The sequence below is a fragment of the Eubalaena glacialis genome, chromosome 12, assembly GCF_028564815.1.
Source record: "Eubalaena glacialis isolate mEubGla1 chromosome 12, mEubGla1.1.hap2.+ XY, whole genome shotgun sequence".
Classification (NCBI taxonomy): domain Eukaryota; kingdom Metazoa; phylum Chordata; class Mammalia; order Artiodactyla; family Balaenidae; genus Eubalaena; species Eubalaena glacialis.
Window position 1 is genome coordinate 87,195,418 of NC_083727.1, and position 114,214 is coordinate 87,309,631.

At 43.1% G+C, this 114,214-nt stretch overlaps 1 pseudogene; it reads right to left on the reverse strand.

Moving 5' to 3' along the window:
* Positions 1-51,314: 51,314 nt before the first annotated feature.
* LOC133102252 (formin-2-like) lies at positions 51,315-92,272 on the reverse strand (annotated as a pseudogene).
* Positions 92,273-114,214: the final 21,942 nt, after the last annotated feature.

Here is a 114,214-nt window from a genome sequence, read left to right on the forward strand (position 1 = left end):
TAGAGCTGCAGGATACAAAAAAAAAAAGAAAAATCAATGCACAAAAATCATTTGTGATTCTATACACTGATAATGAACCATCAGAAAAAGAATTTAAAAAAAAATCCCACTTACAATTACATCCAAAAAGATAACTAGGAGTAAATTTAACCAAGGACGTGAAGGACCCACACACTGAAAACTGGAAGACACTGATAAAGGAAAATGAACAGACAAAAATAAATGGAAAGATACCCCGTGCTCATGGGTAAAAAGAATATTGTGAAAATATGCATTCTAAGGTGGGACTTCCCTAGCCGTCCAGGGGTTGGGACTCTGAGCTCCCACTGCAGGGGCGCAGGTTTGATCCCTGGTTGGGGAACTAAGATCCTGCATCCTCCATGTCACATGGTGTGGTCCCCAATTTTTTTTAACTAAAAAAATGTGGCACATATATACAATGGAATATTACTCAGCCATAAAAAGAAACGAAATGAAGTTATCTGTAGTGAGGTGGATGGAGTTAGAGTCTGTCATACAGAGTGAAGTAAGTCAGAAAGAGAAAAACAAATACAGTATGCTAACACATATATATGGAATCTAAAAAAAAAAAAAATGTCATGAAGAACCTAGTGGCAAGACGGGAATAAAGACACAGACCTACTAGAGAATGGACTTGAGGATATGGGGAGGGGGAAGGGTAAGTTGTGACAAAGTGAGAGAGTGGCATGGACATATATACACTACCAAACGTAAAATAGATAGCTAGTGGGAAGCAACTGCATAACACAGGGCGATCAGCTCTGCGCTTTGTGACCACCTAGAGGGGTGGGATAGGGAGGGTGGAGGGAGGGAGATGCAAGAGGGAAGAGATATGGGAACATATGTATATGTATAACTGATTTACTTTGTTATAAAGCAGAAACTAACACACCATTGTAAAGCAATTATACTCCAATAAAGATGTTAAAAAAAGAAAAAGAAAAAAAATATATGCATTCTAGACAAATTAATGTACACATTCAACGCAATCCCTACCAAAAGTCTAATGACATTTTCCATAGAAACAGAACAAACAATCTTAAGATGTGTGTCGAACCACAAAGGACCCAGAAGAGCCAAAGCCACCCTGAAGAAGGAGAACGGGCTGGAGGCATCTCACTCCCTGACCTCACACTTCATTATGAAGCTACAGTCCCCCAAAAGTGTGGAATTGGCACAAAAACAGGCACACAGACCAGAGGAACAGAGCAGAGAGCCCAGGAATCAACCTACAGGTATGTGATCAGTTAATTCACAAGAAAGGAGCCAAGAACATACACCAGGGAAAGGACAGTCCCCTCAATAAACGGTGCTGGGAAAACCAGATGCCACACGCCAAAGAACAACACTGAAATCTGTCTACACCACACACAAAAGGGGCCAAAAACCCAGTTTTCCACATCAAGCCCTTCCTCTCCTGGGTCCTCTGAAGACAGACACCCTCAGCGGTCAGCAACATACAGGAACCTTCTGCCCACTTTTCCTCACCTTTTCCCTCAGCGGCATCACCTCCCGGCAGGTCCTGAGGAGACCAGGGTCCTGTCAGCATGAACTGGACCCCACAGTGTCCCAAAGCTGAAGCCCCAGAGGGTCCTGAGGAGACCCGGCTTCTGTTAGTGTGGACTTGACCCCGGCTTGTCCCGAAGACCGGCCGTCAGCGTGGACTCAGCCCAGCGGGTTCCAGAAGCCAAAGCCCCAGTGGGTCCTGAGGAGACAGGACTCCTCTCAGCATGAACATGAACAGCATGATCTGAACAGACATCCCGCCAAAAAAGATATACAGATAGTAAAAATCATACAGAAACAAGCTCAACATCATACACCATTAGGGAATTACAAATTAAAATCATGAGATATCACAGCACACCTATTAGCACAGCTAAACTCCAAAAATATGACAATACCAATTGCTAGAGGGTGAGGAACAAAAGGAACTCTCCCTCATAGCTGGGGGGATGCATGTGCAGCCACTTTGTAAGACAATTTGGCAGTTTTTTCCAAAGCTAAACAAGTCTCACGTTGGGATCCAACAATCATGCTTCTAGTATTTAGGTAACTGCTTTGAAAATCTATGTCCAAATGCAAACAAGATGCAATTATGCACAGCAGCACTTTCATAATGGCTAAAAACTTGAAGCAATCAGGATATCCTTCAAAAGATGAATGCATAAGCAAATTGGGGTACATCCATGTCAAGGCGAGTAAAATATGCCACCCCAAAATAGGTCTCTCTGGCATAAGGATTATTGGTCTGCTTTAAAAAAACAAAAAGGGGGGGGGGCTTCCTTGGTGGCTCAGTGGTTAAGAGTCTGCCTGCCAATGCAGGGAACATGGGTTTGAACCCTTGTCCGGGAAGATCCCACACGCCGCAGAGCAACTAAGCCTGTGCGCCACAACTACTGAGCCTGCACTCTAGAGCCCGCGAGCCACAACTATTGAGCCCGTGTGCCACAACTACTGAAGCCTGCACGCCTAGAGCCTGTGCTCTGTGACAAGAAAAGCCACCACAATGAGAAGCCCACGCACCACAATGAAGAGTAGCCTCTGCTCTCCACAACCAGAGAAAAGCCTGCACGCAGCAACGAAGACCAACTGCAGCCAAAAATAAAACAATCAATTTATTTTAAAAAAATCTCAGAAAACTGAGATTGCCATTTTATGAAGGACATTTACAATAGAGAAATCTCCATTTATAAGGGTATGTCCCTCTTTGCACCAAAAACAGAAGGATAATTAAATCTTAAGTAACTCTTTTCAATGGAGAAGTCCTGACTTAAATGTGCAAACAATCATACCCTTGTTTACTGTGCTTTGCTTGATAACCTGCCATAACTGGCCTTCCCCCCTTCCCCAGCATCTTTCTTCTGTTTTTAGCTGAAGACGGTATTTAAGGGGATGGTTTTGGTCATTTCAGGGGGTGACTCAGTTTTCCGTGGTATCCCCCCTGTATTCACAAGGTATACATGTTATTAAACTTCTGCTTTTCTCCTGGTAATCTGTCTTTTATTACAGGGGCAGGGTGGCCTCAACCAAGAACCTAGAAAAGTAGAGGGAAAATTGTTTTTCCGCCCATACACATGCAGTGGAATGCTACTCAGCAGAAGGGAATGCAGCATCAGCCTATGGAAGGACATGGGTAAATCCTCAGTATATACTGCTAAGTGACAGCATCCAGGCTGAGGAGGCTGCACACAGTATGACCCCATTGGTGACATTCTGGGAAAGACAAAGCCACATAGATGATAAGCAGATCATGGGTTGGGGGGTTTGAAGTAGTCCATGTGATACTCTAGGATGGATACCTGTCACTATGCATTTGTCTAAGCCCACAGATGTGTATAGCCCAAGGGCCCAAACATAATCTATTCAAATTTAGTTATTTAGAATGTAGGAGTGTTGCAGGATGGAATACATAATGTGACAGAATCTAACTGTATTAGAAATATATGGAAACAACTCTTTGTAGGGGATGGGGTAAAAGGTGCTGACCTAAGTTACCTTTGGAAATGAATGGAATCTGTAGACTAAAGGCAAAATGGACCGTATATAAACAGTGGGCTTTATATTACGAAGTTCTTTCCAGGGTGTAGTAGCTAACAACTCTGAAACCTCTGCACATGTAACCTGGAAAGGAGCAATGCATACATAAATGGCAGGTGGTGGGAGCCAGGCTCCTTGCTGTGGGAGTGGGAAGTTACAGATAAGCAAGGGGAGAGACTCTGCCCTCGTAATCCTGCATCTGGGCTTCCTGGGAGGATGTTGACTGGCCGGGGGAAACACACAGATCTTCACACTGGGAAGACCCTGCAGACACAGGAACTTCACGCCCCATCTTTCCACCCATACCTGCTGGAAACACTCAGCCCCCCATAATCAGTCAATTACAGCGTTTAAGACATTCTCACCCCCAGGCAGATAAAGGAGCATGAGGGTCTTGCTTACCCCTAAGCTGTCCCAGAATCCAGGCCCTGGGGGTGGAGCCAGTTTGGGGGTTCCTGGGCCTCTGAATCCAGGCCCTGGGGGTGGAGCCAGGTTGGGGGTTCCTGGGCCTCTGACCAGCAGGTGAGAGGAAGGAGGAAGACCAGTCCTGAGGACAGAGGCTCCCTCAAGTCTGTGAGCCCAGGAGCCCCGATGGGATTCATTCCCAGCGTGGACATGGGCGGGGTCTGCAGTGGTTCTGTGCTCCCCCTGGGCCCCTTTGATGAGGCCATGGCAGCACTGGGCCCAGACATCTCCTGGCAGTGTCTCAAACTCTGACACAGTGGTTTGACAAAGGAACAAGAGAATGGAGCTGAGCCCCTGACGGCCACTCCTTTCTGGCTCTGAGTTGCTTCCACCAGGACCACAGTCACCTGCACGTAGTCTGCTGTGACCCATCTGTCCCCACTTTGCCTTTCTTCTCCCTCCCTGCGATGATTCCAGTGACATTTCCAGCCTGGACCCCTCTCCCAGGCCAGACGCCTCTGTCCAGTCACTGCACCCCCATCTCACCTTGGGGGCTAACAGGCCCCCTCAGAGGACTGGGATCCTGCAGCTCCCCATACCCAGGAGCAGCCCCACCTTCCCAGGTTGCTGAGCCCAGGCACCAGGTGTAACTGAGCAGGACCCTACGGGGCCTTCCCAGGACAGACCCCTCCCCCACATCCTCTGCTGTAGGTCCTCTCTGAAGTACCTGGATAACAGTATCTGATGCACGCTTCCTCCACCACCAAGTGGAAGAAATTAACTACTTGATGATCATGAACAGGTAGCCCCGGAGCTTCTGGGGCCTAAGAATTTATAATGTTAACCGCCTGTTACCTCACCATCAACCAGAGAATTGTGCACCAGCTGATCACATACCCTGCGACCCCCCCTCCTTCACTTGGCCTTTAAAATTGCTTTGCTGAAATCCTTCAGGGAGTTTGGGGTTTTAGAGCACAAGCCACCTGGCCTCCTTGTATTGGCACTTGTACAATTAAAGCTGCACTTCCCTTCACCACACCCGCTGTCAGTAGACTGGCTTTACTGCACTCGGGCAAGCGGACCCAAGTTTCGTTCGGTAACACTGGGGTCTCCCAGGCTCCCACTCTCCTTGTGCCCCACTGACTGTCATCTGCTCCTCCAGAGTCTTGTTGCAGCAAAAATAGAAATGAAGTTTTCCCTCCCCTGAGAACAAGGAAAACAAAGGGAACAGCGAACAGGCTAGAGAAGAAACCTAACCTGGCCTGAAAGAGTTCATCACTCCTTGTTTTACTTTGTCACTCATTTGTAGTAACTAGACTTGTACTTTACAAAACTAACCTCACTCCCTGACACTATGTAATTTACATTCAGCACCCATCACCCCTAACTCTGTGTGAGTTACATCCCCTGCCTCTCACTCCCTAACCTTATTATGTCCAGCACTTACATTCTATATGCCCCTCATAACAAATCACCCCCTATAGTTTTTCATTTCAGAAACAAGGTCACCGGCCGATAAACCAGAGGCAAACGGACGCAATTCCCAGACTGCTGGACCCCAATTACAGGGCGGCCTGTTGCCAACTATGACTGTTTTGAAATAATGCAAAGGAAAGGAGGAATGCAAGACCTTCACTACTTTGATCCTCATCCTATACCCCGGACTGCGAGAGCCCCACGTATAAAACCTTCCCTGATTCTCAAGGAGGGGGTGCCCAGTTCTTGAGGCGCTAGCCAGCTGTGTCTTCCCTGATGCCTGGCAGAAAAATAAAGCCATCTCTCTTTTCCTCCAAAATCCCTGTCTCCGTATTTCTGTTCAGCCTCGGTGCACAGGGAAGCCGATATTTCAACAACAGTCTGTGGCCAGTTCCCACACTAATTCCCCTCTACACCCACAGCCCTGGCCCAAGCCCGATCTTGTGCCTGGTTCCTCCATCAGGCCCTGACAAAACTCCCTGCCCGCATGGTGCACCTGAAATCCCACCCCAACGTGGTCTTTCTGAAGCATAAACGAGACTGTGACTCTCTCCCACCTGTAATCCCCCGAATGTTTCCCCACTTTCACTAGGGTATCTGCTGGGAGAGACATCTGCCAAGGCCCTGAGAGTCCCCGGCATCCCCACGAGGCTGCTGGCTCCTGGGTTCCCTGACAATGAGCACCTCAGCCATCCAGGCGACACGGCAGGAAACCCCAGAACCGCTCACCTCAGGAGGGGACTGGCATGGCCACTGCCTGATCAGAGAGAGCAGAGAAGGGCTCCCCAGCTGGGACACAGACTCTGCACGAGTGGCCTCTCCATGAGCCACTACATCACCTCGTGTGACTTGAGGGAAGGAAGGACCGAGGCATACTGGCTCCTAAGGAGGATGGGATAGGCTCAGTCACGTTCCCCCAAATTCACATGCTGAATCCCTAACCCCCAGGACCCCAGGATGTGGCGGTATTTGGAGATGGAATTTTTAAAGAGGTGATCAAGTTAAAATGAGGTCACTAGGGTGGATCCTAATCCAATAGGATTGATGTCTTACCAGAAGAGATTAGGACACAGATAGGCACAGGGGGAGACCATGTGAGGACAAGGGGAGAAGATGGCTGTCTAAGCACCAAGGAGAGAGGCCTCAGGAGAAGCCAGCATGCAGACACCTTGATCTCAGACAGCATCCAGGACTGGGAGATTGGTCTGTTATTCAAGCTGCCCAGTCTGTGGTATTGGTTACGGCCGTCCTGAGCAGACTCACACACAGGGTAACTCAGGGCTCAGACTAGACAGAGCCCACTCTCCATCCCCCTGTACGTGAGTTACAGGAGCCTCAGGAACTGAGGAGGGGGTCCCTGAGGAGAGGTACAAGATAGAAAATGCTAGGCCTTAACATGACTGCACTCATGTTAAACGTGCCTGAAGTCCATTCACACGAGATGGTTTTGTCCTGTATGTACGCCCACATCGGCACCTTCAGTCTGAACTGCGGATCTTTGGCTTCACCACCTCCACTGAGAGCATTAGCTTCACCTGCTGTGGACCGTCTCCTACAGGATTTCCAGAACCACAAAGCATCGAAGCTTCACAGGACCCAGAGTCTGTGCACTAGCGTCCAGGTGACCCTCACAGCAGAGCCGCCCAGCTGCCCATCAGAACCCATTTCCCTTTTTCCTGTTCACAGCTACCCTGCACCTCCCAGCCTTCCCACCCCTTACAACTGGGGCGTAGTGTCTCGTGTTACCAAGGGGAAGGGGTGGAGGTGGTGAGGGCCTTGGCCACCCTGCATACTAGGATGGAGGGCATGATGCCCACCTGGTCACCCCACCTGCTGGTTGGAGCCCTCAACTGGAAGCAGGGAGGAGAAACAAGGGGGACAGAACCTGGGACCTGACACCCACCTGCCCTGGACTCTCACAAGAAGGGGACAGAGACATCTTGAGCTTCAGCCCAGTTTTGGGAGACACTTTGTGCAACAAACTTTGCTTTAAAAGCCAAGGCGCTTTACAAACCCCTCCCCAGCTGTCACGGAAAGTCAGGCTTAATCTCACCACACTTTCCTCAAACCCCAGCTCACGCTGAGACCACCTCTCAGGTGATGGTGCTTCAGAGCAGCACCTTTAAAAGATCCCTGGAGTTCAGCTCTCCCAGCCCTGCCTTCAGTTTAAGGGAGACGTTACCTTGACAAACCTGCTCAGTTTCCTTGACAACCAAGCTTCGCCATTTCCCAAATTCTTCTCCTTCAAACATTCCTATTCTAGGCTTGATGAGCCTAAAGTGACAGTGCTGTCATCATGTGCCAGAGAGTGACTCCTCGAAGCCCATAGTTATTGGTTACATGATGCTACTGATGATGAAATCCCAGAAGAGCCAGCTTTGCAATATAACCATTTCTGGACTCGGCACTGGCTCCCTTTCCACGGACAGAGTGGAGTGGTCGTTTCCACGGGCCCCTGGTGGAAGAGCTCACCTCATGCAGCCAGGACTTCATCCCTTCCAGGTGATTCCAGGGTCCTCATTCTGCCCAGACCCCCACCCACATGGCTGCTGTCTGTGCCAGTCTATATGGGACCTTGGTAATCTCCTAAAAGAGGGTTATTTTATACACAGGTAATGGGTTGAATGCTGGCCCCAAAAGATGTGCCCCCCCAGAACACGTGAACAGGACCCTACCTGGGAAAAGGGTCTTTGTATATGCAGTTCAGGATCTCGAGGTGAGGTCATCTTGGGTTAGGGTGGCCCTCAATCCAATTGAGAGAGTCCTTATGAGAGACAAAAGAGGAGAAACACAGACACAGAGGAGAAGCCACGTGAAGACAGAGGCAGAGACTGGAGGGATGCAGCCACAAGCCTGGGGACGCCTGGAGCCCCCAGAAGCTGGAAAAGGCAGGAAGAACACTATCCTGGAGCCTCTGGAGAGATTTCCGTCCTGCAACACCTTGATCTCAGATGTCTGGTCTCCAGGACTGGGGGAGGATGAATTCCTGTTGTTTTAAACCACCCAGCTTGTGGTCATTTGTTACACAAGCCACAGAACGGTCACACAGACCCTACTCTGTAGGATCCTGGAAGTGCGGGTCTCATTAAAGGCCGAAAAAGGCTGGATTGCAGAGCCCTAGAGTCAGCATTGGGCCCCAGATATCCTAAAGCAGAGGCTGGACACCAGAATGTTGAGGGGTCAGTCGGAAGTCCATCCCTAAGGGTGCCGGCTGCACACAGCCTCCCCAGGTTTTTACGCCTGTACATGTTGGGGATAAGTATTTCCATCCTGATTCAGGACTTCTGATGTCACCCTTCACGTTGCTAATTAGAACCCACTAGTTACACAGATGAAAACCCTATCAGGACACTTGCTCCAGTGGTAAACAATTCTGAAGTTGGTCAGAGGTGGGGAACTGTCTCCCATGCAGCCAGCAGACCCCCCGCAAGGAGCGTCCTCATTTCAAGGCTGGGGGACCGTGCTGAGGCATCTCTGAGTAAACGTGAGCTGACCCCCCGGCCAGCTGCTCCTGAACTTTTTCCACCCTTCCCAGATAAAACACCTGAATATGTACAAAGACTTTAAAGCCTAGAGGAAAGGGCTTGGAGTCACACCAGCGGCAGCACGCAGGCCGAGTTGGTGCCTGCAGGCCAGCCAGGATGGTCCTGGCCCCGGGCGCTCTTCTGGAAGCTTTCCATTTCCCTACCTGAGGTACCCCTCCTCGCCTGGCCCCCACTGCTTTTTTCTTTCCTCACCTCTACCAGGGAGAAATTCTAACGGCAGGTATGGGTGACATATCCTCTTCTTTAGCAGGGAGCAGACTGGCAACTCCTGCAGAAAGTCCAGCAGAGCCCCACTCACACCGGGCCACCCACAAAGCCGTGGCCCCTCACTCCCTCCCACCAGCCCAGCCCCGAGACTGCTGACGGGGCAGAGAATATGGCGTCAGGCACAGCTGCAGGGGCTCTTGCTGCCTGGAGGGGTGTTTATATAGACCTCAACCCAGGCACACCTGGGGAGGACTGGCAGGCCGGGTCAGGCTGCCCAGGTCAGCCAATCCTTGCCCATCAGGGGCTCATAGTTGCAGAAACTGGGCCTTGCTGCACCGGCCAGGTCCAAGGAACAGGTGTAGGGTCCCGAGAGTCAGGATAGACAAGGGACTGCAGCTCTGGCTTGTTTTCTAATCATTTTGTCTGGTCCATGAGTGGGACACAACTTCAAGAAGACCCTCTCCTAATGAGAGGGACCAAGGAGTCAGGGAGAGGAGGGGTGGTGGGTGGAGACAGAGGCCTGGTGCCCCGGCTGCAGCGGAAGCCTCTGGAAGACCCGGTGGAAGGAGGCCACACAGAGTGAAGCCCAGGGCCACAGACCTATCAGAGCTGCTGTTTGTTAGTTCAGGTCCTGCTCTGAGGTGCTCAGGGTCAGCTCTGACCAACAGGTGGGCTGGGGGTGCTCTGCAATGAGGGCTATGTGCACGGTTCCTGTGTGCCCAGCCCTGCCGGGGTACCTGCCCAGGGGAGCTCCATACCCAGGGAGGGGCCTGACCACAAGAGCCCCGTGGGCTGCTGGGTACCTGCACAGGTGAGCTCCATATCCTGGAAGGGGCTTGACCACGAGAGCCCCGGGGGCTGCTAGGTACCTGTCCAGGTGAGCTCCATATCCTGGAAGGGGCTTGACCACAAGAGCCACGTGTGCTGGGAGCGGGGCGTGTGTATGAGTGTCCTCTCTGTGCAGCTGGCACAGAGTTGTTTAGCAACTTCCCTGTGGGCAGTGCTGGGATGAAATGAGAACCAGGAGATGCCACAGATTCCCTGAACCCCTGTCCATCTAGAGTGATGTGCTCATTTGGCGGGTGCTAGCCACTGTGCTGCGTGAGGGAGGCCCCACGGGTACCTCTTGTGTCGTCCACCTGACACCACGGAGGCCTCCCCAGGACAGAGCAGACAGCCTGCCTGGGGCAGGTGGCAGCTCCTGGTGACCCTGCAGGGGACATGAGAGGGATGGACCAGACAGGAGAGGGTGGGAGCCCAGGCAGAGCCACGGGGCTCGGGGCCAAGGGGGCCTTTCTAGGTCTGAGCTGGGAGTGGACGTGCAGGTGGTAAGTGTGATCCAGGAAAGCTGCCCTGGTGACATGAAGCTGAACCTGCTTCAGAGTGACAAGCCTTCCGGATGATCCCAAAACAGGATAGTGAGACGGATCCTGTTAGAAAAAGGTAAGTGAATCCCCCCAAGAGGAGGCTCTGTGAGCTGACCCCGAGAGGGGGGTGTAGGGAACAGGTGTGGAAGCTGCGGGGAGTGGGCAGTCACCCTGGGCGGGTGGCAGGTGCAGACCCCACTCCGTGGTCCCCCATTTGTGCTTCTGGCTGGATTACTTGGCCTCTCGGAGCCTCAGCTTCCTAGTCTGCTCGTGGGGTGATGGTAGCGTGGATTGACTAGTAATTTGCTCAGAACAGGGTAAGAAGGGGTCTAGTGGAAATTCCACAGAACACCGTCAGTATGGGAATTGCAGGCCTTGTTTCCCACAGGTCTGTCTTCAGGATCAGGAGAGCAAATCCGAGCAGACTTGCAGCAGAGCGTGGGGATGGGCTCCGTTTGGTGGGTCCCCCTGTTTCCTGAATCTCGGAAGGAGCAGCTCCAGTGGCAGTGGCAGGTTCATCCCACACCTGGAAGCGTCCAGACCTCAAGGCCCAGCAGCCCCCGAGCCCTGTGTCTGGGCCCCCAGGAGGCAGATGGGACAGGCCGGCCTCCTCCTCGGCTCTCTTCCTGCCCAGAACATTCGAGGTCCAGGCCATCATTAGGGAGAAGCAGGGATGGGGGTGTCCCACGTGGGAAGAGGACACGGAGCAGCCTGTGTACGTGGACGTCCACACCAGGAATGTGGGTCGGTGGGACGCGGGCACCGGGAGGGGCAGTTGGTGGGCCTGAGGAAGCAGGGCGGGGCCAGGGGTCCCGAGGTGGGGGTGTGCGAGCTTTGCTTGTACCGGGCCTCAGACTCCACGGGGCTTCCCTCTCCTGGTCACTGGGGAGGAGGAGCCAAGCAGCGTTGGTGGAGTGACCATTCGCGTCCCCAGGCCCTGCCAGCATCGGACCTTCAGGCTCGGGGTCGGGGAGCCTGAGGAGCGCAGGTCCAGCCGTGCCCGCCAGGGAGGCCTGGAGGGGTCGGGCGGGAAGCACTGGTGTGGTCATCCCCTGTGCGGAAGCTTCCGAGCCAGTGTCCAATGGGAGCTCTCACCTTGCACGTGGGTTTCAAGTCCACAGCTCAGATCACCTTCTAGCCGCTTGGTTTGTTTTCTAGACACAAAGTCCTAATATCTCCTATGTCCCCTGCCCGTGAAAAGGCACGTCTGATCTGGCCCCAGGTGCTGCCTCTGGTCCCTCCTGACTGGGCGCTCAGCAGCCAGTGTCACCGCGTCATGACTGTCAGGGGGTGTCAGGCATGGGGTGACGACAGCACACGGTCCAGGCCCACGAGGGGCCGTGCTGTCCACGGAGCTGGTGTTGTGGCTCTAGGTGTTCCCTCCCCCCACCCCACGGGCAGAGACCACCGCCCCCTTACAGACTGTTACCAAGTGAAGTCACATGCACCCTGCTCGGGCCCTAGCCTGGCGAGGCGCTCTGCCTCAGCGGGGAAGGTTTCCTTTTTCCATGTGGGTTCAAGTAGGCAAATAACAAAACCAAAGCTGAGACCAACACAGCACAGGCTCTGTTCAGTGGCCAAAGAATGGAGAAGCGGGAACTAAGTTCACAGATCAACTTCTCGCCCTCCTGGAGAGAGTGGTTTAATTTTAGAGAGTAAAGATAAAGGGAGGAGGAATGAGGCTAATGATGGGGTTGAAGAGGCCTTCCGGGGAAGAGGCAGGGCTTTTTCCAAGAGAGTGGGGGTACCACCTCCTTTTACCCATTTTTGGTCGTTCATGTCCAGTCATGGCCACCGGTAGGTGTGTCACTTAATATGCTGATACAGTAAATTCAACATATGATGAGACTCAGGGTCTGTTGGAGGTCAGATTCATTGCCACCTTGGTCCCAGCTGGTTCCATCTGTTTGTTTGTTTGTAGCTTCCTTTCTTATCTCTGGACCCTTTAACTTAAATACTGAGGTGAACTCCTGCTGAAGTTTGGGGGTGGAGGACAGCCCTGTTAATGATGGGTCCACGGGTTTTGAGCAAGGGCCTGGAGCAGCTCTGACAACAAGAGGAGGAGGCTGAGATGGGCGGTCAGTCTGACGCCTGCACTGGGGCCTGTGGTCGGCATGCGGAGGTGGTCAGCTGGGGGCACGTGTCAGGGAAGGTTCCCGGTGTTTACACAGAAGATGTGAACGTGGGCCCAGAAGCAGAGCTGCCTGCAGACGCTGCTACAGAACCCCCTGATTCTTTCCTGAGAAAACTGGCAGGGGGGGTGGCATTCAGGCAACAGGGCAAACAGCTTGCTCTGGACGTTCTTGTGGGGAAATGGGGACATAGCAACAGGGGCTCAGCCCGCATAACCCCAGAAGCCCTCCCAGAACAGCCCCAGAACCGCTTCTGGAATGGCAAGGAGAAGTGGGTCTTCCAGCTACTAGACATGGAGGAAAGGGCTGGGGTCTGCAGGGCCGCCCTCACCTTCAGGGACTGGCTGGGAGGCTCACAGGACTCAGCACATGCTTGTGGTTTGTGTCCTCACAGCTGAGATGGGTCACAGCACGCAGTAGGGATGCACGGGAGGGAGGGCCCCTGCTGCAGTCACCTCATGACCCTTCATGCCCCCTCCTTCCCTCGAGGGTCTCTAGGGTGTCTCTTCCCCCAGCGACAAAGGGCAGAACCATGACAGTTACCCGCACCCCCGTCCTCCCAGGGAAGCTCATTAGAGACTTGGCACCCGGCTGGGGGCTGGTCACGTGGTGTTGTCTGCCCTCACCCTCCAAAATGCCAGTGCCCAGAAGGGGAGCCGGGGTTCAGCATGAACCACATAGTTTGTGCAAACAGCCCAGGTGAAGGGGGCTGCCCCTAACGGGAAGAGGGAGCGTTTAGATCAGGCCAGGGAGCTGCTCACCAGCTGCATTAGCTACCCAGGGCAGCTGTGACAAACGACCACAAATGGAGGCTCAGAGTAACAGAAACCTGTCCTCTCTCAGTCCTGGAGACCAGACGTCTGAGAAGAAGGTGTCCCAGTGCCACGCTCCCTCCGGAGCCTCCAGGGGAGGGTTCTGCCCACCTCTTCCAGCTCCTGGGGGCTCCAGGCATCCCTGGGCTTGTGGCTGCATCCCTCCTGTCTCTACCTCCATCTTCACATGGTGTCTTCTGTGTGTCTGTGTCTCTCCTCTTGTCTCTTAGAAGGACACTGTCACTGATTTAGGGCCACCTGGATCCAGGATGACCTCATCTCCAGATCCGTAACTAATTATACCTGCAAAGACCCTACTTCCAAATAAGGTTCCATTCTCAGATTCTGGGGGGCATGACGTGGACATAACTTTTGGGGGACCCCCCCATTCAACCCACTATAGCACCCAGTTCCCAGATGCCAGCCGACCTTCCTCAGGACAGCATCAGGCTGGTGATGTTCTGTCTTTCTGCACGGAGTTGCCTCTTGTTTCTTGTGGTAACAGTGAGGTTGGATGGGGGGCGCTTCCGGCTGACCTCCCAGTCATTCCAGGGACCACGCTGACATGTCCTTCCCGGGAAGGTGGGAGCACGGCCAGGGCTCCCTGTGAACACTCCACACTGACCACTCGGTGGTCAGACACCTGCATGGGCTGGACCGGTCCCCGGACCTCTGCACCTTCTACCACATCCACAGCCTGGTGGACTCTGTGTGGGCCTATGACCATGAGGTGTGGACCGGCAAGATCGGTGGGAGCCCTCCTGCTTGCCACGTGGCCTCCAGCCCACCACAGACCCTCCAGTCCTGCCATGGACACCCCCATCCCATTAACCCCCAAGAGGCCTTCTGGGAGGGGTGAGAATTTGACCATGAAGAAGACAGGGCAGGCCCTAACTGCAGCAGGTGTAGGCAAGTACTGGGGGTGCTTGGCTCTTTGTCCCTCAAAGACCCCGAATGTGGGCTCTGACTTGATGGGTCCACCTCCACCTCAGCTCACCTGGGGGGTCGCTGCAGGGAGAGCATGTCCTTGGGTGATTTTCCAACTCTCCCCACCCCAGCTTCACCCTCTGGGTCCCCTTGGCCCCATTAATAGTCTTTAAATAGTGTCTCTCATCCATCAGGCCTATGTGGGAGATTTTAATATTGTGTGGGAGTCCAGTGACCAGTGCCCATGTGTCCTGGGTGTCTTGGGAGGGGAAGGAGCCTCGCTCTCACATTCCTGCCCCAGTGCACCTGGGGTCGGGGACAGCAGACCCAGGCTTTGCTCCGGCAGAAGCTCCCTTTCTGTGAACAAGTCTTCCCCCACTCCCGTTATCCTCACTGGATGCTCAGGAGGCCACAGCATCGGGGCATCTCCAGCACCAGGACTCCACCCTAGGGAATTTCTCAAGAGCAGGGACCAGGCCTGCAGGCGGAGGGGAGGAGGGAGCCGGCCTCTTCAGGATTCCCGGGGCTAGGATGCCTCCTACGCAGGAGGGCCTTGGACTCAGCTTAACTACCACCCAGGGTCTCCTACCCCTCCCCTGGTAGAGGGGCCCTTCAGATTCCAGGGCCCCAAGATCCTCCCCACCGACTTCTGACCCCAACTGCAGAGTTGGGAACTCAGAGACCCCCTCCACAGCTTCTTTTTTCTTAGAGGCTCCCAGAATTCCCTGAAGCTGTTATATCCAGGGTTTATTATGGTGAAGGATGCAAGTTAAAATCAGCGAGGACACAGGGGACGAGCAGAGTCCAGCATCCTCGGCTGTGGCAGCCCAGGGAATCCCACCTGAGTCCTGAAGTGCAGGGTTTATTGGGGTCTGTCATGTCAATGTGGGGACCACTATGTGCCTGACCTTGGCCTCCAGCCCCCGGGGGGGACTCAGGAAGCCCCACCGTGCATCGTGCCGTCAGCACAGACCAGCCTGGACTGAGGTCCACGGAGCACGGACACTCCCATCACACTCAAGGTGACCTCCTAGACCCAGGACAAAGGCCCGGCCTCTCTGTGGGCAGGTGAACCTACACTGCACAGGCCCTGGTGCAGTGCCTGTTCCATGTGGTCAGCATGGGTGCACACGGGTCAGCCAGTGTCTGTGTGTCTCAGCCTGTAACCACAGACCACACTGTCCTGCTCTGCTCACAAAAGCGAGGCCAATGGAGGGACAACGGGGGTGGGAACAAAGCTGGGTCATGGTCCGGCTGAGTGAGAAAGGGTCCAAAGGGCAAGAACCTGGCAGTCCTTGCCTGGTGAGTCGAGAGCTGATGTCCACCCTGTGGTCAGCCCCTCTCCCCACATCCCGAGGTAAGGCTGCCTTTCCTGCACCCTGGGGCAGGGTCATGCCTGTGTATACAGCAGGACGCACAGCAGTGCATGCAGCAAGCCTGATGCCTGCTCTTGCCATGTAGTCGGGGGCTTGGTGAGGGTGGAACATCCGGACAGGACATGGGCCGACCCCGGGGAGGATGTAGTGGGGAAGTGTTTGGGAGCATCTGGAGGGGATCCTCACCTGTCTGCACAGGTGGACTGAGGACACAGACCAAGGGTGGGCAGGTGGGGAGCCCAGTCCTGGGTCATCCCTGAGGCTGGAGGAGGGGTGTGGAGCTGGGGTTGATGGCGGTGGGGACGAGGGGCTGATCACAGGAAAGTGAGGAGACAGATCATTTGAGGCAGCAGGGAAGATGGAAGACTGTGCCTGATGGGAGGACGGAGAGACCAGCAGGCGGCGCTGCAGGAGCGGGTAGCAGGGCTGCTCCCTGCAGGGTGGTGCCAGAGCCCCGCACCGCTGGAAACACCGCGGTGTCGGGACAGAACCCCAGAGGATGGGGGGCCGGATGGGCAGGAAGAGTTTGGAAAAGTCACCTTATCTCCACATGTCCTGGGGGAGGGGTTCCCTGCTCCAGCCTCTTTCCTTAGAGTCTCCCCACCTGGGGAAGTCAGCACCCTCAACAGCCGGTCGTGCACGGCTTGCAATTTGTCGGGAGGATGAAAGGGAAGGGGGGGAAGGAATGAGAAACAAGCTCTACGTGTTTGGACAGCACATGCCACTCTAATTTCCAATCAGGAAGAGGAATTTCCCAAGGCTCAGGCTGGCCCTGTAACCAGAATGGGGCTTGAAGGAATCCTGCCACTTTGTGGCCGGTTCCAGAAACAAGTTGAAGACAGTTGCTCAGGGACACTGCAATCCACAACGCCTGCAGTGTTGTAAATGACAACTATCGTGGAAAAATGGCTTGGGGTAAGTAACTGAAAAGGACTTGAAAACAAGGCAGGATTGCAGGAACCGGATTGCAAGAGGTAGATTGGACTCGCTGTTAAAGCACATGAAAGCTGCTCAACATTGCCTATGATTCAGTTGGCCAAAAAGGGTGTACAGGTTGAAACCCATACGAACTTTGTGGCCAACCAAACATGCGGGAAATACAAATCAACACTACAAGATGTAGCACTTTCCCCCAGTCAGAATGGCCATCCTCACAAAGTGTAAAAACAAGAAATGGAGGAGAGGATGTGGAGAAAATGGAACCCTGCTATGCTGATGGTGGGAATGTCAATTGCTAACAGCCACGCTGGAGAAGGGTATGATGTTTCCTAAAAATTCTAAAAAATAGAGCTACAGAGACTTCCTGGTGGCACGGAGGTTAAGAATCCAACTGTCAAGGCAGAGGACACGGGTTCAAGCCCTGGTCCAGAAAGATAACACATGCTGCGGAGCAACTAAGCCTGTGCGCCACAACTACTGAGCCTGTGCTCTACAGCCCGTGAGCCACAACTACGGAGCCCGTGTGCCACAACTACTGAAGCTTGACACCTACAGCCCAGGCTCCAAAAGAAGACAAGACACTGCAATGAGAAGACCACGCACTTCAACGAAGAGTAGCCCCAACTTCCTGCAACTAGAGAAACCCCACGCGCAATAACGAAGACCCAACACAGGCAAAAAAGATTAATTAATTAATTAAAAAACAATAGAGCTACAGAGCATACGGCAGTTCCACTCCTGGGTGTATATCTCAGGATAACCATAAACTGATAGGACACAGGCACTTCAAATATTAGTGCAGCACTTTTGCAGGAGCCTCGACTTGAAAACAATATAAATGTCTTTGGAAGGAAAAAATGGATAAAGAAGATATGGTACTTATGTACAATGGAATAGTACTCAGCCATGAAATCAATGAAATAAGGCCAATTGCAGCAACTCGGGTGGACTTAGGTACGATCATTCTAAGTGACATAAGTCAGACACAAAAAGACACTTAACATAAGGTATCATTTATAGGTGGAATCTAAAAATAGCTACACATGAACTAAATTACAAAACGGAAACAGAGTCACACATTTAGAAAACACACTTATGGCTGCTAAAGGGGAAAGGTGGGGTGAGGTGAGACATAAACCAGAGGGTTGAAATTAGCACAGATACTGATCCAAAGACCAAATAGGTAATCGACAAGACCTACTCTATAGCTCAAGAACTGCACTCAGCACACTCTAGTCACCAGAAAAGAATATATACGACTGGTAAGAATCTGAAAAAGAATTTATGGATGTCTCTCTGTAAGTGAAACAAGTGGATGTGCAGCAGCAAGAAAGACAGCATTGAAAAGCAGCTGCACCTCATTATAAAAATAAATTGCAAAAAAACCAAAAAAAAGACAAAGAGAAAATCTTACAAAATACGCTCAGGGGCTGTGATGCAACCTGGATTGACCACATCTAGACCCACAGTTAGATGGGCCCTAAGGCTGGACACTCTTGGGGCTGAGAGGCATGGTGAGGATGAGTCAGCAAATGCAACGCCTTTGGAGTAATACTTCCTGGTCCCTATTCCATGGATCCCAAATCTCCAGGTGCAGGGACCCTTCGTACAGCTAAAACATGCATGGGACACACTGATAATGGTACAACGTCGCATTGGGAAGAGTTTAAGAAAAGGCACATCATCTCCTCATCTCCGGGTGCTCGGGTTCCCCCCTCCAGACTCTTTCCTAACAATCTCCCCACTAGGGGAAGTCAGCACCTTCAACATCCTGTTGCACACAGTCTGGAATTTGTCTGAAGGATGAACTGGAATGGGGGGAAACAATGAGAGACAAGCCCTAGGTGTTTGGACAGGCACATGCCACTCTAATTTCCAATGAGGAAGACGAATTGACCAAAGGCTCAGCTTGCCCTCGGAACAGGAATAGGGCTTGAAGCAATCCTGCTGTTTTGTGGCCAGTTCCTAAAGAAACAAGTTGAAAAGTGGACCTCAGGAACACTGCAATTCTCAATGCTGCAGGATTGTAAAAGATACCTAACGTGGAAAAATGCCTCGAGGTAACTGACCAAAAAGGACTTGAAAGCAAGGCAGAATTGCGGGAACGGGATTTCAAGAGGGAGATTGGTCTCACCTCGAAAGCACATGGAAAGGGGCAGAACTTTTTCAACGATGTCGTTGGCCAAAAAGGGTATATGCGTTTTACATGAATATATTCAGAAAAAAACGCATATGCCCTTTTTGGTCAAGTAAGCAGGCACACGGTGCAAATCAACACTACAAAGAGATATCACTTCGCATCAGTCCCAAGGGCCATCCTCAGAAAGAGTAAAAACCAGAAATGCAGTATAGGACGTGGAGAAAAGGGAGCCTTTTTAAGCTGATTGTGGTAAGGTAAATTGCCAACGGCACTCTGGAGAAGTGTATTGTGTTTCCCCCAAAAATCTAAGAAACAAAGCTATAGAGCATATGGCACTTCCACTCATGGGCGTATATCTTGGGAAAACAAAAACTCAACAGGACACAGGCACCACAACGTGTAGTGCTGGTCTGTTTACAAGAACCTCGACTTGGATACAACCGAAATTTCCTTGGAAGGAAAACATGGATAAAGAAGATGTCATACGCATGTACAATGGAATATAACTCATCCATGAAATCAATGAAATAAGGCCAGTTGCAGCCACTCGAGTGTACGTAGGTACGATCATTCTCAGTGACATAAGTCAGACAGAAAAAGAGACTTATCATAAGATATCAGTTATAGGTGGAATATCACAATTGCTACACATGAACTAAATGATAAAATAGACACAGAATCACACATTTAGAAAACTCACTTATGACTGCAAGAGTGCAAAGGTCTGTTGACGTGACGCATAAACCAGGAGTTTGAAATGAACACACATACCGTTCCATAGACCAAATAGGGAATCAACAAGACTTACTCTAAACCTCAAAGGACTGCACTCAGCACACTCTACACACCGGAAAAGATTATATACGACTGGTAAGAATCTGAAAAAGAATTTATCGATGTATCTCTGTATGTGAATCAAGTGGATGTACAGCAGCAAGAATCACAGCACTGAAAATCAGCTACTCCTATTATAAAAATAAATTACAAAAAAAAAAAGAAAGACACTGAGTGAAAGGTAAATTCTTATACAATTCGTTCAGGGTCTGCGAGGCAACCTGGATTGACTATATCTAAACACACAGCTGGATGGGACCTAAGGCTGGACACTCATGGGGCTGAGAGGCTTGGTGAGCATGAGTCAGCAAAGGCAGCCCCTTAGAGTAATACTGCCTGGTCCTGATTCCATGGGTCCCAAATTTCCAGATGCAGGCGACCCTTTGTACAGCTAAAACATTCATGGGCCACCCTGAGGATGGTACAGCATCAGAAAGGGAAGAGTTTGGAAAAACCACCTCAATTCCTGGCGTTCGGGTTCCCACCTCCAGCCACTTTCCTAAAAAACTCCCCACTTGGGGAAGTCTGCACCTATAACACCCTCTTTCACACAGTTTGGAATTTGTCCGGAGGATGAAATGGAATGGGGGGAACAATGAGAGACAACGCTTAGGTGTTTGGACAGGCGCATGCCACTCTAATTTCCAATGAGGAAGAGGAATTGACCAAAGGCTCAGCTTGCCCTCTGAACCGGAATAGGGCTTGAAGCAATCCTGCTGTTTTGTGTCCAGTTTCCAAAGAAACAAGTTGAAAAGTGGAGCTCAGGGGCACTGCAATTCACAATCATGCAGGATTCTAAAAGATACCAAACGTGGATAAATGCCTTGAGGTAAGTCACGAAAAAGGATTTGAAAGCAAGGCAGAATTGTAGGAACAGGATTTCAAGAGGGAGATTGGTCTCGCCTCGAATGCACATGGAAAGGGGCAGAACTTCTTCAATGATGCCGTTGGCCAAAAAGGGCGTATACGTTTTTCCTGAATATATTCAGGAAAAATGCATACGCCCTTTTTGGCCAACCAAGCCGGCCCGCGGTGCAAATAAACACTACCAAGAGGTATCATTTCCCATCAATCCGAAGGGCCACCCTCACAAAGTGTAAAAACCAGAAATGCAGGATAGGGCGTGGAGAAAAGAGAGGCTTTGTACGCTGATTGTGGGAAGGTACATTACCAACAGCACTCTGGAGAAGTGTATTGTGTTTCCCAAAAAAATCTAAGAAACAAAGCTACAGAGCATACGGCATTTCCACTCGTGGGCATATATCTTGGGAATACCAAAACTCGACAGGACACAGGCACCACAACTTTTAGTGTTGGTCTGTTTACAAGAGCCGCTACTTGGATACAAATGAAATTTCCTTGCAAGGAAAACATGGATACAGAAGATGTGATACTTATGTACAATGGAAAATAACTCAGCCATGAAATCAATGAAATAAGGCCAGTTGCAGCAACTCTGGTGTACTTATGTACGATCATTCTCAGTGACATAATTAAGACAGAAAAAGAGACTTATCATACGATATCAGTTATAGGTGCAATATCAAAATTGCTACACATGAACTAAATGACAAAAGAGACACAGAATCACACATTTAGAAAACACACTTATGACTGCTAGAGTGCAAAGGTCAGTTGAGGTGAGGCATAAACCAGGAGTTTCAAATGAGCACACATGCCGTTCCATAGATCAAATAGGGAATCAACAAGACTTACTCTAAACCTCAAAGGACTGGACTCAGCAAACTCTACACACTGGAAAAGATTATATACGACTGATTAGAATCTGAAAAAGAATTTATCGATGCCTCTCTGTAAGTTAATGAAGTGGATGTACTGCACCAAGGAATACAGCACTGAAAATCAGCTACACCCTATTATAAAAATAAATTACAAAAAAAAAAAAAAAAAAAAAGACACTGAGTGAGAGATAAATTCTTACAGAATTCGTTCAGAGGCTGCGATGCAACCTGGATTGACTATATCTAAACACACAGTTGGATGGGACCTAAGGATGGAAACTCGTGGGGCTGAGAGGCTTGGTGAGCATGAGTCAGCAAAGGCAGCCCCTTAGAGTAATACTGCCTGGTCCTGATTCCATGGGTCCCAAATCTCCAGATGCAGGCGACAGTGTCCATATATAACAAGGGCTACTGCAAGTCATCATCTATTCGTCCACTGGAAATCAGTGTCCACAAAATACACAGGCACCCACAGCACAACAGCTATCAGTCACACTGGAAATCAGTGTCCACATATAACAAGGAAAACCAGAGAATGAATGGTAGTCAGTCTCACTGGAATTCAGTGTCTACATATAACAAAGGGAACTACAGGTGAAAGTGTATCATTCTCACTGGAAATTATGTCCACATATAACAAAGGCAAGCAGATCATCAACATCTAACAGTCACAGTGGAAATCGTGTCCCTATATATCAAGGGCAAACACAGGTCAAAGGCTAAGCATCTCATTGGAGATAAGTGTACCCATATAACAAAAGGAACCACAGATCTTCAGCCCTGTCTCACTGGAAATCAGTGTACCCATATATCAAGGCGAACCACAGATCTATGGCTATGTCTTACTGGAAATCAGTGTCCACATATAACAAGGGCAACCACATATCAACTGCTACAATTCCCAATTAAATCATTGGCCACCTATAAAATCTGATATCACAGGTCACCTGCTATCAGTCTCACAGGAAATCAGTGTCCACATATAACACGGGCAGCCACAACATCAATAGCTATCGGTCTTATTGAAATCACTTTCCCCATATATCAGGGGCAGCCACAGCATAAACAGCACCAGTCACACAGTAAACCAGGGTCCACATATAAGACCGGCAACCACAGCATCAACAGCTATCAGTTTCACTGGTAACGAGGGTCTACATAACACAAGGGTAACCACAGTTCACATATTATCACGTCCACTAAAATCAGTGTCCACATATGGCAAGGGAAACCACAGATAAACAGCTATCTGTCACACTTGAAATCAGTGTCCACAAATAACAAGGGCTACCGCAGGTCAACATCCTTTGTCCACTGGAAATCAGTGTCCACATATTAAAGGGCACCTACAGCATAAACAGCTATCAGTCTCACTGGAAATCAGTCCACATATAACAAGGGAAACCACAAGTCAACCTCTATTTGTCCACTGGAAATTATTGTCTACATGTTATACGGGCACACACAGCATCAACAAATATCAGTCTCACTGGAAATCAGTATCTACATATATAAAGGGCAACCACAAGTCAATGGCTCTCAGTCTCACTGCAATTCAGTGTCCAATATAACATGGGCAACTTCAGCATCAATGGCTATCAGTCTCACTGGAAACCAGGGTCCACATATAATAAGGCAGCAACAGATGAATGGCTATCAATCTCACTGGAAAGCAGTGTCCACATTTAACAAGGCAAGCCCTGTTCAACGGCTATTAGTATCACTAGAAATCACCGTCCACCTCTCATAAGGGCAAATAAAGCATCAAAATTTATCAACCTCACTAGAAATCAGTGTCCACATATAGGAAGGACAACCACAGGTTAACGGCTATCTGTCTCATTGGAAATCAGCGTCCACATATATAAAAGGCAACCACAAGTCAACAGCTCTCAGTCTCACTGGAATTCAGTGTCCAATATAACATGGGCAACCTCAGCATCAATGGCTAACAGTGTCAATTGGAACAAGGGTCCACATATAATAAGGCGGCCACACATCAATGGCTATATATATAACATATATATATATATATATATATATATATATATATATATATATATATATATATATATATATATATATAATGGCCCATATATAACAAGGGCAACCAGAGCTCAATGGCTATCAGACTCACTGGAAAACAGTATCCACATTTAACAAGGGCAAGCAAATGTCAATATCTATCAGTCTCACTGGAAATCTGTGTCCACATATAATAAGGGGAAATGAAGGTCAACCTATGTCTCACTGGAAATCAGTGTTCACATATAACAAAGTCAACTGCAGCAACAATGGCTATCAGTGTCACTGGAAACAGGGTCCATATATATATAGGGCAACCAAGGAATCAACGGATATCAGTCTCATTGGAAATCAGTGGCCAGATATAACAAGTGCAACCGCAGGATCAACAGCTCTGAATTCCACTGGAAATCACTGTCCAAGTATATCAAGGGCAACCACAGGTCAAAAGCTATCAATCCCACTGGAAATCAGTGTCAACAAATAACAAGGACAACCACAGCAGCAGAAGATATCAGTCTCACTGAAAATCAGTGTCCACATATACCAAAGAAAACCAGAGCCTCAAATGTTATCAGTCTCACTGGAATTCAGTGTCTACATATAACAAGGGGAACTACAGGTAAATGTCTATCATTCTCACTGGAAGTTATGTCCACATATAACAAGGGCAAGCACAGCATCAAAGTCTATCAGTCACACTGGTAATCACTGTCCACATATAACAAGTGCAACCAGAGCATGAACGGCTTTTTGTCTTAATGAAAAGACTGTCCACATTGAACAATGGCAAGCAGGGTTCAACGGCTATTAGTCTCACTGGAAATCAAGTCCACATATAATAAGGGCAACCAAAGCATCAACGGCTATCAGTCTCACTGTAAATCAGTGTCCACACATAATAAGGGCAACCACAATTCAACGACTCTCAGTCTTACCGGAATTCAGTGTCCAATATAACATGGGCAATCTCAGCACCAACAGCTCTCAGTCTCATTGGAAATCAGGGTCAACATATAATAACACAGTCACAGGTCAACTGATATCTGTCTCACCGGAAATCAGTATCCAAATATATCAAGGGCAAACACAGGTCGACGGCTATGAGTCTCACTGGAAATCATTGTCTACATATAACAAGAGCAACTACAGTAAAAAGGCTTTCAATCTCAATGGGCATCTGTGTCCACTTAAAATAGGGAAAGCATAGCATCAAAGGCTAATAGTCTCCAGGAAATCAGTGTCCACCTATAAAGAAGTCAACCACAGGTCAACGGCTATAAGTCTCGATGGAAATCAGTGTCCTCATATACCAAGGGCAACCACAGGCTCAATGGATATCTGTCTCAATGTTTATCAGTGTCCACATATAAAAAGTCAGCCAGAGCATCAACAACTATGTGTCCCAGTGGAATCAGGGTCCACATATAACAAGGGCAGCCACAGCATCAAATGATATTAGTCTTAGAGGAAATCATGGTTCACGTAAAACTAGAGCAGCCACAGCCTCAACAGCTATCAGACCCACTGGAAATCAGTGAACACAAAGAAAATGTGTACCCACAGAATCAGCGGCTCTCAGCTCACTGTAAGTATTTGTCCACAAATAACGAGGGCAACAACATATCAACAGCTATCAGTCTCACTGGAAATCAGTGTCCATATATATCAATTGCAAACGTAGGTCAATGGCAAAACGTCTCACTGGAAATCAGTGTACCCATATATCAAGGCGAACCACAGATCTATGGCTATGTCTTACTGGAAATCAGTGTCCACATATAACAAGGGCAACCACATATCAACTGCTACAATTCCCAATTAAATCATTGGCCACCTATAAAATCTGATATCACAGGTCACCTGCTATCAGTCTCACAGGAAATCAGTGTCCACATATAACACGGGCAGCCACAACATCAATAGCTATCGGTCTTATTGAAATCACTTTCCCCATATATCAGGGGCAGCCACAGCATAAACAGCACCAGTCACACAGTAAACCAGGGTCCACATATAAGAATGGCAACCACAGCATCAACAGCTATCAGTTTCACTGGTAACGAGGGTCTACATAACACAAGGGTAACCACAGTTCACATATTATCACGTCCACTAAAATCAGTGTCCACATATAACAAGTGAAAACACTGGTCAACAGCTATCTGTTACACTGGAAATCAGTGTCCACAAATAACAAGGGCTACTGCAGGTCAACATCTATTCATCCACAAGATTTCGGTGTCCACATATTACAAGGGACCCCAGAGCATCAACAGCTAACAGTCTCACTGGAAATGTATCCACATATATAAAGAGCAACCACAAGTCAACGGCTCTCAGTCTCACTGCAATTCAGTGTGCCATATAACATGGGCAACCTCAGCAAAAATGCTATCAGTCTCAACGGAAACCAGGGTCCATATACAATAAGGCAGCCACAGATGAACGGCTATCAGTCTCACTGGAAATCAGTGTCCATGTTTAACAAGGGCAAGTACAGTTCAATGGTTATTAGTCTCATTGGAAATCACTGTCCACCTATAATAAGGGCAACCAAAGCATCAACGGTTATCAGCCTCACTGGAAATCAGTGTCCACATATAAGAAGGCCAACCACAGGTTAACGGCTTTCAGTCTCACTGGAAATCAGTGTCCACATAGATAAAGGGCAACCACAAGTCAGCGACCCTCAGTCTCACTGGAATTCAGTGTCCCAATATAACATGGGTAACCTCAGCATCAATGGCTATCAGTTTCACTGGAAAGAAGGGTCCACATATAATAAGCAGCCACAGGTCAATGGCTATCAGCCTCACTGAATATCAATGTCCATATATAATAAGTGGAAATGAAGGTCAACCTATATCTCACTGGAAAACAGTGTTCACATATAACAAAGTCAACCACAGCAACAAAGGCTATCAGACTCATGGAAACAGGGTCCGTATATAAATAGGGCAACCACAGAATCAATGGATGTCAGTCTCATTGGAAATCAGTGGCCAGATATAACAAGTGCAACCACAGTATCAACAGTTCTGAGTCCCACTGAAATCACTGTCCAAGTATATCAAGGGCAATCACAGTTCAAAAGCTATCAATCCCACTGTAGATCAGTGTCAACATATAAAAGGGCAACCACAGCATCAGCAGATATTTGTCACACTGGAAATCAGTGTCCACATATAACAAGGAAAACCAGAGCATAAAATGTTATCAGTCTCACTGGAATTCAGTGTCTACATATAACAAGGGGAACTACAGGTAAAATTTTATCATTCTCACTGGAAATTATGTTCACATATAAAAAGGGCAAGCAGAGCATAAACGTCTATCAGTCACACTGGAAATCAGTGTCCGCATATAACAAGTGCAACCAGAGCATGAACGGCTTCTAATCTCACTGGCAAAAACTGTCTACATTTAACAATGGGAAGCACAGTTCAACAGCTTTAGTCTCACTAGAAATCAATGCCCACCTACAATAAGGGCAACCAAATCATCAACGGCTACCAGCCTTACTGGAAATCAGTGTCTACATATAATAAGGGCAACCACAATTAAACGACTCTCAGTCTCACTGGAATTCAGTGTCCAATATAACATGGGCAATCTCAGCATCAGCGGCTCTCAGTTTCATTGGAAACGAGCATCGACATATAATAAGACAGCCGCGGGTCAACCGCTATCTGTCTCACTGGAAATCAGTATCCAAATATATCAAGGGCAAACACAGGTCGATGGCTATGAGTCTCACTGGAAATCAGTGTCTACATATAACAAGAGTAACCACAGTAAAACGTCTGTCAATCTCAATGGACATCTGTGTCCACTTATAAATAGGGAAAGCATAACATCAATGGCTAATAGTCTCAAGGAAATCAGTGTCCACCTGTAAAGAGGGCCCCCACAGGTCAACAGGTATCAGCCTCACTGGGAATCAGTGTCCTCATATAGCAAGGGCAACCACAGCATCAACGGATATCAGTCTCAATGTTAATCAGTGTCCACATATAAAATGGGCAGCCACAGCATCAACAACTATGTGTCCCACTGGTATCAGTGTCCACATATAACAAGGGCAGCCATAACATCAACTGATTCAGTCTTAGAGGAAATCATGGTTCACATAAAACTAGAGCATTCCCTGCCTCAACAGCTATCGGTCCCGCTGGAAATCAGTGAACACATTTAAATGTGTACCCACAGAATCAGCCCCTATAAACTCACTGTAAATATCTGTCCACATATAACAAGGGCAAAAACAACTCAACAGCTATCAGTCTCACTGGAAATCAGTATCCACATATATAAAGGGCAACCACAAGTCAACAGCTCTCAGTCTCACTGGAATTCAGTGTCCAATATAACATGGGCAACCACAGCATCAACGGCTATCAGTCTCACTGGAAACCATCGTTCACATATAATAAGGCAGCCACAGATAAACGGCTATCAGTTCCACTGGAAATCAGTGTCCACATATAAAATGTACTACCAGATCATGAACGGCTATCAGTCTCACTGGAAAACAGTGTCCACATTAAACGAGGGTAAGCACAGTTCAATGGCTATTTGTCTCAGTGGAAATCAGTGTCCACTTATAATAAGGGCAACTGAAGCATCAACGGCTATCAGCCTCACTGAACATCAGTGTGCACATATAACAAAGGTAACCACAGGTTAACGGCTATCAGTCTCACTGGAAATCAGTGTCCACGTATATAAAGGGCAACCACAATTCAAAGACTCTCAGTCTCACTGGAATTCAGTGTCCAATATAACATGGGCAACTTCAGCATCAATGGCTATCAGTCTCAATGGAAATCAGGGTCCACATATAATAAGGCAACCACAGGTCAACGGCTATCAGTCTCACTAGATATCAGTGTCCACATATAACTAGGGCAACGAGAGCATCAACGGTTATCAGACTCACTGGAAAACAGTATCCACATTTAACAAGTGCAAGGAAAGTAAATAGCTATCAGTCTCACTGGAAATTTGTGTCCACATATAATAAGGGAAACCGAAGGTCAACCTATGTCTCACTGGAAATCAGTGTTCACATATAACAAGATCAACCACAGCAACAATGGCTGTCAATCTCACTGGAAACGGGGTCCATATATAAATAGGGCAACCACAGAATCAACGGATATCAGTCTCACTGGAAATCAGTGTCCACATATAACTAGGACAAACACAGGTGAGTGGCTATCAGTCTCACTGGAAATCTGTGTCCCCATATAACAACGGCAACTAGAGGTCAACGGCTATCAGTCTCACTGGAAATCAGTGTCCATATATAACAAACCCAAGAACATGTCAACGGCTATCAGTCTTACTCGAATTCAGTCTCCAAATATGAAAAGGGCAACCACAGCATCAACGGCTTCAGTCTCAATGTTAATCAGTGTCCACATATAAAAAGCCAGCCATGGCATCAACAGCAATCTGTCCCACTGGAAATCAGTGTCCCCATATAATAAGGGCAGCCACAGCATCAATGGATATCAGTCTTACAGGAAATCCTGGTCCATATATAACAAGTGCAGCCACAGCCTCAGCTATCAGTCCCACTGGATATCAGAGAACACAATTATCAAGCATACCCACAGAATCAATGGCTATCAACTTACTGTAATACATGTGCACAAATAACAAGGGCAACAACAACTCCAGAGCTATCTGTCCCACTGGTATTCAGTGTCTAGATATATCATGTGCCCACACAGGTAAACTTCTATGTCTCACTGGAAATCAGTGTACCCATATAACAAGGGGAACCACAGGTAAACGTCTATGTCTCACTGGAAATCAGTGTCCACATATAACAAGAGCAACCACAGCATCAACGGCTATCAGTATCACATGAAGTGTGTCCACATTAACCAAGGGCAGCCACAGGTCAACGGCTATCTGTCTCACTTGAAATATGATTCCACATACAACAAGTGCAGTCACAGCATCAAGAACTATCAGACCCACTGGAAATCAATGTCCACATATAACAAGTGCAACCACAGCATCAATGGCTATAAGTGTCACTGAAACTGGGTCCGCATATAACAATGGCAATGACATCATCAACGGCTATACGTGTCACTGGAAATCAGTGTGTACATATAACAAGGACAACCACAGCATCAAAGGTTATCAGTTTCATTGGAATTCAGGGTCCACATATAACAAGGGCAACCACATGTCAACGACTATCAATCCACTTGAAATCAGTGCCCACATATCAAAATGTCAATCGCAGGTCATCAGATATTTGTCTCACTGCAAGTCAGTGTCCACATATAACAAGGGCAGTCACACCATCAACGGCTATCAGTCTCACTGGAAATCAGTGTCCACATATAAAAAGTGCAACCAGAGCGTCTACGGCTATCAGGCTAACTGGAAATCTCTGTCCACATACAACAAAGTCAAGCAAAGTTTAACGGCTATCAATCCAACCGGAAATCAGTGTCCATATAACAAGGTCTACTACAGCATCATCGGCTATCAGTTTCACTGTATTCAGTGTTCACATATCACAAAAGCAACCACAGCATCAACGGTTATCAATCACACTGGAAATCAGTGACCACTTATACCAAGTGCAACCACAGCATCGACAGCTGACAGTCTCTCTGCAAATCAGGGTCCACATATAAAAAGTGCAACCAGAGCGTCTACGGCTATCAGGCTAACTGGAAATCTCTGTCCACATACAACAAAGTCAAGCAAAGTTTAACGGCTATCAATCCAACCGGAAATCAGTGTCCATATAACAAGGTCTACTACAGCATCATCGGCTATCAGTTTCACTGTATTCAGTGTTCACATATCACAAAAGCAACCACAGCATCAACGGTTATCAATCACACTGGAAATCAGTGACCACTTATACCAAGTGCAACCACAGCATCGACAGCTGACAGTCTCTCTGCAAATCAGGGTCCACATATACCAAGGGCAGCCACAGATCAACGGCTATCAGTCTTACTGTAAAATCGTATCCACATATAACAAGTGCAACCACTGCATCAACATCTATCAGTCCCATCGGCAATCAGTGTCCACATATAAATGGGCAAGCACAGCATCAACGGCTCTCAGCCTCACTGTATATCACTGTCCACATATCTTTTGTAGCACTTGAGCTATTCCCACAGAATGTATTGTCAGGGAACTGGAAATAGTGTAACTCCTGTTTCTGATTTAATTTACAGGGGTTGTGGGTGGTCAGACTCAGTTAGTCCAAATACTTAAGAAATCAGTTGGAAAGAAAACATCAGATGAGTTCTACTTGTTGGCACAGTAACACGGTGTGTGTCTGGGGAGTAGAGGGTATTCACATGATGACGAGAGTAAGACTTGAAATTCCAAAGAATGAATAACAAATATGATATAGAACATACAAATATGGTGTTATGGCCCATTCTTCAGAGATGTCACATCTGAATTTAAACACTTAAATTACAAATCTTCAACCTGTCATTTTATCAAATAGAGATCTTAAGAGAATCTGGATAAAACAGGGGCTACATTTGAGGTTCAAAAGAATGTTGCTTAATAATGAATTATGCACAGTTACTGGACAAGTGAGCTGGTCAGCAGTGCACTGACAAGAGGGACGAGGCATGTATGTGGGACCTTGGAAGATCCTTTTATTATAGTAGGAGGATCAAATTTGAGGAAGGGAAAGCAGATGGAGTTCTCTGATTTTTTAGAAGTGTTTGACCTATATTTAGAAATTCATTGCTATTTAACTTAATATCTGAAATTTTGTTTGACTATGAAGAAAAAAAATTCACTCAAGTGTAAATGTCTCTTTCCTAATCATATATTAGGAAGGAAACATGTCTCACAGACCTTACTTGTGGTACTGATAAGAATACACTTATGATATAACAGCAATAATTCTGTGAACATCACCACGGAAGTCAGCTAACTTACCCAAGGTCACTGCAAATCCACAAAAAGAAATTAAGGTTTCCTACGTCCAACTAAGCAGATAAGCTTTCCTGCAGTACACAGAGCCTATACTCTGAGACCCTGAAAAATGACGTTTTCTAAAAAAATCCAAACTGAATACAACTTGACATTCTGGCTGGATTATGTATGTAACAGAGCTTCTAGTATTACCCAGCAGAAAGAAATATTAAAAGACGGAAATGGTAGGGTGATCTGGCAACTAGCAAGATACTTTTAGAGTTTACAAACAATCATTTAAACCTTGGTTCATAGTCCTAATTTTGAAAAAGTTACTTAATCTCCCTGAACTTCACATTTTCCTGGGTACAATGAGGATAGTATGAGATAATTTTTGCAAATCACAGTGCCTCAAGCTCTGGTAAATGCTCAATAAATAGTACCAACTGTATTTATTAATAATAGTTAATATTTTAATCATTTACTACTCTCACCTTTAGATGACCCAGACAACAAAGCTATTATTTCTCTCAGTGACTGACACCTCAAGGAAAGCACTAACTTAATATAACAATGACTAAGAGAACACCATTTTAGTGAACCCACGCATGCCCACACATCTCCCACCACTACACGCACACTTCAGTTCTCAGAAGTAATTAACTGTGAACAACTACTTTATTCCAGATACACTGTAAATGCTGTAAACTGATCTACATTTCTACAGCTTCAGAAAATTGTCTCCCCATAAAGTATTAGCTAACAGCAGAGCACTGCAGGGGGACAAAGACCTGTCAGATTGAACAAAGCAAACTGTTAGGTAAATCCATAGTTTTATAAAGTCCATAGTTGCAGACCTTCTATGATCAAAACAAAAAAAGCTTTAACTTCCATTTTCTGGATTTCAGAAGTACAATTAAGGGTAAATGAACTTCAAATTGAAAATTCTGTTCTTCCACTCTTCTTAAAGCTTTCAAAAGCCTTCTCAAGTAGCAAAATAAACTTTTGTTTGTTTCTAGACCTTATTTTCCTTTCTTTCTTCTCATCTTTCCCATGCATTATTGCTCAGACAATTAACAACTGTGTCTGTTCATCCTCGGTGACCCTTACCAACATGCAGATGCTCAAATTCCATCTTCGTGGTCAGAACATTTTGCTTTTTCTTTTTGGGAGACAGGTCCCAATACAGTTTTTCTATTTTGCATGAGGGCTTTCCACCACAAAAGTGGATTCCTCTTACCATTCCAGGGTCAAACAGCCTGTCAGATCTGGCCTGCTCTAATTCAGATATTGGAAGCATTTAAAGAAAAAACAAAACCGTCCTTTGAGGCAAGTTCATGGCCTGTTTCAGAGATAAGCCTGCTGGGCTCCACATCCCACCCCATCACCATGGAGAGAGCCAGGTTCCTGATGCAGCGTGGCCTCCTCAGAATGCCTCTGAAAACACAGCATGCACAACACAGATAAATTAAATAGAAACTCCTCTGCAGAGACTTAAGTCTTTTGAACACGTAATTAATAAATCTGAAGTATCCTAAAATGAAATTTCATAAGCACTGACTGGGTTGGGATTTAAACAAATGCTTTTGATCTGCCTCAATCCAGGCTGAATGCTTCCCTCTGCATGGGCCTTCTTCCCAGTGATGTACATTCATAACAATCCCAAGTTCTAACCACTATTTTAAAAAGGCATCTAATTAGCTTTGATGGGCCAGCATTCAGTTGAATGATGTAACTAAGGAGTCCTTTGGTATACTAACAAACTGTGAATTGTTCAAAATTTTTGAGAGTATGAATTATTAAAAATTAGTAAAAAATTACATCTTCCACCCAGTCTCCCAAACTAGAAACCTTGGTTTTTGACAAACCTTCACATCCTAAATCCAGTCAGTCGCCAAAACCAATCATGTCTAACTCAGACAGTCTTCTAGAATTAGACTATCATTCACCACAATTACTTTCGCTCTTGGACCTAGTTTGAACGATTTCAGTACTCTCTACCTTGGTCGCCAGTCTCCTACATCCACCTCCCACCATGCGGTGAGACCTCACCAAAAACTAAGACAAGCACGCCCTTCTCTTGCCAGGAAAATCCTTGTAGATCTCCAGTGATTCTGAGATGGAATTCCGGGTCCTGGTCTGGCCTGTGATGGTGCCCTCACAGATAGCCATCTGCCCACGCATCTCCTCTCATCCTTCTCAAGTCCCCCTTTGTTCCTGCTAACTTGGATGCCTCCCCATTTCCTGGATGTGCCAGGATCCATCAGAGCCTCTGGGGCAGAATGAGTTCTTCTCTCAAAGACAGCTCAGCTTTCCATCTGACAAACTCCTACTTAACCTTCCAGTGCCTCTTCGAATGTCCCTCTCTATGGGGGGCTTCTCCCCCTTTCCTTCCCCAGGCAGTTGAGTGCATCATCGTCTGTGTTCCTGCAGCACATTTAGCATTTCCTCTGTGTGAGTATTCACTGTGTGCTGCCCTCTCCCCAGAGATAACATGATCTCCCTTAAGACATGAACCACGTACAATTCCGAGGCTGGTATGAATGCTAACATTGACTGAATCCTCTACTGCATGTTAGCTTCATCATGATCTAACACAAAGTACATGAAATTAAAGCCAGGCAACTCCTGGGTTTAAATCATAAATCCTAGCACCGTCTTCTTCTAGAAACTTAGCTGTGGAGCCTTGCGCTTCTTCACCTGTAAACTAGTAACACAACCAGCTCATGGGGAGGGAGGGGAGGGAGGGAGGGAGAACTAAGGAAGATTAAATGAGAAAATACATGAACACTGCCAGGAAACTTCCGGGTATGAATATATGCATCAACGATAACAAAGATAAAAAGGCCCTGGCACCCACTCTGTGCTGGCATGTGGTCAACAATCTCCCTATCTAACCAACTAGTACAAAGGCCCACGGAGGACACAGGAGCTGACCAATGCCACAGGGTAAGTGCCAGCAAAGCCAAGATTCAAGCCCAGTTGGGGATCTAACCATAAGCTCCAAACATTACTTCACTTACCTAAGTACCCAATAGTTGATCTGATCCTCATCAAAATTCCTTTTACTTTCCTCATTTTATGGATGAAAAAACTGAGCCTCAAATAAATAACTTGCCACATATCATACATAGAGTTACAGGGTAAACAAGCTAGGATTCAAATCCAGTGTGTCTAAACTCAAAACACTTCAGTCAAAATCGCATGGACTATCATCAGTATAAAAGGTGCAGACATACTATAAAACAGAAGACTGGCATGAACCTCAGGAACAGCACCTGTGTGGCAGTGATTAAAAATGAAGCCAGATTCCTCCTGGTTAAAGTGATCAAGACAGACAGGCTGATAGATAGATGATTGATAGATGGATGGATAGATGACTGATAGATGGTTGGATAGATAGATAGATGATTGATGGATGGATAGATAGATGATCGATGGATGGATAGGTCGATGATAGATAGATACATAGATACATAGATAGATACATAGATACATAGATACATAGATCGGTTGATCTTAAGAAGGAACCTTCACAAGTCACAGTACATCCCGGGGAATCTTCTTTCACATGGGAAATAATAAGAAGATATCACAATATTTTATGTGGTTTATTTTCCTAATACTGAAGGGAGACCACAGTTGTGATGGGTAAAGAACAGGAAGAAGAAAAACAGGCACATATGGATGTTTTGTTATTTACTATCATCTCTTGATCTCAGCCAGGGCTCATTTCCATCGTCTCCAAACCCCTCTCTCAGTCGCGCACACACAGAGGAGAAGGGGTGTGGTCAGAAGCAGGGCACAGATGTAACCAACCTACAAGGATGAGACCTTTACCCTGCCACATAAACACCGAGCTACACACGGGGAGCCAAGCAGACTCCAGTTTCCTCACGAGAAAGTCCGCTCACCACAACCCCCAGGGTCACACATGTACCACATACCTGAGAAAGATGAACAATACTCTGGTTTAGAAGTGATAACCCAGCTGTGCTGTCATTTGTTATGAGTTATCAAATGGCTTTGGAATGACGGTTCTGCAGTATTAACACTCTTGGTTAGTGGTAGCTGGGGAGGAACCAGACGGTACTGTTTCGTGTCAACAGTTAGTACCTGGATGAGACATGAACACACAGGAAGAGTGCTCCAGGGCCCGCAGAAACCTCCAGCTTTCTGGGAACAAAGCTCCTGCCCTCAGAACTGCTTCTAAAGGTATGTCCATGACCAGCAAGGTCAGAAATACTGACTCAGAGCCACGTAAAAACCATCAATGATTAGAGCAGGCTAGAAAACTGCCAAGAGTGGCCATCTGTTTAGAAAAGGAGGTTTGGCAAGTATACTTAAGAATACCCTAGTCAGAAAGGAAACAAATGTGCTAAGTTTTTGAGTGGCATGGGCAGGATAGCCTGCATCCCATGTGGGTCTTTAAATTACAGGGCGATGAGTAGACACACATCAGAGCTGCTGTTTCCACTGCAATCTGCCTCACAGCCATTGAGTTCTGTGAATTCCCCTACTTACATCAAAGGGAGCTGAGCTGGACTCGGCATCCTGACCACATGGATCCCTGAAGCAGTCACTGAAAGGAAGAAGGAGACCCATGGCAATGATCCGCGAGCAGAACTTCTCTGCTTCTTCTGGAGGCCCGTTCTCCTGCTGGCTGAATAGCTTCTCCAGCAGAGTTCGCCAAGCAGGGGAGACATGGTCGTTAAGCGGGAGCACTGGCGGGTCCCCTGGCTCAGACTCCCGGAGGAGAGGCTGACAAACACAGCTGGGGTAGCACCGTTGCCAAGACTTTGCCATGTACAGGGAAGATTCTGCAGGTGGGCCACATGGGAAAGGGCAGACCTGGGTCGCTCTCCCATCCTCCAGAATATCTCCTGCCCTCAAACAGAATGGGCCACGTGATCGGCCCTATATCCTCTTCCATCTGAAGAAGACCCAGCCTTTTGGTTTTCACTGGAAATCCTCCTTCCACTCCTTGTCAACCAGCCGGAAGCTCTCTGAAGAGGCAGCCAGTAGCCACCAAGTGGGCTAAGAAATGTCAGAGGCTGACTCACATTCTCAGGGGTGACTGGTGGGGGGCAGGGAGGGGGGTGATGTGGAGGCAGGCACCAGCCACTGGAAGGGGACAGGGCAGGCCCGCAGAAAATACCACCATGAAGAGGAGAGTGACAGAAACTCAATATATTCTCATATAAGCCTCAGAAACATCACTCTAGGGTAGGTCTACATTGAGGTTTTTATTACTTCCCTAAGAGAGACAAGAGAAGAGAGGCACATGGAGAAGAGAGTGCCTGCTGTGGGCCAGGCCCACCTTGTCCTGTGGCTCTGGGTCCCACATGCGGTGAGAGCAGGGTGATGATGGAGGAATCCGGGCGTCTGCTCTCACTGGTCACCGAGAGCCGAGAGCCGCAGACCAGACCCTCATCCGTCTGATTCTCAACTTACTACCTTTCAGAAAGTGGTTTTGCTGGCTTCCGCACTAATCATCTACGGTGGAGGAAACAGGAAGTCTCCAGGGTCACTCAGTTACCGCTGCTCCAGGCTTCCCTCTATCAGCAGGTTCAGTCTTCAAATTTAGATTAAAGTCCCATATCCAGAAAAGCTCCCAGTGACCCCCTTCTGCACTCTTCTGGCTCCCTTCAGAGCTCCTCTGTGTCATTAATTACTTTAGTTAATTATTTGCTTAATGTCTACTCTGCTTACTAAAACATAAACTCTCTGACAGCCAGCAGACATCCTGCAGACCTGGCCACTCGCACAGAAGAAGCACCAATGAACACTTTCTGGAATTCTGATTGAATACAATGCTATGATTCTGTGACAAAGACTCATTCACATCATGGTCAGAACTGAAAATGAAATATCCGTCTAGACCAGGGGTCAGCAAACTTTCGCTGCAAAGAACCAAATAGAATATATTTTAGGCTTTAAGGGCAAGTAAGGTCTCTGCTGCACATTCTTCCTTGGTTTGGTTTGGTTTGGTTTTGAACAAATTAAAAAATGTAAAAAGGACTCTCCGCTTGGGGCTGTGCAGGGCCAGGCCTCACTCTACACATCAGTCACATCTAAATTTCAAACGTATAAACATTCAGTTCTGCAGGATGGTTTCCATGCAATTTTAGTGCCTCTTCCTATGTTTGTTTGTAAAAGAAAACTAAATTCAAAATCTACCTCTCATACGTAGAATGACAAAGCAGGGCAAAAGAGGCTCTCTGTTTTCTCCATTCCTGTAGGTCACTAGAGAGCATTTGCAGGTCTCCCAGGACATTTTCTGAGGGGAAATTGAACTCTTTTTCCCTACATAACTTAAGTTTGCCTGCACCTAACTGGACCCACACACCTAAGAAACCACATCTCTCAGTTCTCAAGTGATTAATTATCATTACACTAAACCAATCTTATGCAGACCATCTTACAGTAGCTCTGCTAATGGCCAGAAAGCTAATTAGTTCTTTCCTACAACTCAATCTTGCATACGACATAAAACAAGGGAGACAGGATCTCGCGTGTGTGTTTCCCAGAGTGAATGAATGTGTATGTGTTCATCAAGCCAAAACCTTATGAGCAGTGGTTGAGGAGCGGCGTGGAAAAGAGGGAAGCACAGCCCCAGAGCTTCGTGCCCTGAGGTGCGAACACCCTTCACCCCGAGGACCTCAGCTACAGCCCCGACCCTGTGCTGGGGGCCGGCCCGCCGCTGCCCCCCTGGGCCCCACTTCCAGCTCTAACAGCCCTGAGTGTCTCCCTGGTGGCTAACTCACCCTGGGCTGGGAGCCCTGCCCTCACCTCCCTGCCTTCACAAGAGCCCGGGTGCCCATGGACTTCCTCTCACAGGCCTCTCCAATGGAGATGTTACGTCCAATCCCACACGCTTAGGGACAGTGAGTGGGGGTGACATCTTGATCCCACAAGCACTTTCAAATGATGTGACTCCTCCAAACCCTCAGCGCCCTTGACACTCCCGCCGGCCCTCATCCTGCAGTGTCCACACTTTCTGGCCCTTCCGTCCCTCACAAAGCCCTCCACCTCCTCACTCACCACCCTGGTCTCCACTCGACCCCATCATCATCGTCACCGACACTCACGGAGGTAACCCACCCGTGACCGTGAGTCCTGCCTTCACCCCGCAGGACCCGGCCTATCCACCCCCTGGCTGTGCCGTCTGTGCCAGGCCCGCGTCCAAGTTCAGTCAGCCCTCGGGGCTCCCTGACCCCCTCAGGCTGAGGCCGTGAGTGAAGCACCACCTCCCACTACCTCTTCCAGCTCCCTGGGCACCACCCGGAGCTCCCGCACCAGAGCACTCTGCCCCGGGGCCTGCATGACCCAGCCTATCTCACTCACCCACATCTCTGCTCAACTGTCCCTTCCCCCACCCTCCCTAAAACAGCACCTACCACCCTTTCCCATTATTCCCTTCGGCCTCCAGAGCCGGGCCCTGAGCTCCTGCGAGCCCGTGGGCCACTCCTCACGGAGTGTCAGCTCCATTTCAGCAGATGCCGGTGTCTGTTCACCACTTTCACCCAGAACCACAAGGGAGGCCTGGCCCAGAGCAGGTCCCCAGTGAACCAGTGTATGGACATCTAATCCCTGACACAACTCTTTCGGCTCTGCCTCTAGAATCCCCGCTAAACCTCCAGCCTCCACATGGGCCTTGAATCAGTCACAGTTACACGGTTACTGCCACACTCGCCGGTCGATCCCAGGCTCCACCACCACACCACAACCAGGCCCCCATCCCCCTCTCCCTCTGTCACGTCAGCCTGGGAACCCACACACACTCCAGCCTGGCCCACGCTTCCCTCCGCCTGCAGCTGAGCACCTTAACACCCCAGAAGAAAGACACACTCACTGCCTGTTCTCACATTACTATCTTGACTATAAACCTCAATGAGGCCCAAACCTGCTCTGCATTCTCAACTCAGCTTCCAGTCGCCCCCCTCATCCCACTCTTTCCAATGAGGAGCTGATGACCCTCTCAAATAATTTACTGAGAAGATGCAAGAATCTGGGACAAACTGTATACGCAAAACACCCACACCTGCACCCTCCTCTGCCTACACTTCACAGTGGACACCCTGCTCCAGACAAAAGCAAGTTCTTCCCTCTGTGTCCTGGATCTAATTCCTTGTTGCATGCATGGAACTTCACTCTTTAACTGTTCCTTCTCTCTCTGAATCATGAACACACCCTTCTTGACTGGATGTTACCAGAATCACAAATACATGCTTAACTGTAAAAAAATCTCCCTGAGCCCACATGATTACCCACCACCAGCTACTGTCCCATTTCTTGGTTTCCTTTCACATCAAAACTGCTAGCTATATCATCACAAAGTATATAAATAACAAATGTTGAAGAGGATGTGGAGAATAGGGCACTTTCATACTCTGTTGGTGAGAATGTAAATTGGTGCAGTAACAACTTAAAACACTATGGAGGTTTCTCAAAAACTAAAAATAGAACTACCATATGACTTAGCAATTCCACTGCTGGGCATATATCCAAAAACATTCAAAAAGATACATGCACCCCAATGTTCAGAACAGCACTAGTTACAATAGTGAAGATATGAAAGCAACCTAAATGTCCATCAATAGATGAATAAAGATGATGTGGTACATATATACAATGGAATATTAATTTGCCATAAAGAATGAAATAATGTCATTTGCAGCTACATGGATGGACACAGAGGTTATCGTACTAAGCGAAGTAAGTCAGAAAGAAAAAGACAAATACCATATGATATCACTTATATGTAGAATCTAAAATATGATACAAATGAACTTATTTACAAAACAGAAACAGACTCACAGACATAGAAAAACTCATGGTTACCAAGGAAGGGGCAGGGGCAAATTAGGAGTATGGGATTAAGGACACAAACTACTATATATAAAATAGATAAACAACAAGGATTTACTGTATAGCATAGGGAATTATACCCAATATCTTGTTAAAACCTATAATGGAATACAACCTCAAGAATACTTTGCTGTACACCTGAAACTAACACAACATTGTAAATTGACTCTACTTCAATTAGAAGAAAGCTACTAGCCAGAATTACCTACACTTGCCACCTCTGACCCCTCCCTCCTGGCTCAGCCCACTCTGCGCTTAATCCCTCCAGAAATTCTCACTGTCGACTCACTGTGACTCCTTAGAACACTTTCTTCTCACCCCCTGATGCTCCCTCTGTTCTCTCCACCTCGCAGCTATGGTCTCCCCAGGCCCCTTTCCTGGTTTTCTGCTCAGTGTGTTCAGGCTCATTCTACGACCTCCTCTCAACTCTTCCCATTTTCTCTCCTACGGACTCACCCCAGCAAATACTCCTCCCCTTAAAACCAGGCAGGTCCCTGTGACTGCATCAGCCAGCAGAGGATGGGAGAAGCGGCATCCCCCTCGGGAAGAAGATGAGAAATCAAAGAATCTCGAACCAGGCACTGAGAGTTTTTCCTCCAGGGTCTCTCAACCTGGATTCAAGGAAGCCTGAAACCCAGAAGTGGGTATCAGAATTGACTGGGGAAGCTCTCAGGAACAATTTGGACATTTGTGTCAGTAATCTTTAAAAATTCACCCCTTTACACAAAAATTCCACTTTGGAAAACATGTCATAGGAAACTATCCCAGAGTGATGCATCACAGGATTACTGTGAAAATTAGATGAGATAACATATGTGAAGTGCTCAGCCCAGTTCCTGGTACAATAATAAATGGACCGTTGCTACTAAAAAGAAAAAAATGAAAGAAACTAAAATGTCCAGCCATAAAGACATATTTAAAAAACGATAGCTTTATATAGATGACAGCTTACTATACAGCTGTCAGAAGTCATGTTAGTATAGAAAGAATAATGACTCAATTAATTTCAACACATTGAATATATGAAAAAGAATAAAAGTAAAACTAAATAGATGTCACTGGAGAATGCTAGTGCACCAATCGCCACTGATAACAGAGAATTAATGAGAAATAAATAAAGCATTTAATCTGCCTTTCCAGTACAAATTGGATTTTAGGTTAATAATCATACCTAGTGATTAAAGTCTTCAGTACAGGAAAATTCCAGCCAAAAATGCAAAGAGATGACAAAATTAGAAAATTGCAATCCCTAGTGGTTCACATAATGAATAGATGGGAAACCCATTATAAAACGGTCAACTGAAAAATGTGCAAAGAAGACATCAATCTGTCATCCCCAAACCCACAAGTCATTCAGAGTCAACACAAGGAGACAGGTAAACCTGGTAAGCCCCTCGATGGGGGGGATTGTAAAGTCTACAGCACTGCCCAACAAGCACCCAAGCTGTCCCTCTGGGAAGAGAGAGAAGAGGCCAAGCATGGGACACACCATGTCAGCCTGGACCTATTCTCGCCCAGGGTTTCTGACAGTCTCTGAATGCCTAGTTAACAGAAGAGTGTTGTCTGTTGGGGTTAGGGCTACCCTAACACTAACCCTTAAACAATGAATTCTATGTGACTTCAATATAATGATGCCATTGCGGCATATTAAAAAGTACATTTTTGAGATGCAGACTTAAGTATTTGAGATACATATAACAGGATGCCAGGAATTTCTCCAAATTAGTCCATTAAAAAAAGGGTGGTGAGGGGTGGAGGTGATGAAGCTATTACAGGGTAATAGTAATGCTGATAATTATGGGAGGTGGGTGGTGGTCCCATGGACTTCATCACATCTCTGCTTTTATGTATGACCAAACTTTAACAATTAATATCTTCAATCACGCTATTAAAAAGGTTTAATGACATGGAACAATGTGTCAAAAGTATTATACGAAATACTCAAGGTTACACAGCTTAACAAGGTGTGTTCCTGATTCTGCAAAAATAGCAGAAACGACTTCGTTTAAAAAGAGTCAAATCACTGCAGAAGGAATATGACAGGTTTTTAAAATTTTTTTCAATGACCTGCACACCAGCTGGATGGAACTGAACTCCCCTTCCGACCCACGGGATGTAATTTGACCAGAGTAGGGGGAACGGACAGAGACAAGACGTTATGTTTTGCTTCTTGCACTGATGGCTGGGGATTTAATACTTGTGCATGGAGTGGTCCAGCTTCCCCAGCACCATTCATTGCAAAGGCTATCTTGTCCCCATGGGACCTTCTCACCTCCTTTGAAGGCACAAGTCTGGCTTTCTTTTGGAGCTCTCTGTTCTCTTCCTTGGATCTATTGTGTCTTGTGTGCCAATATCATGCTGTCTTGATGATGGTAGGTTTGCAGTCTAGGTGGAAATCAGGCAGCGTGGGACGTCCGAAGTCTGCACTTCTTTCTGAAGAGCATATGGACACTCTCTATGTTCTTTTGGGCTTCCAGACACATTTTGGATTTCTGGGTTATATTTGTCTGAGAAAATCCGTGGGTATATTGAGAGGAATGGCATCGACTCTCTAGATTGCCTTGGGGGTGTGGAATCATTTGCACAAGATGGACTGTTCCGATCCATGAGCACAGCCTATTTTTCCAAGTTGGGTGTGTGACGTGTTCATTTTCTTTCATCAATATGTATCTCGTCCGGTTTTCTGAGTTATGGGTCTTGTAGGTCGTAGGTAGGATGAACTCCTAGGTATTTTCTTTCTGTTGTTACCATCATTTTCCATGGGGTTGTCTCCTTCCTTTCTCATTCGGTTAGTTTGTTGTCAGTGTACATAAAGGCTACCGATTTCCGTACAGTCGATGAAGTTTGTACCCTACAATCGAACTGAATTTCCTGAGTTCTGTTCTGTTTTGTTTTCTTTTTTTGGGGGGGGGGTGGGGGAGCGCCTTCAGGATTTTCTGTGCAGAGAATTAGGTCCATTGGAGTCTTTCCTCTGCCGTCGGATAATTCTTCTTTTTTCTTTCCATGCCGTTATTATGGCGAGGACTTCCTCCACCTGGGTGAATGAAATCAGCCAGCATGCCACGGTTAGAGTTATGCATATGCAATAACTGGCCCTCTTCTCCTTCCACCCTCTCTATCTCTCTGAGGTCTCCAGGAAGCTCAGGACTAGGCCAGGGACCTATAGGGCTCAGCTTGGTCAGCTGGACTGCTGTTGGTCTGCCTCTCCGTCCCAGGCATAATTTGCTCTACCATCTGTGACTCTTCTGTGGCTGGTGGTGGGGTTTGAGGGTGTGGGGGAGCCTTCAGACCTTTCCCTCCTTTGAGACCAATCCTCTGTTCGTTCTGGGTTGGCAGATTACAATCCACCATATGGGTGGTCTAAGACCAGCCTTTGGTCCAGGCCCAAGACCAGGCTCTGGGGGCTCACCCTGTGGGGCCCAGCATTCATCTCCAGCCTGCTCACCCTTGTGCTCTACCTTGGTGTGCTCTGGGTCCTGTAGCTGACTCAGGGGGAAGCTTGGCATGATGCCCCAGCTCAGATCCGCCTGTGCTGAGCTCTCTTCGTAGCCCTGGATTGGGCCCTGTAGACTCCTGGGCCATGGTCCCAGAGAAACCTCCATGGTCACACTAACCCAGAGCCTGCTGTGGTCCTCGTGGGCAGTGGGGGCTGGGGGTGGGGTGGGAGGACCCGGCCCCACACTTGGGGAGATGCTTTGGATGTCCAGATCAATGAGCTCCTCGCCAATCTCCAACTTGGAGCTCTGCCATGACAGTGACCAGCAGATGGGACTGCTCAGCCCAGAGGGATCAGGGCACTGCCAGGCCATTATCATTGCTTCTTCTGCAATCGACCTTCTGCTCCCAGATCAGGCACAGACCTAGGCCAGATCACATAACCACCCGGGACAAAAGAGATCCACCTAGAGGGTTTGGTATAAACTTCGGGTTGAAGGGCACTGCCTGGGCGCATTCCATCCTGACCAGCCAGCTTGGGACAGCACTGTGAATGTTTCTGGCCTACCGGGCTTCTCACCCCTCATCAGCCTGCCAATGCTGGAGGCAGACCCACCCCACAGGACAGGAACACCCACCCCCAACACCACTCCACACATCCAGGGAAGGGACAGAGTGCTACCCAGCTAGCATCAGGGTGGTGGCCTGGCCTGGGGCTCTCAGGATTGCCTTTGGGGTCCTCTCACACAATGGCCCAAGGCCACTCACGTGAGCCTTGACCCAACGTCGACAGCCCTGGAGGAACACCCTGACTGTGACATTTCCTGAGGCCACAGCCCCAGCACATGGGAACACAGCACAGCCATGTTTAGAGCCACGTGAGCTGGGGAGGGGGCTCCTCTAGGATGTGGATGCCTCATTCCCCAGGTTCCAGGTTCTGTTGGGCTCTATTGCCAGGGAAGTGAGGTCACCTCCTGGGGTTCCCTGGCCCAGACCAGTGACACCAACACGGCCTGGGCAGAGCCAGGGCCCCGGCTCTGTTGACATAACTGCTTTCAGATACGGTGGCTCTCCTCCGTGTCATCTGGGATGTTGCCATGTACAAACCATTGGACTCTCCTCCCGAGTCTCCCCATCTTCAGGGTGGCACTCATTCTGGCATCGACTTCCTAAGGAAATCATTAGGCAGATAGACCTAAAAGCACCTACAGTGCCTGTCAAACCATTAGGCTGGTATCACATGGAGCACAGGTACACACTGCACAAAGGAAGGATTGCCTCAGGGTTGGCCTAGTGCAGAATCCAGCTGAAACAGGCTTGGGTCTACTCTGGGATCTCGGGAGAGTCACTCATCCTATGGCCTACGTCCCACTCCCACTAAGGGAGGGCTAAAAGTCAAGAAATTTCAGACATCACCCCCTGTGGCTTACAACCTTCGAGGTCCCCCAGTTGCAGTTGATTCATGTTCACGTGTCTCATCTTGGCCTCTGGTGTAGGTTGCCCCTGCATTGGCTCCCGGCAGTCTTGCCTCCAGATCACATATCTTTGAGGAAATGCCCACCCCTCCAAAATGGATGGACATTGTTGATTTTGTCCTCGTCTATAGATGGAGTTAGGAAAATTCTATGACTTCTACTCAATTCCTCTCCCTTGTGATCGTGTGACTTGTGCGTGCGTGCACGCGTGAGCGCACATGTATTTGTATCCCTAAGTGTGATACATAATATGTATGTACTAGATATATATTATGTAGAAAAATATATGATACATAATATATATATTATACATATTGCCTATAATATATATTTTATGTATCCTAATCTTATTCTATATAATAAATTCATGATATAGAATATGTTTATTATATATAATCTGGGTATAATATGTATAGAATACCTACAGGTGCACATACGTAAACACAGACACATTGTTAGGGTTCAGCTTCGGGTTAGGGTTTTTGTGTTTCGAAGGCTTACATTGTGTGACTTCTCAGTTTGTTTTCCAGATGATCCCCCTCGTCAGTTCCATCACTGGAAAATCAATGTTTTCTCTAGTTCGCTCCGCTGCTTTTTTGTTGTGTGGACAATTTTCCTGTGCCTTCGAAAACGCTTTTCAGTCGCCTGGAGCCCCAACTGCCTTTATTGTGCTTCTGTTTCCCTTGCCTGAGGAGGCTGATCAACAGACATGCTTCTAAGGCAGAGGCCCAAGAAGGTAAAGCCTATGTGTTTCTTCTAGGCCTGGCCTGACTTCAGGTTTGACATTGCGGTAGTCGATTTGGTGTGAGGTTCTTGTTGTATGTGGCACGAGAAAGCAAACCAGTGTGATGCTTGTGCATGGAGCAGTCCAGTTACCCCAGCACCATTCATTGCACAGGCTATCTTATCCCCATCGGCCCTTCTCACTTCCTTTGACTGAACAAGCTTGGCTTTCTTTCAGAGCTCGCCTTTTCTTCCTTGGGTCTATGAGGATGTCTTGTGTGCCAATACCATGCGGTCTTGATGATGTTAGGTTTGCAGTCTAGTTGGAAAGTTGCAGGCAGCTTGGGATGTCCGAAGTCTGCACTTCTTTCTGAAGAGTGTATGGACAATCTCGAGGTTCTTTTGGGTTTCCAGACACATTTGGGAATTCTTGGTTGTACTTGTCTAAGAAAATCCGTGGGTATTTTGAGAGGAGTGGCATTGAATCTCTGGATATCCTCGAGGGTGTGGAATCATTTGCACAAGACAGACTCTTCCGATCCATGAGCACCACATATCTTTCCATGTTGGGTGTGTGTCATCTTCATTTTCTTTCGATATGTCTCTTGTCCCGTTTTCTGAGTTACGGTTCTTGTAGGTCATGGGTTAGTTGGACTCCTAGATATTTTCTTTGTGTTGTCCTCTGGGTTGTCTTCTTCCTTTCTCATTCGGATACTTTGTATTGTGTGTACAGAAAGGCAACCTATTTCTGTAGCATCGATGAAGTTTGTACCCTGCAATCGAACTGAGTTTCATGAGTTCTGTTTTGTTTTGTTTTATTTTATAGGGGGTGTCGCCTTCAGTATTTTCTATGCAGAGAATCAGGTCAATTGGAGTTTTTCCTCTGCTGAGGGTAATTCCTCTTTCTTCTTTCCATGCCATTATTATGGCGAGGACTGACTCCAGCTTGGTGAATGTAAGCAGCCAACATACCAGGGATAGGGTTAGGTGTATGCAATAACTGCCCTCTTCTCCGTCCTCCCTCTCCATCTCTCTGAGTCCTCCAGGAAGGGCAGGACTAGGCCAGGGCCAATAGGGCTCAGCTCGCTGAGCTGGACCACTGTTTGTCTGCCCCTCCATCCTGGCCGTAATTTGCTCTACTATCTGTGACCGTGCTCTGGCTGGGAGTGAGGGATTGAGGGGATGGGGGTGCCTTCAGTCCTTTCCCCCCTTTGACACCAATCATCTGTTTGTTATGTGTTGCAAATTGCAGTCACACTGATGGAGGTTTGAAGCCAGCCTTTGGTTCAGACGTAATACCAGCCTCTGTGGGCTTATCCTGTGGGGCCCAGCATTCAGTCCCGGCCTGCTCACATTTGTGTTCTGCATTGGTGTGCTCCAGGTCCTGCACGTAACTTGGTAGGAAGCTTGGCACAGTTCTCCATTCAGCGCCTGCTATGATGAGCTCTCTTCGTAGCCCAGGATTGGGCACATAGACTTTTGGTTGCTGGTTCCACAGCATCAACGGCTATCAGTCTCACTGGATATCAGTGTCCACATATAACAAGGGCAGCCACAGTATCAACAACTATCTGTCTCACTGGAAATTAGGGTCCACACATAACGAGGGCTGCCACAGGTCATCGGCTATCTGTCTGAATGGAAATCAGTGTCCAGATGTAACAAGGGTAACCACAGCTTCAATGGCTATTATTCTGAATGGTAATCAGTGTCCACATGTAAAAAAGGCAGGCACAACATCAAGAGCTATCAGTCCTACTGGAAAACAGTGTCCACATATAACACACACAACTACAGGACAACAGCTATCAGTTTCTCTTGAAATCACTGTCCACATATAACAAGGGCTACCACAGCATCAAGGGCTATCAGTCTCACTGGAAATACGTGTGCACATATAAAAAGGGCAACCACAGCATCAATGGCTGTCAGTCTCACTGAAAATCCTTGCCCACATATAACAAGTTCAGCCACTGCATCAACGGATATGACTCTCCCTGGAAATCAGTGTCCACATATTACAAGGGCACCATAGCATCAACGGCTGTCAGTCTCACTGGAAATAAGTGCCCACATATAACAAGGGCAACCAGAGCATCAACGGCAATCAGTCTCACTGGAAATCAGTGTCCACTTATAAAAAGTCCAACCACAGCATCAAAGGCTATCAGTCTCACTGGAAATCATTTCCCACATATAAAAAGGGCAGCCACTGCATCAAAGGATATCAGTCCCACTGGAAATCAGTGTCCAAGTATAACAAGGGCAACCAGAAGTCAACGGCTATCAGTCTTACTGGCAATCAGTGTTCACATATAACAAGGGCAACCAGAGAAACAACAGCAATCAGTCTCACTGGAAATTAGTGTCCACAGATAACAAGGGCACCAACAGCATCAAGGGCTATCATTCTCACTGGAAATCAGTGTGCACATAGAACAAGGGCAACCACAACATCAAAGGCTATCAGTCTCAATGGAAATCACTGTCCACATATAAAAAGGGAATCCACAGCATCAACGGCTCTTAGTCTGAATGGAAATCAGTGTCCATTTATAAAAAGTGCAGGCACAGCATCAACAACTATCAGTCTGCCTGGAAATCAGTGTGCACTTATAAAACGGGCAACTACAGGACAATGGCTATCAGTCCCACTTGTAATCACTGTTCATATATAACAAGGGTTACCACAGCATCAAGGACAATCAGTCTCACTGGAAATCATTGTGCACATATATAAAGGGCAACCACAGCATCAAAACCTGTCAAGACACCTGAAAATAAGTGTCCATATATAAAAAGGGCAACCACAGCATCAATCGCAATCAGTCTCACTGGAAATGTGTCCGCATATTAAAAGTCCAGCAACAACATCTAAGGCTATCTGTCTCACTGTAAATCATTGCGCACGTATAACAAGGCCAGCAACTGCAACAACGGCTATCAGTCTCACTGGAAATCAGTGTCCACATATAAGAAGGGCAACCACAGCATCAAAGGCTATCAATCTCACTAGTAATCAGTGTCCACATATAACAAGGGCAGACACAGCATCAACAGCTATCAGTCCCACTGGAATTCAGTGTCCATAAAAAACACGGGCAACTACAGGACAATGGCTATCAGGCTTCATGGAAATCAGTGTACACATAAAACCAGGGCAACCACAGCATCACCGGCTATCAGTCTCACTGGAAATCAGGGTTGAAATATAACAAGGGCAGCCACAGGTCAACGGCCAGCAGTCTCCATTAAATTTAGTGTCCACATATAAAAAGGGCACCCACAGCATCATTGGCTATCAATCCCACTGGAAATCAGTGTCCACATATATCAAGGGCAGCCACAGTATCAAAGGTTTTCAATCCCACTGGAAATCAGTGTCCACATAAGACATGGGCAACCACACGTTAACGGCCTTCAGTCCCAATGGAAATCAGTGTCCACATTTAGCAAGGACAACAACAGGTCAACGGCTATCAGTAACATTGGAAATCAGTGTCCACAGATAAAAGGGCAAGCACAGCATCAATGACTATCAGTCTCACTGGAAATCTGTGTTCACATATAACAAGGGCACCAACAGCATCAACGGCTATAACTCTCACTGGAAATCAGTGTCCAGATATATGAAGGACAAACACAGGTCAACGGCTATGAGTCTCAATGGAAATCAGTGTCCACATATAACAAGGGAAACCAAAGCATCAACAGCTATCAGTCTCACTGCAAATCAGCATCCACATATAACAAAGGCAGCCACAGATGAACAGCTCTCACTCTCAATGGATTTAAGTGTTCACATTTAACAAGGGCAACCACATTTCAACAGCTATCAGCCTCATTGGAAATCAGAGTCCACACGTAACGAGGGCAGCCACAATTCAATGGCTATCAGTAACATTGGAAATCAGTGTCCACATATAACAAGGGGAACCACAGGTCAACGGCTATGTCTCACTGGAAATCAGTGACCACATATAACAAGGTCAACCATCACATCAACGTATATCAGTTTCATTGGAAATCAGTGTCCACATATATCAAGGGAAAGCACAGCATCGATGGCTATCCATCTCACTGGAAATCAGTGTGCACATATAACAAATGCAACCACAATATCAACGGCTATCAGTCTCACAGGACATCCATGTCCACATATAAGAAAGTCAGCCAAAACATCAACGGATATCAGTCTTATGGGAAATCGGTGTCCACATATTAAAAGGGCATCCACAGCATCAGCTGCAATCAGTCTCACTGGAAATCAGGTCCACATACAACAACGGCAGTCACATCAACAGCTGTCACTCTCACTGGATTTAAGTGTCCACATTTATCAAGGACAACCACAGGTCAATGGCTATCAGCCTCACTGGAAATCATTGTCCACATGTAACAAGGGCAACCACAGCATCACTGTCTATCAGTCTCACTGTAAATCAGTGCCCACATATAACAGGGGCACCAACAACATCAATGGCTGTCATTCTCACTGGAAATCAGTGTCCAGATATATCAACAGGAAAACAGAGTTAAACAGCTATGAGTCTCACTGGAAATCAGTGTCCATATATAACAAGGGGAACTACAGGTCAACGGCTATGTCTCAGTGAAAATCTCTTTCCACATATACAAGGGCAACCACAGGTCAACAGCTATCATTCTCACTGGAAATCTGTGTCCACATATAACAAGTCCAACCACAGCATCAAAGGGTATCATTCTCACTGGAAATCATTGTCCACGTATTACAAGGGCAAACACAGCATCAACGGCTATCAGACTCACTGGAAACCAGGGTCCACATATAATGAGTACAGCCACAGGTCAACGGCTATCAGTCTCATTGGAAATCAATGTCCACATATAACAAGGTCAGGCACAGCATCAACAACTATCAGTCCCACTGGAATCCAGTGTCCACACATAACACAGGCAACTACAGGACAAAGGTTTTCAGTCTCACTGGAAGTCAGTGTACAGATAAAACAAGGGGAATCACAGCATCAGCGGCTATCGGTCTCACTGGAAATCTGGGTCCACATATAACAAAGGCAGCCACAGGTCCACGGCTATCAGTCTCACTGGAAATCAGTGTCCACATATAAGAAGGGCAACCACAGCATCAACGGCTATCAATCTCACTAGTAATCTGTGTCCCTATATAACAAGGGCAGGTGCAGCATCAACAGTTATCATTCCCACTGGAAATCAGTGTCCACATATAACACGGACAACTACAGGACAACGGCTATCAGTCTCACTTGAAATCACTGTCCACCTATAACAAGGGCGACCACAGCACCAAGGGCTGTCAGTCTCACTGGAACTCAGTGTCCACATATAAAAAGTGCAACCACAGCATCCACGGCTATCAGTCACAATGGAAATCATTGCCCACATATAACATGGGCAACCACAGCATCAATGGCGATCCTTCTCACTGGAAATCTGTGTCCTCTTATAACAAGGACAACCACGGCATCAACAGCTATCAGTCCCCCTGGAAATAAGTGTCCACGTATAACAAGTGCAACCAGATGTCAAAGGCTATCAGTCTCAATGGAAATCAGTGTCCACTTATAAATAGTCCAACCACAGCATCCAAGGCTATCATCCTCACTGGTAATCAGTGTCCACATATAACAAGGAAAATAGATAATCAATGGCTATCATTCTCAGTGGAAATCAGTGTCCAGATATATCAAATGCAAATACAGGTCAACAGCTATGTCTCACTGGAAATCACTGTCCACATATAACAAGGGCCACCACAGCATCAACGGCTATCAGTCTCACTGGAAATCCGGTTCCACATATAACAAGAGCAGCCACAGGTCAACGGCTATCAGTCTCACTGGGAATCAGTGTCCACATATAGCAAGGGCAGCCACAGCATCAACAGCTATCAGTCCCACTGGAAATACGTGTCCATGTATAACACGGGCAACCACAGGTCAATGGCTATCATTCTCAATTGAAATCACTGTCCACATATAACAAGGTCTACCACGGCATCAAGGGCTATCAGTTTCACTGGGAATTAGGGTCCACATATAACAAGGGCAGCCACAGGTCAAAGGTTCTCTGTCTCACTGGAAATCAGTGTCCACATATAACAAGAGCAACCATAGGTCTACGGTTTGAACCGTGCATATCCCGTGACACACAGAGTCTTTTCAATAGTAAATACTGTAGCACTACACAAGCTGAAGGTTGTTGTGTCCATGGATGTGGAATCTCAGATATGGGGGGGGGACCCCAAATACAATAAGCTGATTATAATTTATACAGAAATCTTGACTGCCTGGAGGTTGGCACCCTAAGACCATGTTGCTCAGGACTCAAAGTGCTTGCAAGCCTTTGGAAAATACGTTTTCCTTAAATGAAAATTTACATGTCTCAAGTACTTGGAATGGGAAAATTTTTCTTCCCAATATAACAGAGTTAAATAAAACTGGCTTTCTTCAGCCATCTAACACTTTGCAGCAGTTTTTTTCTTACCAACATACTGGAAAAATTACCTTATCCCTCCAAAAACAAACCTGAATAGCAGAGCCGAGTACAAGACCCTGGCCAACGATATGCTGACAAGCTCATCAGGAGTCAGGATGGAGACTGGTCCACAAACCCTCTTTAAGCTGATGGTCAACAGCTGTGTCACCACCAAAGGGTTCAAACGACAGCACTGGCAAAGGCTCGTACCCACAGTTTACCGATGGGCTCATGACAGGGTGAGGCCACTGTGCAGACACGATACTCCACATGATGTTCGTGTGCAAGGGGGCCATCTCATGCCAGCTAGCTGAGTCTGAAGTCTTCATGACTTGTACAGAAATCTCATTTCAGTAGGCTTAAAAACTGAACGTTATGTCAAAAAAAATCATGAAATCCTATACTTGTATGTAACATGAAGCAGCTTCCTCATCTCTGTTCATTTAACAGAAAAAACATGGTGACAGGAGATGGGGAGGTTGTGCTTGGCCTTTTGGAGAATTTCATCCCTAGACTAGTGACGTCCCACATCACTCCTGCCCTTCATCAGGTGATGGCCCTGCTGCTTCGCTCTACCTGGCCTCTGTGCTCCCGGCCCGTATTCCCCACCCAGACAGCTTTTGCATCTCTGATACGTTCCATGGGAAGAGGTGTGATGACTCAGCCTACATGTACTATATGCAAATATGCCTTGGGAAAGATTTTTAGAACATTTACCTCTGCCAGAAAAACTTGGTTTTCCATTTACCTTTATTCCACTGACAAAGCCACCTTGGCAGTATTGCTTATTATGAGATGAGTTATTTTCTGGCTTTTAATCATTACTGGGTATAGCCACTGATATGTATAAAGCCCTCCTCCTCCAGCCAGCTGGTTTATTTGTTAAACAAATATTTATTCAGTGCCTTTTCTGATCTAAAGTCACCAGCAACCAGCTGTGTCATAATAAATGGTTTTGAAAATGCAACTGCATCACATTTGGGTTTGCGTCATCGTCAGATTAATAGAGATGCCTGTGGTGAGGCTGCCCCCGGCTCAGCTAGAGGTTCCATTCAAACCCACCCCTCCAGGCTGGATTCCACAGCGCCCATCTGGGGGCAGCTGTCTGCTTGGAAATAAATATGGATGAAAATAACTCTGGGTCAGATGTCTAGCCTCAACTTCCAGGTCAGTAGCAAAAGTTCACAGAATCACATCACCCCTTAGTTGTCACTCACCTGGGGAAGCTGTGCCAGCTTCAGGCCTCATTTCTCTCTCTTTCTTTCACCCGAAAAGACGGAGCTGCCCACCACCACCACCACCAATCCCCCCCACCCCCCCACCCTCTCTTCAGGGTGAAGGATGGGCACCAACTGCAATACCTTCCTTCTGGGCTCATTGTTCTAAGACTACTACACTTTCCTGAATGGCCACCTTGAGAAATTTACAAAATCATTTCACGATCAAGGCCACTTGGTGGACCAGTGGAAAAACATTGCATGAAAATGTTTTCCTCCAATTGCACTCTTCCTTCTCTTTAGGACTCAGGTGTCACAGGATAGATCAAAGGATCTGACACAGAATGGAGATGTTGGAACTGGATGCAAGAGTCTCTTCCCTGTGTCAAGTACAAGGTGACTGTTTAGCTGTGTTCTACAGGACATTCACTCAGGTATTACAATAGCAACAAAATACCAAACACATGATTGGTTACTAAGGACTGGATTTTTTCTTGCTTTCCTTTGCTCACTCTTACCTTTCTTTCCATCCATACTAGCACTAAGTTGGATTTCAATCAAGTGACAGTTTGTTTCTAGACAATTAATTCTGGAAACAAGCAATTGCTGAAATTTTGGAAATATGTATCATGAGGCTACAAATAAAGTAGTCAGAAAGTGATCACTTGGTGGAGATGATTATTTGTTGTTCTATCTGGGCAAGTCTTACTTAACCTCATGTTCTAAAATGCTAACCTCTGCTACCTGCTTACAGACTGTGGAGGGTACACAGACCAGAAAACAATGTCAGTGTTTTCCTCTAATGAAAGTTCACACTTATGCCCAAAACACTGTCCAATTTCAGAAAACACATGAGTACTCACTTTTTTAGCCTAGGTCTTTGTGATGGTGTCAGAAATGGGTTTCTTCCTTTCCTTTACAGTTTTAGAAAATAATTCCTCAAACTCATGACAATCTATGGATGGCTCTTCAATTTTTTCCCAATAAGTGAAACACTGTAGTCTGTAAAGTTAAGCAAAAGGCCCATGAGAGAGCCATCAAACCAAACTGCAGGACATTATGGTGAGTGGGAACAGATGGGGACGGGGAGGACAGAGGCGGCAGAGGAGCAGGGAGAGGATAGCAGGCAGTGGAGGATGGATGGAGATCGAGGAGAAGATACTCTTTTCTGTACTATCACCATTTGTTTAATCAACGTGATGAGAAACAGCATCAATACAGAATGAGACCTTTGCCTGGAAAGAGTCATTTCCAGGAATTCTCAGTCATCAAGTCGCCATATAAAAACATAAAAGAACAACCCCTCTCGGTATGGCTCTCAAGGCAGGAAATGTCTGATATCTCACAAATCCAACCTGACCCATCAGCTTTGTGGGTTATTTGTGGGTTGAAAATGATTCACTTCATGCCCACAGAGGCACTTTTGTCTCCCCACCGCTGCCCATCACTGCATGTCACCTGACTCTTCAGTGACTGTGGAGTCATGTAGTACCACCTAAAAAGGGGAGATCCATTTAAAAAAAGCAGAACAAAAGAACTTCTTATACTGCATATGGATAAAATGTGTTTGGGGCACAGTTGGAAATGATGCCTTGACACATAGAAGTGACCCGGCAAATTACTCAGAGAATGAGCTGCAAAATCAGAAGTAGTCAAAATAGATAGGTTCCTCCCCCATTATGATTCAGTGAAGAGAAAATTAATATAAGAAATGAAAATGAAACTGGTAAATATCCTATTTCTAAATCTGTGCCACATCACATACACAAACACACACACACACACACACACAAATTCAAAGAGTCACAAGAACTTGGGACAAGGAAGTCCAGTGAAATTTAAAGGGCATGCTTTTTCTTGCACTGGCACATTCCACAGCCATGTCCCAGCACTGTCCCAGGGGTCAGGGAACCAGGTTATGGAACATGCACGGATAAATAATACACCAGCAGCGTACCTGCTGGGAGGCATTCTTTTACAAATATCATCTTTTATAAAAATCATATAAGTTTGTGATTTTATGACCTCACAGTGTTGCAAATCATCTACAGAAGTGCCATGAAATGCTCAGAACTAAATCGTTTCACACATGGGGTGTGGATGTGTGTATTTTTGTGTAGCACATTTCTGAATAGTAAAACAAGACTGTGCCTTCCAAAGGATGCAGAAAACATCCTCAAGAGTCAGTCTGTCTAAGTATTTGATTTACTTTTATAAGATATTTGTCAGAGTGAGGTTCTGCAATGAGGCAACAGAGCATGTATGCTAAGAAAAATATATCCCTCTATCTGTAAAATGTCAATCAAAAACTACATAGACAGAAATCTGTACATTGATTCATGTCATTTGTTTTATCCATTTGATACTTCTGGAGAAAAGTCTAAAATTGCTTCACTAAATACTGATGTAATCATCTACAGGCAAGTTTTATTTTTATTTATTTTATTTTTACTAATTTCCCCCCAGAGTTTTAAAGGAAAATGTTTCCCTCATATTGACAAATTGTGCAAAGATGAGCCCCGTTCATGTTATCTTTTACTGTGCAGCTGAATTCTCGTCCAATACAGAGGCTTCATCAGCCAACAAGTCTCTATTGGCTGCTTTCTGCTGCCTTTGTCCTGGTTCAACCCGAATCCAAACAAGCCAGTTGGCAATGGTGGAGGAAGAAATCCACACGCCTGCGGTGTTGGTGAAGTGCTACTCCCAGCTTGTGGTGGGAGAGGAAAACCTGATCCAGGAAGCAGAGGGGGTGGGGAAGTGGGGCGGCACCTGTTCAAGGAGGGGGAGGAGGGGGAGGAGCTAGAGGAGGCTGAATCCCCACACCTGGCAAAAGAGGAGGTGGGGCAGGAGGTATTCCTTCACTGGGAAGAGGGGGCGCATGAGGAATTCCCACTGCAGGAAGAGGTGGGGCAGGAGCAATTCCCACTGCGGGAAGAGGGGGGCAGGAAGACTTCCCACTCCGGGAAGAGGGGGGCAGGAGGAATTCCCACTCCAGGAAGAGGTGGGGCAGGAGGAATTCCCACTCTGGGAAGAGGCGGGGCAGGAGGAATTCCCACTCCGGGAAGAGGGGGCACATTAGGAATTCCCACTCCGGGAAGAGGGAGGCAGGAGGAATTCCCACTCCGGGAAGAGGGGGGCAGCAGGAATTCCCACTGCGAGAAGAGGGGGCAGGAGAAATTCCCACTGCAGGAAGAGGGGGCAGGAGAAATTCCCACTGCGGGAAGAGGGGGGCAGAAGGAATTTCCACTCTGAGAAGAGGTGGGGCAGGAGGAATTCCCACTCCGGGAAGGGGGGCTCAGCAGGAATTCCCACGCCGGGAGGAGGTAGGGCAGCAGGAATTCCCTCACCAGGCAAAGGTAGGGGAGGGGATGGCAGCATTTCTGGACCAGGCTGAGGAGGAGGTGAGGGGCACGGTGGGCTGGGCAGCACAGACCAGGGCGCGGCACCGGGTGGGGGCGGGTGGGGAGCCGTGGTGCTCAGATCAGGCATCTGGCGGGAGGACTTCGGAGACAGAGGCAGTGCGGGGGGAATGTCATGGCTGTTTTCAGAGGAGGGGAAAGCAGAGTGCTCGTGGCTGGTTTCAAACTCCGTGTGAAGAGAAGGATGGGAAGGCTGTGAGCTCGCCTGTCCTTGACCGTCAGACCAGGGCCGCGACGCGGGTGGTGGAGTCTGGAGGGACAGATGTGCGTCGAGCTGAACTGATATTCGCCTTGGAGACACCACCGAAGAAATATCTGCGCAGAATTTGGTCTGAGGTCCGGGAGGTGAGGACACCCCGGCTGAGTCCCCATTCGTGGCCTCAGGCAGGGCGCCCGTGGGAGGACGAGTCAGCGTCCCACCCTCCTCTGTCGGGGACGCCTGGATGGACTTTGCCTGTAAAATCTTTTGATGCCCTAAGTCCTTTTCTCCCAACCTGAGAGCTCGCAGACACGCGTCTCCGGAGGCGGCCACCTCCATGTCTGTGGCTGGGTACTGCTTCTCTAGCTCAGCTGTTTTGGTCCTCAGATCCTCAATGGTCTGCTCCAGCTGCTGAATGACAGTGGCCTGACCCTCAGATTTCATGTCACAAACTTCCTGAGGGGCAACAGAGACTTCACAGTTAAATATAAAATAAGGAATACTCAAAATACCAAAAACTAGTTTTACAAAATTAAGCAAAATGTATTTGTTTGTTATAATACTTCTAAACGCTCCCTCCACGGAAAGACACTATTGCTACTTCCACGTGTCCCTTCTTTTCCAGCCTCAGATTTCAAACTGGTTTACACACGTGACCATGAAGTCCTAAGGCCCTTGTCTAATCTTCGAATGAAATCATGGAAGACCGGCAGACCGCTGAAGAGGGAAGAAGAGGCTGAGTGACAGACCCACTTAATGCCACGATAGGCTATTCTCTTCCTGCCCAGTAACATCTGCTATTAGGACGTTCCCTAAAGACATTTTAAATCCTGAGTTTTAAAGGTAATCACAACCTTTAAAAGGTAATCTCTAAAAGAGTCTCCAATAAGATCATGGAAAATATTTCTGATATCCATACCGGCGTATGCATATGTCTTATGTGCATGTATACAACTTACATCACGTTTACTACAATTCAAATATTTTATCCAAGGCATTTCAGAAAGGGATGCCTTTGGTCACCACAATTTATGAAGATGGCTGAGAGCAACTGTGACCCCGTATGCGTCACCCTCACACGCACACAGTGTCTTCCTCTCCCAAAGGGACACTTTCAGGAAAAAGTGCTTTGGGTAGAGAAAAGGGGGGAGCCCTCTGGGTAAACTGATTACCAATAACAGATGAGTAAGAAGAAAAGACAAGAAAGAGGAATGGGTAGAGAAAAAGGAGGAAAGCAGGGACAGGAGGTAGGAGAGAAGCGGGGACAGACTCCAGCTGACTGAAGCTCAGGCTCACACACTTGCTCACACAGGCTCAACTGCTCCCTTAATGCTGGAATGAGAGGGGAGGGGGGAGGTCCCCATGTTCAGAACTGCTTCTCCAGAGCACCCAGGGCTTTTCATAGATGACTCCAACAGATGTCACCAAGAGGAGCCACCATCCATGGCACAGACACCTACTACCTTCCCCTCTTTTCATCTACAGTGAAGGAATAATTAAGAGGTTAATACAAAGATGACAAAAACTAGTGGGTTGGTCAAAAAGTTCATTCAGGTTTTTTCATCTCTTGATGGAAACCTAGGTTGTTTCCATAACTTGGCAATTATAAATAATGTTGCTACGAACATTGGGCTGCATGTATCTTTTCGAATTATTGTTTTCATTTTTATTTTTTCAGATAAATACACAGGAGTGAAATTGCTGGGTCACATGGTAGGTTTTAGTTTTTTTGAAAAACTTCCATACTGTTATCTGTAGTGCCTGCACCAATTTACATTCCCACCAACAGTGTATGTGGGGTCTGTTTTCTCCACATTCTCGCCAACGTTTGTTATTGTGTTCTCTTTTTTTACATTTTCTTTTTTATTATTTTTTGAAAATTTTATTGAAGTATAGTTGATTTACAACATGTTAATTTCTTCTGTACAGCAAAGTGACTCAGTTTTATATATATATATATAAATAGTTATTGTGTTCTTTTTGATGACAGCCATTCTGACACGTGTGAGGTGATATCTCATTGTGGTTTTGATTTTCATTTCTCTGAGGACTAATGATGTTGAGTATCTTTTCATGTGCCTGTTGGCCATCTGTATGTCATCTTTAGAAAAAACCTATTCAGGTCTTTTGCCTATTTTTAAATTGGGGTTTTTGGGTTTTGTTTTTAATATTTATTTATTTATTTAGGCTGCACCGGGTCTTAGTTGTGGCATGCAAGAACTTCGTTGTGGCATGCGGGATCTTTAGTTGCAGCATGTATGTGGGATCTAGTTCCCTGACCAGGGATCAAACCCAGGCCCCCTGCATTGGGAGCACAGAGTCTTAGTCACTGGACCACCAGGGAAGTCTCAGGGTTTTTGTTTTTTGATGTTGAGTTTTATGAGCTGTTTATATATTCTGGATATTAAACACTTATCAGTCACATAATTTGCAAATATTTTCTCCCATTCAGTAGGTTGCCTTTTCATTTTGTCAATGGTTTCCTTTGCCATGCAAAAGTTTTAAGATTAATTAGGTCCCATCTGTTTATGTTTTTATTTCTTTTGCTTTAGAAGACAGATCCAAAAAACATTGCTATCATTTGTGTTAAAGAGTGTTCTGCATATCTTTTTTCTAGGAATTTTATGGTTTCTGGTCTTACATTGATATTTAGGTCTTTAATCCATTTTGAGTTTGTTTTTGTGTAGGGTGATAGAGAATGTTCTAATTTCATTCTATTACATGTAGCTGTCCAGTTTTCCCAGCACCACTTATTGAAGAGACTGTCTTCTCCATTGTATACTCTTACCTCCTCTGCTGTAGAAGAATTTGACAATATAAGCTCAGGTTTGTTTCTGGACTCTCTATTCTGTTCCATGGCCTCCCCAGGAGACCCTCCAAGACCAGCAGGTAAGTCTGTCCCAGGGTCCTATGAAATTGTGGTTTTGCCCTTGTTTCTGGTGTGCATGAGATTTTGTGTGCGCCCTATAAGAGTGAAGCCTCTGTTTTCCCCAATCTCGTGTAGCTCCTGCAACCAAGCCCCACTGGGCTTAAGCCAAATGATCTGGGGTCTCCTCTTCCTAGTGTCAGACCCCCACACTGGGGGGCCTGACGTGGGGCTCAGAACTCTCACTCCTGTGGGAAAACCTCTGTAATATAATTATTCCCCAGTTTGTGGGTCATCCACCCAGAGAGTGTCAGATTTTATTATATCACAACTCCACCCCTCCTACCAGTTTTGTTGTGCTTCCTTCTTTATGTCTTTAATGTAGAGATATTTTCTGGTAGGTTTCAGACATTTTCAACAATGGTTGTTCTGCATATTTTTGTGATTTTGGTGTCCTCCTGAGAGGAGGTGGGCTTAGGGTTCTTCTACTCCACCATCTTGGCTGCTCTGTCAGGATTCACTCCCCTTTGTTGCATTTAATATTCTCTCTTTGCCTTTTGTTTTTGCCAATTACAATATGTCTTGGTGTGTTCCTCTTTGGCTTTGTCCTCTATAGGACTCTGCACTTCCTGCACTTGGCAACTGTTTCCTTTTCCCAGGTTAGGGAAGTTTTCAGCTATTATGTCTTCAATTATGTTCTCAGCCCCTTTCTCTTCTCTCTTCTCCTTTTGGGACCCCTACAATGCAAATATTAGTATGCTTGATGTTGTCCCAGGGGTCTCTTAAACTGCCCTCATTTCTTTTCATTCTTTTTCTTTTTTCTGCTCAGCATCAGCAGTTTCCACTGCTCTGTCTTCCAGCTTGTTGATCCATTCCTCTGTATCATTTACTTTACTATTGATTCCTTCTAGTATATTTTACATTTCAGTTATTGTATTCTGCATCTGTTTAGTTGTTTTTTATATTTTCTGACTCTTTGTTAAAAACTTCTAACTTCCCACTCTGTGCATCTATTCTTCTCCCAAGTTCTTTGATCATCTTTACAATCATTACCCAGAACTCTTTCCTAGGTAGATTTCCTATATCCACTTCACTCAGTTCTTCTTCTGAGGTTTTTATCTTGAACCTTCATCTGGAACATTTTCCCCTGTCACCTCATTTTCCCCAACTTGCTGTTTTTATTTTTATGGGTCTGGTAGGTGCATTTCCTGACCTTAGAGAAGGGGCCTTTTGTGGGAGACAGAGTTCCAGCAGCACACTCCCCTATCATCACCAGAGCCATATGCTCTAGGAGTCCCCCCTATGACGTCTGTTTGGGTCTTTCTGTTGTGGCAGGCTGATTATGGTCCAGTAGGCTTGGTGGCTCCCAGTCTATTTAGTTACCTGGTGTGCATTGTGCAGAGGCTGCTGGCCACTGGTTGGCAGAAATGGGTCACGAGGCAGCTGACTGCAGAACCTCAGGGAATCCCAGGGCTAGTGCTGGCTATCTGGTGGGCAGACTCAGGCTCCAGGTGATGCCAGGGCTGTTGCCTGCCCACTGGTGGGTGAAGTCAGGTTCTAGGGCAAGTACCAGCCTACTGGTGGGCAGAACCAGGTCCTGAGGTCTGGTTGCTGGGCCCCAGGGGTCCTAGAGCAGGTGTCGGATCACTGGTGAAGGAGGCCAGTTCCTAACAAAGATTTCTGTGGGTCCCGAGTTTTCTTGAAACTTGTGTTGGCCTGCTACTGGGCAGGGCCTGCTCTCTAGTGGGATGGCTGGTCCGCAGACTGCAGTGCTGTGGTTTTCTTACAGCTAGTGTCTGCACGCTGGTGGGTGGAACTGGGCCCAGAGACAACTATGGGCTCAAGGGGTTTTCAGGCAGCCAGTCTGCTGATGGATGAGGCTGTGTCCATGCCCAGTTAGTTACTTAGCCTGAGGTGTCCCAGCACTGGAGCCAAAATGGCCTTTGCCTGCACCAGTGTCCATGTCCACATGATAGAACAAGCTCCCCAAACAGCTGCCACCAGCGTCTATGTCTGCAGGGTGAACTGCAGGGAGAGGAGGTGAGCTTAGGGCCTTTCTACTCTACCATCTTACACACTTTCTCCCAAACTTCTTTTTTTTTTTTAAATTGAAGTATAGTTGATTTACAGTGTTGTGTTAATTTCTGCTTTAGAGCAAAGTGACTCAGTTATACACATATATACATTCTTTTTTATGTTCTTTTCCATTATAGTTTATCACAGGATATTGAATATAGTTCCCTGTGCTGTACAGTTGGTCCTTGTTGTTTATCCATTCTCTATATAATAGTTTGCATCTGCTCACCCCAACCTCCCACTCCATCTCTCCCCCACCCCCGCCTTGGTAACCCCAGGTCTGTTCTCTATGTCTGTGAGTCTGCCAAACTTAATTCTTAAACATTATTACCGCAGCCAGCTATTTTTCATCATAGGTTTAAGTATAATAAAAGAATGTATAAAACTTAAAAGCCATGAAGAAGAAGAGGAGGAAGAAGAAGAGAAGGAGAAGAGACTGATCCTAAATCAGGTTCTCACTAAAATTTAGTTTTAAAGGGAGAAAAGGGGGGAATTCCAGTGGTTAAGACTCTGCACTTCCACTGTAGGGGTCAAGGGTTCGATCCCTGGTCAGGGAACTGTGATCTCACATGCTGCATGGCACGGCCAAAAATAAAAAAAGAAAGAAAATTAAAAGAGAAAAGGAAAAAAGTGATCTTTGCAATTCTGTACAGAATCTATACGAGTGAATCCTTATAAATGGAGGAAAGATAACAAATCTATTTTAGTCAACACAGTAATATATCTTATATATCACCAATTTTGAGATTATTTATATTTTAAAATATTGCTTCAAACCTCTAAATTGTTACAAGTGGTAGAGTCTGCCATCCGCTTTGGACAAACAATTATATACAATAAGTCAGCCAAAATTCTTCCATTTCTGTATAATTTTATATGTGGGTGGTGTTGGTTAGTTCTTATAAATTGTTTGAATACTTACATATCACAAAAGACAAGTTGTCATTAAAAATAGTATGTTCACCAAAGTATTTTTCAAAATACAAGATTATCTGATTCCCAGAAAAAGAAATATTACTGTATTAAGGCTAAAACTGTCAAAAAGAAAGCCAAGATACATTCAAGGAATGCTTTTGCTGAAAACTTAATTTGCTCATCTTTGAAATGTTATTATGTTTACTGTGTAAGCAAGATACTTTCAGAGCCTAGAATATAAAACCACGTATAGGTAAGCTAACACTGTGATAGTTTATTCTATAAATGTTAATATGAGATATGCAATTCATTTTCTACAATATTCAGATTTTCAAGTTCTGCTAAATTCTAAGACCACGTTACTGTAGACATCTTTAATATTTGAATTCTACTCTTCACAGAAGTCTACAAATTCTCTATGTCTCATGCTCTGAGTTCTAAAACATTCTACGGCTTTGGAGAAAGCCAATGAGATTCCAGATTTACAATAAGGCAACACATGCTGTACATAATCCTATAGGAAAAGAAACCCAGATTTTAAATCGATAATATTATGCACAGAAATAAAGTGCAATCGATTTCAAGTTCAAAACGGAATTTCAAGTTTGAAAAGGAATTTCAAGAAAGAAGGAACTATCAGAATATATGGTGACTGGTAGATAACTCACCTCAGGCTCCTTAAAGTAGAATATATTATGGAAAAGAAGAGTATCACACAGAGAGCTAAAATAGCATCTCTGCAATCCTTACGATGAAAAAGATAAGGAATTACTGAAAATGGAATATTTCTGAATGGAAATGACAAGTGTCTTCCAACCCCTTCATTGCATAGATGAGAAATATGGGGTGCGGGGGGGGGTGTGTTCAGTTAGAAATCATCATTGATGGTGTAACTTTTGACATCTATGGCACTGATTGATAATCTGATTGATGGGAAGGTACAGTTACCATCATTAGTGAATAACCAGAGTGGAAGTAATAAACAACATGTCTGGGAAAGGGGTCAGAAAAAATGGAAATAAACAACCTTTTTGGTTCCCTCACATCTTCTGAATGCTCTCTCTCACTACTTGAATTGCAGCAAGGTCCTGCACTAACTCTAAAGGAAAATATTCCTCAACTCTCCCAATTAGTGCAAGGAAGAAAAACAGTCTTATCGCAGTTTTCCTTCAGTGATGATCTGTGGATAAACATCTCACCTTCTCACCACCCTCTGCACCAACACACAACTAGCCTCTAAGGTCATTAAACTTCTAAAGAACAGAGCTCACAGCAAGTCTGGTGGAGTGGCTCAGGGGTGTATGCACGTGTCTGCAAATGAAGGGAAAGCCCTGCAAGCAGTGATCTGGGAGCTGTAAATAAATTCTAGCTGGTTGTCAGGTTTGCAAATACAGAATCTATAAATAATGAGGATCAACACTACATCAAGACAGCAACTTTGGAAGCCAGAGTATTGCCCAGACATACGACAATAATGACAAGGCAACAGCTAACATTTGAAGTGCCCTACTATGGGCCAGGAGCTCTTCTAAGCACTTTATAAAAATTAGTGCATTTAAATCTCACAAAACCCTATGAGACCGGAGTTATCATTATCCCCATTTTGTAGAAGAGGAAATTAAGGCACGGAGAATAGAATACGTTGCTGAGGTTCCTCAGGTAACAGTGGGGTAACTGGGATTTGTGCCCAGGAAAACTGGTCCAAAGCCCAATCCTCAGTCACTATGGGGTGAACAGAAGAAGGATTTCTATGACTCCCCAACGAGCACCTCTGCTCTAGTCAGTGTGGTCCCCATATATTTCTTCATTCATCAAACATTTTCTGATCTGCCCAAAAATGTCAGGTGTTATGTTAGATACTGGAGGGATGAGTAGAATAGGGGGAGTCTTAGCTTTAAGGAGGTCAACTGTCTATGAGACATGCATAACACAACAATTATGGAAAAGCAAGGTAAGTATAGGGTCCCAGAGCAGAGGCATCAAAAGGGGTCTCTAGATGGAGGCCTCTCTGGGGACATGTTGAAGAGTGAGTGAAGTTTGACATGAGTTTAGATTAAGAAATAGGAATTCAGTGAATTAAAAGGGGGCAGTAAGGGTGAGAAGGAAAAGATACCAAAGACAGTTATGAAGGATGCTAACGCCTAGAAAACAAGGGTGTCATTTTAAGGCTGTAAGAAACCAAACATGTAGGAACTAGTGGGTGATGAGGCTAAAGGCAGAGGATGGCAAAGGAAAGCCTTGCATGTCACCCGGGGGTCTGACTCTTCTCTCAAACACCATGAGCAGAGAGCAGGCATGAGTACATTTGGCTCCTAGAAGGACAGCTCTGGAGGGCTGTGGAGGGCAGATCAGAAGGGACTGAGACTGGAGTGATCAGACCTGCTGGGAGACCACTGCAGGGACCCAACAGGGCTGCAGCGAGCCTGGAGGGATGGGGGGTGCGGCCCCTCACGTCACCAGGACTCCCACGTTTGCCATGTCCTCTCACCACGATGCATGCTCATTTCTACATCTGGATCTTCAATCTCTCCTCCATCTGAAATGCTCTCTCTCCTCCCCTCTTCTGTCCAAAAATGATCACTTTGAGGACTTGCTCTAAGTTTCCCCTTTCCTAAGAAGCTGTCCTTAATTACAAGTTCTCAACAATGTTCCCATTTTTTAAATTCTGTAATACAACATACACTAAATACCTTGGCCGAATTACATTACAGCTTGCAGATCATTTCATGTATACAGAAGAGCCCCAGACCGTACAATTCTTTGTATTTCCTTCAATACCTACCACAAATACCTTGCACACGGCATGTCAGCTCATGTCCAAGAAGCATCCTTTATAAGCTATGAACTTTTATCAGCTCAGCTATCCCTTTAGAGCAGGAGTCCCCAACCCCCAGGCTGCAGACCAGTACCAGTCTGCGGCCTGTTAGGAACCGGGTCGCACAGCAGGAGGTGAGTGGTGGGCGAGCGAGCGAAGCTTCATCTGCCTCTCCCCATCGCTCCCCATCACTCACATTACTGCCTAAACCCCCCACCCCGTCCATGGAAAAATTGTCTTCCACGAAACCAGCCCCTGGTACCAAAAAGGTTGGGTACCGCTGCTTTAGAGCAGCTGCTTGAACTGTTTGCCCTTCTCCACAGGTCATCAACAATGTTGCCCAGCACAAAGGGATTTTACACCCGCTAAAGCTCAGTAGAACAAAGACACAACTTCATTTCAGCTGCAAGTCCTACTGCCCCAGAGAAAAGCAAAAACAATGTGTGACCTCTAATGCTTTTCTGACATTCTCACCTCAAATTGTAACTGCTTTCCAGATGCCTGCTGGTTTTCACTCTTAAAACTGACAAACCAATTTCTCTTTTTTCTTTACTTCTAAAATTAAAATGTCTAATCTTTTTCCTCTGAGCTAGGTGGAGTTTCCATAAAATGAAAATGTATTTTTCAGAAAAACCCTGTCTTCCCCGTAAAGCATCACGGTGAACACCTTCCAAAAATGTCACCATTTCCCAAGTCGGTGCCTCCATGGGGGTTTCACTGTGTCTCCCCGCTTCCCGACTACTCCTCCGTCACTGTGCCAAAGTGTTTGTCATGGCACCTAAGAACGTTCACAGTCTGAGGCAAACTTCAAGGAAGACTAACCTGTAATTTTGGACTGCAACCAAGTCTTTTCCCTCCCCTTTAATCCCTCTTTTTCTTACTCCGGTCTGTATTTTAGTTGTTTACTCACCTTGGAAATTGTTGTGTGCTGGGTTTATAATTCACATGTGAATTCATATCACTTTTTGTCTTAGAGTTCAGAAGAAACATACGTTTACCCCAACCTTTGATATGTCTAATACATTCTCATGCAATTTGAGTGGTTTGTTTCTGTGTCTCCATCACTATTCCTTCAGAACTATGTTCCCCACAACTCTCTTTTGATCTGACCAATTCTGTTTTACTCTCTGAACTTGCCTCTGCCAAGACACAGGTGAGTAACCCTCAAGTGCCGTCAACCAGGCCACCCCACTTCGTTCATACGCATTCCTTTCATTCGTTCCTAAATAAACATGTTTCTGAAACTAACAATAAATTGTAGTGAGTCGCCATTGTATAAAGAGCACTAGAAAAGATACTCTGAAAGGAGGACCAATAGAAAAGAATACTCAATTCCTCAATTAAGTTTGTAACCCTATTAGGCATTGAGAGGACCCAGGAGGACTGATCAGAGCATGATCCTGGGGGAAGAGTTTTAAGCCAATTTCGAAGGAGGTTAAAACTGGACTGAAATAGGATTTTGCCACTTACCTCAAATCATACACTTTTTTCTGACACTTGAGAATTTATTTGCATACAACATGTGTGGTAAGAGAGTGTTGATCTTGATTAATTTCTTTTCATTATCCAACACTCTGTAATAGACGTGGCTGTTCTCAATTAATCCATACCGGAATGTGTAGGAAGACCCAACTTTCAATTGCTTGATGTACCAATTCCTACCCAAAGCTAGAGTTTTCAAAGATCAAATTCTATTCTATTTACCTTTCAACTAGTACATTTACATCAGAAAGGTGTTGAGAGCTTTAGGAAAATACTTTGAAGCACACATTTTATATATAATTTCAAAATTATTAATTATTATTAATTTAAAATAATTTATATAATTTTAAAATAAGTTAAAAACTGGGTGGTAACCAGTTTAGCTACCATATATTAATTTTTAACATAGAAGTAAACGTTTCTAGAGAATGTAGTTGATATTTGGCTATTTATATATTGTAGAATGCAAAAGGATTTACAGTTTAAATAGTATTTCAAATGCCAAAGAATAAAAAACAGACTTGAGACAGTCCTGTTTCCGTTTTGTGAAATAACTCTTTAGGTAGAGCAGATTTTAGAGCATATTATTTGAAATTAATCAGTAAGTGAGGTCTAAAGAAAGCAGTTTTGTTTTACAACTTCCTGATCCCACGGGACCATGGGTGACAGTGCTCGGGGGAGGCCGCGTGTCTCACTCCACGGGCGAAGAGTATCCCCGCACCTTCCACTCCTCCCAGCTGAGAAAAGGCTTTAGGAATCATGTTTTTTGTCTAGGGATATGGAGCTCTCAGAATTATTCACTACAAGGAGAGAACAAAAGACAAAACCAATTCCATAAATTCGAGCGTGCTTGGATGGAGAGAACAGGTGCCTGGACGCGTACCTAAAGAAAACCGAGAGTGCAGGATGTGCTTCATCTCTGCAGAGGGCCCCACCCTCTGGGTGCCTCACGTTCATCAGTCACACAGCAAACCCCCCGGAAGCCCCCCCCACTTCCTCTGCAGGGGCAGCTTACAGACAGAGAGACTGCTGTCTAGTAACTAAGAAGCAAGGCATTCGGAGGAGCTTCAAGATGGCGGAAGAGTAAGACATGGAGATCACCCTCCTCCTCACAGATACATCAGAAATACATCTACATGGGGAACAGCTCCTATAGAACACCCACTGAACACTGGCAGAAGACCTCAGACCTCACAAAAGGCAAGAAACTCCACACGTACCTGGGTAGGGCAAAAGAAAAAAGAAAAAACAGAGACAAAAGTATAGGGATGGGACCTGCACCAGTGGGAGGGAGCAGTGAAGGAGGAAAGGTGTCCACACACTAGGAAGCCCCTTCACGGGTGGAGGCTGTGGGTGGCGGAGGGGGGGAGCTTTGGACCCATGGAGGAGCGCGCAGCCACAGGTGTGCGGAGGACAAAGTGGAGAGGTTCCCGCACAGAGGATCGGTGCCGACCAGCACTCACCAGCCCGAGAGGCTTGTCTGCTCACCCGCCGGGGTGGGCAGGGGCTGGGAGCTGAGGCTCGGGCTTCGGTCGGATCCCAGGGAGAGGACTGGGGGTGGCTGCGCGAACACAGCCTGAAGAGGCTAGTGCACCACGGCTAGCTGGGAGGGAGTCCAGGAAAAGGTCTGGAGCTGCCGAAGAGGCAAGAGACCATTGTTTCGGGGTGCATGAGGAGAAGGGATTCAGAGCACCGCCTAAATGAGCTCCAGAGACAGGCGCGAGCCGCAGCAATCAGCGCGGACCCCAGAGACGGGCATGAGAAGCTAAGACCGCTGCTGCCACCACCAAGAAGCTTGTGTGCGAGCACAGGTCACTCTCCACACCGCCCCTCCTGGGAGTCTGTGCAGCCCGCCACTGCTAGGGTCCCGTGATCCAGGGACAACTTCCCCAGGAGAACGCACGGTGCACCTCAGGCTGGTGCAATGTCACACTGGCCTCTGCTGCCGCAGGCTCTCCCCGTATCCGTGCCCCTCCCTTCCCCCGGCCGGAGTGAACCAGAGCCCCGGAATCAGCTGCTCCTTTAACCCTGTCCTGTCTGAGCGAAGAGACGCCCTCAGGCCACCTACACACAGAGGCGGGTCCAAATCCAAAGCTGAATCCCAGGAGCTGTGTGAACAAAGAAGAGAAAGGGAAATCTCTCCCAGCAGCCTCAGGAGAAGCAGATTAAATCTCCACAATCAACTTGATGTACCCTGCATCTGTGGAATACCAGAATAAACAACGAATCATCCCAAATTGAGGAGGTGGACTTTGGGAGCAAAGATATATATATTTTTCCCTTTTTCTCTATTTGTGAGTGTGTATGTGTGTGCTTCTGTGTGTGATTTTGTCTGTATAGCTTTGCTTTTACCATTTTTCTTAGGGTTCTATCCATCTGTTTTTGGTTTTTTTTTAACTTAAAAAATTTTTTTCTTAATAATTATTTTTTTACTTTTTATTTTAATAACTTTATTATATTTTATTTTACTTTATTTTTCTGTTTTACTTTATCTTCTTTCTTTCATTCTTTCTATTTTTTCTCCCTTTTATTCTGAGCCATGTGGATGAAAGGCTCTTGGTGCTCAAGCCAGGTGTCAGGGCTGTGTCTCTGAGGTGGGAGAGCCAACTGGTCCACAAGAGACCTCCCAGCTCCACATAATATCAAATGGTGAAAATCTCCCAGAGATCTCCATCTCAACAACAAGACCCAGCTTCACTCAACGACCAGAAAGCTACAGTGCTGGACACCCTATGCCAAACAACTAGCAAGACAGGAACACAACCCCATCCATTAGCACAGAGGCAGCCTAAAATCATAATAAGGCCACAGACACCCCAAAACACACCACAAGACATGGACCTATGCACCAGAAAGACAAGATCCAGCCTCATCCAGCAGAACACAGGCACTAGTCCCCTCCACCAGGAAGCCTACACAACCCACTGAACCAACCTTAGCCACTTGGGACACACACCAAAAACAAAGGGAACTACGAACCTGCAGCCTGCAAGAAGGAAACCCCAAACACAGTAAGTTAAGCAAAATGAGAAGACAGAGAAACAGCAGTTGAAGGAGCAAGGTAAAAACCCACCAGACCTAACAAATGAAGAGGAAATAGGCAGTCTACTTGAAAAAGAATTCAGAATAATGATAGTAAAGATGATCCAAAATCTTGGAAATAGAATAGAGAAAATACAAGAAACGTATAACAAGGACCTAGAAGAATTAAAGAGCAAACAAACAATGATGAACAACACAATAAATGAAATTAGAAATTCTCTACAAGGGATCAATAGCAGAATAACTGAGGCAAAAGAACGGATAGGTGACCTGGAAGATAAAATAGTGGAAGAAACTACTGCAGAGCAGAATAAAGAAAAAAGAATGAAAAGAACTGAGGACAGTCTCAGAGACCTCTGGGACAACATTAAACGCACCAACATTCGAATTATAGGGGTCCCAGAAGAAGAAGAGAAAAAGAAAGGGACTGAGAAAATATTTGAAGAGATTATAGTTGAAAACTTCCCTAATATGGGAAAGGAAATAGTCAATCAAGTCCAGGAAGCACAGAGAGTCCCATACAGGATTAATGCAAGGAGCAACACGCCAAGACACATGTTAATCAAACTATCAAAAATTAAATACAAAGAAAAAATATTAAAAGCAGCAAGGGAAAAACAACAAATAACACACAAGGGAATCCCCATAAGGTTAACAGCTGAACTTTCAGCAGAAACTCTGCAAGCCAGAAGGGAGTGGCAGGACATATTTAAAGTGATGAAGGAGAAAAACCTACAACCAAGATTACTCTACCCAGCAAGGATCTCATTCAGATTTGATGGAGAAATTAAAACCTTTACTGACAAGCAAGAGCTAAGAGAATTCAGCACCACCAAACCAGCTTTACAACAAATGCTAAAGGAACTTCTCTAAGTGGGAAACACAAGAGAAGGAAAAGACCTACAATAACAAACCCAAAACATTTAAGAAAATGGGAATAGAAACATACATATAGATAATTACCTAAATGTAAATGGATTAAATGCTCCAACCAAAAGATGTAGACTGGCTGAATGGATACAAAAACAATACCCGTATATATGCTGTCTACAAGAGACCCACTTCAGACCTAGGGACACATACAGACTGAAAGTGAGGGGATGGAAAAAGATATTCCATGCAAATGGAAATCAAAAGAAAGCTGGAGTAGCAATTCTCATATCAGACAAAATAGACATTAAAATAAAGACTATTACAAGAGACAAAGAAGGACACTATATAATGATCAAGGGATTGATCCAAGAAGAAGTTATAACAATTGTAAATATTTATGCACCCAATATAGGAGCACCTCAATACATAAGGCAAATACTAACAGCCATAAAAGGGGAAATCGACAGTATCACAATCATTGTAGGGGACTTTAACACCCCACTTTCACCAATGGACAGATCATCCAAAATGAAAATAAATAAGGAAACACAAGCTTTAAATGTTACATTAAACAAGATGGACTTAATTGATATTTATAGGACATTCCATCCAAAAACAACAGAATACATATTCTTCTCACATGCTCATTGAACATTCTCCAGGATAGATCTTATCTTGGGTCACAAATCAAGCTTTGGTAAATTTAAGAAAATTGAAATTGTATCAAGTATCCTTTCTAACAACAACGCTATGAAACTAGATATCAATTACAGGAAAAAACCTGTAAAAAATACAAGCACATGGATGCTAAACAATACACTACTTAATAACCAAGAAATCACTGAATATATCGAAGAGGAAATCAAAAAATACTTAGAAACAAATGACAATGAAAACACGAAGACCCCAAAGGTATGGGATGCAGCAAAAGCAGTTCTAAGAGGGAAGTTTATAGCAATACAATCCTACCTTAAGAAATAAGAAACATCTCAAATAAACAACCTAACCTTACACCTAAAGCAATTAGAGAAAGAAGAACAAAAAAACCCAAAGTTAGTAGAAGGAAAGAAATCAAAATGATCAGATCAGAAATAAATGAAAAAGAAATGAGGGAAATGATAACAAAGATCAATAAAACTAAAACCTGGTTCTTTGCAAAGATAAACAAAATTGATAAACCATTAGCCAGACTCATCAAGAAAAAAAGGGAGAAGACTCAAATCAATAGAATTAGTAATGAAAAAGGAGAACAATTGACACTGCAGAAATACAAAGGATCATGAGAGATTACTACAAGCAACTATATGCCCAATAAAATGGACAACCTGGAAGAAATGGACAAATTCTTAGAAATGCACAACTTTCCTAGACTGAACCAGGAAGAAATAGAAAATATAAACAGACCAATCACAAGCACTGAAATTGAAACTGTTATTAAAAATCTTCCAACGAACAAAAGTCCAGGACCAGATGGTTTCACAGACAAATTCTATCAAACATTTAGAGATGTGCTAACACCTATCCTTCTCAAACTCTTCCAAAATATAGCAGAGGGAGGAACACTCCCAAACTCATTCTACAAGGCCACCATCACCCTGATACCAAAACCAGACAAAGATGTCACAAAGAAAGAAAACTACAGGCCAATATCACTGATGAACAGAGATGCAAAAATCCTCAACAAAATACCAAGAAATAGAATCCGACAGCACATTAAAAGGATCATACACCGTGATCAAGTGGGGTTTATACCAGGAATGCAAGGATTCTTCAATATACGCAAATCAACAAATGTGATACACCATATTAACAAATTAAGGAGAAAAACCATATGATCATCTCAATCAATGCAGAGAAAGCTTTCAACAAAATTCAACATCCATTTATGATAAAAACCTTGCAGAAAGTAGGCATAGAGGGAAGTTTCCTCAACATAGTAAAGGCCATATATAACAAACCCACAGCCAACATCGTCCTCAATGGTGAAAAACTGAAACCATTTCCACTAAGATCAGGAAGAAGACAAGGTTGTCCACTCTCACCACTATTATTCAACATAGTTTTGGAAGTTTTAGCCACAGCAATCAGAGAAGAAAAAGAAATAAAAGGAATCCAAATAGGAAAATAAGAAGTAAAGCTGTCACTGTTTGCAGATGACATAAGAATTGCATATGACATGACATACATAGAGAATCCTAAAGATGCTACCAGAACACTACTAGAGCTAATCAATGAATTTGGTAAAGTAGCAGGATACAAAATTAAGGCACAGAAATCTCTAGCATTCCTATACACTAATGATGAAAAATCTGAAAGTGAAATTAAGAAAACACTCCCATTTACCATTGCAACAAAAAGAATAAAATATCTAGGAATAAACCTACCTAAGGAGACAAAAGTCCTGCATGCAGAAAATTATAAGACACTGATGAAAGAAATTAAAGATGATACAAATAGATGGAGAGATATACCATGTTCTTAGATCGGAAGAATCAACATTGTGAAAATGACTATACTACCCAAAGCAATCTACAGATTCAATGCAATCCCTATCAAACTACCACTGGCATTTTTCACAGAACTAGAACAAAAAATTTCACTATTTGCATGGAAACGCAAAAGACTCTGAATAGCCAAAGCAATCTTGAGAAAGAAAAACGGAGCTGGAGGAATCAGGCTCCCTGACTTCAGACTATATTACAAAGCTACAGTAATCAAGACAGTTTGGTACTGGCACAAAAACAAAAATATAGATCAATGGAACAGGATAGAAAGCCCAGAGATAAACCCACGCACATATGGTCACCTTATCTTTGATAAAGGAGGCAAGAATATACAGTGGAGAAAAGACAGCCTCTTCAATAAGTGGTGCTGGGAAAAGTGGACAGGTACATGTAAAAGTATGAAATTAGAACACTCCTTAACACCAAACACAAAAATAAACTCAAAATGGATTAAAGACTTAAATGTAAGGCCAGACACTATCAAACTCTTAGAGGAAAACATAGGCAGAACACTCTATGACATAAATCACAGCAAGATCCTTTTTGACCCAGCTCCTAGAGAACTGGAAATAAAAACAAAAATAAACAAATGGGACCTAATGAAACTTAAAATCCTTTGCACAGCAAAGGAAACCATAAACAAGAACAAAAGACAACCCTCAGAATGGGAGAAAATATTTGCAAATGAAGCAACTGACAAAGGATTAATCTCCAAGATTTACAAGCAGCTCATTCAGCTCAATAACAAAAAAACAAACAACCCAATCCAAAAATGGGCAGAAGACCTAAATAGACATTTCTCCAAAGAAGATATACAGATTGCCTACAAACACATGAAAGAATGCTCAACATCATTAATCATTAGAGAAATACAAATCAAAACTACAATGAGATATCATCTCACACCAGTCAGAATGGCCACCATCAAATAATCTACAAACAATAAAAGCTGGAGAGGGTGTGGAGAAAAGGGAACCCTCTTGCACTGTTGGTGGGAATGTAAATTGATACAGCCACTATGGAGAAAACTATGGAGGTTCCTTAAAAAACTAAAAATAGAACTACCATACGACCCAGCAATCCCACTACTGGGCATATACCCTGAGAAAACCATAATTCAAAAAGAGTCATGTACCAAAATGTTCATTGCAGCTCTATTTACAATAGCCAGGACATGTACACAACCTAAGTGTCCATCATTGGATGAATGGATAAAGAAGATGTGGCACATATATACAATGGAATATTACTCAGCCATAAAAAGAAATGAAATTGAATTACTTGTAGTGAGGTGGATGGGCCTAGAGTCTGTCATACAGAGTGAAGTAAGCCAGAAAGAGAAAAACAAATACCATATGCTAACACATATATATGGAATCTAAAAAAAAAAAAAAAGGTCATGAAGAACCTAGGGGCAAGACGGGAATAAAGACACAGACCTACTAGAGAATGGACTTGAGGATATGGGGAGAGGAAGGGTAAACTGGGACAAAGTGAGAGAGTGGCATGGACATACATACACTACCAAACATAAAATAGATAGCTAGTGGGAAGCAGCCACATAGCACAGGGAGATCAGCGTGGTGCCTTGTGACCACCTTCAGGGATGAGATAGGGCTGGTGGGAGGGAGGGAGATGCAAGAAGCAAGTGATATGGGAACATATGTATATGTATAACTGATTCACTTTGTTATAAAGCAGAAAATAACACACCATTGTAATGCAATTATACTCCAATAAAGATGTTTAATAAAAAAAAAAAGAAGCAAGGCACTCTGTGAAAAACAGAACTGTACTTTTTTTTAAAGAGTAGTGAAGCACTAAAGTTAGTAAAATCGACACAATTTAACACAAAGTTAAACATGTGTCTGTGATGTAATCAGCTTCAATCTATGCCTCTAAAACATATCTTGACATCAGTCTCTTATAAATGGTATAAATACAGTAGAATAACTTAAAATAAACTTCTCACCTCATCTATTTGATGATTTTGGCATGAGATGGTATTAAATAGCCGCAGGGTGATTACACGTGCAAAAGTCTAATTTTTGTCATAGTGGAGATAACAGGAAGTATAAAGTCAAACAGACCTATGTTCATACCATGGCTCTTACCCTTTATCAATTTTTGACCTGAAGCAAGTTAACTCCTATAAACATCATTTTCTTATCAGTTAAATATGAATTATAATAGTTACTTTAAAGGGTTATTATAAGAATTGCATAAGATAATGCAGTAAAAGAACAGGTGCACAGTACATAGGTAATTAATTCTAGTTTCCTGAATCCCTTTTGTGGTGGTTACTTTAGGCTCTTATGAAAGAGACACACATCATCTCAGAAATGAACCGGTCCCTAAGTAAACTTACGATTGATAAAGAGTCACTGATTCCAAGAGTACATGATGTCATTACTGAGTGCTCGGCTTCAACTGCTTCCCAATAATGTTACCACCCATTAATTTATTATATTTTCTAGCTTCTAGACACTTCACTGGCAACAAGGAAATGAGAAGGTGTGAAATTTAAATCAATCTATTTCCCCCTTGAGTTTCCAAGCTGTAATCTCAGGTGTTTTAAAATTACCCAGTTCATCAGGTTTTCCACTTATTATTGGTTCAGAGCTCAAGAAACATAGAAAATCATTATAATTTTACACACATGAATATCTACTTTGAATTATTCCAGCTGGAATCTTAATACACAGAGCAATGCTGCTGGTGTTTGGTCACCATTGATAGTATAGAATACTTTTTGTCCAGGTTTTCTTTGGCGTTATCAATATAACAGAGAATTCAGTAATATATGCCCTGGAAATACGAACTAGAAAAATCTAACATATTATCCCATATCACAACTTAGTCATGCTAAAAAATGTGTTGCAAAAATAATGAGAAGATATTCTGAGGGCACTATTTTTCTTAATTATTTCTCTTAACCTCTTTTTATTTTTCTTCATTGTATTCACTACTGGCTAATCATGACACAGTTAATGAACTACCAGCTAAGTCCACCAGGGCTCTGCAAGTGCCCCAGCCTGACGGAAGTCTCTGCTCTAAAAAACAAAACAAAACAAACAAAACAAACAAAACAAACAACAAAAAAAAAGAAGAAGCTGGAAAAACCTGTTTTATGACATTATCCTTAAGAGCAACTTTACTCTTATGAAAGTGACCAGTCTAGCTATATTTCTGAAAAGCACCAGATAATCTATAAAATGAAGTTCTCAACCAATTTATTTCCTTATTTATCCTCCAAGAGAAGCAAACTTTCATGTATGATGCAGGGCTGCTTCTTTTGAAAAGGGAAGTCATTTTATACTTGGAAAAGTTCTCAAAAATCATCAGATTCTTTGATTTTACAGAGAAGAACACTGTGTCCCAGATAGCCTGAGTATGTTGTCACAAACTGACTAGAAACTGACCTGGGCCTGGAACCGAGGAAGCAGCCATCTCATTTTCTACTCAGACCCCACTCCAGAAAACACGCTTCTTGGTGGTAATTTCTAACACTAAGGTATTTTCAAAGGTAGAGTTGAGGAATGTATAAATAAATTTTAAAAATGGTTTTATACCCCAAAGAGCAATTGCTAACCACAATTACTATTCCGTATAAGTGTTTCCTATTTTTGCAGGAAGTGCATTTTGGTGCAAGAAACAAAGGCTTTAATGTGGCTTCTTTAGTAACAGAATAAGAAAGTTTCTGTGGAAATTAAACACACACTAACTAATGTTTCACCCACCAAAGCAACTTAAGAATATTATTTGGTTTTAGAAAAGCCCTGGCACATCTTTAAAAAAATCATATCCACGTGATTATTAGTGCAACTAGGCCCATTCCGTGCAACAGTAGCTGCTGTTTCCTGCTGAAGCCAGCACTTGTGGGCCCAGCTCTCCAGCAGGACATGGAACAATATGGATGCTGAGGAGTTTGTGCCCAGTGCCACTTCCAGGCTGATTTCCTTCACAAAGTCTGAATGGAAGAAAACCCCCTCCCACCTGACTGGAGTCCCCTGCAGGCTGAGAAACACGGCCGCCTAGCTGGCTGGGCAGATGGAAAGATAAAGCAGAGGCAAATAAGAGAGAAAGGGATCTGATACCCTAATTAAATCTTCTTACCTGTTGAGCAGTATCTGAACATTTTTTCAGAGTTTCTAAAACAGCAGATTGAGACTCTGGGCTGAAAAGGAAGAAGACAGGCAATATGTTAAAGAGAAAATTTTCCCATTTCTTCGATTGCAAAATGAAACTAACTATAATATACCTTCAGCCGTAATAAGCACACAAACACCCAGGCTACCTTTCAGTTATACCTCCGTGTTACGAGGACATGATTGCTTTTGAGTACATGTAACACACAAAATGACACACTCATGTCATTAGGCATTTTTTAAATTAGCTCTACCCCCTTCTTTACACATCAGTCATGATAATTTGTCTCAATAGCTAGTTTCTACTTTGTTCCAGGAAGTATCTGCCAAGACATTCACAGTTCATATTATTCACTTAAGTCTGTACAGTGACAGAAGCCAACTCCCCAGTCTGGAAAGGTGGGATCTTGGATGCCTTACCTGACTATTGACAACTGACCTTCCACTTTCAGTGAGAGGTAATGAGTGCTCACCAAGAGGCAATGAGTAATTGTCATTTGAGAACCTACAGGACTGAAAATTCTTCATGCTGGAAAACCTAAGGGATAACCAAGGCCATGTTTTCTTTTGTTTTTTAAGGTAGGGGATACTTTCTTCTAAGTGAAGCTTGCACGGGAGTTACATAAAAACCTAAGAAAACCTCCAGGAACCCCCAGCACTCTGTGGATAGGAGTCTGAGAACGACTCCCCTTGCCCATCCTGGGCATCTGCAGTGAGGAACCGAGGACCTGACACAGCGGCTGGTGGCGATACAAAGACGAATCTGTCTCCTGACCTTCACTCTGCTCCCTGCCCTCAACTGGCATGCAGACCAGACACCTGACAGCACACAGCTGTCGCTCTGGGGATACTTCAGACCTTCCCAGTTCAGCAGCATTTTAGTTCATGTATGTGACAACGCATAGAAAAAATAAAAGGCATTCGTGGTTTAAATCGTACAACATATTGCTAAACTACATAGAAAGTTCTCATTTCACTTGGATTAAAGCGTCGTCTCCACCTGGGCCCACGGACCTCCTTCCACCTGCCCATACCCCTACCTCTCTGGCTCGACACCCGCTCACAGGGCTCCGGCCACACTGGCCTTCCTGCCACCCTGTATCACGCCAGTCCCGCTCCGGCCACAAGATCTCCCACGGAGTCAGGGGGAGAATGTCTGCCCCCGCCCCCACCCGCTCCCGGGAGCACCCCCGTGGCCCCGCCCCCACCCGCTCCCGGCAGCCCCCCGTTCCCTCTCTCTCTCCACAGCACAGATTCTCTAAGGAAAGCCTGCAGAATTCACTTGTTTGCCGACCTCACTCTCACCTCGACTAAGTCAAACGCTGTGAAGAGAGAGAATTTGTAGATTCTTCCTTAATGAGTCCCCAGCATCCACAACAGTGCCTGGCGCACCACAGATGTTAAAAATATGTGTTGAGTAGTTGTGGGAGGGGATGAAATGAGAGATCAAAGAATGAAGAAACCATGGAAGCAAAGCAGCAGCCCCAGGAAAGTGGGCACTGGGCAGTCATTAGGCCTGCACCTGAGCTCAGAGAGCATCTTTCAGAACAAAATCACTGAGAACAGCATGACGTAATCACTCACCAACACGTGTCACTGTGGCAACAGAATATTAACACTGCAGGCATTTTCCCAAATACTGCATTTCACTAAGTTAATCAAAACATTTGTCTCTTATCCTGACAAATTTCTACTCTGAACTCAACACCAGAGTTGGCCAGTTTTGAAGAAAGAGCTTTAACATCAAAGCAAAGTCAGTGGAGACCTTCAAGATGGTGGAGGAGTAAGACATGGAGATCACCTTCCTCCCCACAAATACATCAGAAATACATTTACCTGTGGAACAACTCCTACAAAACACCTACTGAATGCTGGAAGAAGACCTCAGACTTCCCAAAAGACACGAAACTCCCCACGTACCAGGGTAGGGCAAAAGAAAAAAGAAAAAACAGAGACAAAATAAGAGGGATGGGACCTGCACCTCTGGGAGGGAGCTGTGAAGGAGGAAAAGTTTCCACACACTAGGAAGCCCCTTCACTGGCGGAGACGGGGGGTGGGTGGGGTGGAAGCTTCAGAGTCACAGAGGAGAGTGCAGCAACAGGGGTGCAGAGGGCAAAGCGGAGAGATTCCTGCACAGAGGATTGGTGCCGACCAGCACTCACCAGCCCGAGAGGCTTGTCTGCTCACCCGCCGGGAAGGGTGGGGGCTGGGAGCTGAGGCTCGGGCTTTGGAGGTCAGATCTCAGGGAGAGGACTGGGGTTGGCTGTGTGAACAGCCTGAAGGGGGATAGTGCACCACAGCTAGCCAGGAGGGAGTCCGGGAAAAAGTCTGGAACTGCCGAAGAGGCAAGAGACTTTTTCTTGTCTCTTTGTTTCACAGTGTGCGAGGAGAGGGGATACAGAGAACCACCTAAACGAGCTCCAGAGACAGGAGCAAGCTGCGGTATCAGCACAGACCCCATGAGATGCTAAGGCTGCTGCTACAGCCACCAAGAAGCCTGTGTGCAAACACAGGTCACTATCCACACCTCCCCTCCTGGGAGCCTGTGCAGTCCGCCACTGCCAGGGTCCCGTGATCCAGGGACAACTTCCCCGGGAAAAAACACAGTGCACCTCAGGCTGTTGCAATGTCATGCTGGCCTCTGCCACCGAAGGCTCGCCCTACATTCCATACCCATCCCTCCCCCCGGCCTGAATGAGCCAAAGCCCCCTAATCAGCTGTTGCTTTAACCCCGTCCTGTCTGAGCGAAGAACAGACACCCTCAGGTGACCTACATGCAGAGATGGGGCCAAATCCAAAGATGAACACAGGAGCTGTGTGAACAAAGAAGAGAAAGGGAAATTTCTCCCAGCAGCCTCAGGAGCAGCGGATTAAATCTCCACAATCAACTTGAACCCTGCATCTGTAGAATACCTGAATAGACAATGAATCATCCCAAATTAGGCAGTGGATTTGGGGAGCAACCATATATATATATTTTTTTCTTTTTTCTCTTTTTGTGAGTGTGTATGTCTATGCTTCTGTGTGTGATTTTGTCTGTATAACTTGGCTTTTACCATTTGTCCTAGGGTTCTGTCTGTCCTTTTTTTTTTTTTTTTTAGTATAGTTTTAGCACTTGTTATCATAGGTGGATTTGTTTTTTGGTATGTTTGCTCTCTTCTTTCTTTGCTTCTTTCTTTTTTTTATTACTTTTTAATTTTTTATTTTTAATAATTATTTTTATTTTAATAACTTTAATTTAATTTTATTTTTCTTTCCTTCTTTTTTTTTTTTCTCCCTTTTATTCTGAGCCATGTAGATGACAGGGTCTTGGTGCTCCAGCCAGGTATCAGGCCTGTGCCTCTGAGGTGGGAGAGCTGAGTTCAGGATATTGGTCCACTAGAGATCTCCCAGCTGCACATAATATCAAACGGTGAAAATCTCCCAGAGACCTCCATCTCAACACCAAGACTCAGCTCCACTCAATGATCAGCAAGCTACAGTGCTGGACACCCTATGCCAGACAACTAGCAAGACAGGAACACAACCCCACCCAATAGCAGAAAGGCTGCCTAAAATCATAATAAGGTCACAGACACCCCAAAACACACCACCAGACATGGACGTGCCCACCAGAAAGACAAGATCTAGCCTCATCCATGAAAACATAGTCACCATGCCCTCCACCAGGAAGCCTACAAAACCCACTGAACCACACTTAGACACTGGAGGCAGATACCAAAAACAACAGGAACTATGAACCTGCAGCCTGCAAAAAGGAGACCCCAAACACAGTAAGTTAAGCAAAATGAGAAGACAGAGAAACACACAGCAGATGAAGGAGCAAGGGAAAAATCCACCAGACCAAAAAAATGAGGAGGAAATAGGCAGTCTACCTGAAAAATAATTCAGAGTAATGATAGTAAAGATGATCCAAAATCTTGGAAATAGAATGGAGAAAATACAAGAAACGTTTAACAAAACCTAGAAAAACTAAAGACCAAACAAACAATCATGAACAACATAATAAATGAAATTAAAAATTCTCTAGAACGAATCAATAGCAGAATAACTGAGGCAGAAGAACGGATAAGTGACCTGGAAGATAAAATAGTGGAAATAACTACAGAAGAGCAGAATAAAGAGCAAAGAATGTAAAGAATTCAGGACGCCAGTCCCTCCCATCAGGAAACTTGCACAGGCCTCTTAGATAACCTCATCCACAAGAGGGCAGACAGCATAAGCAAGAAGAACTATAATCCTGCAGCCTGTGGAACAAAAACCACATTCAAAGAAAGATAGACAAGATGAAAAGGCAGAGGGCTATATACCAGATGAAGGAACAAGATAAAACCCCAGAAAAACAACTAAATGAAGTGGAGATAGGCAAACTTCCAGTAAAAGAATTCAGAAAAATGATAGTGAAGGTGATCCAGGACCTCGGAAAAAAAATGGAGGCAAGGATCGAGAAGATGCAAGAAATGTTTAACAAAGACCTAGAAGAATTAAAGAACAAACAAACAGAGATGAACAATACAATAACTGAAATAAAAACTACATAGAAGGAATCAATAGCAGAATAACTGAGGCAGAAGAACGGATAAGTGACCTGGAAAACAGAATGATGGAATTCACTGATGTCCAACAGACTAAAGAAAACAGAGTGAAAAGAAATGAAGACAGCCTAAGAGACCTCTGGGACAACATAAAACACAACAACATTCGCATTATAGGGGTTCCAGGAGGAGAAGAGGGAGACAAAGGACCAGAGAAAATATTTGAAGAGATTATAGTCGAAAATTCCCTAACAGGGGAAAGGAAATAGCCACCAAGTGCAGGGCAAACCCAAGGAGAAACATGCCAAGACACATTGTAATCAAATTGACAAAAATTAAAGACAAAGAAAAATTATTGAAAGCAGCAAGGGAAAAATGACAAATAACATACAAGGGAACGCCCATAAGGTTAACAGCTGAAACTCTACAAGCTAGAAGCGAGTGGCATGATATACTTAAAGTGATGAAAGGGAAGAACCTACAACCAAGATTACTCTACCCAGCAAGGATCTCTTTCAGATTCGATGGAGAAATCAAAAGCTTTACAGACAAGCAAAAGCTAAGAGAATTCAGCACCACCAAACCAGCTCTACAACAAATGCTAAAGGAACTTCTCTAAGTGGGAAACACAAGAGAAGAAAATGAACTACAAAAACAAACCCAAAACAATTAAGAAAATGGTCATAGGAACATACATATCGATAATAACCTTAAACGTGAATGGATTAAATGCTCCAACCAAAAGACACAGGCTTGCTGAATGGATACAAAAACAAGACCCATATATATGCTGTCTACAAGAGACCCACTTCAGACCTAGGGACACATACAGACTGAAAGTGAGGGGATGGAAAAAGACATTCCATGCAAATGGAAATCAAAAGAAAGCTAGAGTAGCAATACTCATATCAGATAAAATAGACTTTAAAACAAAGAATGTTACAGGAGACAAGGAAGGACACTACATAATGATCAAGGGATCAATCCAAGAAGAAGATATAACAATTATAAATATATATGCACCCAACATAGGAGCACCTCAATAAATAAGGCAACTGCTAACAGCTATACAAGGGGAAATCAAAAGTAACACAATAATAGTGGGGGACTTTAACACCTCACTTACACCAATGGACAGATCATCCAAAATGAAAATAAATAAGGAAACAGAAGCTTTAATGACAAAATACACCAGATAGATTTAACTGATATTTATAGGACATTCCATCCAAAAACAGCAGATTACAATTTCTTCCCAAGTGCGCATGGAACATTCTCCAAGATAGATCTCATCTTGGGTCACAAATCAAGCCTCAGTAAATTTAAGAAAATTGAAATCATATCAAGCATCTTTTCTGACCACAATGCTATGAGAATAGAAATCAATTACAGGGAAAAAAAGTAAAAATCAGAAACATGGAAGCTAAACAATACGTTACTAAATAACCAAGAGATCACTGAAGAAATCAGAGAAGAAATCAAAAAATACCCAGAGACAAGTGACCATGAAAACACGACGATTCAAAACCTATGGGATGCAGCAAAAGCAGTTCTAAGAGGGAAGTTTATAGCTATACAAGCCTACCTCAAGAAACAAGAAAAATCTCAAATAAACAGTGTAACCTTACACCTAAAGGAACTAGAGAAAGAAGAACAAACAAAACCCAAAGTTAGCAGAAGGAAAAAAATCATAAAGATCAGAGCAGAAATAAATGAAATAAAAACAAAGAAAACAATAGCAAAGATCAATAAAACTAAAAGCTGGTTCTTTGAGAAGATAAACAAAATTGATAAACCATTAGCCAGACTCATCAAGGAAAAGAGGGCGAGGACTCAAACCAATAAAATTAGAAATGAAAAAGTAGAAGTTACAACAGACACCGCAGAAATACAAAGCATCCTAAGAGACTACTACAAGCAACTCTATGCCAATAAAATAGACAACCTGGAAGAAATGGACAAATTCTTAGAAAGATATAACCTTCCAAGACTGAACCAGGAAGAATCAGAAAATATGAACAGACCAATCACAAGTAATGAAATTGAAACTGTGATTAAAAATCTTCCAACAAACAAAAGTCCAGGACCAGATGGCTTCACAGGTGAATTCTATCAAATATTTAGAGAAGAGCTAACACCCATCCTTCTCAAACTCTTCCAAAAAATTGCAGAGGAAGGAACACACCAAAACTCATTCTACGAGGTGACCATCACCCTGATACCAACACCAGACAAAGATACTACAAAAAGGAAAATTACACACCAATATCACTGATGAATATAGATGCAAAAATCCTCAACAAAATACTAGCAAACAGAATCCAACAGCACATTAAAAGGATGATACACCAAGATCAAGTGGGATTTATCACAGGGATGCAAAGATTCTTCAATATGTGCAAATCAATCAATATGATACACCATATTAACAAATTGAAAGATAAAAAACATATGATAATCTCAGTAGATTCAGAAAAAGCTTTTGAGAAAATTCAACACCAATTTATGAAAAAAACTCTGCAGAAAGTGGACATAGAGGGAACTTACCTCAACATAATAAAGGCCATATACGACAAACCCACAGAAAGCATCATTCTCAATGGTGAAAAACTTAAAGCATTTCCTATAAGATCAAGAACAAGAAAAGGATGTCCACTCTCACCACTATTATTCAACGTAGTTTTGGAAGTCCTAGATACAGCAATCAGAGAAGAAAAAGAAATAAAAGGAATACAAATTGGAAAAGAAGTAAAACTGTCACTATTTGCAGAGGACATGATACTATACATAGAGAATCCTAAAGATGCCACCAGAAAACTACCAAAGCTAATCAATGAATTTGGTAAAGTTTCAGGATACAAGATTAATGCACAGAAGTCTCTTGCATTCCTATACAGTAATGATGAAATTTTGAAAGAGAAATTAAGGAAACACTCCCATTTACCATTGCAACAAAAAGAATAAAATACCTAGGAACAAACCTACCTAAGGAGACAAAAGACCTGTATGCAGAAAACTATAAGACACTAATGAAAGTAATTAAAGATGGTACAAACAGGTGGAGAGATATACCATGTTCCTGGATTGGAAGAATCAACATTGTGAAAATGACTATACTACCCAAAGCAATCTACAGATTCAATGCAATCCCTATCAAATTACCTATGGCATTTTTTATGGAACTAGAACAAAAAAATATTAAAATTTGTATGGAGACACAAAAGACCCCGAATAGCAAAAGCAGTCTTGAGGGAAAGAAATGGAGCTGGAGGAATCAGACTCCCTGACTTCAGACTATACTACAAAGCTACAGTAATCAAGACAATATGGTACTGGCACAAAAACAGAAACATAGATCAATGGAAGAAGATAGAAAGCTCAGAGATAAACCAAAGCACATATGGTCACCTTATCTTTGATAGAGGAGGCAAACATATATAGTGGAGAAAAGACAGCCTCTTCAATAAGTGGTGCTGGGAAAACTGGACAGGTACATGTAAAAGTATGAAATTAGAACACTCCCCAACACCATACACAAAAATAAACTCAAAATGGATTAAAGACCTAAGTGTAAGGCCAGACACTATCAAACTCTTAGAGGAAAACATAGGCAGAACACTCTATGACATAAATCACAGCAAGATCCTTTTTGACCCAGCCCCTAGAGAAATGGAAGTAAAAACAAAAATAAACAAATGGGACCTAATGAAACTTAAAAGCTTTTGCACAGCAAAGGAAACCATAAACAAGACCAAAACACAACCCTCAGAATAGGAGAAAATATTTGCAAATGAAGGAACTGACAAAGGATTAATCTCCAAAATTTACAAGCAGCTCATGCAGCTCAATAACAAAAAAACAAACAACCCAATCCAAAAATGGGCAGAAGACCTAAATAGACATTTCTCTAAAGATATACAGATTGCCAACAAACACAAGAAAGAATGCTCAACATCATTAATCGTTAGAGAAATGCAAAACAAAACTACAATGAGATATCATCTCACACCGGTCAGAATGGCCATCAACAAAAAATCTAGAAACAATAAATGCTGGAGAGGGTGTGGAGAAAAGGGAACCCTCTTGCACTGTTGGTGGGAATGTAAATTGATACAGCCACTATGGAGAAAACTATGGAGGTTCCTTAAAAAACTAAAAATAGAACTACCATACGACCCAGCAATCCCACTACCGGGCGTATACCCTGAGAAAACCATAATTCAAAAAGTGTCATGTACCAAAATGTTCATTGCAGCTCTATTTACAATAGCGAGGACATGGAAGCAACCTATGTGTCCACTGACAGATGAATGGATAAAGAAGATGTGGCACATATATACAATGGAATATTACTCAGCCATAAAAAGGAATGAAATTGGGTCATTTTTAGAGACATGGATGGATCTAGAGACTGTCATACAGACTGAAGTAAGCCAGAAGGAGAAAAACAAATATCGTATATTAACACATATATGTGGAACCTAGAAAAATGGTACAGATGAACTGGTTTGCAGGGCAGAAATGGAGACACAGATGTAGAGAACAAGCATATGGACACCAAGGGGGGAAAGTGGGGGGGGGGGAGGTAGTGTGATGAAGTGGGAGATTGGGATTGACATGTATACACTGATATGTGTAAAATGGATAACTAATAAGAACCTGCTGTATAAAAAAATAAAATAAAATTCAAAAAAAAATAACTTATTGAAATTGATCGATTCTACTATATCTACTTCTAGCTATTTCCTAACCAGTAAGTAATTTTTTTTTTTTGCTATGGTTTATTTCTTTTTTAAAAAATCATCTTTATTGGAGTATAATTGCTTTACAATGGTGTTAGTTTCTGCTGTATAACAAAGTGAATCAGCTATAGATAAACATATATCCCCATATCTCCTCCCACTTGCGTCTCCCTCCCACCCTCCCTATCCCATCCCTCTAGGTGGACACAAAGCACCGAGCTGATCTCCCTGTGCTATGTGACTGCTTCCCACTAGCTATCTATTCTACATTTGCTGATGTATATATGTCCATGCCACTCTCTCACTTTGTCTCAGCTTACCCTTCCCCCTCTCCGTGTCCTCAAGTCCATGCTCTACATCTACATCTTTATTCCTGTCCTGCCCCTAGGTTCTTCAGAACCTGGTTTTTTTTTTTTTTAGATTCCATATATATGTGTTAGCATATGGTATTTGTTTTTCTCTTTCTGACTTACTTCACTCTGTATGACAGACTCTAGGTCCATCCATCTCACTACAAATAACTCAATTTCATTTCTTTTTATGGCTGAGTAATATTCCCTTGTATATATGTGCCACATCTTCTTTATCCATTCCCCTGTCAATGGACACTTAGGTTGCTTCCATGTCCTGACTGTTGTAAATAGAGCTGCAATAAACATTGTGGTACAGGTCTCTTTGAATTATGGTTTTCTCAGGGTGTATACCCAGTAGTGGGATTGCTTAACCAGTAAGTAATTTTTAATGTGAACAATAAAATAGTGTATTTAATGGGATCAATACTTTTAGTTATATGCTTTTCCTTTTAAAACTAAATATGCTTTTATGTGTTTGTTTTTTTCAGGTGTTATTATGTCAGCACCCCCTCGTCTCTGAATGTCTACCTTGGCCCTTGATCAACTGTTCTCTGCAACACAGGAAACTCAGAGCCCTACACAGAACATGTGTCCTACATTGCATCTCTTGTATGTGGTTCATTTCAGAGAGTATAGTCCACCAAGTAAATACAAAGCAGTGTTTCAAAAGCATTGGACAGTAAAAGAGGGACATGCAGGGTTGGGTGTGGGCCCCCATTCAGTGCCTCAGTGCAGAGAAGAAACAGGTAAATGCATCGCTCCAGGACTGGGAGAAAAACAGAGGTTATAAGCACTAGGCCCCTCTGCAGACCTTTGGGCAGGAGCCTAGAATAAAGTCCCTGACAGTGTGGGTCATTGTTGGCTTTAAAGGAAACTCATGAGTTAGATAATGAGTGCATTCCGAATGCCAGTCTACACTTTAACACACTTAGACAGTTCTTAAAGTATCCCTGTGTGGTAGGTGTTAACCTCACTACACTGTACAGGGGAAGAAACCAAGTACAGCGGTTAGGAACCTTGCCCAAGGTCACAAAGCTGAAGTGTGGCAGAGCCCAAGCTCCCTGCTTTTATGCTAAACTCTTCACTACAAGTCCCAATTAGGCTTCTACCCAGCATCTTTCTCTCAATAAGCCAATGGGGGGGTGGGAAATATCAAATTCATAACACCCATGCTACCATTTATGAAAATGGGGTGAGGGAGACATTTCTGAATTGTAATAATGCCCTTCTATTTACTCTTCACTTATGGATCACATGTCAATATTCCTAATCAATCCACCAAGAAGAAGCTGGGAATTTATTATGCTGAAATGAAAAAAGAAGCAAGTAATAAACCAAATTCCATAAAAACATTTTTACAAAAATAGGATTCTTAATTCAGTACAGTAAATATAAAGTGCTTTCCTAGTTTCAGGCTCCATATAAAGGTGACATTAATCTCATGTTACCTTCAAAATACTTCAAAAATAACACAAAATACTTTAGTATGACACAAGGACAAAGAGAAAAAGCAACCAAAAAAGAAATATTTTTTAGAAAAATATTACATCTGAACACTGAATAATTTTTTAATTACTTAAAATTTTGATTTAGTAAAACATGTATCTCCATTTTGCCTCTGTCAGTTATCTCTGAAGGCAAAGGAAAAAACGAAGAAAATTTCAAAGAAAGCAGTGAGGGAAGAGACAGGGGAAAGAGGTATGGTGGCTGCCACCCTTGAAGCCAGTAGGCAGAAATTTCTTATGAGCTCTCAGCCCATGCAAGGTGTGCAGCTTCCCCCCGGGTGGTGGCCACAGCTGGACCCTGAAGCAGTGGTTCTCGGACTTTATATACACTGTAGTAACTGGACAACCCAGTGTCCTGTTCCCCAGAACTCAGCAGCCTTGAAGATGGGGCATAAGAATTTTCAATTTAACAAGCTTCACAGTGATTTAGCCTGAGTTATATGCAGATTATAATCTAAGAAATACTTGGAAGAGACACCCAGACTCAATACGCAGTAGGTGTTTCAGAGGTATTCGATGTTACTTTCAGAACATTCACTCTTCCCAGGGGCCTACCTGTGTCTGTATCCTTGGGCCTGTGTTCTTCATCAGGAGGTTTAGACGGTGGCCAAGCAGCTGGGACTCTCCTGGGGAACTGACCTTCTGTATAATCCAGTGAGTGTGTGGGTTGACTAACTGCAGCCCAGGTGTAAAGTTGATCTTGCTATATTTTCAAAAAAAAAAAAAAAAAATTAAGCTATTTAAATTCAGTCATGAAAAAACTGGAGTCTTCTTGACTGATATTTGCAACATCATTTCTATCATAAACATACGTGTGGTGTGCATATATATACAAGCAAATATGCATAAAACATTAAACAGCATTTTATACTAGTCAATGTAGATTCATCACATAAACATTCCTTCACACAGTCTTTTCATTTTCATAACCATACGTGTTTCAACTTCTATTCTATGGTAAGATGTAAGTCTCTTTCTTTGGGGGTAGGAGGCCATGTGGGCCTGCAGATAATTACAAGTTCAGAAAATCCACTCAGTCACAGAGCCCCCTGATGAGGCATCTTCAATGCACTGGAATATGCCGTCCCTTTGAAATCTGTTTAAACACTTGTGGCAAAGTCAGAGGACAGGCAGCGCTTGGCACCCAGGATAATAACAGCTTCCTCACCTTCAACAGCAGAAAGCCCAGGAAACTGATTATTGTGCATCCAGGTTGAGGACTGTTTGGGAGACAAACTATGAAAAAAAAATAAATGAACCTGCCAAGAAAAAAAGAACTGTGCAGGGATCTGGCAGAGAAAGCTCTTCCCAGCTGCAGACCAACAGAATCCAGACAGAATGAGAAGCAGGCTTGTAACTACACCTCGTGCCAGGAAGCCAAGAGGGAACCTCACAAAGGAGGCCACACTGAGGCCTGTGAACAACTTGGGAAACTGCCCGCTAGGACTGCAGGTTAGCAGCTGCTTCAGGACGCAGGTGCTCAATGTACACAAGCCCTGGGTTCTCTTCGTGACGTCTTCCCTCCTTACAGGTATATTTCCCTAAACCTTTTGATCAACATAAAAAGTAAAGCAGAGAGAATAACAGAAAAACATGCTGTAACCACCATGCTGAGATTGTGAACTTGAGTGAACCGATGGAGAGGCACTGATAGTTCCGTAATTTAACAAGTTAATTTAAGAACTTCATAAAATATTCTTCAGTGTCAACAGTAAAATACAATGTATAGATCAGTTAGTTTAAGTTTCACCTTTAGGGACAGTCACTGGCCCTAACTGAGAACTCTGATTCCCGGGTCAGTGGTATTGAATTGGAAGGGTCCCAATGCAGACCTGGCAAGCATTTCAGTCAGTCACATCTTTCAAGTATTCATACCTTTTTTTTTTTAATTGATTGATTGATTGATTGCTATGTTGGGTCTTCGTTTCTGTGCGAGGGCTTTCTCTAGTTGCGGCAAGCAGGGACCACTCTTCATCGCGGTACGCGGGCCTCTCACTATCGTGACCTCTCTTGTTGTGGAGCACAGGCTCCAGACGCGCAGGCTCAGTAGTTGTGGCTCACGGGCCTAGTTGCTCCGTGGCATGTTGGATCTTCCCAGACCAGGGCACGAACCCGTGTCCCCTGCATTAGCAGGCAAATTCTCAACCACTGCGCCACCAGGGAAGCCCCCAAGTATTCATACCTTGATTGACACCAGCGGCTTTGTTATTTGTGCTGCTGAATATTAAAAGTAGCTTTTCCAGCACTGTTGACAATAGCCAAAACATGGGAACAACCTAAATATCCATCAACAGATAAATGGATAAAGAAGATATGGTACATATATACAATGGAATATTACTCAACCACAAAAAGGAATGAAATAATGCCATTTGCAGCAACATGGACGGACCTAGAGATTATCATACTAAGTGAAGTAAGTCAGAAAGAGAAAGACAAATATCATATGATATCACTTATATGTAAAATCTAAACTATGACACAAATGAACTTATCTATGAAACAGAAACAGACTCATAGACATAGAGAACAGACTTGTGGTTGCCAAGGGGGAGGGGAGTGGGGGAGGGATGGATTGGAAGTTTAGGGTTGGTAGATGCAAACTGTTACATTTAGAATGGATAAACAACAAGGTCTTACTGTATAGCACAGGGAACTATATTGAATATCCTGTTATAAACCATAATGGAAAATAATATAAAAAAAGAATGTCTCTATGTGTATAACTGACACACTTTGCTGTACAGCAGAGTGGCACAACATTGTAAATCAACTCTACTTCAGTAAAAAAAAAAAAAAGTAGCTTTTCATTGGCAAAATGAGTGGTTTAATTGGCATGATATTAGAAATGAGCTCTCGTTGGTAACAGTAAAGGAATTCAATGAATGTGGACCAGCAAAAACATCAGAGAATATCCTCATTCTTAAAAGAACAAGGTAAGACGTGAGCAAGCGGCGATGTCAAGGCTCAATGTCCTGATGGTGCTGCATCCAGTGCTGGTCTAGGAAGCAACTCCTAGGCTGTCAGCAACCACTCGGCACAGAATCCTGCCGTCTTTATGTCCACATCACCTGAACCTTCCACGTAAGGAGCAGTCAAGCACTCGCTGCCAGGGGAGCGAGACATATGTTTCCTAAAAGGGGAAATCTGACTTAACGTCATCATCCTAATAGTAAACCCATTCAGCCTCGGACTTCATCTGCTCCATATAAAAGAGGCAGCACCAGCAGCTAGGGGGACAAATGGTTGCACTCAGGATTTCATCACTCACTGAAAAACGAAGTTTGCTACAAGCACTCTGCAAAAGCCAGAACAGCCTGGCCAGTCCTGCAGTCTATCAGCCCCACCCCAGGACTGGAATACATTACAGCCCTGTGATGACAAAACCTCTCCTTCACCGTGTGGCTCCATGAGCAGAGAAGCAACCACAAAGCTCTTTCATGGCTCTTTAACATCTACAGAATCAGATGTCAACTCTTTGAACTGTCGCTTAAGTTTTTCTATATTCCTCCCATTCATCCCCCCAGATTCATCTCCCCGAGTTTCCTAAATCAAGCTCCACTCCACTAGAAGGGCCCACTTCACCTCCCCACCCATGGAATCTAACCGATGATTAAGTCTAGCTGGGGTGTCCCCTCCCCACTCCAAAGTCACAGCGCCGACAGGCTGGCCACCCCTCATGTTGACAGCTACCAGCACGTGATCCAAATCAGTGGCTGAACATGGTCCTGAGTGTAGCTTGTCACCCCTCAACTGCCTGAACTCCTTCAGGATATGTGTGTACACAAGTCCTGTAAATCTCCCTGAGCACTTCACAATGTTAAGAAGACTCCATAAAAGCCACTTAATATCTACTGAACTGACGCATTTGTCACATAAAAAGAAAAAACAAAAGAGATGGTTTGTCAACATGAACAGCAGCTGGAGCTGGGGAATCTCATTTTCTACATTTGCTTTTTTTTTTAACATCTTTATTGGAGTATAATTGCTTTACAATGGTGTGTTAGTTTTTGCTTTATAACAAAGTGAATCAGCTATACATATACATATGTCCCCATATCTCTTCCCTTTTGCATGTCTCTCCCACCCTCCCTATCCCACCCCTCTATGTGCTCACAAAGCACGGAGCTGATCTGCCTGTGCTATGCGGCTGCTTCCCACAAGATATATATTTTAATTTGGTAATATATATAAGTCCATGCCACTCTCTCACTTCGTCCCAGCTTACCCATCCCCCTCCCTGTGTCATCAAGTCCATTCTCTAGTAGGTCTGAATCTTTATTCCCGTCCTGCCCCAAGGTTCTTCATAATCATTTTTTTTAATTTTTAGATTCCGTATATATGTGTTAGCATATATATTGGAATTTGTTTTTCTCCTCCTGACTTACTTCACTCTGTGTGACAGACTCTAGGTCCATCCACCTCACTACAAATAACTCAATTTCGTTTCTTTTTATGGCTAAGTAATATTCCATTGTATATATGTGCCACATCTTCTTTACCCATTCGTCTGTTGATGGACACTTAGGTTGCTTCCATGGCCTGGCTATAGTAAATAATGCTGCAATGAACATTGTGGTACATGACTCTTTGAATTATGGTTTTCTCAGGGTATATGCCCAGTAGTGGGATTGCTGGGTCATATGATAGTTCTTCTTAGTTTTTTAAGGAACCTCCATACTGTTCTCCATAGTGACTGTATCAATTTACATTCCCACCAACAGTGCAAGAGGGTTCCCTTTTCTCCACACCCTCTCCAGCATTTATTGTTTGTAGACTTTTTGATGATGGCCATTCTGACTGGTGTGAGGTGATACCCCATTGTAGTTCTGATTAGCATTTATCTAATGATTACTGATGTAGAGCATCCTTTCATGTGTTTGTTGGCAATCTGTATATCTTCTTTGGAGAAATGTCTATTTAGGTCTTCTGCCCGTTTTTGGACTGGGTTGCTTGTTTTTTGATATTGAGCTGATGTGCTGCTTGTAAATTTTGGAGATTAAACGTTAGTCAGTTGCTTCATTTGCAAATATTTTTTCCCATTCCAAGGGTTGCCTTTTTGTCTTGTTTATGGTTTCTTTGCTCTGCAAAAGCTTTTAAGCTTCATTAGGTCTCATTTGTTATTTTTGTTTTTATTTCCATTTCTCTAGGAGGTGGGTCAAAAAGGATCTTGCTGTGATTTATGTAATAGAGTGTTCTGCCTATGTTTTGCTCTAGAGTTTTATCCTGTCTGGCCTTATATTTAGGTCTTTAATTCATTTTGAGTGTTTTTTTGTGTACGGTGTTAGGGAGTGTTCTAATTTCATTCTTTCATGTGTAGCTGTCCAGTTTTCCCAGCACCACTTATTGAAGAGGCTGTCTTTTCTCCACTGTATATTCTTGCCTTTTTTATCAAAAATAAGGTGACCATATGTGCGTGGGTTTATCTCTGGGCTTTCTATCCTGTTCCATTGATCTATATTTCTGTTTTTGTGCCAGGACCATACTGTCTTGATTACTGTAGCTTTGTAGTATAGTCTGAAGTCAGGGAGCCTGATTCCTCCAGCTCCGTTTTTCTTTCTCAAGATTGCTTTGGCTATTCAGAGTCTTTTGTGTTTCCATACAAATGGTGAAATTTTTTGTTCTAGTTCTGTGAAAAATGCCATTGGTAGTTCGATAGGGATTGGATTGAATTGTATCTGTAGATTACTTTGGGTAGTATAGTCATTTTCACAATGTTGATTCTTCCAATCCAAGAACATGGTATATCTCTCCATCTGTTTGTATCATCTTTCTTTCATCAGTGTCTTATAGTTTTCTGCATACAGGTCTTTTGTCTCCCTAGGTAGGTTTATTCCTAGGTATTTTATTCTTTTTGTTGCAATGGTAAATGGGAGTGTTTCCTTAATTTCTCTTTCAGAATTTTCATCAATTGTGTATAGGAATGCAAGAGATTTCTGTGCATTAATTTTGTATCCTGCTGCTTTACCAAGTACATTGATTAGCTCTAGTAGTTTTCTGGTAGCATCTTTAGAATTCTCTATGTATAATATCATGTCATCTGCAAAGAGTGACAGCTTTACTTCTTCTTTTCCAATTTGGTTTCCTTTTATTTCTTTTTCTTCTCTGATTGCTGTGGCTAAAACTTCCAAAACTATGTTGAATAATAGTGGTGAGAGTGGGCAACCTTGTCTTGTTCCTGATCTTAGTGGAAATGGTTTCAGTTTTTCACCATTGAGAACAATGTTGGCTGTGGGTTTGTCATATATGGACTTTATTATGTGTGATAAGTTCCTTCTATGTCTATTTTCTGGAGGATTTTATCATAAATGGGTGTTGAATTTTGTCAAAAGCTTTTCTTGCATCTATTGAGATGATCATATGATTTTTATTCTTCAATTTGTTAATATGGTGTATCACATTGATTGATTTGTGTATATTGAAGTATCCTTGCTTTCCTGGGATAAACCCCATTGAACATGGTGTATGATCCTTTTAACGTGCTGTTAGATTCTGTTTGCTAGTATTTTGTTGAGGATTTTTGCATCTATGTCCATCAGTGATATTGGCCTGTGGTTTTCTTTCTTTGTGACATCTTTGGTTTTGGTATCAGGATGATGGTGACCTCATAGAATGAGTTGGGGAGTGTTCCTCCCTCTGCTATATTTTGGAAGAGTTTGAGAAGGATAAGTGTTAGGTCTTTTATAAATGTTTGATAGAATTCACCTGTGAAGCCCTCTTGTCCTGGGCTTTTTGTTGGAAGATTTTTAATCACAGTTTCAATTTCAGTGCTTGTGATTGGTCTGTTTATATTTTCTATTTCTTCCTGGTTCAGTCTCAGAACATTGTTCCTTCCTAAGAATTTGTCCATTTCTTCCAGGTTGTCCATTTTATTGACGTATAGTTGCTTGTAGTAATCCCTCATGATCCTTTGTATTTCTGCAATATCAGTTGTTACTTCTCCTTTTCGTTTCTAATTCTATTGATTTGATGAGTCTTTTTTTCTTGATGAGTCTGGCTAATGGTTTATCGATTTTGTTTATCTTGTCAAAGAACCAGCTTTTAGTTTTATTGATCTTTGCTATCATTTTCCTCATTTCTTTTTCATTTGTTTCTGATCTGATCTTTATGATCTTTCCTTTGGCAAACTTTGGGTTTGTTTGTTTTTTTCGTCTTTCTCTAATGACTTTAGGTGTAAGGTTAGGTTGTTTATTTGAGATGTTTCTTGTTTCTTGAGGTAAGGTTGTATTGCTATAAACTTCCCTCTTAGAACTGCTTTTGCTGCATCCCATAGGTTTTGGGTCATCATGTTTTTATTGTCATTTGTTTCTAGATATTTTTTGATTTCCTCTTTGATTTCTTCAGTGATCACGCATTTCCTGTATTTAAGTAGTGTATTGTTTAGCCTCCATGTATTTGTGTTTTTACTGATTTTTTCCTGTAATTGATTTCTAGTCTCATAGCATTGTGGTCAGAAAAGATACTTGATACAATTTCAATTTTCTTAAATTTATCAAGGCTTGATTTGTGACCCAGGATATGATATATCCTGTAGAATGTTCCATGAGCACTTGAGAAGAAAGTGTATTCTGTTGTTTTTAATTCTCTCTAATTAATTCTCTCTTGTTTAATGTATCATTTAAAGTTTGTGTTTCCTTATTTATTTTCATTTTGGATGATCTGTCCATTGTTGAAAGTGGGGTGTTAACATCCCCTACTATTAATGTGTTCTTTATTTGCTTATTAACAAGGTACCAGAGGGGTACTTTTTGTGCATCAAATGGAAAACAAATGTATCAAGTGATCCATTATATCTAAACCTATTCACAACTATACCATATAAAGAAAAATATGGAGCAGACAAAACTCCTAGGATATAATCAGTGCTCTACCCCAGACAAATCTCATAACTTTATGAGGCCTCAGTGTTCTCACCAGTAATTCAGGAAAACTGGCTTCTCTTGTGTTTTTCACAGGACTGGAGTGAGGCGGGGGCAAACACTATGTGGAAAGAGCTATGAAAACCACATACTGTGATTCAAGTATAACCACCATGACTACTACTTGTTTTGATTTATTTAATCTATGTTTGATTAGAATAATCACACATTTCCTTTATTTTGAAAAATCCTTTTTAGAGGAATTAAATATTGTCATCATATGTACAGAACACCTCCACAGAACCAGCACTAAATATTCGCTTTATTTTGAGAAGCTAGGTGAGCAAACTGTAGCCGGCATAGTTCCCTTGACATTTGTGCTGATTGTCACTAAGTTTTGAATTCAATTAACAACTGCCCTGTCGCATTTCCTCAACCACCCATGTATGTCTTTTTCCCTGTTGTATTTCTGTTTAACATTTCTGAAATGTATTTATTATTTTCCCAAGTAAGATATGCAAGCTTCCTGCCACCAGTCACCAACCACATCCTATACCCCTTGTTTTCCCCCAGTTTTATTCTGTATACAGACACACAATGAGTATTAAGGAACTACAAAGGTCAATATCAATAAAAGTTGTCTTTTAACAAATTACACCATAGTTTTATATGAGTTAAAACAGGAACACTTCTCCCTGGCACTACTCCACTGCCTTAAATTCTTAAAGTCTGTTTTGATTTTTGTTGAAATGGATCATTTCTTCCTATTAAAGAAAACAGATACAAGCTTTCAACCCTAGGCAGATCAGAAGATTTAAAATCACAATCTGAAAGTGGCATAAACAGGCCACAAGCTAGAAATCTCAAAAAAGAAGTTTCTTATAGCAGATATTTCCCCATCTTTTAACTGGACTATAAATAATAACCACCCAAATAACTCAGAGCTGTAATTCACAAATAGTTTATTTTAGAGGGCCCACTAGAAAATTGTAACAACTGAAGTGAGGCATTCTAAGAGTGCTTTGTTGAAACTGCTGTAGTCAAGATGAGGGTTTGGTTGTCACCTTAAGATAATTCTTGGTAACGTTTCTGTTGATGGTGCAGTATACAGGAGATTTCATCCCCTTCAGTCTGTGCCTGAGGGATGATCTAAATTACTCCCTGAGAGGCATGGCTGCCCTTCCCATCGACACTCCTAGGACTTGTCAGCACGTGGACATGGGCTGCCCTGCCTGTGGGAACAATCCTAGTCTGGGCTCCTCACCTCCTCAGCTCTCAGCACTGCCCCAGCTCCAGTGTCTGTCTTTCAAGGCCAAAGGGTCTCTATTTAAGTGGTAAATATAGTCTGTGTATTCCAGACATCTCAGGAAGTGCATTCTCCTAACAAACATCAACTGTTTGACTGAAGGTAAAAAAAGTAAAAAATTGCCACAAAGTACGGCATGCAACCTTTTCTTTACATGCACGCTATCCATCCCTGGAGTACAGAGAAAAATCTGTGTCAGGCCAGCAGACGGCTGTCACCCCACACCTGGTCACACTGACCTCAAGAACTGCTCCAGCCGAGCTAAGCCAGGGTGTGACCACTAAGAACAAGACAGCCAGGCCCTCAGAGAGTATATGGAGGGTGTGTCCATCCCCTTCCACAGCACTCTCCGGAGAAGGGTTCTGAGGATCAAAGGTCTCATCTTGGAACTTTACATCTTCATTTGAAGAATTAAATACCTGGATGGTATTGAGTTTATTTGTGCTCTGTTAATCCTATGGATGTGATGTGCTTTTTGTTCTGGCTATTGGAAAATCTGAAATAGGTATATGGCCCGCATACCAGGTGTTTTCCTGTTCCAAAATGTATGCTTCTGATTAGCCTCATTCCTACCTCCATTTATGTTCCCCCTGCAGTTTAGTTTTGCCTTTTTGTTTTTTTGGTTTTTTTTTTTGGTGCACTCATGGCTGAATTTTATTATTTTACAGTATTTTACTTTTCTTACTAATCATTGTAAGTACTATTTGGAATTAGGTGGTGATGAACACATTATTAATATTACAGAAATGATGGAAAATCCATTTATTTATCTACTTTCACTCCCTTGAACTTTTTATGACTGGAAGGATAAACGGTAGATGCACTGAGAGGAGACTGAATTGGGCTCACGATATTTTGGTTTGCATTGATCATTTAATCATTAAAAAACAGCAGCACAACTATATAGAGTTGCTTTGAAATAGGAAAGATAAAAAACAATAACTAATCACTACTATACACAACAGCATCCACTGGGTATAATATTTTCGAATCCTTCCTTTAATATATTATACAGCTGTAATCATACTGCACATGATTTCATAATAACATACTGTAGACTTTTTTAAACTATTGCATCATTTTCACACTGATAATTTATATTTTTGTCACAATCATGACACAGTTAATATTATACTGTAGCCATTTAATCAGCTCTTGACAGAACACATGAATGTGACTGCCCAAAGCACCCCTGGTTCATAATTAAATAAGAAATTACAACCCTGGAAGAGGACACTGACCCTTGAACAATGTGGGTTTGAATTGAGAGAGTCCACTTACCTGGGGTTATAAATACTGCCATGCTCCATGGTCTGTGGCTGATTGAATCTGTAGATGCACAGGAACCACAGATATGGGGCCGACTATAAAGTACAGCGAGATTATCTCCTACATTATTTGAGGGTCAACCGAGTACATAAAAATGAAAAATAAAAATGAATAATTAGAGTAACACCAAGAAGACTAAATCTAAAGACAATCCGAGGTCTCTGAAAATGTTTCATGATAATATAAATGGGTGTTTTCTTAACTATGTTGAAAACAAGCACTGACATACTACATTTGAGACTGCAAATTTGTGCAAATTTTCTGAAAGGGAATTGAGTAGCAAAAGAATTTAAATATTGATACAATTCAACTTCCATTCATGATAAAATTTCTTACCAAAGTGGGTATAGAGGGAACATATCTCAACATAATAAAAGCCATTTATGACAAACCCACAGCCAACATAATACTCAACAGTGAAAAGGCTGTAAGTCTTCCTGCTAAAATCTGGAACAAGGCAAGGATGCCCACTCTCACCACTTCTATTCAACGTTGTAGTGGAAGTCCTAGCCACAGCAATCAGACAAGAAAACGAAATAAAACATATTCAAATTGGAAAGGAAGAGGTAAAGCTGTCATTATATGCAGATGACATGATACTACATATAGAAAACCTTGAAGACTCCATAAAAAAAATACTAGAACTGATAAATGAATTCAACAAGGTGACAGGATATATGATCAATATACAGAAAGCTGTAGCATTTCTTTACACAAACAGTGAAATATCAGAAAGAGAAAGTAAAAAAAAAAAATCCCTTTAAAAATCACATCAAAAAAACCAAAACAAAACAAAAACTAAGGAATAAACTTAACCAAGGAGGTGAAAGACATATGCTGAGAAATGTAAAATGTAGATAAAGGAAACTGAAGATGATTCAAAGAATGGAAAGTTATCCTGTGCTCTTGGATTGGAAAATTAATATTGTTAAAATGACCATACTACCCAAAGCAATCTGCAGATTTAATGCAATCCCTATCAAATTACCCATGACATTTTCCAAAGAACTAGAACAAATAATCCTAAACTTTATATGGAACTACAAAAGACCCAAAATTGCCAAAGCAATCCTGAAAAAAAAGAACAAAGCTAGAGGCAGAACCCTCCCAGACTTCAGACAAGATTATAAATCTACAGCAATCAAAACAACATGGTACTGGCACAAAAACAGGCATATAGATCAATGGAACAGAATAGGGAGCTCAGAAATAAACCCACACACCTATGGTCAACTAATCCTCAACAAAGCTTTGTACCTTCCTCTTCAGTAACAAATGGCTCTCAAAACCAAATATTTAATAAATTGAATAGAAATGCTATTTGATATGTAACATCAATAGCAATTGAAAATCTAACCAGCTAAATTAGTGGAGTAAGAAGACCCTGAATTCACCTTCTTCCATGGGTACACCAAAATTTAAACTATATACAGAGCAACTATCTACAGCAAAGATAAAGAGAGAATATTAAAAGCAGCAAGGGAAAAGCAACAAGTTATGTACAAGGGAGCTCCCATTAGACCATGAGATGACTTTTCAGCAGAAACTTTGCAGAGAATAGGGAGTGGCATGATATATTTAAAATTATGAAAGGGAAAAACCTATAACCAAGAGTATTCTACCTGGAAAAATGACCAATCAGATTTGAAGAAGAGATCAAAATTTTACAGACAAGGAAAATGTTAGAGTTCAGCACGACTAAACTGGCTTTACAAGAAATATTAAAGGGATTTCTCTGAGCAGAAAATAAATTACCACAACTAGAAATGTGAAAATTCCAAAAGGAAAAATCTCATCACTGAAGGAAAATATATAGTAAATATAGTCATCAAGTTACAAAGGAAGAGAACAAAAGAGGAGGAATGAAACAAACAAACAAAAACTACAAAATCCCCCAAAACATTAAAAAATTGGCAACAAGTACATATCAATAATTACTTTATTAATGAACTAGGTGCTCTGATCATAACACATAGAGTGGCTAAATTGATGCAAAAACAAGACCCATATATATGCTGCCTATAAAAGACTCACTTCGGTACTAAAGACACACACAGACTGAAAGTGATGAGATTGAAAATGGTATTCAAAGAAATGGAAAGGAAAAGAAAGCTGAGGCAGAAATACTTAGACAAAATAGACTTCAAAACAAAGACTGTAAGAAGGACAAAGAAAAGTATTATATAATGTTAAAGGGATCAATTTTACAAAATATTCAATTCTAAATATATATGCACCCAACATAGGAACACCTAAGTACATAAAGCAAATATTAACAGACAGTAAGGGAGAAATTCACAGTAACACAATGATAGTAGGGGCTTTAACACCTTTCTTACATCAGTGAATTGGTAATCCAGACAGAAAATCAATATAGAAACACTGCCCTTAAATGACACGTTAGATCAGACGAACATAATATGTATGTGTAGCACATTCCATCCAAAAGCAGCAGAATACACATTCTTTTCAAATGGACCTGGAACATTCTCCAGGATAGATCACATGCTGGGCCACAGAAAAATCTCAGTAAATTTAAGAAAATTGAAATCATTTCAAGCATCTATTCCAACCACAACACTATGAGACTAGAAATCAATTACAAGAAAAAAACTACAAAAACCCACAAATACATAGAGGTTAAATAATATGCCACTAAACAACCAATGGGTCACTGAAGATATTGAAAAGAAAATTTAAAATGCTTGGTGACAAATGAAAACAGAAACACAATGACCCAAAATCTATGAGATGCAGTAAAAGCAGTTCTAAGAGAGAAGCTTGTAGCGATACAATCCTACCTCAGGGAACAAGAAAATGACAAATAAACAACCTAACCTTACACCTAAAGGAACTAGAAAAAGAAGAGCAAACAACACCCAAACATAGCAGAAGGAAACAAATAATAAGGATCAGAGCAGAAATAAATGAAATAGAAACTTAAAAAAGCAATAGAAAAGATCAATGAAACTAAGAAGTGTTTCTTTGAAAAGATAAGCAATATTGGTAACACTTTATCCAGACTCCCCAAGCAAAAGAGAAAGAGGGCCCAAATATAAAATCAGAGATGAAACAGAAGTTACAAACAACACTATAGGAATACAAAGGATTATAATAGACTACTACAATCATATGCCCAAAGAAAAGGGCAACCTAGAATAAATGGATAAATTCCCAGAAACAAACAATTTCCCAAGACTGAATCAGGAAGAAATAGAAAATAGGAATAGACCAATTATTAGTAATGAACTTGAATCAGTAATCAAAAACCTCCCAACCAACAAAAGAACAGATGGATTCAAAGGAGGATTCTACAAAACATTTAAAGAAGAGTTAACACCTATTCTTTCAAACTACTCCAAAAAATTAAAGAGGAAGGAATGCTTCCAAACTCAGTCCTCAAGGCCAGCATCACCCTGATGCCAAAACAGGACAAAAATATCACACACATACACACACACACACACACACACACACACACACACGACAGGCCAATTTTGAACATAGATTTTTAAATTCTCAAGAAAATATTAGCAGACCAAATTCAACAATTCATTAAAAGGATAATACACCATGATCAAGCAGGATTATTTCCAAAGGATGAAGTATGTTTCAGTGCTCACAGATCAATCAATGTGGTACACCTCATTAACAAATTGGATAATAAAAATCATATGATCATCTCAATAGATGTAGAAACAACTTTTGACAAAATTAAATATCCATTTATGCTAAAAGCTCTCAAGAAAATGAGCAGAGAGGTAACATACCTCAACATAATAAAGGCCATATATGACCATCATACTCATCAAACAGAAAATACTTTTCTCTAAGATCAGGAACAAGACAAGCATGACCACTCTCACCACTTTTATTACATAGTGTTGGAAGCCCTAGCAATCAGACAAGAAAAAGAAATTTAAAAATTCATATTGGAAAGGAAGTAGTAAAACTGTCATTATTTGCAAATGACATGATACTAAACATAGAAAATACTAAAGATGTCACCAAAAAAACATTAGAACTAACAAAGGAATTCAGTAAAGTTGAAGGACACAAAATTAATATACATAAATCTGTCACACTTCTATATACAAATAATGAACTATCAGAAAAAGAAATTAAGAAAACAATCCCATTTGCAGTCACATCAAAAAGAATAAAATACCTAAGAATAAATCTAACCAAGGAGTTAAAAGACTTATACTTGGAAAACTATAAGGCATTGATGAAAGAAATTGAAGATGACACGAACAAATGGAAAGATATGTTGTCCCATGGATTGGAAGAATTAACATTATTAGAATGAACAAACTCCCCAAGGCAATCTACAGATTCACTGCAATCCCTATCAAAATACCAATGGTATTCACAGAACTAGAAAAAATAATTCTAAAATTTGAATGGAAACACAAAGACCCCAAATAACCAAAGCAATCTTGATAAGAAAAAGATCAAAGCTGCAGGTATCATGCTCCCTGATTTCAAACTATACTACAAAGCTACAATAACCAAAACAGTATGGTACTGGCAAAAAACCAGACACATAGATCAATGGAGCAGAACAGAGAACCCAGAAATAAACCCACACTTATATGTTAAACTAATTTATGGCAAAGGAGGCAAGACTATACAATGGGTTGGAAAAACTGGACAGCTACATGCAAAAGAATTAAACTGGACTACTTTCTCACATCATATACAAAAGTAAACTCAAAATAGATTAAAAACTTATATGTAATACCTGACACCATAAATCTCCTAGAAGAAAACACAGGTAATATGCTCTTTGACATAAGTCTTAGCAATATGTTTTTGGATATGTCTCCTTAGGCAAGGGCAACAAAAACAAAAATAAACAAGTGGGACTACATCAAACTAAAAAGCTTTTGTGCATCTCAATAAAATGAAAAGGCAGCCTACTGATAAATGGGGAAAGATACTTGCAAATGATAATAGTGGTTAATGATAGAGGGTTAAAATTCAATATATACAAAGAACTCATACAACTCAACATCAAAAAAACACCAAATAACCCTATTAAAAAATGAACCGAGGACCTGCATACACATTTTTCCAAAGAAGACATACAGATGACCAGCAGATACATGAAAATATAATCAATATCACTAATCATCAGGGAAATGCGTATCAAAACACAACAAGGAGCTTCCCTGGTGACTCAGTTGTTGAGAATCCGCCTGTCAATGCAGGGGACACGGGTTCGAGCCCTGGTCCAGGAAGATCCTGCATGCCACGGAGCAACTAAGCCCTTGTGTCACAACTACTGAGCCTATGCTCTAGAGCCCGTGACCCACAACTACTGAAACCCGGGTGCCTAGAGCCCGTGCTCCGCAACAAGAGAAGTCACTGCAATGAGAAGCCCATGCACTGCAATGAAGAGTAGCTCCTGCTCACCACCACTAGAGAAAGCCCACGTGCAGCAACGACCCAACACAGCCAAAAATAAATAAAATAAATAAAATTTTTTTAAACACACAAAAAAAAATCACCTCACACCTGTCAGAATGGCTGTTATCAAAAAGACAACAAATAACAAATGTTGGTGAGAAGGTGGAGAAAAGGGAGCCCTCATACACTGTTGGTGGGAATGTAAATTGGTGCAGCCACTATGAAAAACATTATGGAGTTTCCTCAAAAAATTAAAAATAGGATTACCATGTGATCCAGCAATTCCACCTCTGGGTATTTTTCTAAAGAAAACAAAAACAATAATTTGAAAAGACATATACACCCCATTGTTCATTGCAGCATTATTTACAATAGCCAAGATATGGAAGCCACCTAAGCATATATCAATAAATGAAGGGATAAAGAAGATGTGGCATATACGTACACAATGGGATAGTACTCAGCCATTTAAAAAGGATGAAATCTTGCCATTTGCAACAATATAGATGGACTTAGAGGGTATTATGTTAACTGAAATGTCAAACAGAGAAAGAAAAATTTCAGAATCATAGATAAAGAGAATAAACAGGTGGTTGTCGGAGTGGGAGGGTTGGGGATGAGTAAAATAGGTGAGAAAGATTAAGAGGTCCAGTTTCAAAATGAGTCACAGGAATTAAATATAAAGCATGAGGAATAGAGTCAATAATACTATAATAACTTTTTATGATGACAAATGGTTACTAGACTCATATGGTGATCATTTTGTGATGTATAGATATATCAAAGCACAGTGTTGTGCACCTGGAATGAACATAGTGTTGTAGGTCAATTTTACTTCCATTTTAAAAAAAGGATATTATGGAAAAACTAAGCAAATTTGTATAAAGTATGGACTTTGCTTAATAATAATGTATCTATAGTGGTTCATTAATTATAACAAATAGACATACTAAGATATTAAGAATAAGTGATACTGGGTGTGAGATTTATGGTACTCTGTGCAGTATCTCTGCAATTTTTCTGTAAATATAAAACTGTTCTAAAATAAAAGGTTCATTTAAAAAATAAAAGTAAATAAAAATAAAAAGCATTTGTAAACTTTAAAAAATCTAACTACCCTTTTTCACTGTGGACACTAAAGAATAATAATTTCTGATTACTTCATAAAAACTGATTTGGTGTATATGTTTCCTAGTGATCTCAGAAATAAATCACAGCAAGATCCTTTTTGACCCACCTCGTAGAGAAATGGAAATAAAAACAAAAATAAACAAATGGGACCTAATGAAACTTAGAAGTTTTTGCACAGCAAAGGGAACCATAAACAAGAACAAAAAACAACCCTCAGAATGGGAGAAAATAGTTGCAAATGAAGCAACTGACAAAGGATTAATCTCCAAAATTTACAAGCGGCCCATGCAGCTCAATATCAAAAAAACAAACAACCCAATCCAAAAATGGGCAGAAGACCTAAATAGACATTTCTCTTAAGAAGATATACAGATTGCCAACAGACAAATGAAAGAATGCTCAACATCATTAATCATTAGAGAAATGCAAATCAAAACTACAATGAGATATCATCTCACACGGGTCAGAATGGCCATCATCAAAAAATCTACAAACAATAAAAGCTGGAGAGGGTGTGGAGAAAAGGGAACCCTCTTGCACTGTTGGTGGGAATGTAAATTGATACAGCCACTATGGAGAACAGTATGGAGGTTCCTTAAAAAACTAAAAATAGAACCCCCATATGACCCAGCAATCCCACTACTGGGCATATACCCTGAGAAAACCATAATTCAAAAAGAGTAATGTACCAAAATGTTCATTGCAGCTCTTTTTACAATAGCCAGGACATGGAAGCAACCTAAGTGTCCATCAACAGATGAATGGATAAAGAAGATATGGCATATACATACAATGGAATATTACTCAGCCATAAAAAGAAATGAAATTGAATTATTTGTAGTGAGGTGGATGGGCCTAGAGTCTGTCATACAGAGTGAAGTAAGTCAGAAAGAGAAAAACAAATACCGTATGCTAACACATATATATGGAATCTAAAAAAAAAAAAAAGAAGGTCATGAAGAACCTAGGGGCAAGATGAGAATAACGACGCAGACCTACTAGAGAATGGACTTGAGGATATGGGGAGGGGGAAGGGTAAACTGGGACAAAGTGAGAGAGTGGTATGGACATATATACACTACCAAACGTAAAATAAATAGCTAGTGGGAAGCAGACGCATAGCACAGGGAGATCAGCTCAGTGCTTTGTGACCACCTAGAGGGTTGGGATAGGGAGGGTGGGAGGGAAGAAGACGCAAGAGGGAAGAGATATGGGGACATATGTATATGTATAACTGATTCATTTTGTTATAAAGCAGAAACTAACACACCATTGTAAAGCAATTATACTCCAATAAAGATGTTTAAAAAAAAAGAAATAAATTTAGCACTTTGTAGAATTTATTTAATTTTTAGGTGTTTTAGATGTTTTTATAATCTGATTCATTTACATAAACCTCCAAATAAGTAACAAATTATAGCTAGATTTTTTTTATCCTTTCATGGTTTGTTAAATAGTAAATATTTCTTTTTTAGTCCTTTTCAGACTATTTATTCCAAATGCATTGCAGAGTAATCCAGAATTTTTAAAACCTGGATTAATTTCAGGCATCCCATAATGCATGTAATGTTTCCATAGTTTCATATTTCTAATGGCTCTTGAATATACCCATAGATGTCAGTAATATTATATATTTTCAATGTTCCTCTCTCCTCTCCCCACTGATATTGAGCCTGTACTTAATATCTGTTGACTTAAATATATTCACATGTAAGCCATGTGATTGTAAATGCATATGTTATTAGTATTTTAATACATTGTTTATTTTTCAAGTATAATTGACCTACAGCATGACATTAGTTCCTGGTACACAACATAGTGATTCGATATTTCTGTACATTTCAAATGATCATCATGATAACTCTAGTTATGATATGTCACCATACTAAGATATTAAATAGTTATTGACTATATCTCCTACACTGTACACTTCATACTCATGAATTATTTATTTTGCAACTGGAAGTTTGTACCTCTTAATCTCCCTCACCTATTTCTCTCAAGTCCCCACTTCTTCTCCCTTTTGGCCACCATCTGTTTGTTCTCTGTATCTATAACTCTGATTCTGTTCAGTTATGTTTGTTCATTTGTTTTTTGTTTTTAAATTTCACATAAGTTAAATCATGCAGGATTTGTCTTTGTCTGATTTTTTTCACTTAGAAGTACACCCTCTAGGTCCATCCATGTTGTCACAAATGGCAAGATTTCATTCTTTATTATGGCTGAGTAACATCCCATTGTATATATATACCACATCTTCTATATCTATTCATCTATTCATGGGCACTTAGGTTGCTTCCATATCTTGGCTATTTACAAGTAGCCAAGCTAATTACAAATAATACTGTAATGAACATAGGGGTGCATATATCTTTCCAAATTCGTGTTTTCATTTTCTTTGGAAAAATACCCAAGAGTGGAATTGCTGGATCATAAGGTAGTTTTATTCTTAATTTATTGAGGAATCTCCATATTGTTTTCCACAGTAGCTGCACCGATTTACATTCCCGCCAACAAGGCATGAGGATTTCCTTTTCTCTGTATCCTTGCCAACATTTGTTATTTGTTGTTTTTTGATAATGGTCATTCTGACAGGTGTGAAGTGATATCTCATTGTGATTTTGCTATGCATTCTCCTGATGATTGGTGATGAATCAACTGATCATATTGACCTTAAAAGGAAAAACTCTAAAAAGGAAAGAAAAGAAAAAAACTCTCATTGTGTGCTACATTCTAGTCAATTCTCTTTTCACTTTAATTTATACCTTTTCCCTTCAGGTAAGCTGCCTGTTTTTTAAAAAACATCAATGTACGTTCTTATGTGTTATTCCTTAAGCAGACATAGAGAAGTATCAAATTTTTTATGCTCTCAGTGAATGCAGACTTCTTGTCAAAGAAGATTTCTGAAGATGGAACAAAATAATTTCAGTTTAAATCCCAGGGACTTAGGGATTTCAACCAGGTATTTTTATATTCCAAAAAATGATAAAAAATTTTATGGCTTAAATTACTATTCTTCTCTGAGAAAAGTTCTGAATGTAATATAAATGCTGTTATAGCATGATCTTCCTTTTTGATGAGATTTTCTGGCCTGTGTGGAGTAGCTGGCAGATAGCTATTACCTGAACAATCCCACATCTGGTTTGCTGAGATTTGTCTGTAGTCAAACACATTGAATAAAACTTGGTGAAACTACTTTAAATTGAAGTACATATTAACAAAAAAGAAAAGGTCCAATTATTTAGTTATCTAGCAAAAGCACCTACCTGTTGGTGCCCAGGAGCCTTAAAATTGAAATTGAAACATAACATTCTTTTTAGTGACTCTGCTGGAACTCTACAGTGAATGGTGTTTTGGTGTGTAGCACGGAGACTGTGAGACTCAAAGGGTGGGGCCTGGATTCACCTGCCAATTGTCTCCACACTTAAATTCTTTGAGTCTTACATCTCTTCCTATTAAAATAATGAGCATACTGTTCTCATGAAATTGTAGGGAGCATCAGATAAGGCAGCGAATGAGAAAGCACCAATGTGATGTAGCTTAATAAACCGGTACAAATCTACATCTAATATAAACATTAACTTGTTCCTACTTTTCTGATCAAAGAGCACTCCCTGCTTTCCCCCTTCCCCCATATCAAAGTGTCTTGCTCTTTCTGTGTCCTTTTATAAACTGTTTTCAGTCAGGATTCTTTTTGCAAATTCTAGCTAGCTTAAGTAGAAAAGGAATGTATTAAAAGATATTAGATAATTCACAGAATCTGGGAAGGTCAGAAAATCAGGTTTGGAAGGTAAGTCTGACTGCTCCGAGAGGCCCTAAGCGACCACCACGGGCAGAGTAATCCAGCTCGGTGCTTTGTGACCACCTAGAGGGGTGGGATAGGGAGGGTGGGAGGGAGATGGAGATGCAAGAGGGAGGCGATATGGGGATATATGTATATGTATAGCTGATTCACTTTGTTATAAAGCAGAAACTAACATACCATTGTAAAGCAATTATACTCCAATAAAGACGTTAAAAAAAAAAACCTGGATTAATTTCACGCATCACATAATGCAGTTAATGTTTCTGTAATATTATGGAAACATTACCCCTGGGTAAGCCTGAGGGAGGCCAGAGTGACAAGAGTCCAAGGATGCTGCCCCTGGGACTCTGGCCACTGTGGCCTCCCTCAGGCTTACCCAGAATGGAGTCCACAAAGGTGGGATGATCGCATCTGATTGATAGTCTTTGCACCATTGCTGAGAGAGAAACTGGAAAGGTGAGGTTCTGACTTCTACCTCGCAAGACAGGAGACAAAAGGAGGGAAATTCCACAAACATAAGGAAGCCATTGAAGGGTTCTGCTCGGCAAATAAGCATGACTATTCCACCCTGATCTCTGTTTTTTATGATCCCAATCAAGCTGATCAAATAGTGTTTACACATGAGTTTCTGACAACAGAGGAAGCTAAAGAAGTTCATCTAATTGCAGAAATTTTAGGGCCAATAACAAACCACAAATCACTGATTCTTTCAGTGGTCCCCATCTTTATTTCTCACTCTCTCTGGGTATGTGCATGTGTGTGAGAGTATTATACTATACTATAGAACTGTATTATGCCTATAACATATAAGCTGCTTGATCAATCGATTGGTTAAAGAGTTATTGAATTTCAGAATATCTGCAAGGAATAAAAAATATAAACATGAATAAGATCTGTGCCCTTCCTTTTTGGAACTCACATTCTAATTAGAAAATCTGTCATGTAAACTACTAATTATAGGCAACATGAGAAGAGCTTTAACAGGGAAGATACAAGACACAGTGCACATATGTAATGTTTAGAGATACAAGTTTTAACACCGGTAATAGGAAACCCAAGATTAAAGGTATTTCCCCGTAATACCCATATTACAAATATATTGGGAACCTATTTTGTCAAACAGTTGACTGAAGATATGTCAGTAGACTGTTATGTGTCCCTGATAAGTTCAGACTTTACTGTGTGCTTTCAATTTTTATTCATATTAAAGTCTTTAAATCTCTCATTGCTCTCAAATAATTATTTCAAGCTTCGTTGTTATTCAGACAATCACTGTAAAATGAAATTTTAGATCATAAAATGTCCTTGAAAACAGAAGCTTCCTACTATGATACTGATATTTCTTTTCTTGCCTTATTATAGTCTTTAATTTATACTTCTTATGTGTACTCACTTAATAACCAGCCTTAAATTCAGTAATCACATTTTCCCCTAATCTTTTATTAGAACAATTATACTAATTGAAAATAAAGGAGTAATTTCATGAAGAGATTCATAAAGCATCCTTTTCAAGCCGAAGTGCAGCCTTCTAAGTAGTTTTTTCAGTATTAAGGCTACAAAAAATTCTTGCTGTTCTGTTTAAAATACACAGATCCAAAACCCTTTCATTGTCTGCTCATATTTGTCTTGGTCTCCCCTAGAACTGTGAGTCCCAGCAGAAGGCTTAGCACACAACAGATGTCCAATAAATGCTGTTGAATGACTGCCTGGCCCTCTTAACCTAGACTAAGACAGTAGAAGCATCAGAGAAAGTCCCTTCAAAAATAAAAAGCCTGTGAACAGACAAATAGGAAAGAAACATACAACAGAATTTGTATGTCTACTCCAATTTTTCTTTAGCTCTGAACTTTCTTAGCCAATGTTTATTTTTGGTTTGCCTTAAAAAACAAGAATATATACATCAGCACACCCTAAAGGAAATCTCTGTGAAGACTGCCACACCGATTTATATTATAAACCGATTGGTAACACATGGCTGAATATTTTCTGTCAACTCACTACTGTATACTGAACACTGATGATAATGTTCCCAGTTACATAATTCCCTCACGCTGCCATCCTGAATATTGTGTTTTTTTTAAGTTATTGTGCTAATATCATATTCTACGAGAAAAAAAGGCTACAAACACCTTGATTAACAGAGTTTTTATGCCATCTTTTACACATTGTGGTAAAACTAAGCCAAAGCACTAGACATGTTTCATGAAGGCCCATGAGCTGCATAAGGGGTCTGAAAGAAAAAGGCACAATGTAACATCTGTGAGTTTAAGTTTTATTCAGGATCTTACTGTGGACTATAGCTTGGGAGACAGCCTCTCAGACAGCTCTGAGGAACTGCTCCAAAGAGGTAGGGAAGGAGCCAGGATATACATGACTTTGGGCTAAGCAATAAGTGCAGTCAACCAAGCATACATCTCAGTAAAAGATTACCTCTAGTCACAATGAAAAGGTAGTTCAGTTAATGATTTTAGTGCTTTTCTATGCATGGGAAGATACAAGAATCTGGGTTCATTAAAATTCTTCCTCAGATATGCATCTAACTGTCTAAAGGCCTGTTTTTCCAAAGCACGTTTCATCCTGTTTTTCATCCTGAATTCCTTCTGGGGTACACTGTTGGTCAGTGACTGCAGTGGCTAAAGACTCAATCCTTGTAGAACTGAAGGGTGGGCAACACTCTTTGTTGTACAGGTCTATACAGCTCTGTTAGGGTGGGTGACAATGTAACTTTTTTGCATGTGTGAATCCCTCTAATTCAGATTCTCCTAGAATAGAAAGGTTGAGGAGGTGATCTTTCACTGGTTCTTTTACCTTTATTCTTTCATCCCCAAATCCCTCAAATTTTCCCCCCACACACTCAGACACACACACATGCACACACACACATACAATCACACTCACACACAAGCAAGAAAGGTGATTTTTGTCCGAGTAACAAAGACCCAAACTCACGGTGCCTTAAAGGAGATAGAAGTAAAAATCTGAATGTGGGCAAAGCGTGCTCTGCCCACAGGACAAAGCTTCCATCCCGTTACTACCCTGTGCAGCGCATTCCTCAGTGCATCACTCTAGCCATATCACCTGCAGGTTAGTCAGCAGGAAGGTGAGGGCAGAAGGATGGGGAAAGGATGGGGAATGGAGAATCTGTCCTTGAAGGAAGTTTCCTAGAGCTTCCATACAACACTTCAACTTGCATTTCTTTGGCCTGAACCTAATAACATGACCACACTCAGCCACAATGAAACCCCAGACACGTTTATATGTCACTATTGAGAATGGAGGGGAGAATAAAGACAGGGAGACAATCAGTAAGCTCCTCCCCCATAGAATGTGTGGGGTTTCATTCTCTGGAGTGTTCTTGAATTTTCCTTTCCTTCTCCACACACCCTACACTACCATTCTCTCTACCCCTTAATCCACTCAAAAAATCTTATTCTTATGTATCCAATCATACTTCTCCTGCTCAAAGGAAAGAGGGTGAGCAATTAGAAGAAGACGGGCTGACTTTCAGTATTAAAGCTACCGAGTACCATGGATTTGAATTAGGAGGATCTGAGCCATATTCTAATCCTGTGCCTGTGTGTTTGCTCTCTCAACTGAGACCACAGTTGGTTTTAATTGAACATAAAATCTCCTATTTGATTCTAAGCAGTGGAATAGGGTTTTTATTTGCTAGTAAGTGGATTTTGAATTTCCTCCCAAAAGAAGCTAAACTTTGGTGATAGTTACAATAGTGCCTCATTCACACAAACGTCTAGAACATTTAAGATTCTCTGGGGAGATACCAACTTCTGTGGGCAGGAGACTCAGTAATTTAAAGACAATTTTAGCTGAAAGCATTGCCCTGGTTCTCAAGGCAGTTGTTCTCGTGCTCCACAAAGCACTAGAGGTATCTTTGAAATCTCCAGTTTCAAAGACTGGTACAAACCAGGAAGAGCCCACCCACCGCGGCCCATCCCCATTCCATCCGTATTTTATGAATACGGCTTCTATATGAGATACTGTTTAAAGAAATATTTTCACTACTTTTGAATATTTGACCTCATTGTTCCCAGCTCAAAATCTATTTCTTGCGTATTTGTTTCCTGTGGACATTACAGCCTTGAAATTCCTTGGCCTTTTAGGAGCTGGTGACAAAGGGTAGAAAGAGAAGGGACATATGTGAAAACATCTGCTAACTTGTCATCATGACATATTTTTGTAAAACTTAATTAAATCATTTAGAGGCATCACAATGATGCTTCCAAAATAGGCCCTCAGAATGC